General features: G+C 38.2%; 1 protein-coding gene across 1 annotated transcript; it reads left to right on the top strand.

Moving 5' to 3' along the window:
• The first annotated feature begins 37,577 nt into the window (after positions 1 to 37,577).
• RNF180 (ring finger protein 180) lies at positions 37,578 to 121,419 on the top strand. Its single transcript, XM_074812308.1, has 7 exons — positions 37,578 to 37,634; positions 43,437 to 43,572; positions 45,637 to 45,732; positions 49,326 to 50,276; positions 93,575 to 93,800; positions 97,977 to 98,102; positions 118,162 to 121,419. The coding sequence occupies exons 2-7, from the start codon at positions 43,471 to 43,473 to the stop codon at positions 118,362 to 118,364; spliced, it is 1,704 nt and encodes a 567-aa protein (XP_074668409.1). The 5' UTR covers positions 37,578 to 37,634; positions 43,437 to 43,470; the 3' UTR covers positions 118,365 to 121,419.
• The last annotated feature ends 3,931 nt before the right edge of the window (positions 121,420 to 125,350 follow it).

Raw genomic sequence — 125,350 nt, forward strand, 5'->3', positions numbered from 1 at the left:
AAACAGTTTCTACTTACTATTTAGTAATTTCTGTTCTCTAAAGAATTTTCATTTTCTTCAATAGTATTGTTATTTCCATTAGTTCTCTGATATAGCATATTAATAAACACCTCCTACTATTTTTTTTTTCTAATGATCTATTGGTTTCTCCTAGGTAAGACTCCAGCCACCATTTCAAATTCATTCAGGATCATGTGTTGGAAGAAAACAAATCAAGTGAGAAGAAATTATATTTTCTCCTATCTCAAGCAAACACAGGTGTTTCCAGCCAAAAGGTAATGGATCTGTAGTCTTACTAATTAGTCTTACTAATTAACTTATGCATTATGCTACAAATTAGGTAAACAATCATACGACTGATTGGTAAGATGCTCTTGTGTGGTGTCTGACATAGGCAATATTTTTCATGTCCATCTGCTTGCATTTGTGTGAAGTGAGGCTTAATTTGGTAGGCTGAGTAAAACCTGAGCCGATTCATGAGTGATCAGGTGGGTTTGTTACAGAGGTGGCAGTGATATCAAGGAGGTAGGCAGAAAGGTTAGGGTAGTAAGATTTCTGGCTTTGCTCTGACAACACACATCGCAAAATGACCAAAGGAAGTCAACAGTGACAACTTGCTCAGGACTACTATACATTTCAGCTATATGGAGCCATTAGATTAGGATTTTAGTTAGCACTAGATTTGCTGAAAAATCCATATATATATATATATATGTCTTCTGCAAAACTAGTTTGAACATTACCAGCACCCAAGTTTTACCTCACCTCCAAGACAGGCCGGTTGGTGAAAGCTTAAAACGCTACTTATCTCTCCCTGAGGGTTTCTGGGTTCTGCTAATGTTAAAAAGATGAACACAAGATTTTATACTGTTATGTTTTGTCTTCATGCTACGTAAATCATACATGTCCAGTGTAACAGGGAAGAATGTACAGACTTGTGCTCAAATATTACAAAAGTAAACATATAATATTAACCACGTCATACACGTAAGTCTGTACTATACAGAACTTGTTTCTGGTTTGTGGATGATTTCCTCCTTTATTACCTATAAAATTCTTTATTTTACAATAATACACAGCAAATGTTAAAATGCTGCCAAGATCAGATGACAGTTATTTGTGTTCATTTTGCTTTGATGCACACCACATCATGTAGGGTAGTAGAGAATTACTCTTTTAAGGACCTAATCTTCATATAAAATGTAATAATAAAGAAGAAGTTTCTATTTCACCATTTCTTAAATGTGAATAGAAGAACGACACTCAGAGTTTGTAGTTTTTGTCTGTCTAAAGGCTGTGAATCACTCCTGCTATGCAACACTTAAAGGCTGTCAGCAATGCCTTTTAGAGGCATCTAATCTTCTAGAAGCATCCCTGTAGTATTTACTGATTATAAAAGTAATATACAGCTGCATACCATGCATCACATGGCAGGGAGTGTGTATTCTTTAAAACAGATTTATTGAGCCATTGTGCAATAGTCTCTGCAATCAAAATCACGTTCAGTGATGAATCACTTTCTAATGGAACCATCTGTATCTGCATGAAATTACTAAAATAATAAATTAATTAGTCAAGATTGAAACTTAAGGCAATAATATAATATATTATTGTATATAATTATATAATATATTGTATATAATTATATAATATATAATATATAATAATATAATACCAAAGATTTATTTGTCTTATTGTTTCTCCATATTTTTCTGACTCAGCAGGCTAGCAGAAAGAATAAGGCAGGTACAGCTTCTCAAAACTATAATAGACTTTATACAGCCAGAGACACAGCAAACACAGCCAGACATACAACATAAAAAAAGCCCTCTCTTTCCATTAGTGATCCTCAAGCTTGTTAGAAATCAGTTCTATTAATAGGGGAGGAGAAACCCCTTACACTGCTCCTATTCCCTTCTCAGTAAATCTGTACCATATGCAGTATGTTTTCCTTCAACAAAGGAGCCATTCCATTTCTGCAGGCACGATCTCAAAGACCATGCTGATGCCACAGGTGGATTGTAGTTCCTTTGGGAGTGCTGGACCCAAATGTCTGGCAGGACTCATTCATTCACAGGTCTCCACTCGTGGTATTAGCATTTTCCCAAGGCCTATTCCCATGAGGCCTACATAATCCAAATGCAGTAGCTTAGGCCTGTGGGAGAAACCCTTCCCCTGGTCATTAACATTTGTCAGGTGTAAATTCAGAAGGAATCTGCTAACTCCAGCATATCTTCACAAGGCAGTCTGAGTATGAATCTTACAGGTCATACCTACTCCTGTTGAATAGCTATTTTTTCCTTCCAGTACCCAAGAGTATATTTGGTGATTTTTGGTGGCTTAACTAACTCCCGGAGATGACATCTTGTGTTTCTTCTTCTTAGCATCTGTTCTGAGGAGCAGACACAAGTCACATGGCCATTTCAGAAAAAATCCTGTCATCACAGGTGCTAATTCCATGTTTAATCAAACCAGCTCAAATTAAATTATTTAATCTATAGGAATATGCTTGCCTTCTCTTCCCTTTCCACCCCTGGACTGCTATGTTCTTTCAGTCTTCTCCCTGTGTCCTTAATTTTGACATTTACCACAGCCATATTGTCAACTTTATACAATTATAACTCAAGAAATGTAACTCACTTTGAAAGCCCAAATTTTTGCATTCACAATGGCCTACACAAGCATGTTTGTGGCATAGTCTTGTAGGAACAAAACTTTCAGTATTATCTGTGATCTGAGAAGTAGGTTAATGCCTGCATGCTAATATGTTTCATCTACTCTTCCCATGACAACTTCGGGGTCTGTTTTTCCTCCAGTCAAGAGACCTCCCTCTCAGCATTTGCCACCGAACTAGGTAGATTTTGTAACATCAGCAAATGCTAACAAGTAAATTTTTACACCACTAGTGCATAAGAGGGCAAGGGTCTGGCATGAAGGACAAGAGATTTCAGTGAAATATATACAGGAAATATTTTCCCAAAGCCTGAAAGAGCAGACAGAATGCACTGAAACTTGGACAGTCAAGCATAGATAAAATTAGAGAACATTAAAAAAAAAGAGCAGTTGCAGTTTCTCTGTATGCAGTTCTCAACAGTGAAAATAATTAAGGACTTTCTGCTCAAAGTAGGACTTGCTTATAGTCCTAGCAATGAAAATATTGTGTATTTTCACACTTTTATCTGTATATCCACAGCAACAAATTTTATTCTCCTTAGATCACAGCTGAGTAAACTTTCCCATCATTACTAAATTCTCATATGCATTAACAGAAATGAGATTCTGCATATTTTTCCTTTATTTGATTGAAATTCATGGCTGATATATGTTGTTGTTTTCTTCACCTCCATTTTATCCAACCTGATCTCTCCTATGCTGTTCATTGGCAGAGAATCATAAAATTACAGAGCAAGATTGGGTTGTCCTTTGAAAACAGGTCTTTCCTTTGATTTCCCTCTGCTTTCCTAGTACAACTGTGGAAACTTCCCCCCAATGTTTCTGTTTTAAACATTTACCACAGTTTTGTTACTTTCAAAATCCAGTCACCTTTAGACAACTACAATTTGGTAAATCTAAATCAACTGATGCCCTCAAAGGTATTGGTCCATTTTCTTGCTCATAAAGTCCCATAACAAACATACTGTAGCAGAGTTCTATAAGAAGCAAGTTTTCTGTGTATCTATAACCTGACTATCTAGACAGTTAGAAAATACGGAGTCCACAGTGTCTCAAAAAAAAGTTATATATTTACTGTTTAGGCTTAAGGAAAAGAGAAAAAAATCCTGACATTAGCATTAAGCCTGGCTAAAGTTGCACAGTCTTCTATATCCAACAGATTCTTATCTCTTGTAGCAAAACCCAGTTTTTCAATATTCAGACATCTGTTACGATTCATGGTGGAAGTAGTTGTTTAGAGTAATAGCAAGTACCCTGGGAAATTCCTACAGAATGCAAAAGAGAAGAAATCAAGGGTGAAATTAGAAAATCAGATTGCGGAAATTACTCAAACAAGCTATGATTTGTACTCAAGAAAGACATCCCTCCAAAAGGATTTTATTCAAATAATTGTATGCTCTTGGATGATTATTAAAAACCTCTATAACGCAATCATTTTTCTGTCAAGTTCTGTGAATACTTCCCCCATAAATGTTACTTCTGAAAAAGCTAATAGAATCTGACGTTATGATAAGTTAACTTGATATAAACCTTTTAAAAAAAGAAGTAGGAGGAGTTTAAATCCACCTGGCAGTTGAATATATAACAAATGGTAGCAGAAAGGTACTGTCTTCCATAACACCAGGAACTAATTCTATTGTTGTAAAATTTTACCCTTTTTGTATACCTCAGTGTACTGGGTTTGAGTGGCAGGCTTTTGGTAGCGAGGGAGGGGGCTACAGCAGTTGACCCCTGTGAGAAGCTACTCAAAATCTACCCCCTGCTCCAAGTCAAACCCACCTCTGGCCAAGGCTGGAACAATTGGGACAAATGGACAGTAGCTGTGCCTCTGTGATAACGTATTTAAGAAGGGAATCTGAGAGGGGGTGGGGACTTGGAGGATGAGTTATGAGAAGGACACTGATGCAAACACTGAGGTCAGTGGAAGGAAGGAGGAGGAAGGTAGGGAGGTGCACCAGAGCAGAGACCCCTCCCCGTACCCCATGCTGAGAGGGCAGCGCTGCCCCCCCTGCCACCCATGGAGGTCACCAAAGGAGCAGAGATTCACCTGTGGAGGACCCCGGACTCTGTGGGAAGAAGCAGCCCCCACTGTTACAGTTCAGTGCTGGGAGGACTGCACACGTGGAGGTGACCCATGCTGGAGCATCTTGAGAAGAATGCATCCCGTGGGGAGGACTCATGTTGGGGAGAGTTTGTGGAGGACTGTCTCTCATGAGAGGGACTCCACGTGGAGCAGGGGCAAGAATGCAGAAGAGTGATTCCCCCCCCACCTTGGAGGAAGAAGCAGTGGAGTGACTGCACCCCCCATTCCCTGCCCCTGCACTGCTGGGGGAGGAAGTAGAGATATTGGGAACAAAACTGAGTCCAGGAAGAAGGAACAGGCAGTGGGAGGTGGTTTTTTTTTAAGATACAGTAACACTTCTCACTGTCCCATTCTGTCTGTTCAGTGTCATTATCATTAGTGTTTTGAATTAAAGTGACATCCTTTTTCTTCCCCTAACGAGTCTGTCTTTTGCCTGTAACCGTTAATGGGTGCTGTCCTTATCTCCATTCCTGAGCTTTTTGCTTCATTTTTCTCCTTCCCAGTGCTTTGGAGGAAGGAGTGAGTGAACGGCTGCATGGTGCTCAGTTGCCCTCTGGGCTCAAACCACAACACTCAGTTTTCCCATGTACTAGAATAGAGGTTCTTGGTTTGGGACTTGAGAGCAGATTGAAGAGTAATAACACCTTTTTCCTAATAGCTAGAGGAACATGTTGAAACTCAGGGGCCGAGTATACCCGAGAGCAAATCACATAATAATGTGAGTATAACAACATTTAACATATTTTCCTTGGCCAGACTTTCAGAGATTTTATATTTCCATTCTATTACATTTAAATATTTCCTTTTCATTTTTTTCATCCAGAAAAGTCCCTCTGAAAATCTATTGCTCAGGATACTTAATTGTTTTAAAAGAAAATATATCAGAAGTGGTATTTACCAAGGGCAAATCTATCTCACAAAAATACCGAATCTGGAAAAAGTGTTTTGCAGAAAACATTCAGAGAGATGTTAACTCTTACTGGAAACACTTCTATTGGGTTTGCGTGGCAAGGTTTTGGTAGCGGGGGTGCTACAGGAGTGGCTTCTGTGAGAAGCTGCTAGAAGCTTCCCCTATGTCCAACAGAGCCAATGCCAGCCGGCTCCAAGAGGATCCGATGCTGGCCAAGACTGAGCCCATCAGCAACAGTGGTAGCACCTCTGTGATAACTTATTTAAGAAGGGGAAAAAACTGCACAATGGCAGTCAGAGGGAGGAGTGAGAATATGCGAGAGGAACAACTCTGCAGACACCAAGGCCAGTGAGGAGGGGTAGGAGGTGCTCCAGGCACCAGAGCAGAGATTCCCTTGCAGCCCATGGAGGTCCACAGTGGAGCAGATATCCACTTGCAGCCCGTGGAGGACCCCACTCAGAGCAAATGAATGCCCGAAGGAAGCTGTGGAGAGCCCACACTGGAGCAGGTTTGCTGGCAGGACTTGTGACCCCATGGGGGACCCACGCTGGAGCAGTCTGTTCCTGAAGAACTTCACTGGAGCAGCTCATGAAGAACTGCAGCCTGTGGGAAGGACTCACATTGGAGAAGTTCATGGAGGACTGTCTGCTGTGGGAGGGACCCCACACTGGAGCAGGGGAGGAGTGTGAGGAGTCCTCCATCTAAGGAGGAAGGAGAGGCAGAGACAACATATGACGAACCAACTGCAACCTCCATTCCCTGTCCCCCTGTGCCACTTGAGCAGAGGAGGTAGAGAAATTAGGAGTGAAGTTAAACCTGGGAAGAAGGGAGGAGTGGTAGGGAAGGTGTTTTAAAATTTGGTTTTATTTCTCATTATCCTACTCTGATGTGACTGGCAATAAATTAAACTAATTTCCCCAAGTCAAGTCTGTTTTGCCCATGACAGTTATTTCTGAGTGATCTCCTGTCCTTATGTCAACCCACGAGCCTTTCATTATATTTTCTCTCTCCTGTCCAGCTGAGCAGGGGAGTGATAGAGCAGCTTTGGTGGCACCTGGCATCCAGCCAGGGTCAACCCACCACAACACCAAAACTCTATTTGCTAACTGACCAATTTTCCTAGTGGTTAGAGCTTATGATCACATAAAAAACTACTGCAACACAAGGGCAGCACCAGGATGCCATTTTTTTATAATTTCACCTCCAAGGGGAGCTGGGAATAGGTCAGGAAAAGCTGATACAATGTTTCTATGAGCTTTTGTATTCACTATGGTGGTGATTCCTTTGAGAATCTGTACATGGTGTTTATATCGGATAACTAGAACAAACACATCCGGCAAGGCTGAATCATCTGTGTCATATTCCATAATTTTGTAAAAATGTAATAGAAACAACACAGAGCCAGTGCTGGAAAAAACAGAGAACAGGGAGAGGAAGCTGAAGAGGGAATAGCCAAAGAGAAAATCTCTTCCTTTTATGGACGAATCCAGTTTTGTCACATTATATAATGCTCATGTGATTTGCAGACTCTGATGGCATATCTCATGCTATATGTACCACACACTAGAGCTTTAGACTAGTCCTGCTTCTTGTTAAGAATGCTAAAATGCCGAGAAAGGTGGAAACATCAATGCAACAGCAAATTCGATGTAATTATTTTTAAGTGCTAAACATAGCATTTGGTGATTTTACTATACAGCTCTTGCGTCTAGTGTGAAAAAAAAAAATTGCTCAATTAATTTTAAATATAAGGTAGTCTCTTTTTCTGAGGAGAAGTCTGGCAAATTTTCTCATAAAATCTTATAATCAACAACCCACCTCCCACCTAGATCTTGTTGGTGTAGCAAATGGGCAGGGATTACTTCTGAGCATAGGATCTGATACAATTGTACTAGTTACACCTGCCTAAAGCTAGGTTTAGACTTAGGTAGTAGAGAGCAAGCCTCAAACTGCTGCAATGAATTAAGCCTCAAACCACTACAGTGAATTGAGTCTGAATTAAGCTGTTCCTGATTAAAGCACAGATTTTACCAGGAAGACAAGAAAGGTGTAAATTTTATTTTCTGTAGCCACCCAAATTTGCCTGACACGGTAAAATGTAATCTTGAGGATAATGCAGTAGCTGATACTAGAATACAAAATCCATCAGCAGCCTTTGAATGAGTGTGTAAATTTGAATAACTTCATTTTCTGTATTTCAGGTTTTCCTGTCTATGGAAGAAAGAGAATGATTACCTTTCCAACACTGATAGATGTCAATACTTTTTTTTTTTCCCTTCACATAAATAAAATTTGTTATTGAAAAAATAGTTAATAATTATTATCAAAATCTGATATCAAATTCATAATGAAATGCAAAGAATTCCTTCTTTTACCCGTTGAGCTAAAGGTTATGCAGAACTGAACAACCCTTCAGATACCATGATGTAGAAATTCTAACTGGATTTTTTCTGAAGCTAAATAGAAGGCATGTTTCAAATGACTACTAGCATTTGGTCACAAGAAAACTGAAAACCCAGAAGCACTGGTTTACTTAACCAGTTGAGCACTGCTACACTTAAAATTTGTCCCTGTCTATGACAAATGAAGTTTTTAAAAATTATTATGTGTAGCCATGTACAGAATTTTCAGTATTTCTTACTGCTTATTCTCACACCCTGGTTTTCTTTCCTGAGTATCTTTCAAACTCAGCAACTGCAATACAGTTGTTATCCTTCTGTGAAAACTTTATGACTGGATACAAGGCAGATAGACTTGCTTAAGACGCTATCATTTTAGATCTACTGAACAATCTTGAAAGTATTATAAGATAAAATGTAACTAGGATGACTTCTAAAGAATTGTCAGTGGAACCAGATGTCTGTCATTTCTGGCTAAGACCACTGCTGGGTGCATTCAGAATGTGGTTTTATATTACTTTAATCCCAACATAAATGCAGGCTGCTACTGAAGGAGGTGATTTACATCATCTACATAACCCTCATCAGCACACTCACAGCACACACATGAACATTTCTTTGGTCACTTGATGAAACAGAACTGGAAACTGATACAGCTGAAAATTAATCTTTTAAGCTATTTTTTTCTAGCTGGATCATTTCCCGGGCCCAGCTCACTCACCTCAACACTAAGACCTGCATAAGAAAGGAAATAGGAACAAGTGGCTGCAGGTAGAGAAAAGAGCATTTAGGTTAGATTAAAGCAACCATGAAACAACCACCTCAGAGCACCACAGGCAGTGTTTGTTCTTCTTTACCAGGGTGCTAGCTAACACTTGTTAAATCTGTCACTTTTTAAAGGCAAATTATAATCTAACATATTTTGTCAAAATAAACTCTGGATGAATCAAATTCTTGAGATAAGAGTTTATCTTGACTACCTAACACATTCAAAATACAATGTCTGTGCTAGATTTTTAAAATACTATTTTAAAGATACTAGTTAATGTTAAAAAGCAAACAAAAAAATCCCAGTTTTACCTGGAGGGAGATGTACACTGGGAAGAGAACCTATGAAAAGGCCCTTATAGAAGAGACACTTAAATTAGTTGAACTCTTGTTTATGTCTATTTTGCACAGGTAACTTACTGAATCAAGTTAATTCACTTAAACAATAATTTAAATAGATCAAGCATATTTTTTTAGGCCTTTGAACTGCTTTATGTAAGCTGCTTCAGTTTATGCTACTGCAACTTCTTACATATGTGGGCAACCCAAAGGGATCTCCATTTGTAAAGGCTGCCTCCTGTTCAACAAACAAGGACAAAATGGGGGACCTTTGTAACTGGAAGAATCAATGTTGCTGCAGTTTGAACTAAGGACTCATGACTCAATGATTTGAAGGGATAAGCATGAAGAGGAAATTTGAACACCTAGACAAGCTTATAGTCAAGATTATGCAATGTTGTATAAGCAAGTTGGCAGGAAAGGTCGATGTTTTTATAGGGAAATTATACAGGTTATAATTTTCATGAGACAGCCTCTTGTATGTCATGTCCACTGACACACCCAGCCAGGCAAATCTATTGCTAAATGCTCTCCCATACATGGAAAATCCCCTGTTGATGGAATTAAGAAATATTCTCAACTGCAGAACTTTGAATGTTGGCTATCTCTCTTGGGCACCTTTTGTATCTTCTTGAAGAGAAGTATGCAGACAGAATGACCAGTTTAGTAACAGAGCAAATTCTATCAGAATAAATTTTAATAAATTTTATTGAGTAGAACCAGTTCACAGAATCACAGAATTATCTAGGTTGGAAAAGACCTTGACGATCATCCAGTCCAACCATCAACCCAACATTAACAGTTCTGAACTACACCATATCCCTAGCGCTATGTCGACCCTACTCTTAAACACCTCCAGGGATGGGGAGTCCACCACCTCCCTGGGCAGCCCATTCCAATGCCTAACAACCCGTTCTGTAAAGAAATGCTTCCTAATATCCAGTCTAAACCTTCCCTGGTGCAACTTGAGGCCATTACCTCTTGTCCTATCGCTTATCACTTGGTTAAAGAGACTCATTCCCAGCTCTCTGCAACCTCCTTTCAGGCAGTTGTAGAGGGCGATGAGGTCTCCCCTCAGCTTCCTCTTCTCCAGACTAAACACCCCCAGTTCCCTCAGCCGCTCCTCGTACGACATGTGCTCCAGACCCTTTACCAGCTTCGTTGCCCTTCTTTGGACACGCTCAAGTAATTCAATGTCCTTTTTGTAGTGAGGGGCCCAAAACTGAACACAGTTATCAAGGTGCAGCCTCACCAGTGCCGAGTACAGGGGTAAGATCCCTTCCCTGTCCCTGCTGGCCACGCTATTTCTGATGCAAGCCAGGATTCCATTGGCCTTCTTGACCACCTGGGCACACTGCTGGCTCATGTTCAGCCGGCTGTCAATCAACACCCCCAGGTCCCTCTCTGACTGGCAGCTCTCCAGCCACTCCTCCCCAAGCCTGTAGCGCTGCTGGGGGTTGTTGTGGCCCAAGTGTAGAACCTTATCATTTGGCCTTATCGAAACTCCTACAGTTGGCCTCAGCCCATCGCTCCAGCCTGTCCAGGTCTCTCTGCAGATCCTCCCTACCCTCGAGCAGATCAACACTCCCACCCATCTTGGTGTCATCTGCAAACTTACTGAGGGTGCACTCGATCCCCTCGTCTAGATCACCAATAAAGATGTTAAACAGGAGTGGCCCCAAAACCAAGCCCTGGGGGACACCACTCATGACTGGCTGCCAACTGGATTTAACTCCATTCACCACAACTCTTTGGGCCCAGCCATCCAGCCAGTTGATACATTAAAAAGAGGAAAATCCCTCAAAACTATTTGTAAAGAGTGGAAACTTGAATAGATGACATGACAATCCTCTCATTTCATAGTCATTTTAGTGGAAGAGACAAATTCAGCAATTTTTATTTTGCTCATACATCTTGCCAAATAGACAAGTGATGTTCAAATATTCAGTAAAGATCCTCACAAAAGCCCTATTCAACAGTTTTCTTCATGCAGATATCTCAGTCTAGTTGTAACCTGACCCAATCTCAGTCGGGAAAAATTCTCTTCTCTTAATTTGGGTATTTCTTCATGGCTGTTGATGAAGCATGGCTTAAGTACAGGACTGTTAAAATAGCAACCTGTGAGCTTAAAACATGTTACAACTTTTTAAAAGTAAAAAATCCAGATTATTTAATATTAACGGTACAGATATTTGAAGTTCTGTGTAGAAGCAGGATGATTACGTACTAATGTGTCTCCTGTTCCCATAAGACATGTTCTTAGTTTAGGAGACACTGTGAAACTATTTTTTTGTTTCTTAGTCCTCAAAACAGCTTTTTGGTTTTGGGGTTTTTTTTCTCATTTTACACATATGGGGACTAAAGAAAGTGTGTCCATGCAGCCTAGTGTACCCTCTACCCAGCATTGGCATCACTCTTGGATCTAATCAATCCTCAATGCCTTAACTAGGCTCCATGCAAAAGCTTGGTGGAGCATGGTACCAACACAACTGAAACATTCAAAAGCTATGTCTTCTTTCAGGGCAGCTTTGCAGAAAGATGCTGGAAGAAGACTACTGTATTGGACCACAGACTGCAGTCTACTACTATTTTGTATTGTTTCAATCCTGATAAAAGAACATAGCTCCTTCAGTGTTTGATGTGTACAATCCACTAGTTTTATTAGTCTGAGATTTAAATTCTGCCCTCACTGTACAGGGTCGTGTTCACCGAAGTATAGGAAAATCTGACATAAAGTAAAGGTTAGTAAGTCTCTCCTGTGTCTATTAGTGCAAGAGAGCTGCTCAGCTACAGAGGAGAAAGAAAGATTTAACTCCTTATCAGTCAAATATGACATATGCAGAACTACATCTTTACCAAACACTGGAAGAAAATAATACACTTTGATTTTCTGATCCCAGTTTGTCTGCACATAAAGATAGTAAAAAAAAAAAAAAAAAAAAAGAAAAGGAAAATAAAGAGATTTGATACAGAAATAACTATGATATTTTTACAGACATGTCCGTGATCAAGAACTCATTGTGATACTTGAAATAACAGTGCATTGAACACAGTGTATTCTACCAACAAAAGTAATATATTTCACAATTGCTATCAGATTTTTGTATGGCAATGTGAACTTTTGCAAAACAGTCTGAAAAAATATGCAATACTCTACACACCTGAGCTGGCATGCACAGGTTGTCTAACAAAAAAATTACTCTAGCCAGTGGAAAGTTTGTTGAATTATGATATTGAACAGGTCTCTCATAATACATATTTGAGGACTCAAGAACATCTTAAATCCAATTTTTGTTTATTACTCTGAGTTCAATCACATTGCTGCAAAGAAAATTCTAAAGAAAGAGAAAATAATCACAGGTTAATTTTATTGTGAGAAGTGCAAATTCTAATGTATAATTTTTTTGAAAAGGGAAAGATGGTTTGTAGTAACTCACACTGAAATCAATAGAAAGCAGATTAATCAATGCTGTCAAAAATCCCACACATAAATGTCTTCTCTAAAAACTTGCACTCCTCTAATTAAACCTGTCATAAGAAAAAAAATTCAGAAAACAGCAACATGACCTCATGATCCTAAGTGTGTGATTGCTTACAATGACAATGGGACTGTTCAGCCTGGAAAGGAGAAGGCTCAGGGGGAATCTTATCAATGTATATAGATATCTGAAGGGAGGGCGCAAAGAGGACAGAGCCAGGCTCTTTCCAGTGGTGCCCAATGACAGGACAAGGGGCAATGGGCACAAACAGAAACACAGGAGGCTCCCTCTGAACATCAGGAAACACTTTTTCACTGTGAGGGTGATTGAGCACTTGCACAGATTGCCCAGAGAGATTGTGGAGTATCCCTCCTTGCAGATATTGAGACTGCACCTCAAATACTGTTTTCAGTTTTGGGCCCCTCACTTCAAGAGAGACATCGAGGTGCTGGAGTGTGTCCAAAGAAGGGCAACAGAGCTGGTGAAAGTCTAGAAAACAAGTCTTATGAGGAGTGGCTGAGGGAACTGGGGTTGTTTAGCCTGGAGAAAAGGAGGCTCAGAGGGACCTTATCACTCTCTACAGCTACCTGAAAGGAGGTTGTAGCAAGGTGGGTGTTGGTCTCTTTTCCCAAGTAACAAGTGATAGGAGGAGAAGAAATGGCTTCAAGCTGCACCAGGTGAGGTTTAGATCGGATATTAGGAAAAATTTCTTCACTGAAAGGATTATCAAGCATTGGAATGGATTGCTCATGTAAGTGGTTGACTCACTATCCCTGGAGGTATTTAAAAGACATGTAGATGTGGTGCTTAGGGACATGGTTTAGTGGTGGACTTGGCAGTGTTAGGTTTATGGGTGGACTTGATGATCTTAAGGGTCTTTTCCAACCTAAATGGTTCTATGATTCTATTTTATTCAAAAGCTGTCTGGACACGATCCAGGGCAAGCAGCTAGGTGACCCTGCCTGAGCAGTAGGGTTGGACAGGATGACTTCCAGATTTCCCTTCCAATCTCAGCCATTCTGCAATTCTGTAATTCTGTGATTCTGTGACAACTAATTCTCTACTGAAATAGAACTTTCATGCCTTGAATCATAAATGTTAATTATATAATTATGCTTACTATACTTATAGGAACTTGATATTAAAATAGTATGAAGAAAACATGTGGAATCCAAGTCTTTAGCCCAACTAGGAGAATTTAATGATGTTCAAAGTCCAAAAGGGCTGGCCACTTTACTGTCTACAACTCAACTGTGAGACCAGGTGAAATCTGTAGAAGCAGAAAAAGGAGCAAAACTCCATCAGATGAGGATGAAGAAGAGAAACCTGAACATGTTTAACAATGAAGCAACTGTTAAAAAATAAGTTGGGATTGATACAGAGAAGCATTTATAATTAACTGATGTAAACTGACAGATTGTTGATAGTTTATTTTTCCCACACCATTTTTCATTTTGGATGGTTGCCATTTTTGCCAGCTATATCACCTAGAGATTATCCTTCAAACGACTTGTTTCATTCCACACTACTTTTCTATGTCCTTCACAGTCACTTCATCAGAAATTAGCAACATTGATGGACCATTTGGAAAATATGAACTCTGGTCCTCACAGATAATCTTTTAAAAGGAATAACAAAAAGGGCATTTCCATGCCAACACACTGGGACTGTAAGCAAACTGGTGAGAAGGGATTTCTTTTTACCTGTGACTTCATGAGTAAATCTGACCTTCAAAGGAGCTATTAGATAAGACAGATAGTTCAAAGTCAAGGCTGTCATACAAAATCTGGTTTATTGTTATTCTGAAGAGTGTCCTCATAAGAATGTTTTGCCTGTATCTCTGTTGCTCAGCTTATTTGTGGCCATAATGCAGTCCCCTGATTTAATTGCCAGAAAGGTCCACTCTGGAAATCAGAAATAAAAAAATCAAAAATATCAGAGTTCATGTACAAAGTTACAGCTCAACTCCAAGAGAGTCACCAAAATACTACTGTTATTAAAGGTCTGCTCTTGTTGCTACTCTATATGAGAGTGGAGTACACAATTATTAGGATTCTGCTAAGCTAGTGTTTCCTTATTTTAAAAGCAAGGAAGGATGTTTGGGTTTGTTTTCATTAGAATTCATAGACAATATATACAGCCTGACTCCCATGGATGTCAGTAACAAAAAAGCCATGACCAAGCTCAGCTGTCAAGAGTCCAGCGAAAATCAGCAGTGAGACAAACCTTCTAGATGCCTTATTATGATTCATAATCCATACAGCCATACACAGAAATTAGAATTTGTGACTACATACTGCATTCACTTTCCTCATCCACTGTCTTTTTTGTATGTTTGAAATGAAAGTTCTTAGTCTGGGGATTCTCACACTTCTTACTAATGCTTTGAACTTGTGGTGATCAGTCAGCTTCCTGTGCATGTCTCCCGAGCTGTACAGCTCACTTTACATGAGGGGAAAGAGCAACAGAGCTCGCCTTATGCTCCAAATCTCAAAAGTCTTTCCTATCTGTGACTCCAACTGCTTCTATTCTAATCTGCTCATAGGTTCTATTCAGGGTACACTAGCCTGGGAGTGATGGAATATAACTGAGAAAAGTTTGCAACAGCAGCTATGGAAAACACAAGGCTGTTTGCTTAACAAAAGGGGCTGTACTCTTTTTCTGAGGTGTTCATTATAATTTGTGGAATACATGACTTGTAGTCTAAAGAATCATGGCATTTTTGCCTCTTCTCCTATCAAATCTGCAAGCATTAATTGTATTGCACAGCTGTTTTTAATATCTCATCCCTGTGCAATTTTAGTATGACTTTAGTCATAAGGTATGTGAAGGAAATATGCGCAGCTTTAAAAATATTAAACAGCTTAAAATCTAACACAGATATTGTCAATGGACAGACGCTACACAAATATGTAACCACCATTCAAGATTTATTTATATCTTATGCTAATGACCTTTAGAGGGAAGGAAAGATAACTCTGAAACTGAACTCTTCAAACAGATAATCCTTGAAATTACTGAAGTCTTCAAAGCTGTTTTCCAGTCAAGAGTAAGAAATACTGTTCAAAAATACTTAGTCTTCCCACATTTGTGGTAATAAACTTTCAGCTACTCTTGGTTCTGTATGTTCATTATTTGTCTCTGACTCTTTCAGCTAGAATCTGCAGCACCACAGACATAGTTTGTGACAAGCAGAATACTGTGTTATCCAGGAAGAAGAATGAGACTGCTCCAGAATGTAGGAAGACATCAGGGTCATGGATAAAGGATGCCTTAACAATTAGCAATAACGATACGAAACTCAAGACTTCAGTCAGCGCTTCAGTGTCATTTAGGATTCGAAGCAAAACAGACTTCAACTGGTCTTAAAGACGGAATTCCAGTTACATCACTAGTGAGGACATGATATGTTTGACTACTTATCTCAGACTTCTGCAGAATCTATTTAACTTAGACAGGTGTGATTAAAAATTAAATCTTTTGCCTTATATGTGTTCAGGAGTTTCTTTGATATCTTTAAACAAGTAGAAAATTGCCCTAGAGAATATGCGTTAATTATTTTCATTCAGCTACATCACTGTATTACCAATTGTTTTCAAGTAAAGCTACATTATCTTCTCACAGTACCTTCAGTCAGAGTCTGCACTTTTAGCATCTGTACTAGTTGGCCTAAACTGGATGGGTAGACGCAGAGCAAGCACCTGTTAAGAGTGATATTCAGACACATAGCTTGTACACTGCCTGATTTCTGTCTTTGGCATTTCTCTCTTATACCATAATGTCTTATGAAGTTTCCTGCATTAATGTATATTATCTGTGACTTTTAGTGTGCATTTGCACTTTTAGCTTATTTTTTATTGCCTAGTTTGAGTGAGAAAATGCACTCACAGATGCATTTTAAGAAACAGGATCAATGCTTTCACACAAGTAAATCTGTGACTGAGAGTTGGCAACACTTTCTGTGCATTAGTATGCAAAGATTTTGTTACAGTGAGCATCACCACTTCTGGTTGAGATTTGAGGGAAGGAGGTAAGCAGATTCATTTATCAGCTGGTCTTAGGACACTCAGCCAGATGTCAAGGAGTCAAGGTCATTCTAGATGGCTACTGTGAAAGGGGGAGTAAGTGAGCCTTACAAAGTGAGATTTTACTAGGCCCTCATTATGCCAATGAAAAAACTTATGTAGTCTCTTTTGTGTCACTTGATATATCATAACTTTAGTTGCGGGCCTGCGTACCAGTTGCTGACGCCAACCAGGAGAGTACAGCTCACTTCCACACTACTAATTATGTTAGCCTCTAAAGCAACACGGGCACATACAAACTGTCTAGTGGAAATGATCTGTAGTTTATCACAAGCCTGGCTTGGTAGTGTATTTGGAACAGCGCAAGCTCACACGGGCCAAAAATATACTAGGAACCACACTAAGAATTTCACAACATGTGCAATGAAATTTCAGTGCTCAGGAGCATTCCCTTGCACTGTTCAATTTACTAGTAGGTTTCAAAAAGACAATTGATAAGTGAGGTTCTTTTGCCTTAGAACTGTTTGAGGTAGTTTGCTCGGTTAAGCATTGGTATAATCTAGACAGTGATGTCAGTGTCTGTGTACATGAAGTGTAATAGCTAGGTAGTCATCACACTGAAATAAAGATGGAATTGCTCATTGTTTTTCTCTGCAAGAAAGTAATATATATCTATAATTTCAATCCCTGCATGACAATTCTGCACCATTTCTGTACAATAATAATAATAGCTACATGGTAAACAGTATCAAAAGTTTTTTTCCAACATTCCTGTTCATACTTGTCAAGAGTTCCAGAGAGCCAGCCAGTCTCTGATGCAGCAAATGATCTCAAGAGTTTCTTCAAAATTTGCAGAAGACAGAAGAGGAAAAAAGCCTAATCTGAACCATGATGAATTCTCAAAGAAATTCTGACCAAAATAAAATGGCTGATATTAGAGAAGGCTAACTGACTTAATATGTCTTTATGATCCACGCCCTTGCTGCTTATCTAAAAGTTAAAAGCATTTGGGGCATTGCTGCTTAAGCTGCATTTTAAAAAAATTGAAGTATCTTAGATATGAAAAGGATGTACTCAGAACGGAAAATTTTTATTTCCATCCACCTTCTAGAGTGTCTCCTCATTTCATATGAGCCTAAGAAATCTCAAACAAGGAAAAAGTAGAACAAATGAGCTTTCTAGCAGAAACCTTCAAGGATGCAGAAGAACAAATAAAACACTGTCTTACTTAAGATGCTCTCAGTTTGGAAGTGTACAGACTTCTCAACCAATGAGAAAACACTCTAAGAAAGATAAGCATAAAACATTATGGAAATACAGTTCAATCAAGCAGATTAATTGTCTATCTGTGCATTTTTAATATCTCTTAAAATTTTACCTAGTACGTAAACCTTCTATCTTTCTCTTTTCCATTTTGGTTTTTTGTTTGTTTGTTTTCTTACTGAAGGTGAACAAATCTCTCTATGTTTTTTGAGTTTCAAAGATTTCTATCAGGACTTGCTTAAATTTTGTGTGCTTTGCAGTTTTGCAGATTGGGCCTTTCACATTCTACTTCCTCTATCTGCAGCTGTGGCTCTGTATTTGAAACCTATGTGTGATCCAAATGAGAATGCAGATCAGTGATGTGGAATAAGTGTTCAGAGAATAGAGTTGAAGTGCCTCATTTATGTCTGAGGTCTTAACTCTGGAGTTAAATGTAGACATTTGAAATACTAATACTGTCAAGTATGCTATATTCAGAGGTGAAAAATTAATATGAAAAGACATTTCAGGGTTATGATGAAGCATTAGGGCTTGAGGGTGTTATGCCTCACTAAGAGCACAATTGCCAGTTCCAGGACTTAAGGCTGTGTAGTTGTTACACCGTTGTACTTGCTCACCACAGGGGACTCCTGTCGTCCAGTTAATTCATCACAGTTAGCAGAGGGTAGAAAGAGAAGAGTTAAACTTCAGAGATACTGATTCAGACTGCTTCTGCAGAAACTGAGATTCTTCCACATGTTTCCAGCAGTCCTGGCAGGAAATGCATGGGTGTGGAGCAGGATTCTGTTCAAGGCAAGCAAATCACTGCCACTTCTGAAGAGGTGGAAAATAGCTCCCTTTCAGTCTTGTTCTGCTGCATGGAACTCCAGTTCAGAAGTAAGGAACTTCAACAGTTTTGGAAAGTACAAAGCACTGAATTGACCTACTTTTGAACAGGTAAGCCTTACTTATACATACAAGCAACTAAGGTTGCTGGATAACATCTGGAAGAAAAGGGCCCCATTGTGCAGACATCCCAGGTGCAAAAAATAGCCCTGGTAAAGTGAAGTATTAGCTAAAGAAGACAGTGCTGTGCTTTCATTCTGTTGCCTTTCTAAATTGTAAAAGTGGGTTTACAGTTTATTTGCCTTATTAGTAGAAACTTCTGCCTCTCCCTTTCACCATGCTTTGAGAAACCACTAGCTGTTCCAATGACTCTTGACCAACACCTTGCAGGAGGGGAGATTGCTTTCTAGAACTAACACCTTAGACTTCTTCCATACACCAAGGGCAAGCCTAGGTACAAGGCAAATTTCAGCCTAGCTAATTTTGTTACTAGACATTGGAAAAATCCCTTTCAGCGTGGGCTAACAGGGTGGGTAATCTATCTGTTTGTCATCTAGTAAGCAAAAAGGGAGTCTGTATATCTTAGAGCAGATGGTAGATTTATGCTACAGTCTGTGTTCTTTTCATGGGATTTATTACCATATGTGCTAGTTCTATTTTACCATCTTTCTGTTTTGATTACTGATACAACTCTATTTGAATGCAAGAAGGATTAAGAGTTCAGTGTAATGAATCCATCAGGTTCCAAAAGAGCAACAAGCAGTACACTCATCCTTAATGTAAAGATGGTACCAGATCAAAAGTTAAAATTATATGAAAGAAATTATCAAATTGATTTAGTTATCTAGTTTTTTATATGCTGTACCCTGGGATTTGAATTCTCCAAAGAAGGCCACCATAAGCTTTTAAGAACATTCATGCTAAATTAGCATTAATTAGCATTAGTATTAGCATTTAGTCACACACCCAAATCCATAAGGCAGCTGGCAACTTCTGGAAGGCTTCTTGAGTGGACTGCTAGACAAGTGTCTCCTCTGTGTCTCTTCATTCAAAGCTGCAGTACTATTACTCCATTCTTCCTCCATCCCCTCAAACCATTCTTGTCTGTCTCTTTCTTCATTTCAGGTCCTCTCCCTCTTTCTCCCATTTCAGGTCCATTCAACAGATGGGAAAGGAGCAGCCAAAAGGTAAAACCATTCAGACAAAGATGAAGTCAAATGTACCTTTATTTCCCTGAAGAAGTAAGGGCCTGTCACTGAGTTGCAGAGTAAGAAAGAGAATTAGTGTATCTCACTGAAAGTCAGAAATATTTTCACAATAAAAGCAGCCCAGAAGAAATCTGTGATTTCAGTTTGAGAAGAGGATCTGTTTGACATCCCATGGCTCAGTGTTCTCCTTCATACTTTTATAATGAGGAAAAAGATGGCCAGCATCTAGCCCTTCAAAGCAACCATGGTTGTGGTGCTACCTGTGTTGAGCTATGAAGTGCCTTATGCCGACCCATAAAAACCATCATCTTTCCTAGTTTTTACTTGGTTTAGTTTGGTTGAGGAAAAGGGGAATCCACCTTTTCAAGGATGTATTTTGGGTTTTCTCCTCCATTAATATTCTGGAATGAAGGTTCACTGCACATTAGTGATGTCTCATCATGGTCTTTTTCTATTCAGCGAAAAATATGTGACTTCTGGACAGCCTAGGACAGCTAATAATCAAACAGCTTTGTATTTATTTGTTCTGTTTGTTTAATTTGATATAAATACTAAAGTTATGGCAGACATGCTGAAAAGGGCAATCACAGCCAGCTCAAATCTGTATATACTTTACAGACGAAACTTGGCAGAGCCAATAAGAATCCGTAAATCCCCACTCAGAGCATCCATTACTGACACTCATTACAGTTTGTATTTAAAATAAAGAGACACACTAGATAGCAAAGGGTGCCAAAAGACCTGCTATGCCACAGGGTAAATTCTGACAAAAATCAGTCTGAAACACAAGGCCTCACCTAAAATTCAGTTACCTCCTATCAAGGCACTTTATAAATAAAGGTAACTTTTAAACAAATTACAATAACAGAAATGAAACCACATTTCACAGTGAAAGCCTACTGCAACTACGTTTGAGAAACCCTTAAGTATACATGTCTGCTCATACTCAGTACCATTCAGCACCAGTACTAGCAATCATCATGCTAACTTTAAAGCATCTAGCTGGGGAACCTTTGACAGTCTAGCCACAGTCACACAGCTCAGCAGAAGCTAGATTTAACCTGGGAAATACCAGTTCTTAACTCAATGCTGCTTTAAGTGGACAGCTCTTGATTCTCAGGCCAGGTCTGGTATACCTCTATAGGTTAGAGCAAGTCATAATCTTTAATAGCCTGTAGAAAAGCACCCCCATGTGACCTGGAGAGTATACTGAGTAAAAGATCCTGCCTGATCTGGGAGAGGAGACAAATTACCTTCTGAACCAGTTATGAAAAGGAGAAACCTGAGTGCCAACCCTCATCACATCTTTACATTGGAATATAAGACTTTATTTAATTGGTATCTCTGTGTGCAAACGTTTATTAAGCATATATTCATACCTTCATGGTTTCTCTCAAATATTGGACCTCACTTTCTTAAACATTGCTCCCTTAGAGCTTTTAGAAACTACACAATTACTGTACTTTGGCAAACACATTGCTACCACATGACACTCCGACTAACAGTGGGTTCCTGGGGGATTCAACATACAAAACAAGCAATAACATTCACTTTCATCTTTTCAAGCTACTTCAAGTTCTTTTCAAGGTAAATACTACTGGTAGTGAGCTGACAGTTAATTATACCAAATATACAATGGTGACTACAGAAGCAGTAACAACAAATGAACCCAAGATACTCTAGGTGAATGTCTAGAACAATGCATGCTAGAGCAAGGAAGGCTCTTTGGGGAGGAGTAATGGTGAAATTACACCTCTGCCAAAGGAAAATACCTCTTTTTACTAGCAGTAGCTGCTCTTGCGAAGATCTAATTATAAATACTGTTTCCCCATTTCTTTCAACAGGTTCCAACCTCTTTTGAAGCCTGCCAAAAGCATCTACCAAATGTTAAGTTATTGATTCCCAGACAAATCAGAGAAAAAACAATGTGCCAGTCATTTCAATTGTTCTGCTATTGCAAACCTGATGCCCTTTTGAAGACATACAATAGTCAATTTGCATTAGCTGTCTCTTCCACCACTCTTTCCTTGGAAAAAGTATCCCTGTAATACAAATAATACCAGGTGAACTTCATATTTTAGAGAATATTTTGGAGACAGTTTGATGGTGAGACAATGGTGAGAGTTAACATACATGATTAAAGTGTCATTGATACATCTCACATAAAAAAAAAAAGATATTTCATTAGACAATTATCTAAAAGTTAATTAACCTTGGGATGGCACATGTAGAAGATGCTTTTTGATGCCCCAAAATCAGTGAAAGTTCCTATCATTGATGAAAATATGGCTGCAGGTGAAGATGAAGTAAGTGAATATGGCAACTTGTCTGAATAAAGTCTGTCTCGATCTTGTTCTTGCAAATACTGAGGCCATTTATATCATGATACTGGGATTTTGTCTGCAGTCTGATGATGTCTCTTTTTAAAGAAGGTCAGCCTTCTGAAACACTCCTTGATGTTTTTCTGATCACACCAGTCAGTCTAAAATAAGCTATTAACCCTCCCTAGAAACCTGTTACCCCCCAAAGAGAAGGAACTGTCTCAAATTAAAAAAATACTAAAAATTACACTTGCTAGCAAAACACTTCTGAACACTCAGCCTGTCAGGAATACTCATTCACATATTCATATATAATATCATGTCTTTCAAACCCCATATCTATACAAACAATTCACAAGAATTGTCTTCCTTAATTCTAGATTAAAATAATCACAGCAGCTAGAGCCAGAAATAGCTAGTGGGTCACCCACCAGCCATCTCCCTGTCATTATTTAAGTTTGCTCTTGTGGATGTTCCATGTTGGCTAGACTCAATGACAAATGTAGAAATCTTTATGTTAATCTTCATGTTCTTTTGAGAGTGCCAGAGCAGAGCCTTTGTCATCCCTTAATACTTCAGTTTTAATGTTTTCCCTGGCTAAGAACTTCAATCTTCTTTACCTTTTGAAATTTTAATTTTCTATTAAGAACTGAATTACATGTATGCTAGTCAAGAAAAGAAATTAAGATGAAAACATTACCTAGTATCGCATCCCTTTATGAGGGGAATACAAATTAGGCTGCTGTTATCAAACTTCTAAATCTGAGTCTTCTTTTCAGAGTGCAACAGACTGTTAAAATAAGTCACAGGTGTCTATCATTTGATTTAATGCTTCTATTTCATTAGATGACAATACCTGTAGGATTTTGCTCTTTGATGGTTCCCAGCTTGAGACGAGTTTTTTAGGCGAAGCATTCTGTCTCAACCAAGCACAACAGGCCTCCCTCTGTCAGCTGTGGCTGTGAAATTACTATAATATTTTGCAATTAATTATGGTGAGCAACATGTTTGTGTATTCTCCCTTTGAATGTTATTACTAGATATCTTTAAAGTAGCTCTTAATGACCAAAGCCATGTTGAGTTCTACTGTGGCAGGTGCTGGGCAAATATATAGTAAGTAATTAAGCAATTTTCAGATGGATTTGTTGGGGGGTTTCAGTTTCTTTATATTGAATTTTACAAGTATTTCCATGTATTAAATGAGTAATTTATGTGAACAGTTTATAATACCGCTTTGATATATTGAGAAAATGCTATCAAAATAAAGTAACACCCCTCAACAAAGAAAAATATCCTTTCACTACCCATCCCAATGACAACAATCTAGGTAAATATTATTTTGGCATTTGGCACGACCTAAAGGTCAACAACAGTAAACCTCCTTAATTCACCCATGTTTCAACCAATCTGTACATACTACAGATCGGATTACTCACCCAGAGCTCCATTGGGTGTGTGTTAGGTTGTGATTTAGTATTGCTTATTGTTAATAAACTTTGTTACAGTGTGCTTTCTGAAAACTACACACTATTCTATAATTTCCATTTATCTTGTGCTTTGATCTAAAATGGTGTCCTAGAACATTGCCAATCCATATATTAAAATGTTATTTGAATAATTAACAAGGCACATTGAATGATATTGTTCCTAATACTGACTTTTTGCGGAATCCTAACACTTACCTCCCCACAATTAGTTTCAGTAATTATGCTTTAGCTCATAATAACCAAGACCATTAATTTTGTTTCTAATCTAGAGGTACAAGAGGGTTGTTGCCCAGCACCTCTATTTTTAATAGAACTGAAAATTAATTTCAGTAAATTATGGAAAGAAAAGAGGATATCAAACATAATTGCTAGCTGTTTTGGGTCAGTTTAATTGCTGGGCTGTCATTCAGGTCACTCCACTTTGTATCTCATCTCTATTCACCTTTCTCTCTTTCCAGTAAAAACCAAGATAAACCAATAGCTAAATACTTTAGCACAGTCCACACCTTTCTTAGAACTCACTACTCCTAGAGATCAATGACTGCTTGCAAATTACTGACGGCTCATGGATAAATCAACCTACCTTTCCCATTCATTCCCAGGAATGTACTTCAGGAAAATCTTTAGAAACATTAAGAACAAACATTCTGCAAAAACATCTAGAGATTTTTACCTTGTTACTTGCTCAGAATGTACTGATCAAAATGAGATTCATAATGTTCCAGGCACTACTAGTGAATTAATTACTCATTGTATAGGTTGGCTTTTATGAGTTGTTTGGGTTTATAATTTGTTTACATCATTTCCATAGTTAGTGGTAAAATTTTTGTTAACCAATAAGCATTTCGGCAAGACGTATCATTTCAGTTTACACTCTAATGAACTGATATGAAAAATTACATGTTCCAGTAATGAAATACATTTCCCTATTAAAGACTTAATCTTACTTCATCAATAATTGATTTGTAGCAATCATGAAGATAAATATCACTACCATTAATAACAATTATTTCCTCAGTAATGTCTCATACTTCTAGTCTGCTAGCCATTATTTCTATATTCTTACCTCCTAAATTCCTCAAACTTTTTGCTAGCTAAGTAAGAATTGCAGCCATTTCAAGATAGTGCTTTTTGTTCAGGTAGTTTACATATTTTGCTTTAGGCATCTCACCAGCTCAACGCTTGTGCCTCTGCTGACACTCTTTAGGGCTGGAGTCGGCATTCCTAATAGAGGGGTATTGGCTGTGGAAATCACTCCCTCTGCTGGTCACTCGACCCTCTTGCTTTTACAATTTACAATCTCAACGCAGCATTTTCCAGATGGATCTAATCTACGATTTTCTCTCCTCCTATTTGTTTGGTGGCCCACTGTCTGGAAGCACAGTCAGTGGTTTACATAAAGCAACTTCATATGTATTTTTATAGTGAGCAAGGGATACCGTCTGCTTGTTTCTGTTGAGCTCTGAAAATTAAGATAGATTTCATGGAAAGGGGAGATACTTGGTAAACAAGTAAAAGAAGAAAAGTAGGGGCAGATAAAGAATAGTGAATGCAAATAAGGGCAGATAAAAATCAGAATACAAGAGTAGTACCTTGACAAGATAAGAGATGCAAAAGATTGCAAAGGGGACAAAGGGAATGTTTTAAAACTATTACTACAAAAAAATACACAGGTTAGGCAGGTATCAAAAAGTGCATAAAAAAATGCTGTAGGAGAAACATGGAAAATATAAAAAACCACAGGCAGATACCCAGAGCTGGATTCTGTGGCTACGCCAAGCATGTACTTTCTACCAGGCAGTGTGAGAAACTGTACCCTGTGTAGTGTAGGATCGTAACTGTGCAGGACCATCAGTTTAGATCAGGGCTGTACTGCTCCTGATCATTGACAATTCAACCTCTTGGAAGATTATGGATAGCAGAAAACACAATTTTCCCAACACTTCTACTTTATTTTAAATATATTATGTTAAAAAGATGCCAAAGCACACATGTGATTTCTCAGGTTAGAAGATGTGCGAACATAGTTATGGGCACGAGCCTGCTAATGCTATGGAAGGATTTTACTACTCCATTAAAATTAAAGAAGAGCTTCTTATAATCCTTATTTTTTACATTGCATATTAATTTACAATGATTTTGCTGTGCTGCACTCAGCAAGAGGAACCACAGGCTCTCTTGTAAAGCATAACACCGTTAATACATAAATCAACAAATACTGTTTCTCATATATCATTAATATTAATAATCTAACCAAATGGAGAAAAAAAAGTGCATCAAAACAAAAAACCTGAAACAGACACAATTAGATCTTAGATTCCTGCAGCAGACAAAAAGAGGTGCTATAGCAAGTATCTGGCACATTCTGAAACAGTGGTATCATGGACCAAAGGACAAAGCATTGGCCATTTAATATAAAATTATTATTACATGCCAACTGTATATTGCATTGCCACTGTTATACAGTAGCATCATTTAAGAGTACCAGTCACAGATCCAGTCTCTGTCATGCTCAGCCATGAAGACGTACCCCCCAAAAAATCACTGTACCTGCCCTGAGGATTTTCAGCTTGAGTAATGTGAGTGGACCAGCTCAGTGGATGTGGGAAGCGGGAGCTGCACATACTATTAGGTTATAAAGAGTGCACAGATGATGTTGACTGTAAAAACTATGTTGTGAAGATTTTATATTTCATGTTACTTTTGCTATATCTTGACTGAGTGGACATCCTCGGTGACAAAAGAAATTCTGTCATTTTTAGTTTGGTTAAAATAAGACAACTCAGCAGCAAATTTATCAAGAGGGAAAAACTATGGGAACAATTGAAAGGAAGAAAATATCCTTTTAATTAACTGGCTAACCTCTCATGCTTTAGGCGTCAATGAATAATTCTTTTAAGCTTGATTATTTTAATAAATTCAAATTCTTAATGAGAAAAGACTCAGTTTCCCACCTTTTATTTGTACCTGGTATTTATGAACTCAAATGGATGAATTTAATTTGTCTAAATCATAGAATCATAGAATAGTTTGGGTTGGAAGGGACCTTTAAAGGTCATCTAGACCAACCCTCTTGCAACAAGGAGGGACATCAACCAGATCAGGGTGCTCAGAGCCCCGTCCAACCTGACCTTGAATGTTTCCAGGGATGGGACATCTACCACCTCTCTGGGAAACCTGTCCCAGTGTTTAATAATCCTCATTCTAAAAAATTTCTTCCTTGTATCTAGTCTGAATCTACCCTCTTTTAGTTTAAAACCATTACCCCTTGTCCTATTGCAACAGGCCCTACTAAAAAGTCTGTCCCCATCTTTCTTCTAAGCCCCCTTTTAATACTGAAAGGCCACAGTAAGGTCTTCCCAGAGCCTTCTCTTCTCCAGGCTGAACAACCCCAACTTTCTCAGCCTGTCCTCATAGGAGAGGTGTCTCATCCCTCTGATCATTATTGTGGCTCTCCTCTGGACCCAACAGGTTCATGTTTTTCTTATGCTGAGGACTCCAGAGCTGGATGCAGTACTCCAGGTGGGGTCCCATGAGAGCGGAGTAAAGGGGCAGAATCACCAACCTTGACCTGCTGGCCACACTTCTTTTGATGCATCCAAGGATATGGTTGGGTTTCTGGGCTGCAATTGCACATTGCTGGCTCATATTCAGTTTTTCGTTCACCAGTACCCCCAAGTCCTTTTCTGCAGGACTGCTCTCAACCCCTTCATCCCCCAGCCTGTATTGATATTGAGGGTTGCTCCAAATCATGTGCAGGACCTTGCACTTGGCCTTGTTGACCCTCCTGAGATTCACATGGGCCCACTTTTCAAGCTTGTCCAGGTCCCTCTGGATGGCATCTCGACCCTCAGGCATATCAACCACACCACTCAGCTTGGTGACATCTGCAAACTTGCTGAGGGTGCATGCAGTTCCACTGTTTATGTCATCAATGAAGATATTAAACAGTACAAGTCCCAGTACAGACCCCTGAGGGACACCACTCATCACCTGGATACTGAGTCGTTGAGCACTACCCTCTGGATGTGACCATCCAGTCAGTTCCTTATCCACTGAACTGTCCACCCATCAAATCCATGTCTCTCCAATTTAGAGAGAAGGATGTTGTGGGGGACCTTGTCAAAGGCCTTGCAGAAGCCCAGATAGATGACATCTGTATCTCTTCCCTTGTCCACTGATGTAGTCACTCCATCACAGAAGGCCAGTAGTTTGGTCAGGCAGGACTTGCCCTTGGTGAAGCCATGCTGGCTGTCTCGAATCATCTCCCTGTCCTCCATGTGCCTCAGCACAGCTTCTAGGAGGATCCGTTCCATGGTCTTCCCAGGCACAGAGGTGAGGCTGACAGATTGGTAGTTCCCAGGGTCCTCCTTTCTACCCTGTTTAAAAATGGGTGCAATGTTTCCCTTTTTCCAGTCACCGGGGACTTCACCTGACTGCCATGACTTTTCAAACATCACAGAGAGTGGCTTGGCAACTACATCAGCCAATTCCCTCAGGAGTCTGGGATGTATCTCATCAGGTCCCATAGATGTATGTATGCTTGGATTCTTCAGCTGGTCACAAACCTGATTTTCTCTTACAGTGGGAAGGACTTGGCTTCCCTGGTCCCCGTCTTGTGGTCCATCCACTCAAGAGGTGTGGGAAGAAAAGTTGCCTGTGAAGACTGAGGCCAAAATGTTGTTGAGTACCTCAGCTATCTCCTCAACCATTGTTACCAGATGTGCTAACAAGTTTGCCTGATGGATTTGGTTTCCCAAGGTAGAATTCAGTGAGGTCTTTGGCTGATTATTGTGAAAAGAAAAATCTTTTTAGAAATACAGATGTTTTATAAGCAAGACTCTGAGTTTAAATCTTCTTTTTTCCAGTAGAAAATCCCAATGTAAAAGCAAGACAATTTTTTAAAATAATGAGCATATCTCTGATCTTTAGGCTTCAGAAATATAGTAATTTTTAAGGGAAGCTAGAGTGCCTGGATGTTTCCTTTGTACCAATGTTCACCTCTCTGTAGCAGTTTCCATATTTGAAAGTTCAAAAAATTGTTCTTTGTCCCCATACAAACCACATACAAAACCATTTTTTATGCCAGGATGTGAGAATATGCCTTGCTACCACATATAGAGATTGCAGAAATTGTTTCCTTTCCCTTTTTCCTTCCCCTCCTCCTTCTCCCTTTCCTTTTTCCTCTCATATTCCTTCTTTTCCTTTTCTTACTCCTCTCCATTTTTTAAATTCATTTATTTTAAGGTAATCATTATAATTAGGTCAAGTTTCATACAGAATGGGGAAAGACAGGCAAGGTTTCTCAAAATTCAGTCTTCCTCATATCTTTTAAAGATTCTGCTGAACAGTGTGAAATATTTATCACTTGAGCTCACTATAAACCCTGACGTATTTTTTGTATTTTCAAAGTCTTGTGTTTAAGTCATTATAAGTGATTACTATTTATTTTGGGCTCATTCAGCAGTACCTGTGTCCTGAGAGACTTACAGGAGAGCACATTTATCACAATGTGGAACATAAATATGCATATGAAGAGTCAGTCAACTCTGCTAGGCTAATGAAAGCTGTTTAACATCAGGATGCTGAGTACATTTTACGTCTGGGTTTGGCAATGCGACCAGCAGTCAGGGGAGTGAAGGCAGATGGAAATAAACTTAACTGCAGACAACTGTTATCTGACAGAACAGTTGTCTGCATGATCACACTCTCATTATCTTCTGTGGAATGATTTTTATCTGCGTTTTTTTTCCCCACTATTAAAAGCAGTTATTTTTTCAGTGTCTTGTTACTCATTAGAAATTTTGACACTAAGCAAAGTTCATAGATTCAGCATAATATAACTTTCATGATTCAATTAATGGGCATATTTTTTATTATATACACAAAAGAGGGAAGTTGCATATGATATCAAACTGCATTACAAGTTCTGCATCATCTTTGTAACTGCTGGAAGTTGTCTCTGGGTATAAGAGTCCCAGGAAAGAGTTCATGTTGTTCCCAAGTACATCCTGACATACTTGGCCACTTGGTGACTTAGGTTTCAAAACAGCAGTTTTTACAGATTTGTTGATCTAAAGGTGGATCTTTGACACCTTCTTCCAGAAATTATGTGATAGTCGTTCGCTCCAAAGTGGGAAGACAGTATTACTGTGCTCTCAGTCCTGATGAGAAAGCAGGCAGGGAAGACATCAGGCCTTTGGGGGATGGCACAGGGGACAGACCAGATGATGGTACAGTTACTTCCATCACTTTTGTGAACTGTGCAGTTTTTCTGCAGCCAGGTTGGAACAAGACCCCAGACATCTGGGGCTACTGCAATCCCACTTTCCACTCCCTCCCCTCATCTTTTATCTTTTGCTTGCCATCATTGTTTCACACCAGTCATCGAGGCCTCTGCTGTGACTTCCCAGAGTCCCATCAGGACGGTCTGGCCGTGGTGCTCATCTCTGGCAGAGCTGAGTCAGAAGGTTATTTGACTCTAAAGGTCTCACTAACCTGAACAGCTCCACAATAACTATTTCCAGAAAGTGATATATCCCACAACATGTAAAAGGCAGCTTGCTTTATACCCATTGCCCCTGAAATGTGTCAGGTCTTATGAAAATGAAAGGCATTTAAAAGGTTTGTTTCTAGTTGAAGTTTTCACACTTGGTGAGTTAAACGGAGACTTGGCAGAAGGAAGGTTTTGGCATGATCAATGAAAAGGCACTAATAGCAACACCAACCCCTTACTCAGCAGGGAACTGGTGAAGACACCAGGAGAAATCCCTATGTGAGAGAACCACCTTCAAAAGAACTCTTTTTGAGCAGTGCACCTTGCACCCCACTCCCTGTTCAGAACCATACCTACAGTTCACTGTGCATTTTAATCAGCAAGAATATTCTATGTTATACTGACCTAAGCAGACAAAGTTTTCAAAGGGATAAAACTTCATGATAATTCTCAAGCCAATCCCTCACAGAAAATCTGATGAACCATGTGTAGGAATGAAGAATCTTTCATTTCTGGTTGTTCTTATGCCTTCAGGCCCTGGCTGGAGCTACACTCTGCAGGAATACAGCACTTTCTCACCAAGATGGACAACACCATCACAACCTTTTATTACACCAATTACAGAGAGGTGGAAAATTCTAAGGTAGCTTAATTACAGTAAGGTATTTCCTCGTAATGTATAAGGATAACACAAGTCCCAGTAACTAGTACAGGAAACCTCAAAATAACTATTTCACAATTTTTTCAGTTTTCAAAAAGTGAAGCATAAAGTGGGCTTTCGTGAAAGATGTGACTAAACCATGTCAAAGGCCATAAAAGCAACTGCTCTGTTAGTCTATAGCATCAGTACTTCTACTTAAAGAGAGTTCAGCTTCATGATTACACAGGTGCACATTCTTGCTCACTAGCTCTGACGGCATTCTGCTCAATGGTGGAACAGAGAATCATCCTTTAAAGAATCTCATTCTTCACTGACTCTACAGGGCACACAACAGCCCATCAGTTCTCAGTTTTGGCAACCAAAATGGTCACTTTAACAGGTCACTTTTTTGGGATAAACGAAAGCTTACTTTTAAGGGTTACAGAAAGGCTTTCATGGCAAAAGCAGTGAGATAACACCCAATTTATATACAATCTGGTAACAGATAAATAACTAAAGTGAAAACATTGTTTACTGTAGTGTCTTATTACGCATTTTAGGTGATTATACCATAAGAGGAGAATTTTGGATCTCTGTGACATCTGGCAGGAAGATTCATAGACATATTTCAGTAATAGTAAAAATACACATAATCAAGCATGACTGGAGGTTCTTTCAACTCCAGCAAAAGACTATTTGAACACAGTATCATGTTAGAAAAATAAAGCTTCAGTCCTCTGTTTTGTTTTTTTTATGCCATCAAATTGCAAATACCAACATAGCATTTGTCAGACCACAATCCTCAATTCAGAAACTGTGAAATATAAATAATTAACATAATTTTCAAAAAAAAAGTAAAGCTAGAAATTACTTCCAAATTATTTATCTTCTCAACTGAAATTGATATCTGAATAAGGATATCATCCTCCGAGCATATGATAAGTTTTTCATAATTGTATATTTTAATTACATAACTTACACTGGAATGCGTACCTAAAAAGCTAACTCCAAAGTAATTTAGAGATTAATTTATTGCTGAGTGATTTATTATATACCAAGCTTTTTAGCTGATAAATTCCAGCTATTTAAGAGGCTAAAAAGAGTTCAGAATGTCATTAATAGAAAATAAAAAATAATTTACTACAACTGCAAAATCTGTGTAAATCATTTTTTATACAAAAACACCTCATTCATAGTATATGTCCACTTAAACAGGTTTTATAAAATTAATATTTTGATCTGCTCTCAAGGACAATGAGATACCTTAACCTAGGGTGTCTTCTAAAATGAAAAACAGATTACATTGTTTTCTTCGGCAGTCAGACAAGTTGCTTATTCTCTCTACTTCCTCTCTAATATTTGTGAAATATAAGATTGCATATATAAGGCACACATATATTTATATAAAAGAAAAACACTGCTTAAAAGCTAAACTGATTTAATGATCCTATACACTAAAACCAATTTTCAGTTTAACAGGATAATTAGTTCATTTGTATCATCCTGAGAACAAGCCTGTTAAACGCAGGCATTACCACTGAGTGAAAGAAACTTTCACTGCTTTCTACCAATTCCTACTGAAAAAGTTAATTCATTTCAGGCTGCTCTCATAAACTATATAACACTAGAATTAAAAAAATATTTGCAGATTTAATTTAGACAATGGTAAAACAGCAGATGATACTGGAGTCTTATGAAAGCTAAAACTTCACCAAATAGAAATTACTGTGCAGAGCTGTTCAGAATGTCTGAATGACAGCAGCATTGAAAAAAACCAAACTTCTTCATATCCCTTCTGAAGGATATAAAAGATATTTTTACACTTCTTAGGAAATCTTATTTTATATACATATTAAGCACTGACAAGGCAGTGCCTCTCATGAGACAGGAAAATCAGGACTAAGCACACAGAGATACGCTCAGTCACACAGTAGCAAATTACCAAGGATAATCTCCTTTCCCCAGAAAGTGTAAGATTAAAAAAAAAAAAAAAAGCCAAAACCTGCTGGGAGTATAGTAAGAGAGGACTGGAAAGAACCTTCCAGATCTTCAAATCCCACCACCAACTGCTGTAAGCTTCATATCATACAGCTGTACTTCATCTTCAAGTTACTTGGTGTTTTTCTCCAATACTTAGGAAGCTCTTCCAGTAATCTCCCTGGTGGAACAACTACAACTCTTCAATTTTCACGCTAAATTTCTTAATGGCCAATTCGTACCTACTTTTTTTACACACATCTTCTAGGCTATATAAGGCTGTCATAATCTTTTATTGCCTCACTGAATACCTATCAAGAAAGACTTTTCTCAGCATTTGTTTTGTTTAACTGAGTAAGCAAAGCTCTTTCTGTCTTCCCATAAGGCAGTCTCTATCCATTTTATTATCATAGTACAACTTCTTTGTGCCTACTCTAGCCCAAATTTCTTTCTTGAAAAATAGATTACTACAACTATCTGTATTATTTCAAATAAAGAATTACCAGCGCATCGATATTCCCCTGTATGTACTGGAAATACACCCACAGTCCAGATCACAATTTGTCTTTTCAGAGCTATATCACATTGTCAATGCACAGACATCCTGTGACCAATTAGTATACTCCAGTACTCCTCCTCTTTATTGCTTCCATTAGATGATTCCTCCGCTGATAGCAGAAATTCTTGTCAGCAGTCTCCAAGTCCATAACCTTGCACATTATTCACCTGAATCTCATTAGTTTTCCACTTCCTTAATAGCCAAGGTTGTAAAATTCTTTCTTAGTATTCCTTGCAAGTTCTAATTCAGCTTCAGTTTAAACAGTTTTTACTCCTGCTCTACATTTTAAGAAATAACTTTATTTGCTGATCAGTATTTTTTAATTCCTTTCTGTTCTTTTCTATTCCTTGTAGGTGTTCATGTATTTCTAAAATCCCTCTTTAAGTAACTATCCATTTAGGTCTGGCGTTATTTCTGAAAGTCTCTTCCTTGCTCAGATATAAATTCTTAGTATTTTAAACAAATTTAACTTCCATTTCAGATATCCTCTCCATTCAAATTCCTGAGCAGTTCAGACTGGCTGAGTTATCACTGCAGTTTCTCTAGCTTATCTAAACTCACTCTTCCAAGTCAAGCACTTTACCTGAAGCCATCCTTTGTTTGTCTTTCCACTTAATTAAACTGAATCAACTTAATCAAAAGCCCTGATCAAAATGTACAATGAATAGTTTTACTGTAATCTCCTTATTATTTACCCAAACTAAATATAAAATAGTACAAAACCCTCTTCAAAGGGCTGTTAATGCATTTTTACAAGTCTGCTTAGTGTAAAACACTCAGGTTGGTCCTTGAAGATCCCTGAAATTCCCTTTCCCATGTGATTTGTCCAGTTCTTTGAGCACAGGCACATTCTCTTCCATAACTTTAGTCCCACAGATCATAAATTTTTTGAAGCTGTGCCATCATGGAGAAAAAGAAAACGTGCTATTACCTTTAGCTGGGTAACTAGTATGTTCTCCCAAGTTATGGGAAATGTGGGATGAATAAACAAGTTGTACAGAAAAGTGACCTTAGGTCTCTTTTCTGCATAAATACTTTCACTTCTAGAAACTAGTTCCCAACAGGTGAACTAGTTTCTAGAACTAGTTCTAGAACACATATAAAAAACTTCACTGACCTTTGTAGAACGTGTCTTCTTTACAGGATTTTCTTTTATCCTACCTCAAGATAGCAGGATTCCTTGATCAGCAGAATTCTGAAGCACAGAGAGGATCCCTGAGTTTAACACAGTTCTGGATTCCATTCCAAGGAACAAGTGACCACAAGTAAAGAAAATAGTATTAAGATTTACTTTATTAGATCTAGTTCCAAGTGACTTAAAAAATGTTTTCCCTACTAGAGCCAATGACCATATACAGCAATTTTAGACTGATTAGATTGTTTTTTAAAAATAAGCAAAAGGAAAGCAAATGATTCGTTAACTGATGGATATTTGGCATAGGCTTTAGATTTCTTACTGGAGTATGATGAGCTTTACAAATCAGATTTGGAAACCTAACTGCAGATAAAAAAAACATTATCTTCAAGGGAAAGAAATGTCATTTTCTTGCAATTTGCTTTGTAATAAGAAAAGCTCTTCAGTGATAAGTTAAATTGAAAATCAGGTGTATTTTTGAAAGGCCAATAAAATGCAAAAAGATGGTAATCTCCATACAGTGAAACGTTTTATTTTATGGTTATTGTAATGCCTAGTGTTACCAAAGGTTTTCCAACAATGAATCCTATAGTGAAGGGTGAAACAGGCCAGTGTTGCTCATTGGGTTTCTCCTGTTACAAGGCTCTTCAAGTGTGCAAGCTTCTTAGAAAACAAACAGGCAATGGCAACAATAAACTTCCCCTGTGCTCAGTATCTAGTCCTGAAAGTTCTAGCCAACAGCTTCCATTTCTTCATTCATTTCTCCTAATGCTCCCGCTCTGGCCGTTTTCTAAAATACTTTCCTCCAGCACAGATGATCAAATAATAGATATGCAGGTCTTGGAGATGACCCCAGCTGATGGGGACAGCCCACTGGGTCAAAGGACCAGGGATTACAGAGCTGGGTTAATGCCTAGGGTAGTCATTAGTGCACTATGGAATATCTGGAGAAAATGTAATTTCTTCTGTTGGAGAAGATGTATTTTGGTAAACAAAGCAACTCTACAGGAGTGAAAGTCAGGTCATCCATTTTCCTAGGCAGCTAAGGATTATTTTTTCCAGCTTCACCAACACCATTGGCAAGGAAAACAACATGTCCCTGCTGTGGCTATTGGAATACATCACCATTGTTAGAAGTGTTCATGGAGCACCTGTGAACTGGATATACTATCCACGTGCCATGGACATGAAAACGGTGTGTGCCACTGTCTATGCACAAATCACTACACTACTGCAGTGTGTTTCAGTGTTCATGTTGTACTGCATAGAGCCTTCAACAGAGTCTTCCTGCTATACCATCTTTGCCTCAGAACAGCAAGTCAAAAATACTGTATGGTTTCTGGTGTGTCACTTTGGCAGTGATCCTGGGACTGCTCACCATAGATTCAAGGGGCTATCCCAGTAAAAAGCACTTCATATATATTCTCTCTTGGAATCAACTTCTGTGCCATGCTGTCATGTATCCCAAAGCCACAGCACAAGCAATATCCATTTACCTTCTTAGTGATCACTTTACCCACTCTTAACCTTGGAGAGGCCAGCTGCCCTGTCCTCATCCTCTGCCAGAAAAACACTTTCTGTTAGACGTTATACTGTTATTTAAACTGTCTGCATCACACTGTTTTTAAAAACTTTTCACATGAATAGGGCTCTAAATAGCAGGAACTGAATAAACCTATACTCCCTCCCAAGAAAAAACAGACTAAGTAACTCTACTGTGACAAGGCAGCCTGTTAGAATAATAACAGGGTAGCGAAGAGCAAATATTAGCAAAAAATTCAGATAACTGAGAGCACTGGGAAAAAAAATTGCGGTAGTGTACTTCTGCATCCATGAGAGCCCGTATCTTACGGTGAGTGTTACATCGTCCAAGATAAGCTGGCTGATAACAAAACCTTGACTTGACCTACTGGGAATGTACGTTGAAACACAAGAAAAATCACATAAATTAAATAATCGCAGGAGAAACAGTGAAATGGAGGTTTCAGTGTTTCAAACCACCTCCACAGACCGGAAAATGGGCAGATTCTAATTTTTTTTTTCCTCAGCAATCTTCCAGCCTCTTACATTCACACTGCTTTAATAACTCTGGTCCCTTCCTGTGTTCGAAGTGGAGCAACTATTATTAGCAGATTGTCAGCTACAAGTCAGAGTATCATCAAAAAAAGGTCAAAAGACTGCTGAGGTGGAAACACAGCCCATCTAGTTGATCAGCTTTTATTCACTACGGAGGCATAGACGCTCATCAGCAAAGGGCCCCCAATGCTGCTCTCTGCTGCCCGGAATCTTCAGAGCGTTATGACCGCCTTTTCTCCCATGCAGCCCTGCATGATATGCAACAATTCCCTACAAAGGTTCAAAAGTTTGGGGTTTTTTTCCCCCCATATTTCATTTAAAGCTTCCTCTTTGCTCATGCTGCCTAATAGAGTACTCAGGGGCTACTGATGACACCCCACCCAGTATGGATTGCTTGCCGGCACTTGTCGGTCCCTTTGATGTCCCTGGCCTCACGCTTTGACTGGAAGCTCTCTGGGTCTGGGCTTGTTCCTCGGGCGTGGAGGAACATGTGGGTTTTATCCCAGTTTTAGTGAAAAGTTTTCATTCAGTTCCCCGTAATTCGCTACCGCACCTCGTCACCCTGGTCACATCTTCCCGCCGGGGCCGACCCCACCCCGGCTACATCTCTGTCAGTCAGAAGACGAGAGGCCGTGCCACCCTCAGGCCTAGGCACGGCGCAGGCTGGCGCGGCCGCCGCCCTCTCCCCCGGCGACAGCAGCGCTGGCCCCGCAGCCGGCGAGGGCCCCGGCCTCCCGCGGGGACGAGAGGCGCAGCAGCCGCCGGAGAGGACTGGCCCGCCCCGGGCTGACTTCCACGGCCGGCCGGGCCGCGCCGGGCAGGCGGCGCGCTAGCGGAGCGCTTTCCGACGCCGTTTGTCTCCCGTCTCTTCCCGTTCGCAGGAGCAGCTGCTGCTGCGCAACCCCCTCCCCGCCCGCCCGCTCGCCCCAGCGGCGTCGCCTCCTCCTCCCAGCCTCGCGCGGCGCGGCCCGGTAAGCTGAGCGGGGCCGGGGGACGCGGCGGGAGGCGCCGCCGCCGCCCGGTGGGCCGAGCCGGGCCCTGGGCTGGGGAGGGGGTGGGGGGGCCGCGGGGCGTCGGGGGCGCAGGGTGAGCGCGGAGGTGCGGACACCTGCCTGGAGCTGGGGGGCGGCGGGGCTGCCCGTCCCGGGGCGCGCCCGGCGCCTGCCTGAGGGGGCGTCGGCGCGCGGCGGCGACAGCCCCGACTTCTCGGAGTTAACTTAGCGCTGCCGCCGCCGCCGGCTGTCAGCGCCCGGAACGCCCCGGGAGCCCACCGTCGGGCGGGGCGGGCGGGGCACCGTGCTGCCAGCCCAGCCCAGCCCGCCCTGGGGGCGGCTGCCGGGCCCGCCGCGGCCCCCTCCCGCCCAGCCGGAGGCGCGGCCGGGAGGCGGTCGGTGCCCGGCCGCCGGGCGCACCCGCGGTGGCGCCGCTGCCCTGCGGCGGGGCCCGGGCGGGGCGGGAGGTCTCCAGGCACCGGCGGGGGCGGCCGGGAGCCGCTGCTGCGGCCCAGCTGCCCGGTGACTTGCGGTCAGCAGCTCGCGGTGCGTTGGGACGCGGGCACAGTATTCCTGCTTGTTCAGTCCTTTATTTTGTGGAACAGCTAATGAATGGTACGTGCAAGAGCATGAAACAGGCAGTACTGGTCAGCGGGATCTCGAGCAAGAAAGAGGTTACGCGCTGATCCGAGGTTTTCCATTGAGCTGTTAGGTCCAAGTGATCTAAACGCCTTACGTTCTCTTGCTATATGTGGTAGACCTGTTGACTTCAGCAGCATGCAGTAGGATTTTTTAGCAAATTAAGTAATACGTTGCAAGTAACACTCCCGTTTTTATGTTAACTACCTTTTAATTGCATGGGCTACTCTTGCTACATGAGAGAGTATCACACGCTGGCCACCCTCTCTCATCAACCAGTGGCCCATGACAGAGAAGCTGATCGCACAATAGCTGAGCTGGTAGAACATTTCATAATCAAGCAGGAGCTGGCACAGGAGCAGATGGCACAGCCCTTTACTCACCTTGCTGCTTTGCTTCTCTGGCAGCCTGGAGGCAGTTCTTTAAACTTTCTGTTCTGTCTTCCAATCTAAGTGCTACTTTATTTGAGAAACACTGGTTAAGTATGCTTTTAAAAGGGTCTCTTTAAGCAGAAATACTTTGGAGATCAGAAGGTAGCAGCAAGCTTTTATGTGTACCTGAATGCCTTCCATGACTGTTTCTCTGTCCAGCAAACTGTCAGTTCCTCCCTTTCTGGGAGCAGGAACTTCTGGCAGGGACACTTGTTGGCCAGGACAGCTCATCCAGCTTCTCGCCATCATCATCCTTCAAAGCCGCCACTCATCTAATATTTTTTCAAGACTCCCAGTAACTATTGCTCAAGTTTCTCTGCCCTAATTTCTTGTTGCAACCTAATTATTATTGTAATCTTTATGACTGCAGTGTTCTGAAGGGATCACAGGTGACTTTTGAACAAAAAGACATTGAGAACCACTTGTCCTGCTGTACTAATTTTCTTATTTTTATGCATTTGGAGGTGAGGGGCAAGCTAGTTGAAAAAGAAATTTACACCAGGTTTTCAACAGAAATTTAGGTTTTTGTGTTTAGTTCTTAACTTTGAACATTTGAGAATTTTTTATTGGGGTTTTACATCTTGTTTTCTAGAAATCTTTTTGAAGCAGAGGTGGCCAAAGCTTAATACATTATACAATTCTGATTGTATAAGAAACTTAGATATACATATCAAAGGGGACTTCCTACTAGTGAGAGGATGCCAGGAGGGAAAGTGTCCCATTCAAGGAGTGATGAATAAACAGGAAGTTTATCAGCAACTCTGTACCATTTTTCTGGCTGCTATGTCTGCAGCTTGATCCTTCACCTATTTTTTGTTGTTTTCTTCATGAATAGCTCCACTAGCTTTCTGTGGTGTTGCTCATAGGTTTTCCAGACAGAGTGGGAGGAAGGGAAAAAATACAATTCCTGTTTCCTCTTCCCTTAACATATTGATGAGCATGTAAGAGCCTGAAAATCTTAAGGATCACTTGTTGAAATTACTTAAAAATTGTTTGCTGCTGGGGAGTTGTTATTTAATCTTCCAGTGTTTCCTGCCCTTATAAATGTAAGAAACGTTTTCAAATGTATCTAGTGAAGCTTGTATTAGTTTCCACCCTAGTAAGGCATTCTCTATTCTTTTTTTTTTTTCTCTTGAAAATTTATATAATTTCTCTAGTCTACTCAGTGCTGGTAAAACTTCATTTTGAGTTCTGCATCCAGATTTGAACACTGCTGTGCAAAAACAGCTGACCCATTTGAAAGAGTTCACAAAATAGCAGTGGCAGTTGGAGATCAAGAAAGTATGATCTGTGAGGAAAGAGGGGAAGAACTGGATTTATTTAGCCCAAAGACAAGTTTGAAGGGGAGCTAATATATAATAAGTGTTTAAAGTTGTAAAATGTTCTTGCACAGAAGTTCTCTTATTCACAGCAAATAAGGGAAATTGCCAGATAATTCGGGTTAGATGTTAGGGGAAAATTTAAAATAATAGAAGATGAGAAGGTAATTAAATAGTTTGGGAAGGCTGTGGAATCTCCATCAAAGGTTAGACAAATGGTTTTCAAGAAAGGGAACTGAGACCCTGCCTTGGGAAGGAAGCCTTAGGACCCTCTGCTCCTGTCTTTTTGAGGCTGAGTCATAGAAAAACGTTTGAAGGACATAAAACAAGAGTCATAGAGGAGCACAGACTTTTTAACACTCAGAAATGACTACATGCTATTTTAGAGGCAAACATGAGCTCACACAAAGCAACTGATCTGAAAGCAGTACAGCACAACAAACGTGACCCAGTGCCACACTGAAAAGGCCCACTGAGAGTGACACTATATAGTTTCTCAGTGCCAAATTGGAGTCTTTTATCTTTATGTTGGCATTTTTTTTTCTGAAAGACAAAGCAAGGTGAGAACAAGATGCCTTTTAATAGTTTTAGATGCAAAACAAGTAAAAACGTATTAAAATATGCTCAGAATGCTATGGTTAAGCTGCATTTAACTATAAAACCACTTCAAAAACCTGTCTTTGTATGCTTTTATTTGAGTTCTAGTTGAAGTTATGTGCAAATCAAAATAAAAATGGTTCTATCATGACACATGTAGAAACCTCTGCAATGGGTTAATGTGTATTTGTAGCATTTCTTCTGTCCTGTGTAAGAACTGCAGAAGGCACATACATGCAGATTTTTAACAGACCTACAGAAATTTTCCTTTTTAAATTCTGCTAGGCCAGAAGAACACTTCAGCCTACTGTAATATAGTCTTAAAAAGTATTTGCACTTTTGAGATTTTTTTTTCCATGTAGTCCACTATCAGCTTTCTTGGTTACACAAAATACAACCTGTGCTGTGCCGATTATTACATATTATATATTATACATTCATTTCTCTTATTTTGTGTATTTTTAAATGAGAAGTGTATGCAGAATTAAGAAGAAACTTTTGAAGTGTATAAACTAAAAAAAAAAAGACCTTTTATTTTGCAATAAAACAGTGCTTGCTTACTAGATATTGTTCAGGCGAGGGGGATGTTTACATCCCCTCAAATGCCAGTGATCCTTAGACAGGCTTTGTTTGCATGACTTGAATCTTGTCTTTTAAATACAGCAAGTGCCTTTATCCGTGAGTCCTTTATCTGTTGGTTCAGATGTCTGTCACCAATTGTTTTATACCCCACTCCAGCATCACCAGCCTCAAATGAAGCAGCTGTTCAACAGTTAGCAAACCAGCTTTTTCAACAACAATTAACAAAAGGAGAACAGAATGTATACAGAGACATAAATATATACCATTTGAATACTCAGATACAGTTTATAAGGTGTGCAAGATATGTACCACTAGCTGTATTACATTTCAAGAATGTATTTTGGTAGATGAGGATATGGCTGTACCTGAAAAACAGGTCTGAGCTAGCCTTATGCAAAAAGTCTTTCAGTCCTTCCTGGTTGGTCTTAGATTTGCGGTTCTCACTGAGCTGTTGTAAGATTAAATTCATCCTAGAAGTGTGTTACGAAATTGTGAAGAATAAATTAATTAAGATTTAAGGTGTTTGAGTGATACAAACAAATTCATAACTGGTAATCATTCTTTCAATACCCTGTGAAGTCTGGTGTTGCATTTGTCACAGCAAAGTGATACACACTGGTTGTAAAAATCCTTCAGAGTCTGAATTTCCTTGTTTTTTTAAAAAAAGGAGAGAGGTCTAGCATTTTTATACATTCCACTTTTGAAATGCATCTGGTACAGAACGTAGCAGCACTGACATAGCTAGGTTGGTAAATACTTGAGAGAGATTCTGCCTAAGTCAAGGCATTTGAATCATCACATTTTTGTCATGAACAATACAGGTTTCCAGTGTAAATTCTGCTTTTTCTGTAAGTGTGTCTTCCATGATTTTTTGCTTGGCCATCTTAACTTACATTAAAATATGTTAATGGCATCCCAAGAAAAACTCATTTTAATTTATTTTGACATTGCAAGAAAAGATTTAATGTTTGCCTTAATTTCACTTTCTAAGCTTAGCATGGATCTGGTTATTAAAAGCTTCATGTACACTTGAGCTAGGAGTCTAATGTATGCACACTTTGTTTCTGTTCCTCCTTGTCAAACTGTTTCAGACTCTTTACATATGTAGAAAAAGAAATCTGCTGAAAGAAGACCTCAGATATAAATGAAAAATCATTAATAACCTCTGTGTGTGTGTTTCATAGTCTTTGATTAATTCAGAAAACAAGTCAGAAAAGGCAAAGGTAGAAATAGGGAAAATGCAGAAGTCTGTACGGCTCAATAAGCCAAATTGCTCTTCAGGCAGCCTATACTGAGGACCTCAGAGTTTCTTTAGTTAGTGAAAACAACATAAAAATTAAATTATTGGAAGAATTGCAAAATCACGTTTGGAATGTGGGATAACAGAGATTCTTTTAAGTTTTATGCCCCAGCTTCCCTTTCACATTAGCACTGTGAGTTAGGCATAACCCTAGCATAGTGCTTGAGTTGAGTGTGTAGATGTAAAAAATTCTCTTATTTTTTTCCTAGAGCTAGCACAAGCAGATAAAAACAGAAGCAGGTAGAACAGTTGGAGGACCTTTGGAGAAAGCATGGCAAAAAGGGAAGGCTTTGGAAACAGAGAAGACTAGAGAGACATCAGAACACAGCAAGGCACAAAGAAAAACACTTGTCTTGTTCTTGTGCTTGTCTTAATTTAGGTCTCTTTTACAAGGAGGTCGATTCAGGTCTGTGAAAAACTCTGTTGCACCAGTAGTACTGATCCTCCCGCACAAGATGTAAGGGAGCAAGCTTCCAGGGGCACACTAAGAAAACAGTCTTTGTCATCTGTGGTTTTATGTTGGCATTTATTTTTGTTATGTGGCATTACATATGTGTGTGTGTGTGTATTTAATATGTAGGATAGCAATGCCTTATTTCTATGGACATATTGTGGGAAAAGTGGAGTTCTCTTTTGTCTAAACATTGAGGAAGTTGTGGGGTTTTTTTATATTTTGTTTTGTTGTTGTTGTTGTTGCTTTCTAGTCCTGTATGCAACCTGGAAATAAAAAAAAACTGTTTCACTTTACTATTTAAAATGTCTAGGTGACATGCTGCACGAGACGAGAGAGTGTTTGTAAATAAAGTATTCATCTCCTCTATAGTGAAAAGATTACTGATAGACTTCTGTGTTGAAAGAGGAAGGTATGTGTGGTTTCAACAGGTGACTGAATTGTGTTTTGTGGTCTTTACAGATAGACATACAGAGTTGAAGAATCAGAAGTTGAAATGAGCAGCCAGGAGGCTGATGTTCTACGTTGCTGGAGATGTAGAAAATATATAGCAAATTCTGTTTGCCTTGCAAAATGTCATGGAAAAGAACCATCTGAAGTAGGTATAGCATATGGAGGGAGTTTGTAACTTTTTCCAGTGCCATTGGTTTTAAATAAAGGAGAAGTATTAGACTTGCCCTCCATTACTAATTAATCTCCTGTGGAGATAAGTACTAAAGTAGGGACCATTCCATAGAGAGTAATGTAAGCAGTAATGCTAGTGAAGCCGAGTATGCAGCGATCACCTTTGCGTTCTGTGACATGAAGGCTGTTATTCATGATATGTTTGACTACTACCTTGTGTAGAGTATATAGTGTTACCATTCTTCCTATAAAACTGGTGTCTGTTTTTGACAGTTCTAATGTAGTTACTTTTTGTTTTAATGTCTCTTAACAGAGAACTCTAAGGTGTGTTTTAAATACTGATACTAATTTCCACTGCAGTAGTTAACTGTGTGCCAAATATTCCTACATCAGAAACTTTTGCTCTTATTTTGAAAAAGTGGGGAATAATCTGTGCACAAAAATAGTTCAGATTATTAGACTGCCCTGAGCTGGGGGATGCTCTGCCAGGCTAAAATACCATTTAGTAATATACATCATCTTTATTAAAATAAACAGAAAAATAATCATACAGAATAAGACAATGACAGAGGCTTTTCTGCTGCTGTATAATGGCAGTTAGTAATCATAAAGAATTAGAGTCTTTCCAAATATGCCAAGAAGACTGCTGACATCTTATGATCTTGAATCTAAGTAAAAAAGCAAATAGAATGAAAGGTGTTGATCTTTTTTATTAATGCACTAGAAATGCAACAACATTATTTTTGGCAGTGGAGAAGGGTATAACCAATAGAGTTAGAAACAAAGTTGTTAATTTTTAAGATCCTGATATAATTAGTATTATTAATAAGCCCCATTTTAATCACTCTGCTTACAGAACTTGAGATTCTGGAATATTTTTCATGCTTTATACTTGAGGAGTTTTTATTTTGTGCATGGCTTGAAGTGTTTTTTGGGAATGGAGAAGTTTCAACTCCTTTCATGGAAAAAATATAGTGAAAAGGAGGAGGTATCTGTGTCTGTACCCCATGGTGGAGCTTTTAATGGCTAATGGAGATCCACCATGATTGTGCACAAGACTGAAGAAGCTCCTTCTCTATTTATGTAGACAGCAGGTAGAAAAACTCAATTTAACGCTACTTCCTAAGACATTGGGAGGCAAAGATTGTATTGTGATGAGAGTAATAATGTTTTCAGTATGTCAGTTTTCCCTGATGAATTTTAGACCTTCAGTCAAAGACACAGGTGAAATATGAGTAAAAAAGAAAAATCTTAGAACAAATCTTAAAACCAGATGTTGATATTATGAATGCAGTGTGAACAGTTTAAATCAGAATTATACCCAAGTTGAAATACAGGAACTCTCCACAGATAGGAGGAAGATGATAGCATAGACATAGCAAATGGATCTATCTTGTCTGCTGTAATTACTTGAAGAATTTCTAAAAGCTTCTGTCTTCTGTGTATAGCCCCACTTTCAATTTTTAGCGTAATGAAACTTTTATTCCCATGAGTTTCATAACATACGAGTCAGTGATTTTCCATATTCATAAATTTTAACAACTGATTTTAAGACTTTAACATAAAAATTCAGAAGTTGCTAAGAGTCCGTGATTTCTCTGCTATTCTAAGAAGCATTAGAAAATTAATTTAAAACTATTTGTGGCATAGTTATGCAGTGCTGACCACAGTCTTCATACAAACTAGAACTTAGATTTTCGTGCCTTTACTAGAAAATTGTGCCAGCTGATAGCGCTTCTGAAATCAATTTCTGAATATCGTTGGAAGATCAACGATTGCATACTTTCTGTTCTTGTAAACAAAACAAAACACCACCATCTCCACAGTGGAGTCTGTCCAATGTCCTTAGATTCAGAAATAGAAGATTATTGACAGCATCTACCTGATTTTTAGCTTAAAGAATGTACCAACATCTTTGAGTTTTATCATTTGTTAATAAAATATTTACTGAATTTGGGAAGCTGACTTCTGGCTATATTCAAACAAAAAAAGCTTACATGAATGTTGAATATCAATACAATAATTCTTTTTCTAACAGACATCACAACTTTCAGCTGCTGTTCAGGAGTCTTGCAATGTGTGGCATGTGAACTTAGAAGCCATTCCAGAGTGGGTGAAATGTGTCATTGAAAAGGTAGATCTTTTTTTGCTTGCATCTTTATCATTCAAAAGGTGAAATAAATAAGGGGAACACATTTCAAGGGCACTTTTCTGCCAGGGTCCATGTATATTACAGATATCTTCTGACAGATTTTTTTCTCAGTAACTTCTATCATTACCATTTACAGAGGCTTTTTTCCCTGTTAAATTAGGTTTTTTTAAGTATGCACAAAACCTACAATGATAAATTCTGTTCCTGCCCATGTATAGATGACTATATTTATGTTTGTCCAAATAATTGTCATGGGCACCTCTGCATATTTTGTCAATGCTTAAAATTATATTTATTATAGAGGCTTTGGGGTTTGGTTTGTCTTGATCATCGTATCTTGCAGTACTAATGCATATGTTGACAGTGACAGGAAGAAACATGTTTCTCCATAACACTCGACTGAAGGGTTGTTAAGAGATCTGTTGTTGGAATATGATGTGATGTCTTTTATATTTAATGTGGTAATATGTCATACGAATAGAAAGTAGTTTCCTTCCTGCGAATTCAAAGGTCTGATGACAAGCCAGTGTCACTGCTTTTGAATTTTAACTGCCCATTTGAAATTACAAACCATCTCATAACTTTCCTGTTGTACTGACTGCTTCAGTTGAGTATTTTCATTAAATTATTTTAGGTCTAGAAGTCAATGTTGTTGCATTGATATAATAAGCAGAAACAGTGCTTGACTTTGACCCTACAGTTTTTCTCTGATGAGTGTTCTTTCAATTTGAGAGAGGCAAATATCTGCCTTCCTTCCTGCTTGAACTTCAGTGTCTAAGTTTTACTATATTGGAAGTAACTTCTGATCTAAGCAAATATACCCTGAAAATGATACACAAAGAAAAAGTTGTTGTGACAAAACCAAAAAAAACTAAACTAAATATTAAAAAATTAAGAAAATTTATTTAATCTTACTTCATTGTTTTGCTCTATGTTTTATTTTGTTAGACATTAAATAAACTCTTTTTAAAATTAATGCTCTCTTATACTTCAATAGTCCATGACAGAATAGTGTATCTGTTTCAGAAACATAGATCTTGAGGGAGCGGGGGAAATTAGGAGTGATGAGGTATTTCTCCACAGAATTGCCTAATCTTGAATGCCTGATCATAAGGATGCAGTCTTTTACAGTACTTTGCGTGTTATATTATTTCAGTAAATTTGGTTTAAATATTGATTCTAATGTTCTTTTCACCTTTAGCTGTAAATGGTCAGCCTTCTGCATTTGAAAGCCTAGAGGGTCAGGTTGGATACCTGGGAAATACAAAACCCGTAGACTGCTCAGAAAAGGCTTACCATACTTGCTCAAGATTGCAGAGAAGCAATGCTCCACTGGTGGCAGAAGCAGAGAATTTAATTCTTTATGAACACCTTCAGTATCTTAGTGTCCATTTTGTCCTTTAATATCCTGGGAACTCTTCCCTCATTCACTTCTGACTTCTCTGGAAAGATCGTATGGGTTTATGGTTAAATGTGTGGGTTTTTTAAATAATTCTGACTTATCCCCAGATCCTTCTGGGCTCTGAATAATTTTGTGATCATGTGTTATTTTCTCCTGTATGACTCCTGAATCAAAGGCTAAATCATTTTACATAAGCACAAAGTCTATTTGCAGGCTGTAAAAACCCACTACTTCCCAGCCAGTTCTTTTTTGCCATCTGTCCCTGTTCTTAATCAATCTCATTGGGTTTCTTACACACATTAATGTATAGTTTATCTTCAATAATTATAAATATCCAGCTGGTGCTTCTAGTGACCTTTATTGACCTCATTTTCATTTCCCCATCACTCATCACTTGTTTTAGCTTCTTTGGCTAACCCTTCCCAGTTTTTCCTCTTTATGCAGTCCATCATTAAATCTGTGTACCCTCAGCTCCTTTTCAGATCTTGCTGATTTTCCCCTACCACCTCCTCCACTAGTAGGCTGTTACTTCTTCTACTGAGTCAATGCTTCCACAGTCCGTTGCCAAACTCATGCTAAATCAGTCCCGGACTCCCTTGTCCTGCACCTCATCTCTCAGTCTCTGTGCACATAGGACACAGAGATGTGCTTTTTCTTCCCTCAATCTCTTGCATTCCCATTTTGCCAGGTTCCCTACCTTCTTCCCTAACCGTCATGTACCCCTCCTCCTCTACAATTGGAGATCCAGGTTACTATTCCATAGTGCCTCGGTGTCAGAAAGATTCACTAAAGGCACTAGAAAGTGCTTTTCCCTGAATTTTAGTGCCTAGCCCATGGCATCTGGAAAATGGAGAGTGGGAGACTTAAGGTAAATCTCTGAACCAGCTTAATTCTTCTTTGGGAATGGCATGTGCGTATGTTGGTCAGCCTTATAAACAGAGAGACTGTGCACATTCAAGGGATTTTCGGGAATCTGAATGCATTTGGGCATATGTAAACTGAGATATTTTTTTCTCTTAAATTAAAATCATGTCTAGATTTAAACAAATTCTTGTAAGTGCGATGAAAAGCATATCTTTGATACTTTGTGAAATTTTGAGGTTTTAACCCACGAGGCAGGAGTAAGTTCTCAAAGAAGTGTTTCCAAAACTTTTTCTAGCATTTCATGTGAACAATAACCTTTTTTTCCTCACAAGTGTTTTTTTCTGAAACTGCACATTTGGTTTTACTAAAATCTCTGAAGCTTTCAATCAGACAAACCTCAGTCATGGAATCCTCTTCCCAAACTACCTTGAAAGACATTTGCAACTGAAAGCAATACTTTAACTAGAAATGTTGGGCAGTTTCTGTATTCCTGGCTCAAACCCACTTCAGGCACACTAGTGAGTAATGTGTGACTGGAGTTGATAATGTTCCTCATCTGGGCTTTGATCCTACAAACTCTTGAATAACTTTAATCTTCAAAAATGTTTCTGCTGACAGATGAATATATTTACTGAAAATACTAATAGTTGTGCAAATATGTAGGAGTTTATAGATCTTTGATACGTATTTTCTTTTGAAAAAGTGCCTTTAGGATTGAAATGAAATTCATAAATTACAAATAATGAAAAAAACTGTCTCCTTATAGAGTAGTAAGGATTTGTCATAGTATCTGCACACAGATTATGTTGTAATGCTATGTACACCAACATACAAGTACCATTTCAAGTTTTCATTGGGTAAGCAAAGTAAAAAGCTATATGCTGTTTGTAAGAACTATCCTTCCACTGTACTTAGTATGCAAGAAATGTATCAGCACTCGGAAGACTCAGCTGAGAAACTGTGCTCGCCAGTTCCAGATTAACATGGTAAATTGATTTCACTGCTTTAAACGATCTAATGTTTTTGTTAGTATTGCAATATTATTCTATCTATGTACAAATTTAAAACATATTTCAAAGCACCTACATTTTGAAATGTGTATTCTAGACTTCTTAGAATTAGTTATCACTGCAGCAAACAGTTTTGACCAGAACATTATTAATGATGGATTTTCTTTCTGCTGTGAAGTCTCTTTTATTGTGTTTGAAAAACAAAAAGTAAACCCTTTTATTAAAGGAGAAAAGTAATGATTTCTTAATCATCTATTTACAATGAATGTGTTGGGGTTTTTTTCTTTTCTTGTCAATAGGCACATTGGACAATTGGAAAACTTCACTGTCCATTCTGCGAGGCCTGCTTAGGGGGCTTTAACTTTGTTTGCAACACAAAATGTTCCAGTGGACAGTTAGTAAATATACATTTCTGCAAAAGTCAAACTGACTATCAGCCAGCTTTGTCTGTTAAATTGGAAAAATCATCAGGAAAACACTTACCTCTCCTCAAAATTCAGTCTGGTTTTAGCAAGGATACATGTCATGAATTGGTAACTGCAACTTTGAAAATCAAAAATCAAGGGCTTTCATACATGGCCAGAAATAATAATGGTACTGGAAGATTAACAGAAGCACTTTGTCTAGAAGTAAGAGCTCCCAGATTTGAGATTAAAAGTAAAAGACTTCCCTTAAATGTATTAAATCAAGAAAGAAATCTTTCTGCTTCCTATCCTATGAGTGATGCATGCACTGTAAAACCTTTTCACAGAAGATCACGTAGTTTGGATTTAAATGTTGCAGAGAGACTTGTTTTGTTACCTGCATTATATGAAACTTGCAGTATGGAAACAATTTACCATGGCCGAAATGAAAATCCACCTGTTTACACACGAGGTGGATTGCAATTAGAGTCCAATAGGAAAGATGGTAATTCTTTTGAGGGCCTATATAGTTCCAGTGCTGACAAACTACAAAAAAGGTTTCGAGTTACTTCCTTCACCACATTACTACACAGAGAAACAGAAAGTGAATGTGATTTTGAAGCTACTGGACAATCTTCTGGGAGTGCCATTGCTGATGGGTTACCTTTTGTGATGAACCTTTCTTCACCTACAAGTGCTGTAGAAGAGGAACAGTACATCGCACCTGTTGGTCTTGTGCAGCCTACGAGTATTTCCTTCAACCAAAAGCTGAATAAGAGAGAAAGAAACAAGTTGAAAAGCTTGAGGAGAAAACAAAGAAGGCGAGAACGGTGGCTACAGAAGCAAGTACGTGTTTAAAATTAATTATCTACTTTTTTTGTAAAGTTTGGCTTGCTTTTATAAATCATTCTGACTTTTTTTATGCTGTCTCTTAAGACTGGTTTAACATGGTACTGTCGGGAGTCAGATATCCTGCAAACAAGGATTTATGACCTCTTCCTACCTGTAGTTTTCTAATTCAACTCAATCAGTTTTTCTGGGTAAATTCAAACCTTGGTGGGTATATATAACTAGTTTCTGTTGGCCGCCTTATTGTTTTGTGATGTAATAATAGATTTGAAGTGGGAAAAAATACAGTAAAATTTAATCAATGTGATTAAAGGAAAACTAAACATTCAAATCTTCTAAATGAGAAACCCTAGCATTTCAGGATTTTCTAACTTTTAAGTAATGGCATTTTGAATTAACTTTACAGTTAAGAAAAATTTATATTTTAAAAGGTGATTGTATTTATTATTTATTGTAACACAAATATTTTTTATTTAAGTAAAGAATTGATTGTTGCTATTTAAAATATTAGTCTTTAGTAGGTAAATATTTTGTCTACAGATGTCACAGAAACGTTATGTATTCTTACACAACCATGGTTTCCTTCTTTAAACTATTGAAAGCAGAACAGAATTAAAGACCATAGATGGTCATGCAATTTTTGGTGGCAGTGAGGGGAGAAAGATCAGGACTGTACCTTAAAATTAATTACCAAGTTTTTGTTTGCTCTGAAATTCAGTGGAAAGGCTAATGATATGTATGCCTTCAAAAGAAAATTTCTCATCAGATAATTTCTGCTACAAAATACTGTGGGGCCAGCAAGAGCAAACATACTAACTCTCATCAGTATAGTTTCTACTCAAGAAATCGTTCTCGCTTTGGGTAGGTATGTCATTGTGATAATCTGAGAATATTCCACAGATGAAGTGCAGTGACATGTAAAGCTCATGTAAACCTTATCTCACGAATTTTTTTTTTAAATGTGATTTGCTTTACATTTCATAGTAGACAAGTCTAATTTAATATTTATGCCTTATTGAGAAATACTAAGCTTATTTGAATGGTCTATGCTTAGGTTAGCTATTAAATTGTTTTCATTGGTTTACATTTAATGCAATAGGATATAGAAGACCAATAGTTCACGTATGGATCTTTCCTTAGTCCTTTGTACCAAAATGATTTTCACCCTTAATATTCTGCTGTCCTTTACAGTTCCACTCTGCTCAGGCACCAAATGACTTGAGCTCTTTCCAACATACAGTCAACAGAGCCATTAGAATACAGTACAGAATTGAAGCAGAGCAGTGAATTCACAATCAGGAGAGAGGTATCACAGAATCACAGAATCATCTAGGTTGGAAGGGACCTTGAAGATCATCCAGTCCAACCATTAACCTAACATTGGCAGTTCTCAACTACACCATATCCCTAAGTGCTATGTCAACCCGCCTCTTGAACACCTCCAGGGATGGGGAGTCCACCACCTCCCTGGGCAGCCCATTCCAAAGCCTAACAACCCATTCTGTAAAGAAATACTTCCTAATATCCAGTCTGAACCTTCCCTGGCGCAACTTGAGGCCATTACCTCTTGTCCTATCACTTATTACTTGATTAAAGAGGCTCATCCCCAGCTCTCTGCAACCTCCTTTCAGGTAGTTGTAGAGGGCGATGAGGTCTCCCCTCAGCCTCCTCTTCTCCAGACTAAACAACCCCAGTTCCCTCAGCCGCTCCTCGTACGACATGTGCTCCAGACCCTGCACCAGCTTCGTTGCCCTTCTCTGGACACGCTCGAGTCATTCAATGTCCTTTTTGTAGTGAGGGGCCCAAAACTGAGCACAGTCATCGAGGTGCAGCCTCACCAGTGCCGAGTCCAGGGACAGGATCACTTCCCTGTCCCTGCTGGCCACATTATTTCTGATACAAGCCAGGATACCACTGGCCTTCTTGGCCACCTGGGCACACTGCTGGCTCATGTTCAGCCGGCTGTCAATCAACACCCCCAGATCCCTCTCTGACTGGCAGCTCTCCAGCCACTCCTCCCCAAAATACAAAGGTACCCAAAGGTACGTAGAGGTTGTCTCTAAATTAAATATAAGAACCACCTTCAAAATACAATGAGTCTGGGACATATTATGAGAATTTTCAGTATGGTGTGTGTATATATTCTTTCATCTTTGGGAAGGTTTTTTGTTTTGTTTAGAGAAAGATTTGAATTGGCATTGTGATATATTGAAAACTTGTTCTTATTTTGTAAAATGTTTTTCTGAGACTGAGAGCAAAGAATCTTTCTGAATCTGGGTGTTTTAATATTGAATAGTTGTTTTCTAGTTAGGTCTAAAGATTCTTAGGTGTCTGAGTCCATAAAATGACTTTTAAAATTCCAGGTCTCATTGTTTCTGTTAACTGAAATGATGATGCGAAAGCACAGTATATGAGCATCTGCACAGTCGTGTCATCTGCAGCCTCTCCAGCCACTTTAATCTTTGTTAGATGCTACTTTCAAGAATAAAATCTTGTGCAAATATTCCAAATTTGTGATAGCCAAGAAAGAAAAATACCCTTTCAGATCGTTTTCTTCTTAAACCATGCTTAACCAATTCCTACATTATTTTGTAAGTTTCATATAGCAAATGATACACAGTTGTTAAATCTAGTATGTCTAATCAGTAAGCATATGGTTTACAAAATACAAAAAATTCAAAAATAAGTATGTAAAATCACCTGGTTTTGAGTAGTAGTTTTGAGGGGAAGATATTTTGGTTTTGCACTGATTTCTGTAACTTTGGTGAAAGTCTGTGTTCGTGGCACGGAATATTTGAACAGGCCCGCTTCTCAGACTGTGTCAAGCAGCACGTGTGGCTAGTGCAGCTGTGTTTCCCATCACTGTGGTATCTTCTCAGGAAAATGTGGATCTAGAAAATCACATCCTCTGTACAGTCTGAATGTTGCAAAAGGGGATGCTCCTCTGCCGCACACTCCCATGTGCCAGTCTAGGTAGCCTTCCTTTTCTTGTGAGTTCCACTTGGTGGTCTTTTTCGTCAGCATTCTGACACCTCTCCTTGTAAATATGTGCATTTTGTTACAGTGGTACTTAAAAGTGGAAGCTGATTCATGGTACTTTGTAACCATGATTTCCAGCATATTTACAACGTATGCTTAAGCATCAGATAGTAAAAGTTCACAAAGAGAAAAAAACATAACTGTCTGACTGGATGGAGTGAAAGAATTTTGATAAATGACAGTGGGAAGTATTTCATTTAAGTGGTCTTCTAAGAAGTACTTCAGTGCAGCAGAACCCTGATGTGAGGTGAATCTCTTCTAAGCTCTCTCAGTTAAAGGTACTGTGCATCTCATTTTTATCTTTAATTAAAGCTTTTCTGGAGAGCTGTTCAAGAGAATGGACCTGTTCAGTCTTTGAAATTTCTCTGTAAATGCAGAGGCAGCTTCTCTAAGTTTATTATGTAAGGTGATAACTTTATCTGTCAAACATTTTTTCTGTCTTGCACTAAGCTGAAATGTGCTCATAAAAGTTGTGTTATGGCAGAATGCACTCTATTATTAAGTTGAAGTATATAAACCTTGGATTGTAAATAGGAGCAGTTCTGTGAGCTTCTGATCTGCACTTGGGCCTGGAGGCCTGTGCTGATGCAGGCTCTGGGGTGTGGGACTGAGCTAGCCTGCTAACAGCAGAGGGACCCAAGCTTCCTCTGTCTGCCGTACGTGGGAAAGCTCTTAATGCCCGTGAGGGGGATACTTGCATTTTGTGTGTGCACGCACACTCTTGTGTTCATGGCAGATTTTTAGGTTTCTGGTATATTGTTAGGGTATGATAATAACCACTTAAGTCTAGGAATTGCCAGTATGGTCCTTGTTACTGCTATCACTAAGAAGATTAAGTATTTATGTTATAAATTCCCTTTTGTGTATATCTTGTTATATGTTTGCATTGTTTTCTAATGTCTGAAGCTTATAATAATTTTCTGAAAGATCTCAGACAGAAATACTATTTGTAGTTCCTCCAATTTTATTTCATTTCTCTTCACAATCATTTTACATAGAGGAGGATTGTGTCGTAAGCTTCAAAATGCAGTATCCTCTTGGAAATGATCCTGATCCATTGGAAAAATTATTATTGGCCTTTTTGCTTCATTTTATAACTTGACACATCACCAGTTCTTTTGTATCTTTTTTAAAACACGAAAGTTTTGTCTTATAAAGGTGACTGGTGGTCAGTTTCCATGAAGTGAGTTTGCTTTCATACTCCTAATGTTAATCTGAACTCAGGATAAACAGGTGGGTGAGATACTGCATTGTTTATCCACACTGCCAGGTGCTGTTATCTTGCCCTGCAGCCTTGAGTTTTCAAGTCCATACTGATGTTCTCTAGCAACTGACTGTCTTGTAGTGAAGGCACTAGGCTTCAAAGGTTTAACTTAGTTCACCTTAGTGACCTTAGTTCACTTAATCTATGCTTGTCTCTTTTTCGTGTGTACATTGGTTTATAATTCTTGCACTGTCATGTTTGCATTTAAACTGTAAGTCCTTCAGGTGTCTTGTCATATGTTTATGCACTTGGATTTCAGTCACTCTATGATGATACTCGTAACAAGAATTATCCTCAGACTGCTTATGGATTCCTCAACTGGCTGTTGGAGAGCTAAAAGCATTATTTAGTGTTGGTACCAAAGTAAAGCAAGAAGCAAAGGAAGTGAAATCACAGCTGGAAGAGGCAAGCAGTAACTACAAAATCTCAATTGTGACATTTGTTAGGGAAATATGAGGCCCTGGAGGAGCTGCTTAAAGTAAGGAAAGAAGAAACACAGGGAAAAAGTCCTAAGCCCGTACGCTGAAATGTCTACCGAAAGATAGTGGATTTAATATGAAGTAATATTCAGTTGCAGTGACTGACAAGCTATGAATCCCCAAAATTAAGATTAAGGGATGCAGTAGTGGGAGAGCCTTTTGACTTTGAGCAGCTTGTACTGTATCTACACCAGCTTTCTCATTCACTTCCTCAAGTGACTGTAAGAGAAATGAAGATCAAATATTACTATAAACCTTTCCAACTTGGGAAAGGTGGGAACTCTGATTTCAGTGTTCAAAACCACTCCTGCTCTGGATAAGTTCTCAATATAACATAGCAGTTTTTAAGTTCTGTACTTAACTGGTTGTACTTACATTTAAAGCACAGTAAGCTTTGAGATACAGATGACTGAAATGCTTCTGTGTTAACATGCAGTTACAGGGTTCACAGTCCCTGATACATTTATGATTTACTCTTTCTGAAATAGTGGTATTGCACTGATGGTGCTATAGCATTAATGGTTTAAGAGACATTGAGCAGCAAGGCCACAGGGTGTTACACTCGCATCTTGTTTATGGGCAAAGAAGAAATACACATTGTGTATACAAAGCCAAGAATTTGTTCTTCATATAACTGAAGTCTAAGAGTGTGATTATTGTTAGTCCAGATTTAACTGTTAAAAAGGAAAGAATAACATTGCCATTGAGACTGTTACATGCACTCAGTTGTTCCTCCTTGCTTCCTGTGGTTCTGCCCATGGCACTATGCTTTGGGATCTGTGGGCTGGCAGCAGACCTTGGGGTCTGGTGGTGAGCCATGTTACTGCAGCTTACCAGCATCTGGAGTCCACTGCAAGCAATGTAACGTTCATGTTAATGGTTTCATTTTCTTTACTCCAGAATCCACTTGAATTTGTGTGTTTGGTAACACACTTTTATACATTTGCTCTTTCTTCACTGGTCTGCAGCTTCATGCTACATCCAAATTACCTTATGTGGTGCCTTTTAGATATGTAAGATGCAGTTTCTTTGTTCTGTTACCCTTAAAACCAATTCTGTCCAGGCCCAAGTCTGCATTTCTGTAACAGAGCCCTGGGAAGTTGCTCACAGCTGTTGTGGTCTCCAGTACCAACCCAGTGCCCCATCTCATGTGATCCCATGCCTGTATTCCTCCATGTTGCATCCTGGGTCTCCATTTCTCAAGGCCTCTGTTATCTTTAGCAGACCTGTATTTCTTTACACTGCATCATTGTATTAGAGTTGTAAATATCTCATTCTACATGGAAAAACCACTGTCAGTGGTTGTACAGTACAAAGATAACAAAAGTAAAACACGTTAGCCACAGACATCTGGTCAGTTAAAGAAATTGCTGTCACAGCTAAACCAAGTAAAACCAAGTGGCAGGCAGGGCAAGGGAAGTTCAGCCAGAGCAAGTGTGGCCAGCCTCAGCCCTGAGGCCTGGCAAGTTCAGTAGAAAGCTTTTGACTGATCCTAGCAGCAGTGATACTGCATTACAGGGCTACGTGGTTAAAAGTAAGAAGCAGTATCTTTTTTAACTAGCTAATACATGGAGGGGAGAAATTTTGGACAGGAGGAGCTTCTGAGCCAAAGCTTGTCTATCTTTGCTTTTGCTTTGGTTGTTAACTATTGTTACTGCATGGTGATTTTTGTAATTAGAAGATTAATTCTGTCACTGATCATAAACTGGATTAGCAAGAAGGTTTTAAGAATGATGGATTCATGCCCAAATGCATGACTTACGTTTGTTAAATCTGCTAGTTCATGTGCTAGGCCACCTTTGGTGGTTAGTGTGCTAAGAAGTGACCTTTTTGTGCTTCTCCAGCGCCCTTGGTAATGTGTAGTTTTTCTGAAGAGAGACACACAAAGTCTCCAAATGCAGCCACCTCTACCTGAAATATTAATGTTTTCGGGTAGAAATAGTTTCCGGGTAGAAATAGTTTCCAGGTAGAAATAGTAATGTTGTATTGGTAGTGCTACAAACCTAAGGATCAACAATCAGCTGGTGTAATGTGCTATGCCATGGATAAGATCCCAATCCATCCTTGCAGACATTGCATCTTGCTGGACAAAAGCAACACAGGAAAGAAACTGAGCCCAGTGAAGTAAGTTACGTATTTTATTGTTGACTGTCTGCCAAAAAAGTGCTGCTTTTTGATGAATAACATACGGATCATTGCTGCCGTTTCAAGGTTATATTGATTGCCATTCCAAGAAAATATTAACGAACAGCCTACAACTATAGAAATACTGGATGCTTTTTTCTTGTATAAACTGTAAGTATTATAAACTATTATTTTAGTTTTTCTGGAAGCCCACAGACAGCTTAGGTCATAACAATTTATGAGACTTCCTGTCCCTCAGCTAAGAAAGACAATGACCTGTTCACTGAGTTAGGTAGCAGTGGTGTGCAGTTAGGTGCATCCCATAATTTCAGCATGGATTCTTACTACATAGATAGAGTGAAGAGCAGACTAAATTGCAGTTATATGAGTCATGGCAGATAAAAATTAAAGTTCAACAATGGTTGAACAATGAACAAGAATACAAGAATTCTTTCATATTTATGAGATTTACTGTGTATTACCAGAAGGACCTCATCAAATACACGGTAAGAAGAGAGTTTAAGATGAGACATTGCATAAGAAAAGAATGTATTGTTAAAAATTTTATAGAATTTTAAGAGGATTGTAGTTGTTCACTTCTACAAATTGTTACTGACTCAGTGACTAAGAATTTGAGTAAGTTTTATATTTCTGCTTGGTTTTCCTGGTACTAAACTCTCAGAATACATATAAACTGAGGTAAATTAAATACTGCTTGCACGGAGATTTAAGTAGAGTACAGGGCTTGGTTCTTCAAAAAAATTTTTTTTTCAGGAAAGAAGAAATTGCTAACATCTGGGAGAATTAAAACTCCCCACCTTTTTTTAAAAGAACTATTTCTTCATGCTTTGTAGTGGTCAATGTATCTATGAATGCTTCTCATCCATGACTCCCCTTTAAATTTTAAGGTATCCAACTTCTAAGCATTTATTTTCCTCATATCTGCATTTCAGAGAAAATAATGCTATCTGAAAATATTTTTTTTTCTTTACATTTCTGCCATTATTTTAGGTAAAACTACAGGCAGTCACTGAGAAGTCATTGTATGCATCAAAAAGATGTCACACAAACAGAATAGAACAGAATAGATTTCATACAAACTTACTGTTTCTGAAGTTGATAAGCAATCAGTGATTCTAGTAGGAAATGGAAAAACTAAATTAGCAAATTAGTGAAATGAATTATTGTATATAGTACCGCAAAATATTGAAGAGGTGTTGTATGGTAGCTGCATTGCAGAATTAAATGTAAGGAAAGACAGCATCTACTGTTACAGCTGAAGAAGTTGGCAGTTTTTTGGGCATATGGATGTCTTTTTCACATCCAAAGTACAAGCTTAAACCAATAAGTAAAACAAAATAAAAGTTTCCTGTGTTATGGTCTAACACCCTTATGGCTGTAAAGCTGTGACAAGATATAGTTTTTAAAAGTTACCTATTGCCAAGATTTTATTGATACAGTGCTTTTTCTCATATCATCTGCTTCCCTAATGCTTTCTATCAACACCTAAAGTAAAATGATTACACATCAGAAGGTAAAGGTTTAATTTACAGATGACTTAGCTAGAAACATGCTTCATGTTTAATACAATTTAGAATTATGTGGGGTGGAATGTCTATGTGGGTTTTCTTTTTTAATTTTCTTTCAAGAGTATATCTGCTTTTTGTAAAGATGCTAGAAACCTGTCAGTTCCCATTATTGGTAATTTGCAATTAAGTTTCTAATTAAAATTATTTCATGTTTCATTAGAAGATTTGATGTTTTCTTTCTAATGACTGCAGACTGGAATATGAACAAGAAGAGGTTTGGACATAGTGAACATGAAGAAAAGAAATGTTCTGATTCAGTAATATTCTAACATTTTTGAAAATGCCATCAGTCAGAAAGAAATATATTCATCTTCATTAAGTAAGGCTTCCTCCCCATAGTCTTTACAAAAGAAATCCAAATCTTAATCTTTTGTAGCACAATAAGTTGAAAAATTTTAAGTAATCTTATTTTCATATTTTGTATATCTCATTTTCTTCTATGTACAGAGTAAGGAAAGCTTGCACTTCTTTTACTAATCAATTTTGAATGATTAGTAAAACTATGTAGAATCAAATAAATATTTGACATTATAAACACTCAAAAAAATCAATAATTTGATGCTTCTCCCAACTTTTAATGGCATTATCTATTTCATTTATATTTTGTTCAATAGCTTTTAAAAGCCATTTTGAGTTTTGATTGTGCTTTAGTCTTTTTGCTAAAGTGCACTGCTTATACAGAATCTGAAACAAATTGCAAGTAATTAGCTAGTAGCTTGAGAACTAAAATGTGATCTTAGCTAAGGTAGACTGAGCAGAAATAACTGGTAAAGAATGATGATTCTCTAATTCTTCCATAAATGCAAAAATTTTAATTCATGGTTTGGTAAAAGCTGTATAGAAAATGAAGAAATATCTAACAAAAAAATAGGGGTAAGAAAAAACAATTCCATGGATTTTTCTTAAAAGTAAAATTAGAACATCGAAATAGATCTAATTTAGAATATCTCAGCTTCCATTTACAGATTAAAATTAGTATGTCTCAGGAAGAGGAGAGCTAGAATTACGGTCCAATTCTGAAATGCACTTTACTGGAAAACCAAAACTCCAACTATGTGCTTACTCCACTATTATTCTTGTCATGTTCATTTTCATGCAAAGCAATCCACGTGTTAAGAAAATAAGTCATAGACAATATTTAATTCATAAGAAACAAAGCAAACAACATTCGTTAAAACACGAAAAAGGGCTTGAATTGCAGACATGTTGAAAAAACATTAAATAGTGAAAGAAACCGTGCAATGTGGAGTGTTACATTCAGTGGGCTCCCTGAATTGGAAATAGATGATTTTGGAGCATTCTGTTTTCCAATTGGATATAGCGAGGGTTTGTTGTAAAAAAAAGAAAAAAAAAGGTGTATGTGATTAGAACAAAACCTTACACCTGGATTCTGGAAAAAGGTAAAAACTGGGTGCCAGTCATTCATACAGAAACAAACTTACGTTTTTCTTTTTTGTGTGTTTCCTCCATATTTTTTACCCTCGTTGTTCCTTTCAGCCACAATTTATGATATGGTAAGTTTTATCTTTATGTAACTGATTATTTAGGAAATTTTAGGAAGGTAGGTAAACATAAGAGACATTTCCCACATGTTCTAATGTGGGAAATGATGTACATGAACTTTACAAAAGGAAGAAGTACCAGTCATAAACCAAAAATCCCCATGGTAGCAGACCTGCCAGCACTGGCACGTCCAGAAGCAGCATGTCCTATATAGGACCTGCTGTCCTTCAGTCAGATTAATTTCCTTATATTCGTCAAGTGTGATGCATACCAAATATACTTAATTTATCATACCTGTTAAGATCACATCTTACACCTTACAGTAGCAGATACTAAAGTATATTATTCCCTGTTAGCAGCAGAGTTGACAGATTTTCTGTGGTTTAGAGAACTACTTGTTTGTTTTATTGACAACATTGGAAAAGTGGGACTCTAGAACAGCAAAGAGAGGAATGTAGCATTGCATATGGGCAATTGTATATGGTTTTCATTCTTTGCCTTTTCCAGGTGTTAAGTGGGTTTGGTATTCAATCTTACTTGCTACAAAACAGGCAAGGTTGTATGAAAAGATATGTAAAGAGATTGTTTGAAGATTCAATACAGGCAAACCTGGTAGTTCATCTTGGCTGCGTAATGACACAGCTTGTACTGTTAAGTAATACTCCCCTTGATGTGGGTCCAAAATCCAGACTGAAATGAGTATGTTAATTATGTTACAGTAAAGAGGAATACTGATTTTGGTATACCAGCAAACTGAATTTTGATTTTATACATTAGAAAAATGCTGAGCAGAAACAGATTTCTTCTGGATGATCAAATCTCTTCTACAGGGAACTACTAAACTAAAAAGCAGAACACCATTTTTGTAGTTGCTGTGGCAATATGTTGTTGTTTCCCTCTGCAGCACAGCACAACAGACTAATCTGGTTTCTAAAGGTAAGCTGTTTTAGGAGGATATAAATAATGTATTAGAAATACTACTAGATGAGTATTTTTGGATTAAAATCTGTTAATCTATGGAATATATCTGTATTTAGAATGGTATTAACTGTGTGGATGTCTGTCTTCTGGATTTCTTTTGTTCTTAGAGTATCCCAATTCCCTTTAGCTTAAGTATAAATGTAGCATTGACTAGTGCACTGAAACTATTTTTATAAAAATACGTGAGCAGTACTGAATTTTAGTGACATATGCTGGAACGTACAATATGTGACCCACCACAGTGGGTACAGAATGTGATGAGGATCTTCTGGGATTAACTTGATCCACTATTAGTAAAATATAATCTCACTTTTTAATGGAGAGCCACGGTAGGAGGTGGTTGCTCAGCCAGAGTGCTGAAATGGGCTCCCAGTTTTTCTCCACATGTTCTCTAGATTAAACTTTAGTAAAACCTGTCTTGGACAGTTACAGTGGAAGATCTTATTTTTATCTCTAGCAGCAGGTTTTATGAATTCTCTGTTTCACTTTATCTATACCACTATTTCATCACCTTCAGCTACAAAGATGCATTTTTCTCTTTCTTCTAACACAGATTTTGTTCAGCATTTTGAATCTCAACAAATCCAGCAATCTGGTTAGATGAGATTCAGGATGTCTGTTTATCTGTCCTAAATTTCTCTATCTAATCTTCTCCCTGTGCTCTTGACAGCAGTTTGTCTCTTTTTGCCCTTCACTGTGCTACACATGGCACCATATCAAAAGGCTTTGGACCACCACAGTTGCTTTTTTGAAGTCTCATGTGCATTTTCTCATCATCTTATCTTCAATTTTTTATTTGAGCTTTAAGACAAGTTTTTTTCCTACTTGTCTCCCACTGGTCTTCAGTCATTTTTCAGATATGGGTGTGCACATTTTGTGGGAACAGACTTGCTTTAATTTTGCATCAGTATGCTTTTTATCATAATTTATTGCAAGTAGAGTTCAGTTGTTCAAATAATTCTTCATGAAAAGCAGGCAGAACATGGGATTTTGGGCAGAGTGGAAAAAAACAATTCTTACACCTCAAAACAGATACGGTAAAAAATGTTTGTCAGTGTTTTCCTAGCCATATAGATGATACATGAAATATGCACTAAAATGGTATTTTAGTGCCATAGGTATTGAAACCTCTGCAGGAAGACCCCTCAACTAGTAAACTGTGGCCCAGATGTAGCTCACATGTCACCTTCTGCAGTAGTCCTTTGTGCCCCAGATACTAGTTTGTAAGGGATCCTTTTGTGTGTGGAGAGGGAAGAGACTGGGCACAGACAGAGCTAGCTGGATGTTTGCTGACAAACTGCAAATCTAGAGTCCAAGAGTGAGACCGCTTAGCTTAAGAAAGTAGAGGAAATACAGGTTTTTTTCTTCAGCTGTCTCTTGTCATGTTCCTACTGTGTTGGATAGAACTGCAGCTGGAGGTGGAAGAAGAAGAACAAAAGGTAGCAGAGCTGGAGTGCAAATGCATACACCTTCCCTGCTTCTACTGTGCTTTGTTTTGAAGCTGAACTACAAAGAATAAACAGGAGTGGGTTGAAGCGGAGCAGGCTCTCCAGAGGCTATGACTTCTTGCATACACAGAAGTGAAATCTAAGAAGTAGCAAATAGAGACAAAGAGTGGTACCTGTCAATTCACACTTATATTTGGATGTAGAAGAAAGAGGCCAGGAACTTGTGGGGGAATGTGTAACACACAGAATGGAGTGTGTGTTAAACATTCACTTGGCTCCATGTTTCTACTTTTAAGAAAGAGGTAAGTTAAGACATATTAGTAAAAAGCAAATTGAGGCCATTTCTGTGGTTTATGCAAGAACACCTCTGTATTTTCCTGTGATCTTAGGAATTTCTCGAAGGAAACCGCCCCTAGTTTAGTATAGAGCCATAATGTTGAACTTTTTTGTGTTTATGAAATTTTTGTGTTTAGTGTCAAATTTATTAAGAAAAACCGAGCGCTTTGTTGAAATTTTGTTTCACAAAAATTTATGCTGAAGTGCAAACTTCTTATCAGTGCCAATAGCTCACCTTTCCTGATTTAAAGCCTGTTGGTGGCTCTATGGGACATTCTTCTAGAAGCTCACTAGGAGTTCAAGGTACCTGCTACTTTACAGGACAGACCTTTTGACAAGCATACCAACTAATCTAAGTTTTTGGCACAAAACAGAGCAAAAGGTATGATGCTTGTACTATGCTGAATCTTAATTTTTCAGCAACTTTGTTTGGGCTGTCTAAGAATGCTGGCCTGTCAGATGGTGGATTGGCACAGTGGATTTCTGACTGAACCAGAACTTTTCAGGAATTACATTATTCATTTGCCAAGCATGAGCAGCAAGGAAGGTATATGACTCACCATGACAGTCATATGCTATTGCGACATAGTATTATGAATGACTTTCTGGGCAATTTGCATAGTTCTTTGTTTGAAGTACCAACATAGAATCACATGGCAGTGCCAAAATATGCCAGTATCTAATTATCTTTTTAGTTTAAATGATAGTGTGGGTCGGCAGCGTAGGCAGTGGTTTCATGTTACAGTGGGTGAAAAGGAATCCCCATACAATTCTGGCCACAACTGTCTACTTCTCTTGTCTTGTCTGACTCCACAGTGCCCCGATCCAGAGAGGAAAAAAAGGCAAAAACTAAATAGTTCTCTATTGATTTTTCTGCCGCATCAGCTCGTGCTGGGTTCCATAGGTTGCTGCAACCACTGTAAGGGTATAGTTGGAACTGTGTGGTTGGAGGTAAAGAAATGTTAGTAGATAGATCAGCTGAGCTATAACATGAAAGCATGGCTTTATACATGTTATTTTTGATGAATATTCATTTGTTTCATATTCTAACAATTCTGCTAGAAAATGTGGCAATATTAGAGTTTTGGTCATTTGCAGTCATGCTGTTTCCTATCAGCAAATCATCGTCACTTGATGGATGTTTCTTATGATGGCTATAGCAATGTAATTATTCTCAGTAGAAATGTATGAGACATTATCCAGAACTGATTTGCTGCAAATGAAATTAAGTTGAGGGCTAGTGCATAATCACAGTGTATTGATACCCTGACTCTATAATGTGTATATAAAAACTGATCCATCTTTTATCTTCATAAATTTTTAACATGGATTTTTGTATCTGCCTTGGAGCTTTTGTAGCCTTATATATATAATGTATTTAATAATCCATACTTAAATCATGAATTATTCTAACGTGACATGTCCACTGATACATTGCTTTGCAGTATAGTCAGGGAGTTTGTATTTTGGGTCTATAGCATTTTTATACTCCTATAGATATTACTGGGTTTAGGATTTTTTTTTGAGAAGGACTACTTTTTCAGCGACAGAATCTGAAACATTATTAAAAAAATTAACTGTGAAAATAAATGTCCTCCTAGGTGATATAAATCTTCATATCGGGGGGGGCTGGGATGCAGAGGACCAGTACCATGGAAAGAAGCCTGTATTGATTCTTATTTAACTGAGATCAGCTTCAGCAATTATGCAGTGTCATTTATGTGGGGGAATTTTTAAGATATATTAATAGAAATATTTATTTGTTTAATTCTGAATGGGCAAATCTGAGACCCCAGTTTAGCTGTCTGTTCCATTTTTGTAATGAAATGTAATTGACAGTGATCATTTTACAGTGCAAAACCACCCTGCTCATCTAGTTATGTACAGCCCTCTTTCCACAAGGCACTGAGCATATTCTTGGGTTAAAAAATGGGCATGGTAACAAATAGCAAAAGTACAATGCAAACTATGTATCTGGTGATTCCTGTGTTTCCTAAGAAACTAACATATCTAGTTCTGTGGGGTACATTTTAATTTCCACCCAGTAATGCAAGAACAATGAATAGGAGCATCCTACCTAGTAATTGTGCCTGGGTGACCTGCATGCTGATAACATTGGATAACCAAAGTCTGATGGTATACCCTGAGGTCGAACTTAGTCCTCATTTGATTCTAGGAAAGACAGATACTCACTCTCATGTCTGGCTCCTTACTTTTGTGCTAATTGTAGCCTGAGTGGACATGGCAGTACATCATAAACATAGTTACAATTAACTACTCTCTACAAGTATTTTTAAGACTAACCTGAAATTGCAGAAATCACTATATTTTTATCATTTTATAGGAGAAAACAGGTCCAGCCATGTTTTAGATAACTTCAGTCGGTGGCATTTTAATTTTTCCTCTGTAGAAGATTTTTAATGCCATGTCAGAATTTCTGAAAAGAAAAATATGCTCTGAAAAAGAGAATGTGTTCTGGGAATACTATCATAGCTTTAGCTATTGTACTGCCTCATTAATAACAATTATATTACATAGTAGCATGCTGTACTCTTGTATTCTATCAAGCATCGAGATAAGTTTTTCCTGCTGTTGTTTTTTTCTTAGGAATAAAATATTTCCTAAACATGATCCACTGCAGCAAGCACATTGATAAATTAGTAAAAGGTATTTTTCAACACTGCAGAGTTACCCTAAAATATTGCTCTAGCAATAATGCCAAATTATAATTGTGCCAAATATGTGGCTACCAACAATTACATGATTGAAAGTAAAAGGTTTGCCAGTATATTAAGGCTAATTATTGTGCTTGATTCATTCTCTCCCTAAGGAGGACTTGGTTTAGCTTAGCTTCATCATATTGCATTAGACATTCCTTCCAAAGCCTATAGAAATTTTTTTATATTTTTCTTTCCAGTAGTGTTGTTTTGAAGAAGACTGCTCTATATCTAAACAATAGCAGTCATCACAAATTATTTGTGGCCCACAGATTATATTACTTCTAAAGGTACATAAACTTGCTTATGCTAGTCACAACTTGGAAGAAAGAACATCACATTTTGGAAGGACAGAAATTAAGTTAGATGTAGAAATGTACCAGTGTGCAGTTACACTAAATACACAGTGATGGTGCCTAAGAGCATAAGAACTGTAAGAGCTCCCCATAAAAACTGCTATACTGTTTGTTTTAAATATTGCTAAATTCGTACTAAACCATTTGGTTTGTAAGCAACATTTTGTTTAGTGTATAGCTTTTCTGTAGAAGTGATTTATAGCATTTTCAATGAAACATTTAGGAGGTAGAGCAGCCTAGCACCTTTATTTGTTTCCGAGAACTTCAGAAGTGTTAGATGTTTTTCAGTGTAGGTAAACTCAATAATCCCTGCCTCAAGGGCATGCAGTTTACTTTCAGTAATGATTCAGTGGAAGAGAACAACCAACTAGAAGGGTGAAGATCAGCTGAAGTAAAGAATAAAAACTGGAGAAATAAAATGAAATGCTCAACAGCACCTTGCGTATGAAGAAGCACATGACCAACTGAATTTAATTAACAAAATTAGAAATAAATAGTGTATTCTATGGCAGAAATAGGTGCTATGGAGACTAGTGGTTAGAGAGTTCAGGGAGGTTACAGTGGGAGAAAAAGTTTTTAGAGCCTTGTGGGAGAAAAAAGGCATGCTATGGTGAGGCTAGAAACACTGACAGAGCAGGGGCTGTAAGATAAGATATCTACCTGTGAGATAAGGTAGATTATGTATGCTAATTCAAATTTAAATTTGATCTGATGCAAAACTAAGCATGTCACATTTTCCAGGCAGAGTTTTTTCTTTGAAAATACTGAGCACAGTGTAGGTATTTCATCTGGAGTACTAGGAATCCTGGGGTATTTCAAGGGCTGGAAATGAAAAATCCAAGAAAAAAGGATTCTTCAACCATGCTGAAAAGGCACTTCAGTTGTTGCACATGAGATCATTCTGGATCTGGTCTAGTCAGTGCTGAACTTGTGTCTGATAAGCCTGTCTTGGGGATCAAGCTGAATTCTGCAGGTGTTCCTGAGTTCCTTTGCTGTCCTCTCCAGCCTTGCAGGATGATTAGCATGAATGTACAGAGGGCTACATACAAATTGTTTCCATGGTTTGCACTGTCAAGAAAGAGCATGATGCAGTACCATACATTCCTGGTTTTGAGTTCATAATGCAAATTTGAGCTAACATTGCGCAGAAGTGTCTCTGATGTACTATATTTATTTCTTTACACTGTATGAAAGTAGCTAGACTGCTCCTTTATCTGTTACTGAAAGCTTAAGATCAGCCTTCATGTGATCCTGGATCTTTCCTATCAGACCTGCCAGATACAAATGACTGCAAAGAGACAGCTGTCTTTGCATTGATGACAGTTAATCACAACCCAAACAGATGTCCCAAAAAGAGATAGTTCCCCATTCAGAATGCAAGATTACAGAATCACAGAATCATCTAGGTTGGAAGGGACCTTGAAGATCATCCAGTCCAACCATCAGCCTAACACTGACAGATCCCAACTACACCATAGCCCTAAGCACTATGTCAACCCAACTCTTAAACCCCTTCAGGGATGGGGACTCCACCACCTCCCTGGGCAGCCCCTTCCAACGCCTAACAACCCATTCTGTAAAGAAATGCTTCCTAATATCCAGTCTAAACCTTCCCTGGCGCAACTTGAGGCCATTACCTGTTGTCCTATCGCTTATCACTTGGTTAAAGAGACTCATCCCCAGCTCTCTGCAACCTCCTTTCAGGTAGTTGTAGAGGGCGATGAGGTCTCCCCTCAGCCTCCTCTTCTCCAGACTAAACAACCCCAGTTCCCTCAGCCGCTCCTCGTACGACATGTGCTCCAGACCCTGCACCAGCTTCGTTGCCCTTCTCTGGACACGCTCGAGTAATTCAATGTCCTTTTTGTAGTGAGGGGCCCAAAACTGAACACAGGAATCGAGGTGCAGCCTCACCAGTGCCGAGTCCAGGGGCAGGATCACTTCCCTGTCCCTGCTGGCCACGCTATTTCTGATACAGGCCAGGATGCCATTGGCCTTCTTGGCCACCTGGGCACACTGCTGGCTCCTGTTCAGCCGGCTGTCAATCAACACCCCCAGGTCCCTCTCTGACTGGCAGCTCTCCAGCCACTCCTCCCCAAGCCTGTAGCGCTGCTGGGGGTTGTTGTGGCCCAAGTGCAGCACCCGGCATTTGGCCTTATTGAAACTCCTCCAGTTGGCCTCAGCCCATCGCTCCAGCCTGTCCAGATCTCTCTGCAGAGCCTCCCTACCCTCGAGCAGATCATCACTCCCACCCAACTTGGTGTCATCTGCAAACTTACTGAAGGTGCACTCGATCCCCTCGTCTAGATCATCAATAAAGATGTTAAACAGGAGTGGCCCCAAAACTGAGCCCTGGGGGACACCACTCGTGACCGGCCACCAACTGGATTTAACTCCATTCACCACAACTCTTTGGGCCCGGCCATCCAGCCAGTTTTTTACCCAGCAAAGCGTGTGCCCATCCAAGCCTTGAGCAGCCAGTTTTGCCAGGAGAATGCTGTGGGAAATGGTGTCAAAGGCCTTACTGAAGTCAAGGTAGACAAAGTCTACATTAGTGTCTATCAGAATCACAGCAGACTGTGGCTAGTGATTTTTCACAAGGTATTTCTGGTATTACAATGTTACAAAAGGTTAAATTTCAGCAAGCAATGGTGTTTGCTTTGCAGGGCATTTGGGATATTCTTGTTTTCTTAAATGACCATCTTACCCAACTGCAAGAATTTTCTTTTACATATAAATATGTATGTATATATGTAAGTAAGTGCAAATCACAAATCATCTCTAATTTAAAGACCATAATCTTGTGAAGTATTTTTCTCAGTTGGGTTAAAAGCTGCTGCACTGATTGTGGTATTATGGAGCAGTCTGAATTATTTAGTTTCATTTGACAGGTAAAATAGTTTTTAATTGATTATGTATATGTGCTTTCACAGAGCTGTTATCTGCATTTTAAAGATATTAATGAATATTTAATGTTGAGTAAGCATAAATTAGTATGCTCAAAAACAAAGCATAATCTGAAACTAAAAATACATATTTGACAAAAGGACAGTTCTTTGAAAACAGTCTTTTATAGAAATCAGAAGTACTTAGGAGGCTTTAGTTTAGCTAATAGGTTTCCCATTTTAAGAGATGAGTTGTTTGCTGGCTAACTTGCAGATTGCTTTGGAATAACTCATTTTGTTTGAAGCTTTAACTAATTGGCAACAATTTGTCAAAGTGTGTAAAATGGATTCACACTTTGCAGCAGCTCTCTAGAAAATGCAGTTTCTGATGGTAACATACATTCCTTTTGTTATACTGAAAACTGAGGTTAAAATGGGTATATTCAGACCCGGAAGAGTAGAGCTAATTATTGTGTTCTCTGAAGACTTTTCCTGGATTTTTGACCAGGATATCTTGATGCCTTGTAAAAATTGTTCCAAATTTTAACTGAAATAGTTGTTTTAACAATCATGTTAGCCTCTGGATTCTGAAAAGAATTCCAGCTATATTACAAGGAACTATATTAGGTTGCCATATGGCAATTATAATGTGTACAGCTACACATTTTGTGAAATCAATAGCTGAGGGTTTTTTTCCATTATAAAGTTCAGGATCATGACCCGTAACCTCATCTGATACAAGTGAAGAGCTAAATGATGGTATCTGTTCTGTAAATGAGTGTAAAGAGAAAATGAGACACCAGCATCTGTTTCGAGTTAGTGTGTGTACCTTTTAAACTTCTGGAAGATTGTCCTTTTGAAATACAGACCTAGAAAAGTGTATCTTTCAGGTTTTCAGATTATGTGCTTATCTTGTAAACACCGAAAATTAAATGTTCTTTTTGTGAAAAATAAGACCGAAGTTATATTCTAAAGAAACCTTTTGTCAAAGGCAATGTCTGAGCTCCTTTCTTTTCAAAGTATCAGTCCTACCATGGCAGAGGTAGGAAAGATTTGGTTTTTATACCATTGGATTTGTCTGTTTGTACTGCACTTAAGCACTTAGAAAATCACCAATCACTGGAAATCTATGACACCTAGATATAAGGTAGGAAGAATGTTTTGGCATTAATTTCTCAGATTCTGGTTTGATGGGTCAGCTTTGCCTCTCAGGAATAGCCTAATGTCGAGATTTGGTGCCAGGAAGAAATTTTTCATACAGGTTAAACTGGTGAAATCAGGTATGTAGTACAGACCTCTGGACGAGTTCATAGTTTCCTTCCCAATATTATGTGTCATTGATTTCCTTCCTCTTTGTTTGCTAGATTGTTGGTTTTGCTTTTGGCTTTTGGTACAAATCTAAAACTTGTTTCAGGGTGCTGGAATGGGGTTTAGGATCTGTGACTGTGGAGAAGGCACAGCATCCAGTCTTACCACTCATAGTTTTAGAGTACTGGGCTCAGTGATTCAGAGGCTCTTTTGGTCCTATTTTGTGTAATTCTAAGACCTTTTAGCCACTGCAGATCATATTTCCACTCTGCATTGGTTCTAATAGATCTAGGTCAGACACTTATACATACTGGGTACATTTGTAATTGTTGAAAGAGGTCCAAGGAGTCATCCTCTGACCTGAAGCCTGGTGGCCCTGGTCCTGTCACTCTGCTTAGAGCTCACTCCCCCCAGAGCATACTAGTTGTGTCCATCCTGCAAATCACTTGGCTCTGGATCAGAGCCCCAGGTGGTGCCCTGCAGTCTCAAGATGTAATCAAGTCTTGGATGTCTCCTTTGTCAGGTCAAAGTGGCTATATATCCTGCAGTGTACCAGTGTGGTGATTTTTACAGCATAAAACTATGAGTAGGTATGAATGTCTAAGAGTATGGCCTGAGAATATGGGATGATATTTGGGATGCAAACCTGAAGTTGTATAGTAGAGTATGTGTCATTCTCCCCTTTCCCATATACCACAGTTCGTCCTGCGAAAATATTTTTTTTTGCTTAACTATTCTTTAATATCTGTTCTCCTACCTGTAAGCTAATTCTTTCATAATTAATATATATATTCAGAATGAAGTGCTTCTAAGCACTTGTCACAGGTAAGATACAGTATCATTTCATAGAATCATAGAATGCTTTGGATTGGAAGGTACTACAATGAATATCTAGTTCCAGCCCCCCTGCCATGGGCAGGGACACCTTCCACTAGACCAGGTTGCCCAAAGCCCCGTCCAACCTGGCCTTGAACACTTCCAGGGAGGGGGCAGCCACAGCTTCTCTGGGCAACCTGTTCCAGTGTCTCACCACCCTCACAGGAAAGAATTTCTTCCTTATATCTAACCTAAATCTACCCTCTTCCAGTTTAAAACCATTATCCCTCATCCTATCCCTACACTCCCTGATAAACAGTCCCTCCTCAACTTTCCTATAGGGCCCCTTTAAGTACTGGAAGGCCACTGTAAGGTCTCTCTGAAGCCTTCTTTTCTCCAGGCTGAACAACCCCAACTCTCTCAGACTGTCCTCATAAGGGAGGTGCTCCAGCCCCATGAACATTTTCATGGCATCCTCTGGACTTGCTCTGACAGGCCCATGTCTTTCTTCAGTTGGGCCCCAGAGCTGGATGCAGTACTCCAGGTGGGGTCTCAGCAGAATGGAGAGGAAGGGCAGAATCACTTCCCCCAAACTCCTGGCCACACTTCTCTTAATGCAGCCCAGAATACGGTTGGCTTTCTGGGCTGCGAGCGCACACTGCTGGTTCATAGTCAGTTTTCCATCCACTAATACCCCTAAGTCCTTCTCTGCAGGGCTGATCTCAATCCACTCATGGCCCAGCCTATATCCATATTTGGAGTTGCCCTGACCTTGCACTTGGCCTTGTTGAACTTCATGAGGTTTGCATGGGCCCACCTCTCAAGCCTGTCAAGGTCCCTCTGGATGGCACATCCCTTCCCCCCAGCGTGTCTGTCCTGGTTTGAGTGAGTGGCAGGGGTTTTTTGGTAGCAGGGGAGGGGGCTACAGCGGTGGCCCCCTATAAGTACCTTCTTGAATCTCCTCTGGCTCCATGTTGGACCCACCTTTGCACCAAGGCCAGGCCAATTAGCTGCTCCTCTGCGGCAATGTGTTGTATTTAAGAAGGGGAACCTGGGAGGAGTGGTAGGATTTGTGAGGAGTTGTGAGAACATCTGTGTGAGCACTGAGGTCAGTGGAATAAAGGAGGAGAAGAGGGGGAGGTTCACTGGAGCAGAGACTCCCCTATATCCTGTGGGAAGACGGCAGGGCCGCCTCCCCCCGCTGCCCACCAGGGGGTGTACGGTGGAGCAGATACAGATTTGCAGCCTGTGAGGGGCCCCACGCTGACACAGGTGACTGTGCCCAAAGAATGCCGGGACCCCATGGAAGAAGGCCCCGCTGTTAGAGTTCAGAGGTTGCAACACGTGAGGGTGACCCACATGCCTGTGGGAGTGACTCATGTCGGAGAGTTTGTGGAAGACTGTTTCCTGTGAGAGGGGGACTGCGCTGGAACAGGGGAGGAATGCCAGAAGTTTGCCCCTGCCCCAAGGTGAAAGAAGTGGTGGGACTGACTGCACCCCCCATTCCCTGCCCCCTGCACTGCTGGATGTGAGGAGGTAGAGAAACCAGCAGCAAAGCTGAGCCCAGGAAGAAGGGAGGGGTGGGGCAGGGTGTTTCCAGAATCTGGTAATGCTTCTCACAGTCCTACTCTTGTTACGTGTTGTTGTTAGTGTCTGTAATAAATTTTATGTTCTTTTTTTCCTTCCCCTAATGAGTCCATTTTTTGTCTGTGCCTTAAAGGATGATGTTACCCCGCCTTGTCCTTATCTCAAGTTCCTGGGTCTTTTGCTTCCCACTTTCTCAGCGCTGGGGGGGAAGGGGTGAGTGAACGGCATCTTTGCTTATTTTCCCCTTCTCAGCACGGGGGGGGGATGGAGGGAGTGAGCGGCTGCGTGGTGCTCAGTTGCACTATGACCTCAAACCATGACAATGTTGACCACACCACACAGCTTGGTGTGATCAGCAAATTTGCTGAGGGTGCACTCAATCCCTCTGTCCATGTCCCTGATAAAGATGGTGAATAATACTGGTCCCAGCACTAACCCCTGAGGAACACCACTCGTCACTGTTCTCCACTTGGACAACGAGTTGTTGACCACAACTCTTTGAGTGCGACCATCCAACCAATTCGTTATCCACTGAGTGGTCTGTCTGTTAAATCCATGTCTCTCAATTTTGAAGACAAGGATGTTGTGTAGGACAGTATCAAATGCTTTGACCCTTTTAGAACTGGTAATAAGGTAGAAGTAGTATTTTGATTTTGCAAATTAAACTAATTCTACATCTTTCAATAACTTTCTTAGATGCTGTCTAATCTTTTCAAAAGCTGATGTGAATGTTGTCTATTGACATCTTTATGCCAGCATTTTATATTGATTATATAAAGCCTTGTCTAGTAAGCTTGTATATTTTGAAATGGGAACACACATTGTAAAGTGAGATGTTATATGAACTTTATTTTTGTTTAGCAAATTAATACTCAGTCGATACATAGTTTCAACTAATCTGAAATTATATTAGAACTACTTGGAAATAATAAAGCATTCTTTATACTCAGGAGTTAACACCTGCTGCTTTCTATCACTTATCAAAATTACATTTGTATAGTATGTCATTTCAGTCTGTCTTTCCCTGAATGTGGAAGTACAGCTTAACTCTGTAGTTTTCTACTGCAGCTGTGCAAATATTGTGCAAAATAATAGTTTTCACAATTTCTTCTTGTTTTTAAAGGTGGATGATTATGCGTATGAGATACTGAATTAAGAACAGCATTTAGTGGGGCTTACGATGATGTTTTGTGTAAAAATTATAGGAGTAAGATCTAACTGGATTTTATTATATTTTATTACTGCCTTAGGCTTCTTACAAGATCTTTTAAAATAATATTTTAAAGCACTTAATATGAAGTGGTCTCTTCTGGCATTTAAAAAATGGCTGTTGAATCTCCAAGTTTACATACAGTAATGTAAGGAGTGGTGCGAATGCACTGTGATTGCAGGCTGAAGAACTAGTAAAAACTTGTGTACATCTTTTACTTTAGTACACAGAGCAAAATTTATGTTTTCTTGTATTCTTTAATTGTATAATTATCCTCCACAATTATGCAACATATGACTTGGGTTTTGTTTGATTTTTTTTTTTCTTTTTTAAAGAAAATTATTTTGTGGTCTGTATGCTTCTTTATTCCTGACAAGATAAAGTCTTTGGAAGAATAATTGAACACTTATTTAGTAGTATCTGCTCAGTATCTTCAAGGCTGTGGTGGACTGATTGTGGTCAGCAGCCAGACACCCATCCAGCCTCTTGCACACTCATTCACAGGGTCATGGGTGAAATAGAAGGAAGGTGAGAAGACTCATGAATCAAGATAGTGACAGTTTAATATGGAAAGTAAAAGCTGTGTGCACAACCAAAGCAAAAAGAGGAATTTATTCATTCCTTCCTATCAGCAGGCAGATGTCCAGCTGCTTCCTGGGAAGCAGGGCCTCATCACACATAATGGTTGCTTGCACAGAGAAATGTCATAACCACAAACATCCCACTTTCCTCCTCATCTCTCTGAAGATTTATTGCCAAGTGTGACACCCTGTGGTATGAGTCAGCTGTCTTGGCTATATCCACTCCCAGCCTCAAGCCCACCAGCAGCCTACTTGCACTAGTGGGAAGAAAGGAAGCATTGTCACTGTGCAAGCACTGTTCAGCAACAGCCAAAACACTGGTGTGTTACCAGCACTGTTTTGGCCAAAAATACAGAGCACAGCCACATACCAACTGCTATGAAGAAATGTTAATGTTTCTCTCATTGGTAGTTGTTTTTTGACACATCTTTGTACTTTTCTTTGCATTTTCTTCCCAGCTGCATCTCCAGTTCCCAGCTGAGTCTGTTTTTGTTGCCATTTCATACCCCATGTATCCACTAAATGATCCGTGGTTAAGTGACTAAAGTTGACAGTGATGGACTTCAGAATTAAGACTGCACTCAGGCTTAAGAAGGGCGGGTTTTGCATCATTGAGTTTTTCTTTCAAGTTGTCTCCATCAGTTAAATTTTATTACTTTTGAGGGTTTATCTGCAGAATGAGAGCTAAGAACTTTTTAGTAACAAAATGTCAGGTGCTAGAGGACTTGAATTTGTCATGTGCAGTCTTAAGTATTTGTGCTGGTTGTATGCTCCGCAAGGGCTTTATGTTGGATCTTCTGCTTGAGGGCTTTTGCTTCCATCCTTTAAGACCCAAAATAAAGTTCTAGCCTCCCATTGAAAGCCATAAAATGAAAAGTATGCAGCCTAACAAGTTTTATTCTTTTTAAGATAGGCAGGTCTTTGAACAATGTGGAAGTGAGCTTTGTGGCTCCAAACATGCCCTGCTTTTGCCTGAAGAACTGAGATAAATAATACATCTAACAATGATCACAGTTTATCAGCTACAAACTTACATTAAGGAGGCAGCCAGCCCAGCACAACCAAACTAAAGGGCATTGGTTCGCATTGTCTGCTTCACTGTATTGGGTCTTTTGTATTTGCCTGTTACGTTTCCTCATTAGAAAATACTTTTTCCATTCTGCTAAACTAGGACATAGGATGCTGCCCACATTAAGGAAATTAAAATTAGTAGCTGACTTTGGAAAGTTTCCAAGACCTCACTTGAGAGTCCGGAATTACGTGGGATGCTCTTGTGTGAGATATGTCCTCTGCTGAAGTCTAGTTAGATTATTTTGATAGTTTCTCCTTTTTTTTCCCCCACTGTTTTACTAGATGCAAAGTAGGAAGTAGTATCCTTTCTTACTGTCTGTATAGATAATAAAAAATAAAACCATCTTTAACTAACATGTTAATAGTAGTGGGCAGTATTAGAAATCTATTGAACTTTTAAAAAAGGGGATATATGTTCTGATCTCAAACAGTGCTTTACCACAAAAATAATTTGCAATTCATTTTGCATAATTTAGAGCAATGTGTCTAAAATAACCTATTCTGATGTTCCTTTTTTCCTTGTGTATATTTTGAGTTGTTCTTCACATGAAAACATTGTAAGCTGTGTGTTCCAGTTTTGTTTATGTTTCTACAAATTTTCAAACTTTTATACATTCTCAGTGTCAGTCTTTGAAGGACTTTCAAGTGTCAGCAGTGAAGTTTTTGAGATGTGTTGTCTACTGATGATGAATTGTTTTGTATGTTGGCTACCATAGTCAGATCTGCGTTTTCATTTTGCTATATATATAAGTTGGGTCAAATGAGTGAAGTATAAGGCAGTATATTGACTTCTGTAAATCCAGGTATCTTGAGACTTTTAATGAATGTATATAGTGATTTTGCTGCATGAGCAGTTAAGCTTTTTAGATAAGGTGTAGCAGTGCTAAGATAAATTCAAAAGCTTGAGATCTGTTTTAGATATGAGAAGGTGTTCATGTTTAAGGGGTTTTTTTTCTGGACTACTTTCTGAAAAATGTTAACCCTTTAACAAGAACCTTGCTTGCATCTAAGGATTTTATGGTAACGTTGCTCTTGTTGAAAGACAGATAACTGCCTAGACTACTCTGTGCCTCCGTTTATATCGTAAAATTAGTAGCTACAACTGTACATTTATAATTTTTCTGTGTGTAGTAATTCTGAATGAATGCATGCTATACTGCTGCAATAAACTCCTAGTAGCCAGCTTAGTTCTTCTTATCTAATTCTGCAGAACAAAATCCTAGACCTGTCCAGGTGACTTCAATGGGGTTAATTACAGAAGATTTTGTGTGTTTTATAAATTTATACTTTCTGTTTGGTGGAGTTAAATTGCTTTGTTTCCTGTCTCATTCTAGATTGTATTTCAGTTTTTCAATGAAAGGAATTCTGTCCAATTCATTTATTTCCTTCGTATCCTCTTGGGTCTTGAAAGATAGGGCCCAGCAAGCTTTTGAAATTAGTAGAGAATCCAAATGGATTTAGTCTCTGCTTCTTAACCATGAAAATGTTCATATGTAACATGGATTTGAAGTTGATTCTTCCTATAAGAAGTTGTCCTGACATCAGAGTGATTTTTTTGATTGACCCTAAAAAGTACTGTTTGACTGAAACAGTATATTCCCAGTAAATTCAGTAACAAAAAAAGCCAGTGTGAAGCTTATTCCATTATTCCAAGTATACTTTTTTTTTTATCTTAGTCTTTATTTGGCTGCTGGTTCTGTTTGACTAGTGAATTCTTCAGATACTGGCTAGTTGGTTAATTGAATATCAAAATTATTTTCTCTAATTCTCTGTCTCTATGTGCTCAGTGTTGCAGCCAGAAGTATGAGCATTGTTTTAAAATTCTATTTGTTATTATTTTGTATCAGCTGTACTTTCCTGGAGTGCTAAAATTATTTGAGCATTTCCTTCCTATACTTTTTTTAGCAGTTTCAGATATCCAGATACTACAGCTGTGCTTGACAATTTGTTGCTTTATTCTTAGTTAGAAAATTGTGTTCCCTGTATGTTCTAGTTGACTGTAATTTTCTGTAACTCTTAAGGTCAGTAAGTGAAATGGGATCCCCTGAACACCCTTGTAAAGGACCTTGGAGAAGACTGACCTAACCAATCTGAATGATAGCTTCAGCAAAATCTGGTGAAGATTTCTATGGCAATTTAATTAGCTATAGAGATTGTAACTATTTTAGGACTGAATTTGTCCATTGAGGTTTTTCTGCCTTTTCATAGGTGATCTTTATTACTCACTGTCATTTACCAAAGTATTTTTGTTCTTTTTGTAAGGAAGCTTTATCATTTTAATTATTTGTACATGGAAGAAAGTTAGTTGGAGCTCTATTTGGAGATGAACATAGACTAAATGTATTCGCCACATAAAATTACCAAGAAGTTTGAATTCTTCAATCATAACAGAATGTGTTGGAGTAGCTTTAATTTCTGGAGATGATGTGATTAAAATACGGTAATAAAGTTTCTGTTACAGTGTAATCAATTCACAAGATCTGAAGCACATTTTCTTCTTACAAAGACATTTTATCAAAAGAATAATTTGTAGGTGAAAATGAGAACACAAACAGCATTTCTGTACAGATCCCTTCGTTAATGAAATATATTTATGTTTTATATTTAGATAATAATGGAAAGATAAATTCCAGGTTACTGTGCAGTATGAATGTCAATGTTACAAGAAAGACAGAAAATACACTTGAATGAAAGAACACCCATAGTAGCAGAATCATAAGTTATTCCTAGGCACATTTTTTCAAAAATAAAAGAAACTTTTGTTTCCACTGTCCTACATAGCTAATCAGAATGTGGATGAATTTCATTAGAACAAGAAGATCAGTTCAGCTCCACCATCCCACGAAAAAAGTAATCTTTTTTTGTTGAGCATTCCAACAGCAGTGCTCTGTGTTGGCCCTTCCCCTGACTTGTCTTTGCATCTCACATCCACTCTGAAGACAGAGATGTGGGAGCCTGCCTTGAGGCAGGTCCTTTGTTGCTTACCCCAAGTCACAGAAGACAAAGGTTCAGTCACCATCAGCTTGTAGCAGTGGATCTTGTCAAGAGTGAAACTGTAACATTACAAGCAATGGATCACAGCTTAGTAACTGGCAGTGAGGCTTCATCTGGAAGATTGTTGTCCAAGATGTTCTAAGCAAGAAGTCTAATTCTACTTCCTAAATATCACCTGTGTCAGAGTACTCTGAAATGCTAAGCAGAAGACACGTTATTTCCTCATATGGCTCATTCTTTGCAAAACTTTCTTCTGCCACTTCTGTGTCATCTACAGGGCTATATTCCCTTTACAGAACAAGAGAAATTTTGAATTAAATTCCTGTGCAAACGTAGCCAAGGGCTTATTTCTTTTGCTAATAAAATGTCATCACCAATACAAGTAGAAAATCTTCTAGCATTGGTGTTCCTTTGATTTTTTGATCCAAGAGTCTAATCTCATAGCAATATGGTTTTTAAACAGAAATTTATGACATAATAATTAGCAGAGTAGCATGTGACTCATAAATCAAACTGTCTGTAACAACTTTATGCCAGTTAAAGTGGTGCCACATATCATGCCTAGCCCACTGCTAACAGGTGAAGAGATTTCTGTACAAGAGAAGGGGACAGCTGGCAGGGCTTGTCGAAAGATCTTGTCATCAGTCTGCTGCTTAAAATTCAGAAAGCTTCAATTTGTGGACCATCTAGATGCTTTGTATGGTTTAAGTTTTAAACAAGTTATTGCAAATCGTGTTTGAGAAGTGATGCTCAAGGGTAAATGATAAGGGTTTTTTTGTCTGTATGCTGTCTCTTACACAGTTACTGATTACTTCAAGGTTGCTTTCTTTTTGCTACTAATTCTATTTATAGTCAGCTACAGACTTCAGCACAGTAATTCTTAAATCTTTGTGTTGGTGAGTATGTTGCACCAACCTTAATAGTTGCATCATGTTTTTTTAATCCAGGCAGAGAAATGTGAAATAGCAGATGTTCAGCTCGATTTTCGATTTTAGCATCCTGTTGTTCCAAAGAAAAGCTTTAAAATCTCTGATTTTCATATTCAGTTTCTGAGAAGCTTTGTGAGATACTTCACTAGAAGATAAATCTGCAGTACTAAACTATAATAGAGAGAAAATATTGAAATCCTCAGAGGTCATTATTCAGACCCCTCAAGGCTTTTGTAGGAAGGCTCACGAGAAATGTTGCCACCCTAAAATTTAAAATGGCCTTACCATCTTCATAAATAACTTCGGGGGAGAATGAAGTAGGATGCAGTATGCTGCTTATACAACACAGAAAATTCATGTCTTGCATAAAATAAATTCAGACTGTTGTAATACCTATTCAGGGAATGTAGTTTGCTCTGTAGGAAAGGAAATATTTATGGAAGTATATATGAAATTGCTAATATTATAGAAACGTTCATGCATGCATACAAGATTTTTCATTTATACTGAGAAATAAAAAATAAGCAATAATCTCCTCTATGCCTATCAGACAGAAAAGATTTGGATAACAGCAGCTTAAATCAAGTATCTGGAAAGAGGATTTATTTAGATATCAGTATACTGACAGCTGACCCCTTTGAAGCCAGCCACATTCAGCACTTTCAGACTGAGGCATCCAGTGGTTACATTTGAGGAAAACAAGCTTTTGCGCAGTTTGGATGACTTTGGATAGGACTGAATAAAATGCCAAGGAAAGAATATAGTGCTTATTGCTGACAGCTGCCATCACAGAACCATAATTTATGATAAAATTTATGATAAATTTTCTGATAAAATATCATAAAGAATAAGAGTTGAGGAGAGATTCGTTAATCAAATTGAACATCTAGATATTATTTGTCAGAAAATCAATATATGGAACAGTTGGATTGCGTTTTGCTACTGCAGATTCACCTGGATTTTTTTTTAAACAGTGTGGGATCAAATTTCAATGTCACTCTCCAAAGGTTGCATGAAAGTAAGAAACAAAAGGACTTTTTGTTTTAATTTTGCATTACAATGTCTACTACAGATGGATTGCAAACTGCAAGTTTTACTGAGTCAGAGTAACTATGTAATCAAAAGGGAGAAAAAAATCTTGCTTCTTGTTATTGGTGACTCCTCAAGTCTTAACCTTAAATCATTTTTTTCTTTTCAAAGTGTCATTTACAACTTCAAGAAAATCTCCAGAAAGGCAGTAAAAGTTCTGTAGGAAATCAAACAGATTTGGACTTCTTGCAAATTTGTAGTAAGGGTAAATCTACCGTAATTTTCCTGACTATTTGAAGTAAGAACATAAATTTATGTATTTCAGTGATTCATTTGTTTGCATTTTATGGAAAAACTGTATATGATTTTTTAGTCATCCCAGAACTGCATAAGAAGTGAATTCAAAGATTCAGTTCTGATGAAGTTAGTATTATTCAGTAGTGATTTTACTAGGTATAAAATATTTAAGCAACAGTGATGAAATGTGATTACCTAAGTTTCTTAGATATATTATTCTTCAAAGCCCTTTACTTGTATTTATTTTCCTTCAGTGTAAGTAAATGTTGTACTTTAAACACTGTTTAGAGATGGAGTCTATTTATGTAATCAATAATTAGATGGAGTTTAAGAAATCTGGCCAAGACACTTTAAATAGGTGGCCTGATTGTTGTGAGCAAGATGATCACCCAGTTGCTCCATCCAGATAAGGAAGCTTTTGAAAACTGGGACAATCATTTAATTGTCTAAATATAGTTTTAGGTCCCTAATTTTAGGGCAACTTATTTTAAAGCAATTCATCTCGCTAGGTGAATCCTTCTTTTACTGTAGTATGTAACAAACTACGCCTCGATTGTGGAAACAGAGGGTACTTGCAGATTCTTAAATCTAGGGTGTCTTGTTTGTACCTTGGTTTTGGGGTGAGAGGTAGGCATGTCCCAGCCCAATGAAAAGGACACTGTGGGCACCCAGTCCAGACAGAAGGATGTCGCATTTGACAGGTGCCCATCTGAAGGGTCAAGGTTGGGCATACTATAATGTGCATCCAGATGAATACAGATAGAGGCACAGTTAATTTATCTGGGTTAAATACCTTTTTTGAGTCATAGTCGTGATGGTTCTTACCTGAATTCTCTTCTATCTGATAAATAAAAGGCAAGAACTTTCTCGCTTCTGCCCCAGCCTGTGTTGGAAATCTGTGTTATTATTGTATTAATAAAATTTGGGTGATCATGTAGCCAGCACAGTTAATGACTGAAAGGAAGGTCATGGTTATGTAATACTACTAAGAAACTCTTGTAAAATTTCTTTAAAGACATTTTTGAAAAAGCCTGTGATGAGAGTTGTGAGCAATTGAAGGAATTAATGCCTCAAATTCATCGACACAAAAAGCCTCAAGGACAAGTTGTGGCCTTTGTGGTTAGTCTAAGAAATGAATTATCTGCCCAGGGAAGCACAGGGTGTTTCAAAGGGTGCACAGCTCCACTCCCTTGCAGTTGTATAGCCAAATTCCTTAGATAAGCCTCAAAGAGAGGAGTCATAGACTGAGTAAAACCATATGTTCAGGGTTAATGCCTACACCTTAATTTATGACTATTGCCTAGAAGAAGAGCTAAAAGATTCATAAGAGAGATAAACAACCAACACCAGATAGAGCTAATGACTGGATAATTGCCCAAGAAACAAAAACTGAGGAAAAAGTAAAGGTTTTAGGGGGAGATCACGACCACCAACTCAATTGGGCAAAAGGGTTAATGTACCCCATTACCCTCCACCACATGCACAGAACCCATGCTCCACCTTTTCCCCATCTCTCATGGAAATGAGTTCATAGAATACCTGCCTCTCTTTGTCTAGTATACTAATCAGCTGATAAGATGAACTTAAAGGAAACAGAAAACTTTGCTGTGTGTGCACCCACCACCCAGGATTACCCGACCTGAGACCAACGCTGGATTCAGGGGTGGTGGCCAGATTTCTTTGACTCTCTTTCTCTCCTTTTTCTTTTCTTCCCTTTCTTTTCTTTCTTACAGATTTATAAGAGACCACATTGCTTATTATCCTTTTCCAAGTTTAAGCCATTTCTACCACAACTAAAACATTTTAGCTGGTTGTTTGGTGTCATTTCACTTTAATTTAACCCAAGGGGATCACAGAATCTTTATGACATCCTGGGGTCCCAGTCCAGATCGTAACAAGTGTTAAGTTCAGGAAACACATCTTTCTGTCCAAATCAGTAGTAAGTCTTCTATATTTAGTACCCAGGAACTCTGTGTAACTCTCATTGTGTTGATCTTTTGATAACTGTTAACAGACAAATCTATGCAGTTGCTGTAGACTCCAAAAGCAGAGAAAAATATAATTTGGAGCTGACAAATCCGAGGAACAATGAGGCTTTGGTAGGAAACTTAAAAACTGTAGACTGATGTTGTTTATAAAGCTGAGTTCTAGAAGTGGAAATATATTAAGTTATAAACAGTTTGACAATGCTGTTCAAAACAGGAGTGGACCTTCATCTCTGACCAGCAGTCTTCCCATGTCGTCTACTCCACTTTCGGCTGTATAGTGCTGGGGAAGAGATCTATTTCAATGATAAGAGTAGGTGTTCTGAACAAAGAGACCCTTTGTATGCTATCCGTTAACTCAGATTGTGTCATGCATCACTGTAATTTGCGTTTGATTTATGCTGAATGATAAGAAGAATTTCAGATATGTTGTTTGATATACTATGACTATATTTATGCAAAGCTGCGAGCATACTGCAGCACTGTTCCAGAAATTCTTTTACAAACATTTTGTTATGAGTATTTTCCCTAACAGAGTAATAGTATACAGTCACACAAAGCCTAGAAATAGAATGGGAAAATAAATGCATACAATTGTATGTTATTTCAGTGCTGCAAATCTCTGTGTTAAAATTGAAAGATATGATATTTGTACAGGTATAATATTAATATTTCAGCAGAAATATTTTATTGATTCTCTAGCTCTTTATATTTGTTAATTGACAGGACTCCGTCTTTTTATCATGTACCAGAACAACTACTAGGTTGTACTAGAGAACACTTGGACTCTTGTGGACTAGAGAGGAGGGCTCAACAGAAGGCAGTCTTTGTGCTTGTAGTTTGTTTACTTCTTCAGGCCTATAACTTAACCTTCCAGTTCAAATATGTCTGTAAACCTCAGAAGAGTATTTATCACATGTGTTACTGCCAGTTCTACATCGTTTCAGTTTCTAAAATGCAAAGGAGATCTGTAATACCAAAAGGAGGGACAATACTCTCATTTTTTCCCCTACAACTTCTGTAAAAAAAAAAAAAAAAAAAAAAAAAAGTTGTAAAAAAAGGTGTTTTCTCTGGATGGAGTTCACACGAGAAGGGCCAACACAACCTTTTATCTGTTATTTAGGCATTGCATCAAGGCTCTAGGAGATTCATAGAAGGCCTCTGCAAATGAATTTTCTTCCTTTTTGTTTGGAATCCTGGTTACAGTAAAGATGAATGATTATTAATATTTGCTTTATTGTTAGGTGTAGTGACATCAATAGCAGTGCCTGGATGCTCTACTCTGCATATTTATTTTTGGCGTAAAGCTTCATTTGTCAACTTAGCTATAATGCTCATATCATTCCCTTAAATGCCTGAATAAATAATGTGCCTGTTTTTTAAATGCAAAATCAAAATAAAAATTAAGATAGGCTTGTAACATGGCACTTATATACTAGTTTAGGGGTGGATATAAATAGTAAAGCATTAAGATGATTGTGATTCAAGTACTTTGAGTAACATTTATTCCAGTGGCCTGTCTCTGAATTAATCTTGATAATTAAATTTTAATAGGAATAATACTTTATGATAAGTCAATTAAGTAGTTGCCATGATCTTCAAGAGATCTTAATAAAAGCTGTGTTTACAGATGTTCCTTAAACAATGAATATGATTCTCCTAAGAGAAATTTCCAAGAGGCTAATAATATTTAGAGCTGCCAGTTTAGATGTATATCCCAAAAGCTTAAAGGCTCAGTTACACCATAGAAGGAACTGCAGAGATTAACCAATTGCACAACAAAAAATGTTTAAATAATTTCAAATCCATCATGACAAGAAACTGAAATATATAAGATGCTTGGAAAGAAAGAGGATATGTACATAATACCCATGTAAAACATCTATCACAAGGGATTTTCAGTTGCATGTGGCCTGTTTCAACCTGATTAAAACAGTATGAATCAGTAATACAATAAAATAGTCATTATTCTAGTTCTGTGAAGTGTATACAGGAATAAAAAGGAAATAGATAATTTTCTTCTCCTTTTTCTGTTTTTCTGAGGTTTTTTTCACTTCTTCCGCAAATTAAGTCTTACCTCCTGACATAAATAAGATTAAAGATGTGCTGAACTAAAAGTATTTCAGTCAGAAAAACTGGTTAACTTGCCATGTATCAAGGGATTTTATAAATTTGTTTTTCTTAAGATACTCGTTATGTACTTAAAATTGTCCTTTTACTTTAAAAAAATCATATTAACAATGCATTTAACTATTGTTAAATAATGTTTGTCATTAACAGGCTACTGAGATTATTACAGTTCTGTAACTCAATGAATCTCTAACTGGAAGTTTAAAAAATGCTTTAAATAATGTTCATTAATTAATTTGATTTGAACAATCAGATTAAATAAATATGCCCTGTAAAACTTTAAATCCATTCTGAATAAATCATGTTTTTATTGTTTCTTTGTAATAGCTTTAGGTCTATGAAAGCCAGATATTGTCAGATTGCCTTGATATTTTTGGAATATAACTGCTTCTCCAAAGAATAATGCAGGCTGAACCTACTTAGACTCCAGCGAAGTGCCCATATACAAGGATGGGCTTTATGTTCTGTAGAGTGCTGAATTAGTCTAGCCATTTCAGTGCTAGTACTGTCTCTTAGTTAACTTCTGTCTGCGGCTGGGCTGTAATAGTTATACACTGATAAACAGCCTCCCCGTAGGCTTTGCACTCAGTGTTTTGTACCTACTCCATTAATTTACCGGCCATGAGATTAGCTATCTTAAAAAATTAGTCCGCATTTGTAGCTTGTATGTGATGGAGAGTTTATCACATTGATAATCCATTTAAATTGTTACAGTTCTCACTTCAAATCTGTGGCTTATTTTCAGTTTGAAGTGTTAATTGCATCTGTATGATTTGGCATCTTATTCCTTTTTATGGTAAATTTTAAAAAATGAAGTTGATTGAATTCCTTTGCCTTCTGTTTTATGATATATTTTAGGTTTTTATATGTTTTTGTTGTGCCCTCTCTGGTTCTCAATGTCAGTTTTAAATTGTAGATGTTCAAACTTGGGTATGTTATTGTAGAAGAGATTTGAGTAACAACCTGTGTAGAACTTCAGGAGACCCTTTAAAAGCAGTCTATGTAGGCAGCAAGAGAAGAACATCCTTCTGGGCAAGCACAAATATATGCTTCCAGTGGTTTTCTATATCCACATTATGAAGGTGTCCTGGCATTCCATACCTGAAGAGTTTTTTGGCCTTACAAGGCTCCATAGAATTGTCAGGTTTTTCATTTCCCTACATCTTCCATTGGTGAGGCCTCTGGTCTACTGATGATATGAATGACTTCATCCAAGGGGCAACATCACATAGGTTAAATGAAATACATAATTCCTTGGCACTGGACACTTGACTTCTTGCTTACTACTCATAAGGAGTAGTTTCCTGTACAGTGCTCCAAATGATGTTCATAAGCACTGAAGCAAGGCCCTGTGTCCATGCATATTGGTTGCCTGGATCCTAGTACCCAGTTATCCCAAGTGTTCCCATCTGGGACCAAAAAAATTGTTTCCTATCTCCTTCTGTGTGCTTCAACAATATCTTCAAGGTAACTTTTTGAGGCCAACATACGAGAAGATTTATTTGTATCTCAGGGTGTACAACACAACATCTTTTAGCTCCTGAGAGAGTAGTGAACTCAGAACAATTCTCAAAGATTGGTTGAGTATGCGCAGCCTTGTCAGCACCTTTGATCCTTCCTCCGAACTGTGTCTTACTGTACCTGAACAAAAGAAGACAGTACACATTAGGGCTCGTAACTAACAAGCATCATTTGCTCTCTGTGAGCATCTCATCTTCAGGCTATTGGCTCACTGTTTTAGTCTCTAACATCTTCTCTGTACACTATCCAATTTTTCTGCATGCATTTTAATTGGTGGCTAACAGACTTGGACCTTCTAATGACTCACCAGTGATGTGAGAAAAGACAGTCACCTAGTCAAGTCCAAGCAGCACTGTGCAGAACTTCATGAGTTTATCATAGCTGAGTAGGTTGACAGTAGTACAAAGTCACAGTAGACAAGTACAAGAAATTTTAATGTGTATTAGAGAAAATAAATTCAGCTAAATGAGGTGCACTCGTGAAGTGCTCAAATATTAAAATAATAGACTGGATAATTATCTTAGGCAGACGTATGATAAACTCATAGAGTTATTGACCTGACTCTGTTTGTAGCATGTGTAATGTTTGGATACAGTAAACATTAAAAACTTGATACTTAATTTTCTCAACTATGGCCTATGCATATTAATTCAGTAAACTGTAACTAGATAAGAAATTTAACTTGCCTGTTATTCACTATGAGATCATTCAGGATTAAGAAAAGATTGTAGTAAAACTATTATAGCCATCATTACCTAAAGATAGAAACAATTTGAGATTGATAGAAGTTAGTATGTGTACATATATTTGATTAAACAAATCAAATAAAGCCTATTTGATTAGTCAAACTGTTAGAGTGTGGAAAAAACAGTTTGGAGGGTCAAAAAGTCTTTTCAGGTCTGCAAAGCAGTAGCCCTCATGAATAAACATGACCTCAGAACAACCTTTGATAACTCAAATAGAGAGGGAAAGGGAACTAGAGTGTTAAGGAGAGTATCTTCTCTAAGAAGCAGGGAGACAGGTAATTTATTTTCTCTGGAACATGGAAGAGGCTAACTAGAGGTTAGAGTGAGAATATATGTTGAGAATATTCTGATTTTCACTTTCATTGTTTATTCATTTATTGTTGTCTCTTTAGAGCCCCATATACAGAAAGTGTATGTGTCCTATCAGTAGTTGTGTGAGAAGCCTTCATCTGCAAAGAACATCTCCTCTGCCTAAAGCTACTTCTAAATGATACAGGATAAAAAAAAAATATACTGTTAGCTTTAAACAGAAGAACATTCTTCTCTAGAAGAAGAATGAAGAAAATGTCCTTCAGTTGTTTCCCCTTGAGCAATTTATCCAATCCAAATGCAGCAGAGAGGGTATGGATGGAGGACATGGCAGTCAGTAGCTCCAGAGAGCTGCTTTGGCTGCTTTGCTGTTCTTGGAAGTTTTTGGCTTGCCCTTGTGTTTTTCTGAAATGTTGTATGGGAAGAAATATAGAGTGCAGGGAGTTCAGACTGAATTACTGATTTGTTCAGATATTTAAGCCATGGGCATTGTCACCTCTGCCCTATTATGATTTATATGTTTCAAGCTTAGGTCTGCCAGACACCTGAAAAGATGCCCTTTTCCATTCATCATACCAGTCAACCAAAACAGAGTTCTCAAAAGCGTACAAACCCTGATGGCCATATGGCCTGATTTGGAAGAACTCCTGCTAGTTTGTCTGGTAAAGATTTTTGGTAGGGGTTTTCCTACATTTAAAAATTGGACTTGAATTTTTTTTCTGAGTTTGCTTTTGAAACTCCATAGAAAGTCACCAATTTAGTCTGCAGAAATTAGGCTAGATAAATTCTGTTTAAAGCAACAAAGCACCTGCAGACTTTCCCATAGCAATAGCACTCATTTCAGTCTCTCTACTCAATCTAGCTGTCAATTTCTATGCAATTTTCAGGAAGCCAGTATACCTGAGGTCACAGCCCTTTATATCAGATTTGGTTACAATTGTCTAATGGGTTCAAAAGCTGTTGCAGGACGATCTGACAGATGGATAGACATGGCACTCCCATAAGCCGCATTTCTGTTGGAAATCATGCTAAACCCACTGATTATTTTTTTCTAGTAGCAACCAAGAAGTAGTTATTTTTCTTTTGATCCATTCCTGTACAAAACAGGCTCAATATTTATTCTTTTAAACTTTTTCAGACCTAGGGTGTATGATTCTGATTATATAGTATAACTGAAGGCTTAAGGTCTGTTTTAGAGCTGCAAATCATTGTAGATTTGTTTATGTACAGCTTACAAATAGTGTGGAACAGATGACCGAGAGGCAGCTTCCAAGAGAACAAAGGAGAGTATGCATACTGGGCTCTTTCAAAATGGGAGATATGTGAATGTGCAGGAAATCAGGTCTTCATCCTGGTTTGTAAGGGTGAAAATGTGGCTTCTTGAGCCTCTCACACCACTGTTCCCCTTTTGTGGTACTGTTCACATAAGAGAACAGTGAAGGAGCTGCTTCCACAAAGAGACTGGTTTTATCCACCTTTACATTAAGCATACAAGGACAGAAAGAAATTTTTTTCCCCTCCTCACTAGTCTATGTAACATCTAATGGAATATGTATTCTGATCACCACATATGTCAGTATCTTTTAGTAAAGAATTACTAAGAAAGATTATTGTCCAGTAGAGCATGTAATCACCATTATGTTACAAGTGCAGTCTGGAATGGGATCTCCACACTTTTATGGCAAGGGTGAATAACCTTTCTCATTTTAAGAGAACATTTGGATGTATTTGGTGGGCCACACACTAATAATGCATATGTCTTGTTTCCCCAGTCTCTGTTCCATAGGGCTCTTCATCACTCTTACACAATTTTCTGCACCATCCTGTACTATTTAATGCTCAGCCATTTCACAGTGAACATTACTACTCAGGCCAGCATCTCACACTGCTAGGTGTTTCTCTGGTGCTCCATACTGCACAGCACTGTGCTGCTTAGCACATCCCAATATACAGATTATTTCTCATTATTAGTACCACAGTGGTGCAGAGTGCTCCCCTGAAAATGGCATGTCCATGTTGAATGGCTTATCCCTGACTCTGCTTTCACACTAATTTCATTTATCTGGGGAGAGTCAGTCCATGCCATTCTATTTTAACTCTCGGTTAGTAGAAGAACATAGCCCTATGAGCATTTAGATTCTTCTGCTGCTGTCATTTCAGGGCAATTTATTGGTACAATTATTATGCACTAATAGTAAGTCAGCTACTAACTAACTTGGGATTGTTTGCATGAACGAAACATACCAGGTATCTTTAGGCTTTCATTCTTCTGTTTAAAAAGTAAAATATATGGAAAACTTTATGTAATATTCACTTAACTTCAAGGCCTTTTAAAAAATTCCACCTTTGATCATTAATCTTTGATGGGTTAATATTTCTATGAAATACAGTTTTATGTAATTTTCCCACATTTTATTTCAGGCAGTTATCTTTGCAAGATAATCATGTGAAGTATAGAACGGATTTCTCTTCTTGGTCATCATTTCCATTAACTGTGGACATTTTTGATCTTACAAATCATTCTAAATTGGTCGGTTTAGAATGAAGGGTTTTGCACGTTCTTTTTCATAGTTTGGCATCTTGGGATAAGTGTTATATGTGCTTTATTTAGTTTTATGACTGTCCTGATCATAGTCTCAGATTTTACTCTGAACTCCCTTTTACTGGTAGCATACATATAGAATCTTTCATTGTTGGTGTCTACATCCACTAGTTCTAGGTCTTTCACATGATTACAGGTAAATCTTACATTAACTATCATGTTATTCATTGGTGCATGTGTTCTCTCTGAATGTTGGACTGAATCAAATACTTTGATGTAGTCCAGCCAAATTATGTTAGATTCCTTGTTAATTGACATTCTTGATAGAGTTTTCACGCAGAATTTGATCCTCTGGTCCTCTCTTTTTTTTTTTTTTTTTTTAAACCCTTCTGCTGTCCAACTGGTGAAATACCAGGGGTTACTGTTAGGTGATACAGTCAGTATTAGCAGTTCCCAAGTGAATTGGGAAGACGGCAACTTTTGAAGGCTCTTACCTTTCTTTCCTTTCTTAGGATTAACAGGTTTGCTTTCAAGGTTTTACTGTTAGTATTTGGCAGTATTTTGCTCCCATCACTGTCCTTGATGTTTATATGGCCTTTCTCAATTTTGTCTGTATTGTAATTGTGCAAGAACAACATTCTGGTTTATGCTTGTAAAGCTCTCAAAGATCGAAGCTCTGACTCTAGTTGGAACACATAGGCACTGCTTAATTGCAAATGAAAAACAGTGCCTGTTTAAATTAGGGCTTCTTGCATAAGAACATTGCTCTGATTTTAGCCTTGCAGTACTAAATGATGCCATGTGCCTAGATAGGTCTTTTGAGAAGGAGCACAAAGCTGTGGAAAAGACAGCTCTTCAACTAAGCAAATTACTCTTAACTAGAGCCTAGTTTCCACATTAGAATAATTTTGGTCTTCTTTCTAATTGCAATTGTCTCTGAGATTCTCCTGTCTGTGCCTCTTACTGTGATTACAAACCTGTCTCAGAACCAACCATACCCTTGAGTTCTCAGCTATTTTGTCTCTAGCTCCCTCATTTACTTAATCGGCTCATGCAAGATGTTTAACTTGCAGTCAGTGAGACAGGCAGCTCCTCTGTACACATTGTCTATTTGCCCATCAAAACCAGTCAACAAAAGCTTGCTTTCCCCTCCCCCATCTTTTGGTTTTGTGCTAGCTTTTAATTATGATTTTGTCCTTACATAGGATCATAGAATCATTTAGGTTGGAAAAGACCTTTAAGATCATCAAGTCCAACCATTAACCTAACACTGCCAAGACCACATGGCTGGGTTGGAGAGGATTGTTATTGTCAGAACATACTAGTGTTTCCTAATTTCTGCCGAAGTCATCTCTGTCGTGTATTAATCTCGGACTACTTTTTTCAATTTCTGTGTCAAATTATTTTCCACCGTTTATCAAAGAAACGGTAATGTGAGGCTTCCTTCGTTCTAAAATTACCTAGCTATAATCAACTTGCAATTACCTTTTCCCATTATGTTCTGGTGCACGTTGTTGTGCTGTAAATGTAGAGACAGTCTGTGTTAAACAATGTTGCTGATTAGTTGTCATACAGTGCTACTTTTAACACTCTTTCCTACAGCATGGAGCTGGAAGTAATAGTCCCAGTTGTTACTGTCTGGGTTTAGCTTCTCTAGATGCTAGAGAACTCAGAACCTAGTCCCAGCCAGACCTACACTGGCTGCTTGTCAGTACAGCGCAGTTGCCTCTGTACACACTGAAGTTTTCTGGGCCCATCTCAAGTCTGTCACGGAGAAAATCAAGCTGGAGTAATTAGTTCTGAAATAAGCGTTACAAGAGTCACACAGTTATTGATGTTTAGGTTTGCACTAGACTATCTCCATGTGTTTGTGTCACAGCAGGCCAGAATTTACAAGCCCTCTTGGCACCTGGTGTTCTGGAAAGTGCAATGCAAAGGCTGAGCTGGACTGGCAGGATGAGTGCTTACCCAGAACTGATAAATTCTGGGTAAATACTTCTGCTCTGTATTTTTAAGTGCACTCCACAGTACCCGTACTGTTAGGGCTTATTCATTATTTGCAGTGTACAGTATCCCAGCTAGAAGAGGACTAACTATAATGAGAGACCACAGAAATCCAAACTGGTAAGCTATACATGTAATCATCTCTGAAACAGATCTAGAGACTTCCATCTCTACAGTAGGCACAAAATAACAATTGTCATTAATATTTGGTATACCAGTATCAGGCAGTGGCCATCTGCCATGGCCTATGAGTATCAAAAGTGGCCTGTGTTACATACTAGTGAGTATGCAAATTAGATGCAAATCAAACAACTGTTCTAGAAGAGAATAGTATTTATTGGGTAGAAATGCATCAACAATAGGTCAATAATAGGTGTCTGGAAGGACTTGCAGGACTAGCATTGGAGGGGTAGCAAAGCAGTAGGTACAGACCAGTGGTTGAGCAAGGATCATTAAGTATGGATACTGGAGCTTGCAAGAAGTCATTGGTACTGCAGGGCAGCTTAGAATTAAGACACTTAAACTGCAATCATTGGGGAAGGATTGGGAATTTAGATTAAGGGGCATGCGAGAAGAGTTTTGATACTTAGCAGTGTCTGATACCCTCCTGTCTTAGTTCCTTCCTGATGGGTCTCTTAGGTATTGGACTATGCTGGGGTCTGTTAGCTGTGAAACAGAGAGGATGGATAGAAGAGCTAGAGCAAAATCAGTGTCTCTTGTGTGGCTCCCACAGAGATGAAAAGAAATACTTTTTCTTTAAACCAAAAACCCTGGCTGCCATTACTCTAAGATCTTCAGATTGCATGGAAAGGTTTAGCCATCTTACAAGGTTCAAAGCAGGAACCTGGCAGTATACACAAGTTGTTACACTCATATGGCATGTACACCATTTAGGAAGTCCAGCTATGTCCCCCTACAAATATATCAGTGCAAGGAGATTCGGAGCATATGTGCTGGCAAAAACAAGCAGTTACCAAAGATGCTAGGGGTTCCTAGACTTTCTACTTTCAAGGTTCAGATTCTGCATTGTGTAATAAAGTTGTGGCTTGTTTCAAACTGTGAGTCATTATTCTTGCTGAAACGTGCCCTTCACAAATTACCTTTCAAAGGCAGAACAATCCACAGGTTATTTTTAGTGATTTTTGTTTTGTTTTGCCTTTCCTGGCAAAGTAACCAGGTATTTCATAATAAAGTTACAAATAAATTGTTAAAATTTCTTTTAAAAGAAGAAATCTGATCACAGTACAGTTTTACGCAGCCTTTTTGGTTTTGTTATTTCCTTCTTTACTGTCTCATATCATTTTTGTTCTCCTTTCCCACAGAGTGCTTGTTGTGACATTCCTGTCTTATCAGTATGTTTCATCATCTTGTTAGAAGTAACCTGTATTAAAAATTAAGAATATCACCAGTGTGTACCAACTTCTTAAGTGTTATTTAAAGTCACCTTCCTGCTGATTGGTTTATCCAAAATAGTTATGAGCTGAGCTGTGAAAAGATGTTTTCTTTTTCTTCTTGCAGACTGCAAATGATAACCTGCATACAGACGATGAGCGTGAACTCAGAGGAGATAAAGAAAGCTATCTCTGTGCAGTGTGCCTGGATGTTTATTTCAATCCTTACATGTGCTATCCATGCCACCACATCTTTTGTGAACCTTGCTTAAGGATGCTTGCCAAAGACAATCCAGCCAGCACTCCATGTCCACTGTGTCGCACTACAATTGCCCGAGTCTTTTTCCAAACAGGTATAAAAATGAAAGTTTTTACAATACAGTTTTTACTCTCTCATCTCTAGTGTTCCTGACTTTTAGCAGTAGGAAAATATGGTGGGTAAGGGGTGTTTGGTGTCAGAATGGGTACAGGGATAGAAGAGGGTAAGTAGTGCTGTAGATGGGTTAGCTGGAACAGCATGAGTCAGCCTTTTATGCCTGAAGCTTAAAAAGGTGAATTCAAGCACCATGAATAAAATTGCACTATGATATCTGGAGCTAGGCCCTTAACAGCACTTAAAACTGTGGATAGACTGGTCACAAAGTAATGTAAATGACTAAGCCATGCAGGAGTGTTTGTTTATTTTGCATGCTGCAAAGATCTTGCAACAATCCTCTTTAAACTGAGAGAGTGCTGTGATGATGACAGGTTGAGGATGCAGATTAAAGTATGATTTCACACTGATCAGCAGAGTTGCCCAGCTTCTATTTCTGGTTATACACAGACTCTTCCTCTGCACAGGCACAACTTTGTATAATTTGATGGCAGACCAGTTAGAGGAACTGATTGGGCTAAATATAAGAACTCATTTGGGTGGGAAGGAGGCATTTTTCAGATATTTTTCAGACAAACTAATTGCCCCAGGTTGGTTCACTGGAGAGCTGCTGGTGGCCAGAGATAGGGACTATGTCAGCACTGCAGCAAAGAAAATGGATGGAAAGCTTCAGCCTCAGTTCTCGTTTCATTTGCTTAATGTTTGATGCTCCTTTGGATTTGATGTACAGATGAAGTGTGGCTCACCAATACAGAATTACTTTTTGTTGTTTTAGGGCTATTTAAATTTTTAAAAAGGTATTTAACAGATTTGTTGCAGTAAAATACTACTGAGAGAGCAGAAAGAGAGTAGATACTTGCTAAAATATATTTGCAGAACTTTTCAACACATTTAAAGTACTGTCATTTAAATGAAATACTACCGTGATTATTTGTAGCCTTTGAGTACTTAATATACAATGTGTAAAAATACCTGATGGGAGGGAATGAAGAAGAGGGAAGCAGACTCTTCACAGTGATGCCCACTGACAAGACAAGAGGCAGCGGGCACAAATTGAAACATATGACATTCCATCTGAACACGAGAAAACACTTTTTTCCTGTGAGTGTGATCAAAGAGGTTGCCCAGAGAGGCTGTGGAGTCTCCATCTGTGGAGATACTCAAAGCCCAACCAGACACACTCCCGGGCAACCTGCTCTAGCTGACCTTGCTTGAGCAGGGTGTGTTGGATTTGTTGATCTCAAGACATCCCTTCCAACCTAACCCATTCTGTGAAAATATTAAAAAGGTATGTAGTTTTTTTGAGGAAAAGGATTTGTGTGGCTAAAGTTAAATACAGTGTCATAAATATGTAAATTGAGACTCTACTGTGAATAGAGAGCCTTAACAGTACGTGAAGATGTGTTTAGTATTAAAACTTCAGATGAGATAAATCCATATGCCCTTACAGCAGTTATTTGTTATTGCTATTCAGTATATAGCAATATATGCTTGACTTAGCAATATATGTGAAAATAGATACACTAAATTTACTTTGGTTTATTATACATATACTAAGAAAAATATTTTGTACTTTCTCAGTGCCTAACATATTGAGCACCTTTTAAATGTACGAAGAAATATTGATGATGATATCATATCCTGAGAGAAATTAGTAAAATCAACACTTTAAGAAAGATGAATGGTGCCAGACCAATGTAAAGGGTAGTAAATACTTTTTTTACTCGGGAGATTTATTAAGCCTTTTAAAAGTTACACTAAAGTCACTGCTGCTGTAGGTTTGTGCAGTCAGCAAAGCAAAAGTTGTTAGTATTCTTTATGTATTTCTCTAATGCTACAGCTGGGATGTCTTATTTTACTCACTTATTCTGGATATTTTCTGCAGCTTTCCTTTTGTATAACTGCATTTTATTTTACGAGGGTATCTCAAAAAGAAAACATTTAAGGATATATTCAGAAGTTCACTTTTCAGCTTGTACAGTTTTTCAAACTGAACATAACTGCAACAGAAGAATGCATGTAACATGTCAAAAAAAGATGAAGACTAACAGGTCAATTATCCACCAATTATGAAGAAAAAGAGTGCTTAACCCAGAGCTACAAAGCTGGATTTGACCCTTTAGGATACTTCATCTGGCCTGATGCCTCGATCAAGTGAGGCTTTTCCACTGGTTCCTTTGAGAGTGAATTCTAGTCCAGATGGGTTGCTCTGATGGTGTCCGCCATGCATTCCCATCTTTCTTAAAGGCTTTCTTAAGTCAGATGATAGGGGGCCCAGGATACATCTGAGACCACAGCTTTTGATCTGATTGTGGCAACCCACTTCAAGTTACTTTGTCTTTTAAATGCCTGTCCTGTCAGGGGAAAGAGTGAGCCAGGTGTTGGCATCTGTGCTTCCATTCATCTAAAGTTTCATTTATGTTAAGTGTGGCCAAGAAGGGACAGATATGGCACTCATAAAATAAATCCACCACTTTGGAGAAATGCAGCTTCAGTGTAGTGGTTGTGCATGGGAGGTCCAGACACATGGCAGGGAAAGGGTCACATACATACAGAAAGACAGGTGGCCTGGCCAGCCTGAAATGATCTTTCATTAAAAGCCTAACCAAGCAACCACCTAAAAGCCAGTAAGAGTTATCACCACTGCCTTTTCTGAAAAACACAAATTAGATGCCTCACCAGAGATTTCAGTGTTTAAATTTGAACAATAAAGTTGAAAGAACTGAACTGATTTTTATGGCATGTAGAAGGAAACTAAAATATTCTCTGTTGATGCTGTGAGAGGCAAGCAGAGTCTCATCAGAAGCTATTTCTCTGAATCTGAATATACTTAATCCAAATGCGTTCAGTAGCATATAAAGCTCTTATATAAAAATTTAAAACTGCTAGTGAAAAATACACAGCTTGTTCCTTTTACATTTAGGAGAGAAAATGGCCTCTTTCCCTTCACTGACAGAGGTTTATGGGTGCAGTAGCACTGTTCTCACATGATGAGATAGAAGGATTTGGAGATTTCTGTACTCTGCATGTGTTGTGTAGCCTCATTCCACCAGTGTTCTGACATGGTGAAATACAGGGTAATTTTTAGAATAAGACCAGCATATTGGTTTTGCTTCAAATCTGCTAATGCCTTCCTCTTACATAAAGGGCATTTGGAATGTTTTCTTCCTTCTGGAGCCTGCTCACAAAAAGCTTAGCTTTCTCAAATTTGCCAGAGAAAAAGATTTGATCTTTTCATAAAATATTGATTATTGGAAAAGTATGTACAATTACAATGAACCAGGTAATAATAATACATAAGCCTTTTCAAAGATCTGTGAAGGACCTTTCTTTCTTTTAAGGTACAGAAAGAATTATGGTAGCATCTGCTATAATTATTATTTATCTGGAGCCATGGTGGTTTGAAGGGCCAAAATGGGGGGGTTCGAAGTTTTCCCTGTTAACTACTAGCTTGGCAACTCCATCTGTTATCAGCAGATCACTTTCCCTCTGTGGTAGGAACATATCGTTATTTTTAAATTGTTTTCCATTGTTGTATTGCTATGGATAGGTTAGTTTTGACAGTTTTGAGTTGCAGTCCATGTAGATATTTGCCCAAACTATATCCTGAGAAGCTGATGATTTCTTGAGATTAATATGTAATGTCAACTCTTGCAACATGTCATTACTCAGTCTACAAATGTGTTCTTAATTCCTGTTAATCCTCAACATTTTAAAAATCTCCAAAAAAAGTTTCAGACTCTTCCCCTCTCATTGCATTACTGACTGATGGTGTTAAACAAAAACCAATGTGAACTGAGAATTAATACCACAGTCAGTTTCATAGATGTCATTCATAGAGGTCATCATAGTTTTGTAAGTTAAATAGCCTGATTTATTATGTACTGATTTATTATGTACTTCACTTTGCTAGATTTTTACATCATCTTTCCTAAATGTTTTTTTCAGAGGAACAGAGTCAAAATGGCATGTTTAAGACTTATTCTTGATATATCTGGAAATGCTTTGGTTTATGTGATTTTAAAACAATTTAAGAGATGTTAGAAAAAGCATTACACAGTAGATAAGGCATTTTTATTTTGTAGTATAAATGTATGGAAATTATTGCTGTATTTACAGCGTTGATGTATACCTTCTCTCCCATTAATTCTTGTAGAACTGAACAACTCTACCAAATCTTTTTTCCCCACGGAATATTTGAAGTTAAAAGAAAATTTTCAAAAATCAAATTCTGCAAAATGGCCTCTACCAAGCTGCAAGAAAGCCTTTAGAGTTTTTGAAGGTAAGTTTTTTAATTTTTCCCTAAACTTCACTCATCTTGAGTACAGTAGTTGAAAATAAGTCTCTAGCTAATACATGCCATAGGAGATCAGAGATGGATGATTATTAAAGTAGAGCTGAATTAAATTCTCCTGGGTGACTCATACACAGTGCTCTGAATCTAAAGATAAACTGCAAATTGTAAAAAGACAATTTGTGTGTACACCTTTTTATTTATTCTTAAATCTTTAATTTTGTGCACATTATCAGGATAATTGTATGTAGTTTCCTGCTTGGAAAAAAATGTGTCTGCATAGTGGAATAAAGAAAATTACTCAGGGAAAAAAGTCACTAGTTCTGAGTGTGGTCAATAAAGACTTCTCCAAAAAAACCATCAGAATCAGTCTTTTGTGAAAGAAGTCACACAAAAAAAATGGAATACCTTATATATTATTCTCTATTGTTTGTTTTATACATATGAAATGAAGTAAAGGGTGTGGGTGTTTTAGCTTTGTTTTCTGCTTAGAATATGAAGAAAGCTTAGTCCTCTTGTTGCTGCTTTAACACTTAAACATCTTCATGGTATTAACTGGTTGTTAACTGAAAAACATTTAAGTTAGACCACTGAAATGTGGGATATGCTGTTTACCCATGTTTCCCTGTTTTCAGTCTAATGGCCTTTCTTCACCAGGCCTCATCTATGTTTACTTGTATAGTTACTTTCTGTACTGACGAGTCTTGATAGCAGATATATTTTTCCTGTTTGAAAGAACAATATAGATTGCTTCTAAAAGTATGTGGAAAAAATAAACCAGGACATCCTTTTTATATTTCTTTTGTGAGTCTACCCAGGCTTTTCTACAGGTCAAATTTAATAAATTCTGATCCTCCACTTGCAAAACTGTGTCACAGAAGGTCATGATTTGATACTGAAAGTAACAAGAAATGTTACTAGCTATCAAAAATGAGCAGACTTGAGAAGTTTGAGGACTGGTGTATCATCTTTGATATTACTCAGAGGGGAAGCTGTTGGCAGGGAAAACAAAGATGCATATTTCTTTTCTCTAACAGCAGTTAATGTAGTGTGGATGTTGATGCTGAGCGTATTGGTTTATTGTAATACATGACTTTATGTATGTGACATAGTTCATATATGTTCCAGAGTGTCAGATGAATCATGTGTTTCATAAATATGAAAAGTTACCATGCTGAGCTTTGTACAAAACATAAATAATTAAAAATAAAAGGAAGATCTGGAGAGGTCATACAGCTTCAGTATTGTGCTACTTGAAAATTGGGCATGTCGTTCTATGAAGTTAATTCAGAATGCTGAATTTACATGTCTCCAAAGTATAGCCTAAAAGTCCCACATCGAATGGGAACATGATTAAATCTAGTTAATAGGAAACCTGAACACATCGCTGTCTGAAACTTTGTCTTTGCCTTCTTAACTACAAGTGTCACTGCAGTGTGTCTCTCTTCTGAGTTTTTATTTTAATAAAAGCTATTTCAGGGTTTGTGTCAGTTCAAAACATGAGTGTATAATATTTTCTTCCTGGATTGCTTTTCTGGGCTTATATCTAAATTGTGCTTGGCAGCATCTAAAGTTCCATATTTGCATTATGTTCCCTGCCTCAGGAGGCTCCTGGGAACTTTACAGGGGCATAAGACTGAGCATAGTGGCAGCAAAAGACTTCTGACACTGTAATAGATGCCCTTGCAAATGCAAACCCTAATATCACTGAGAGCAGTAGGGGAAAGAGGCTAATTAGACTAATTTTTGTTTAATTAGGAAGGTAACGGCCTAATAAGATGTTAGAGTTGCAGAAAGCAAAATTTAAAGAATGGGAAGAAGAAGAGAGTGGCTACATGAGTAGAGTGACTGGAGTGAAAAGGGATGTGATTACAGTGCTTAGAAAGTGATGAAAACATGCAAGTTTGAATGTGAGAATAACTGCCTCTTTATAAGACAACACTTCATTGTCAAAGAAGAAATTCTGTGGCCCTGTTAGAAATGTGTATGCTCTTTTGTCTAGTTCATATCCAGCAGGTTCAGTGGTCACTGAGACTCTAGGAGCTGTTTTCAAATATTGTATGATTCCAGTTTTCCGTTTTACAAAACCTCTTCCGCAATCTTATTTTAATACTCCAGACATAAAAATAATAAACTTTAAACAGTAAACCACTCCTTAGACATGCTAGACCTGATGAAATCAGACCTCACAATTAGATTGGGATGTAAGGACAGAAGGATGTTGAGAAGCCTAGATTATATAGAAGACTTATCAGTTTGAACTAATTTAGACTTTCTGAACATTGCAGGACTGCTAGATAAAATGAAGTGTCTTTTCTTTTTCGTTACTTTTTTTCCTGAATTGATGCACTGACTCAAAAAGATTTTGTAATCAATACGTGAGTCTTCTTTCATACGAGAATTTCCATGAGGAATGTAAAATTAACTTCTAACTAAAAAAAAAACCCAAACATCCATAGCTTTTGAGTTTCTATACAAAAAGTAAGAAACCTCAGCACTGTAGCACTTTTGTGCTTTCAAGCTGATGAAAATTGCTCCAGAGTAGTTTGTCCTTATACTGCACTGTAATTGTTTCCAATTAAAATCATTAACAGAATTCCCATTTGTTTCATAAACATTACCTGTGGCATTGCTTTGCATATGATATGCTCTAATTGGTCAAGGATAAGTTAATGATAAAATGGAAATGCAATTCAAGAAGCAAAGCCGATCTTCTTTTACTATTCAGATTTTTAATATATGTGAAAGTTAACAAGCTAATTTTAAACATTCCTCTAAAATGTCTTGTTTTATATGAGATTAACAAAGATACTACATTAGTTATTGTTTTTAGTATTGGTAACTTTTAAAAATGTAATTGCACAATAGAAATAACATCTCAAACAATGGTTTCCTTAAATAGATTTAAAAATAAATAGTGTAGTTTGAGTATGTTAGTTAAATAGCAAATATGCTCAGTTGGATCCTGTTACATATTTATAGTTTAATAACATCATAAGTGTAGCCCTTGCATGCCATTAAATTGGAGTTGCATTCTATAAATTCTGTACAGTTACCAAAAGTTCACAAACTAAGGGTAAGTCTCCAAATATAATTTGATATCAGAAATGTGGACTAAAAGAAATGATAAAGATAATTTAAATTGAAAATACGATACTTAATTTAACAGTGACTTTGATGTAGCCAGGTGCAGGAATTAAAAAAACAGACTGAGAGAGTTAGTGCACTGGACCTAAAAGGATTATTTCAAAAGCTTTTGCATAAATCTGCGATAGAAATACATTGAAGAGACCAGAGATACAGAACAGAGTAATCAAGATAGTGATGGTAACGTAAAAGGGTGCTGGCTGTCTGCATATAGAGTGAGATGTAGATATGCCTGAAAATAAGTACATAGCTAGGTGTTGAGAATGAGTGGGGGGGAAGGGGAGGTTTATGAAACCTCTGAGTTACAACCCTTGGTGACTATTTCAAGATATAATTATTCCTAGGCTAATAGGAAGTTCCCTCCAACTGTTTTTATGCTCATGTTTTTATTTAAAATATGATGATTAAACTGAAAGTGAGAAAGCCTATTTAGAAACAGAGTAATTATTTTTATCTGGTTTTTTAAATCCTTAATCTAGAAAACATTTCCGCAATATCACATACAATGAAATCTGTGCTAGTTCTTTACTGATCTCATCTGTTTAGTGACTTAATAAAAAGCTATTGGCTTCTGCATCAGTCAAGGATTGCAAGATACAGTGTTTTCAACACCTGCTAATACTAGTAGAAATTCCCACCACCTCAGTAGGTCACATATGCCATGTCCTTTTGTGGAATCATTCTCTAGAGAAAAGGGTGCACAATTTCCAACATATTTTTTTTAAAAAAAGAAATGTTGTGAAACCTTTAAATAATAATTGTTGATACATTTTTGTATCTGTCTTTAAAATTGGGGTCCAACAGTTTAAAATCTACTTTCCTGATTCAAGATTCTTGTTAACATGATTTCAGTCAGATAGGCAATAAAGGAAGGATGGTAACAGCTGTGAAAATATACAGCTATAAAGTTACCTCAAGTTTTAAGTGTATACTTCTCTGTTTAAAAAGAAGTAGAAAGTGATACTGGTTTTCAAGTTTCTGATGCTGTGATCTACTGAGAAGAGAAACAAGATAGGTGTTCCTGAAAATAGAATGTGCAGCATTGATTTTATGTATTTTTTAAAAAGTAATGCTGGAGTATAAGAAGTCTCTCAGAATAATGCTTATATTGAGCTATTTTTCCCAAGTCCTACTATTATATCCTACCTTATTGTACTTTTTTCTTTCCGTTAAGTTCCTTACTTCCTCATTTCTTTGTTTTAAGTTGTTTGTTCCTTTATTATACTACTCAAGACTGCAGTTGTGGGACCATGCAATGCTTCTTCACCAGAAGGATTTCTTTTTTTAGCCAGGATCCATCAAATTATTCATTATAGCTTGTGGAATCACAAAAAATAATGTGCACACATTCATTTCTCACAAGATGAATCACAGAATCATCTAGGTTGGAAAAGACCTTGTAGATCATCCAGTCCAACCATTAACCTAACACTGACAGTTCCCAACTACACCATATCCCTAAGCACTATGTCGACCCTACTCTTATACACCTCCAGGGATGGGGACTCCACCACCTCCCTGGGCAGCCCATTCCAACGCCTAACAACCCGTTCTGTAAAGAAATGCTTCCTAATATCTAGTCTAAACCTTCTCTGGCGCAACTTGAGGCCATTGCCTCTTGTCCTATCAATGCATTTACAGTCTACAGTCTTCACGGTAACTGAATTTTCTACCTCAAGGAGACACACGTTACTGGGAAGTGTAGTCTTTGAGCACCTGTTATGTGTATAGTATACTAAGACAGAAAACACAGAATCCAAGCGCTGTTGGTTGAGTGTGTCTTACGTCAGCTGCACTGATGGCAACTTTGTCATTTTGCTGATTTGTCAGCACTTGGACCCTAACACTTGCACCCATTTTCATTGCCCCCAAGTTCTTTCAGCTCCATCAGGTCACTGGTAAGAAACATAAGACTGATTTCTTGATTCCAAGGTCCAAAGGTCATAGCTTCCCTCTGAGTAGCCTTCAGCCTTCACTGCTGCAACTCACCAAGCAGAAGTGAATCTGAAAAAAACCAAAATAAAATGGAAGGGAAACTTCAAGGTACAAAGGTCAGTGCCACAGAGATGTCTTAAGCTTCAGCCCTGTTAGCACTGCCACTTTCTGTCCCTGCTGTTTTGCCAGCAGTGTTAGTACCAAAGCATGGTGTAAGTATCAATAGCCTTATTTACCTTTTAAGCTGTTTTGCAGAGACTGTTCATCAGACTTCTTGCGAACCACAGTCTCATTGCAAAAGGTATTTTGTAGCCTTTTTCCAGTCCTGAAGACTGCATCCAGAGCTAGCCTGTGTAGGAGAGTGATACACCTCTCAGAAATTAATGTCTGCTCAGTCATATTGGTTCATGAGTGCATTGAAGGGAATCAAATTCTAGCCAGTCTATATGTGTCATCAGGATTCCTTTTTTCCATTTAACCATGATATTCTAAGACCAATGTACCAGTAATATTGATAGCTAAAATTATGCAACACCAAGGATTGTGATAGAATGGCCATGGCAAAAGAACATACTGTATGTAGCCTTTCCCTATGTAATTCTTGACATGTCCCTGAATGGATGTTAGATTGGCATCTTTATTTCTGCTTAGGGAACCAAGTGTTCATACTGCCTGGTAAGAGAAACTAAGAACATTTTAGACCTCTTACACAGCCATGGTCCCACAGCTGTACTGGAGGGACCCAAATGAACTTGTAGGGGAGTTAGAGGTATCGTGCTTTTCACCCTGCAGCTTACAAATTCCAAAATTTTTTGAACCTTTTAAGAAGGTTCTTTTCTGAAGATGCTTGAAAAAACAAAGTTGTGTTCAGGATAAGAGGGAAAGTCCTCTCATCCACTAATATCTGGTTAAAATATACCAAACAAAGGATGAAAATAAATGATTCATTTTCTCCAGAAGACATTAGCAGAGAAAAATGATGCATTTTTCTCTGCTAATGTGTTCTGGAGGGACATTAGCAGTCTGGTCCTAGATGGGTACATGGTACAGTTTGTACTATCCAGCATATTTGTTTGTAGAAATGGAGGTGATAACATTTGCTTACAGTACTGAAATATTAGGGATAATAAAAATGAAAGCCAAGTGCAAGCAGTGGCAGAAGACTGTCATGGTACTGACTGATCTTCAGCAATGTTTACATTGTTTTGCCTTTCATCGCAAAAGGAGATAGTAAACTGGAAGGGTACAGAGAAGATAAATAAGGATGTCAGTTTTAAATTACTTCCTGATGAGGAATATGTAAATAGACTACAGTGCTTCAGCCAAAACAAGAGATGACTAAAGAGGGAGGATGATGGAGGTAATTAAAATCATGAGAGGCATAGCAGAAGTGAATGGGCTGCTGTTATGCACTGTGTCCTAATAAAAGAACTAGAGGACATTAAATAAAATTATCATTATCCCAGAGCATGGGTTCAAATAATGGCAGATTCTAGGAAGAAAAATGGGGTAAAGTGTATTAAACTCAAAGATAGCACATTTGCCTGTGGAGATCCTTGAACTGCAAGCCCCTGGGAGCTGAGAGAGAATACCAGGAAAGTACTGCAATATGCTTGCCCTGTTGTTATGTTCTTTCCGCGTCATTCACCAGTTCCTCCTTGTTTGACCTTGTTGGAGAAAAAATGATAGGGTAGGAAGACCTTTAGTCTATTCTTAGTATGCCTATTCTTATGAGATATCCTACAATTTGATGACAATGATTTCTTCCATTACAATTTTAACTTAGGCATCGTAAAAAGATTTTATGTATTTATTAAATAAGATTACATAAATATTTATTATTTGCCCTCTAAAGACAATTAGAGCAATACATAATCTTAGTTAAACTACCCTAGGTAAACTTCGGATTACTAGTTTTTTGAAGTGGTAGTCTTTCATCACAGAATTTGTTTAGAGAGTAAAATATCTCTTGGTCTTAAATTTTTATGTTTTGTGTTAAGATTCTGCTGAGACTAATTAAGGTTATGACAGGTCTCTGTGAACAAGTGGAAGCAAAGATGCCTTCTGCTTTCATCACCGGCAGGAATTAGCAAGTATCTTTCTATGCATTTTAGTGGAAGTGGAAAGTGAACCTTGCCAGCTATGCCAAATAGAATGTCAAAAAGATAGATTGTGGCCACTGAGCAGTGACCAGTAAAATTGGTTATATTCCTAACTAGCTGTGAACTAATTATGTTTAGTAAAAGTTATGTCAGACTTGCATCCCCTGCATACTCCCCTGATCCACATAGCACTGAAATGCACTGCATAGGAGAGCATTTTGTACTGAAGTAGCCCCTAAACAGTTTCAACTGTGCTAGTGTAAACACATCTTACCTTGAAAGTTAAGTTTGCCTGGTGTTCAGTCTTTTGATTCGATGCCTCATAGAAATTCCATTTACTGTAAGAATAACAAAGAATTTTTGTCTGAGAGTAGCTTGTAGGGATATGTTGGCTTCATCACTATCAGTGAGTTAGCAGAAAAGAAAGTAGGATGAACACGTACATTGTTTCTGCTACCTAACATGCCCGGGATATCTGTTTCATACATCTGTACCAGTGACACAGATAGATCCACACCATTACAAAATTTGGACATGAACCTGAGTTCAGTTTGATCCTAGAGCACTTATTAGGTAGAAAACTGCTAGGATTTCTGGAGGAATATGGTACTCACATAGCATAATTATAAAAAGTGAGACTACATTTTTTGGGCAAGGCAGAGTTTTGTAGATCCCTAAAAATGAAGATAAAAGCTGAAATCTGAATTTGATGAAGGTCAAAAGAGTAAGCATGAAAGCACTCAAGGTGACGTGTGAGAATAATAAGGAAGAAAAGGTGATTGTATTTTTATTAGATCAGAGCCAGGTTAACCACACCTTCTCAAAGAAGCAAGAGATGAGCAAACAGCAAAGTCAGGAGACTTTTTGAATATCTTAACTGAGTAGGTAAAAATGGATGTTTGAAATGGTGTCACAAAAAGTCAGAGTTAACCACCATTACACATTTAATGAAGGACTAAAGGAAGGATTTTCTAACATTTCATAAACATTTTAATTTTAAATAGCTTCTTTCTTGATAACCTTTTAAGTTACTTTTCTTTGTGAAAATTTGATTTTCATTTTCTGGTGAACATATATGAAGACTTTTCAGACAGCTGTTTCCATAAAACCTTGGTCAGCTTCCTAAAAACTGGTTAATTACTGTCAGCATCAGAAAACTTTCAGTTCAGAAACACTATGACAGCTTTCTCAAGATACGGTGTTGTGCTTTGTATCTTTTATTCTCTGGAGGAATTAATATTTCTTTCATTTGCTCAGATGGGAAGTGGAAATTTTTGGGGTTGATATTAGCTAAGACTGAATATGAATTTGTTCCGAGACAATGCCATGGCTCCAAGATAGGTCATTCACCTGTTTCTGGGGAGGAATTAAGGGAGGCATGTTGCCAGACAGATAGATTTGCAAATAAACTAAATGCTTTGTGTAGATACACACAGCCTTGTCTTACAGAGGGGTGTGGTGAGGCCCTGCCATGCCTATCTTGTGTATTCCCTCTGACCTCTGCTGCCAGACTGACCATCTTAAGACAAGTAGAGCCAATTCATGAATTTATTTTTAAGAAAGTATTTGCGTAACTGTTATCTTGCAGTGTTCCACTAAAATTAGCTTAAAACATTGAAGCCTTAAGCACTGAAACATTTGTGGACAGCAGTGTATAACAAAAATCTGCAAAGTTTTTGTTAAATGGTCTTTAGTACTAAATTAATTGTTTTTTAACAAAACAAGCAATCATGCAAGTCAAGAAATAAGCATCTAAAGAGAATTGAGCAGTATGCCAAGTAGCATTCACACTAGAGACAAAAGCATCGGTATGAGATCCTTTTTAATGCTATTTTTTATACTTATTCAGTCATCTTGAGCTATTATATTAAGCCTACCTATAAATATCAATAGCTTTGCCTCTACATATTTTGTATGGTAGCAGTCCGAACAAATGGAGCCTGAAGGGGTGTAAGTGTTTAGGGAGGAGTTGTAGGGAAGAATGAAACTGGAGGGAGGTGCTGCCATTACAACAATATGATACAAAAGGGTGAAGGCACTTATGATGAAATTTAACAAGAATTGCTGAAATTAACAAGAACAGCTGAAATTTGATCAGCTGAGAGATGACAAATGTAAAGAAAACATAAACTTGCAACATGATTTTTAGAAAAGTTCAGTGATAAAAAGTAGGAACAACAGAAGAAGGTGTTGATGGTGAATAGAGTTTGAGACTGTGATGAGTAAGAGATTTAGTGAAGAGACAGTGGAAGATAAATGGAAAATAGATTAAAATTAATAGGAAAATTCATAGTCAGAATATTCTGAATACTTTCTAAAATTATTTTTTCTTATAGATTATTGGTGCACATACCATGGAAAGTTAAATACTACAGGTTGCTGTTTGAGATTCCCTGTTTTTTGTTGTCTGCACTGTCATGGCAAGGAGAGAAGTTGTCCACAAGTTAAATTCACTGTTAAGATACAGTTTATCTACATCATCAATGTATATGTAGAAAACTTACCTTTAAAATTAATGGAAGACATTTTATGGTCTAGAATGTATGCATACTGTGCAGTTTAGATCCATGACATGATCTCAGAGGGAGACTGTACAGCTTCATTTCTTGGTATCAGTCATCAAAACTATATGGATTGCAGTCAGAACAGGTATGGTGAAGGGGAAGGCAGTTAGAAAAGCCAACGTTTCATTTACTCACAGAGCTAGTTTGCACCCTGAAAACAAAGACATGCATTTCAATTACTCCATAGTATTTTTATTTCATCTGTATATGATTTTTATTTTATCACCCTTAATTGAATTTTGAAATAAAGTGGTTTTAAAGTAGGAGAGTAGGTTTTGCTATAAGTCATTTTAAAAGCTGTTATATGATGTCCTGCCTGTTTGGTACATAGTTTGTTATGGTTTAGGGGAAGAATGAAAAAGCAAACAAATAATTCACTTGGTTAGTTTAAAAAAAGTCTGCTTGTTGGCTGGCTATCAAAACTCATTCATGGCTTCCACAGTCAAATGGCTTTTACATTGTGAAACGTGAGATTAATTACTCCTGTTTTAGTATGCATCCCAGTGCTTAAACTAGCCAATTAGCTTGTATTTGTGAGTATTGATAATTATGGAATAATCACAGATGTTTGGAAGAGCATGTTTTCTAAGCTCTTTCTGCCCTCCCACAGACCTTTTGCTTCTTGAGTCATTTGCTTGAGGGAAATAAACAGCCTGAGATACAAAACATGAGTTGTTCTAGTTCTGCTTTGAATTTATGAGAGGGACTGGGCACCATAGTCACTGAATATAGATTTCATATTTAATAAATGAACAAAAATGTTAGTTATGCAAAACAGTCAATGTAAAATGTGTATGCATGCATTTAATGTGTCTTTATCGATTTTGTCATTCATTTTAAAAGCTTTTTCTTGTTTTCTTTTCCAATAACCCAAATCTTTGATAAGATATACTAGCTAGGTTTATGGTTTGTGTTTTAATCAGTAAAAGCTGAATTGTTAGTCTATAAAATAGCAACAGGTATTTTAGCCTTCACACATTTTTACAGAATCACAGAATCATCTAGGTTGGAAAAGACCTTGAAGATCATCTAGTCCAACCGTTAACCTAACATTGACAGTTCTCAACTACACCATATCCCTCAGCGCTATGTCAACCCGCCTCTTGAACACCTCCAGGGATGGGGACTCCACCACTGCCCTGGGCAGCCCATTCCAACACCTAACAACCTGTTCTGTAAAGAAATACTTCCTAATATCTAGTCTAAACCTTCCCCGGTGCAACCTGAAGCCATTACCTCTTGTCCTATCGCTTATTACTTGATTAAAGAGACTCATCCCCAGCTCTCTGCAACCTCCTTTCAGGTAGTTGTAGAGGGCAATGAGGTCTCCCCTCAGCCTCCTCTTCTCCAGACTAAACAACCCCAGTTCCCTCAGCCGCTCCTCGTACGACATGTGCTCCAGACCCTTCAGCAGCTCCGTTGCCCTTCTCTGGACACACTCAAGTAATTCAATGTCCTTTTTGTAGTGAGGGGCCCAAAACTGAGCACAGTCATCGAGGTGCGGCCTCACCAGTGCCGAGTCCAGAGGCAGGATCACTTCCCTGTCCCTGCTGGCCACGCTATTTCTGATACAGGCCAGGATACCATTGGCCTTCTTGGCCACCTGGGCACACTGCTGGCTCATGTTCAGCCGGCTGTCAATCAACACCCCCAGGTCCCTCTCTGACTGGCAGCTCTCCAGCCACTCCTCCCCAAGCCTGTAGCGCTGCTGGGGGTTGTTGTGGCCCAAGTGCAGCACCCGGCATTTGGCCTTATTGAAACTCCTACAGTTGGCCTCAGCCCATCGCTCCAGCCTGTCCAGGTCTCTCTGCAGAGCCTCCCTACCCTCGAGCAGATCAACACTCCCACCCAACTTGGTGTCATCTGCAAACTTACTGAGGGTGCACTCGATCCCCTCGTCTAGATCATCAATAAAGATATTAAACAGTAGTGGCCCCAAAACCAAGCCCTGGGGGACACCACTCGTGACCGGCCACCAACTGGATTTAACTCCATTCACCACAACTCTTTGGGCCCGGCCACCCAGCCAATTTTTTACCCAGCAAAGTGTGTGCCCATCCAAGCCATGAGCAGCCAGTTTCGCCAGGAGAATGCTGTGGGAAATGGTGTCAAAGGCCTTACTAATTTGGTTATTTACTTAATATTCAGAAGGTCATTGTTAATTTGTGGCAGAGGCACTATATTTATGTCTTAGAATTCAAACTAATGGTAGGAACATGCAAAAAACTTCAATTATAAAGTAATCCTCACTGGAATCCAATGAGCTGTGTTTGAATGGAAAAAAATCTCATCTTCATTTACTGTGCAGAGTAAAACTGTCATATCTCTTTGTCAAGTGTAATTTTGATTGAATTAAATTTACAGTATTTCACAGAGGAAAAAAACTTCAAATGAGAGCTTGCCTCCTCTCTGTCCTGAAGGCCTGAGAGGTGTTAACTGCAGTGATTCACAATAAAGGGTCCAAAGAAATGCTGAAGTACGGCTTTCTGTATTGATATGTAGTATATAATCTTAAATCCTCGTCTTATTTTGATTACATATTTCTGTAGAAAAAGTCAGAGAATAGCTACCAAAAAAATGAATAGATGATCCTATTTATAATCTTGAAAATAATATGGAAAGTTACAGCAGTATGAAATAAATATTTGTAAGAACTGTAAATGCTACAAGAACTTCCAGGAATTATTTTGGGGGTTTTTTTCTTCTTTTAATTGCTAAGTGATTTCTGGTTCATTTGTGTATATTTCTTCCCAGATCCATGTAGGATTTATAAAGTTTTAAGAGAGTAGAGATGATTCTTAGGTGCCAATATTTATGCTGATACTGATCAGCAAGAAGCATTATTTGCATGGTAATTGATTTTGTAGGACTGCAGTTTTTATAAAATTTTGCTTCAACAGATTAATTGTATGTCAGTTAGTGGAATTACCCCATTTTGGGATTTCTGCATAGTTTTGTATGTAGCATGATGTTCTTTTTCTTATGTCAAATGTCCTATGAAATTCACAAAACAAAAAACTGGTTGTAACAGTGATGATCACTGGTTCCTAACCACTCTGCCTTATAAAAAGGAATGCCCCTAATGCAATTGAATCTTGTGCCCCATATGAAAGGCTTCAGGACATGGTTTTTCAGATTTTTACAGTAATCAGTTGCTTTTCTAGACCCTTTGCAGACAACGTTCTTTGATATCTTGAAAAGCAGTTACTGTGTATTCCCCATTAAAGTGCCTGAATGCTGCTGATTTGTTCATATACAGAAGGACTCTGTATTGTATGCACATTGAGTTCAATAAATCGCATTTTATGCATGTGCAAATAACTGCTTACACACAATTTACTTTTCTGGGACTGTCACACATTTCCACATTTAAACCCAAAGCCCTGTAGAAGTCCTATAGCTAGTAAGGTAGACATCATAGTGAATATAAAAATGGTTTCAGATAAGGATTATGTCCAGCTTAAGTACATTTTACATCCAGGTTTTCTAAAGCCCAACTGCTAGCAGAAAGCAGGACTTGGAATTTGGGAATGGAAAAAGAATGGAGAGATGTTTAGGCCATCATGTAAGTTTAGTCACACATGGATATAAGGTGCTGGCAGCCAGTGGAAGCCCATAGGTGAAATCAGAAGGGCAAGAGCCGAGAAATATTCAGACAGCAGAGAAAACGTGAGAGGAAGGTAGGAGTAGGATAGCAAGGGAGGTTTGGGAAGGTGATTGGACTTCGCAGTGAGAAAGGCCTTGAAAAGTGGGGTAGAAGTTTTAGCATAGGAAAGCTGGAGGTTATGGTGTGCATTCTGAGACAAGAGAAGTTTGGAATTTGAGGGTTTTCTCTAGAAAAAAATGAGATTTTGACTTCTGTGACAATATGTGTGTGGAGCTGAAATGTCTGAGACAGGAGGCTAGGGAGGTTCAAGCTTTTCATGCAGGAGGAGGAGAAAAACTAAAAGTCTGGATCTGAGAAGGGTGGTGATTGAGTGGCTTTCGTTTGGGGAACTGGATGCTTCAGGGACTTGAGTTTGGTGGAGGGCTTGAGACTGAGTTAGAGCTTAGGACATGAGATCAAAAGTCAATGGGACATGCCTGCAGTCATTCACACAGGATAAGTGCCATCCTCTCATAAACCTCTTTAGCAATATATACGTTTTTCTTTGCTGGAAATACAGATCTCACAGCTTATTTTAACTAGCAATCTTGCAATTTAGCTATTATATTAGTATAACCAGAATATGATGCCGCATGATGTGCATATGGGGGAAGGGTGGTGTTTATGCAAGAAGTTCCAGATGATACCTTGTTTGTGAAAGCGATATGAAAACACTTTATCCTTGAAAAAGGTGCAGAATTCTGGGAAATTTTGGTCCATTTATCCATGCTGTCATCAGGTCTGCAGATGACAACAAATTGGAGGACCAGTTGGTAGACTCAGCGGCAGGGCTGTTACTCAGAGAGACCAAGACAGACTGGAGAAACAGGCTGAAACAGTAAAGCAGATGCTTCAGCAGATAAAAGTTCCTTTCAGCAGGGCATATAAAAAGAAAACCAGACCGAGGTAGAAGATGGAAATTATGACATAAAAGAGCATGTAGCAAACTACATTGGACTGTTGTTGGAACCCCACAGCAGTCTGGGTAGTTCAGAACACTCATATGTGATTTGGAAAAGTGATACATATACAGCTGATAAAGTTCATCAGTGGTACTAAATTATTCAGTTCACTGGTGATAGTAAATATGAACTCAACAGCTAACAGTTCTTTTCATCAGCAGCCTCGAGGAGGCAACAGAATGCACTCTGATCAGATCTGCAGAGGACAACAAATCAGAGAACAGGTTGATAGACAGCAGCAGGGTGGCCAGTGAGACCTAGACAGGCTGGAGAAGTGTGCTGAAAGGAACCTTGTGAAATTCAACAAGGACAAATGCTGAGTCCTGCACCTGGGAAGGAAGAGCCTCTGGCAATGGGACAGGTTGGGCACTGACAGCCTGGGGAGTAGCTTTGTGGAAAGGACCTGGGCATCCTGATGGAGAGCAAGCTGTGCGTCGGCTGGCAGCAAAGGAGGCCAACCGCATCCTGGGCTTTATGAACAGCGTGATGTCTGAACAGCAGTAGCTGAGGGAAGTTTTTATCCCCTAGTACTCAGCAGATGATATCTAAAATACTACAATTTTGCCCACCCCCCAATACAGGAAAGACAGCAGTAAATTGGAGCAGGTTTAGCAAAGGGCCTGGAGCACCTGACCTGTGAGGAGAGTCTGAGGGAGCTGGCTTGTTCAGTCTGGAGAAGGGTAGGCTTTGAGGAGGATCTCCAGGCAGCCTTACCGTACCTATAAGGAGACCACCAGGAGGACAGACCAGCTGTTCACAGTGGTGCATGGCAGGAGGATGAGCGATAATGGATATGAGAGGTTCAGACTGCAAGTAAGAAAAACACACTGTGAGCACATTCAAGTGGTGGAGCGGTTGCCCACAGAGGCTATGCAATCTCCATAATACAGAATATTCACTATGTTGAGCTGTAAATTAGCTATTGCCACTTAAGAAAAGAGATCTGGGTAATACTGTGATTAGTTTTCTGAAAACATTCAATGTGCAGCCATAGTCAAAATGTAAGCAGGAATTATTAGGATCATAACAAAATGGAAAACATTATGTCATTGTCTAGATTTGTGGTGATCCCACATCTCAAGTTTTGCATATAATTTTAGATTACATCATCTCAAAGAAGGATAAAGCATGGTGAAGCATAATGTGTAAAGGGTGATCTGAAATATGGAAGCTTTTCCATGTGAAGGAAATTTACAAGTTTTTTGTTTGGAAAGGATATTACAAAAAACAGATACAAGAGGCCTGTAAAACTATGAATGGCATAAAGATGTTTTAGGAAAGATTGTTCACTGTCTCTCAGAGGCATTCTTGCATTAGCAATTATATCAGCCATCACAGATAGTGCAAAAAAAAAAAAATGGTGCTGAGGGCCAGACGTCAACATTTGCATTTTAGGCAACAGGGGCAACTTACTTCCAGTCCCAAGGGCTGAATGCCTATTAGTGGTTGAAGCATATTACTGGAACACATCAGAGCTCTCAGAGTGCATCTTCTGATTTAGTTTCACCTTAAAGGAAATCAATTTATTTCCTCTAAGACTACTCCACCAAGGGACACAAAGCATAGTAACTGGAGGCGATACGAGATCTCGTTCAAAAGTACGCACAGACACGTGCAAGGAAGGAAAATCCTGTCGATGCCAATTTAACACACTATTCTGGGCACAGTTTCCAAAGCACTGGGGTCCTAAGCTGCTGGGTGCTGCAAGGGCACATATGGGAAGGAATCAGTCTGTATTTGCCTTTTTTCCTATAGTCTTTCAGTAGCTCTGTCTGCTGCAGCTCATAATCAGAAAGAAGAGACTGCATCAAAATGACCTTGGTACATCTGATTACCTAAGAACACTTCTTAGGTAATTTAATTTTACATGAGCACTTACAATGTAAATGGTTATTATAGCCTTGCATATTATTCATTTGGGCACATTTTTAGAGTGAAATTTTCCGTCTCATATCTTACATTCTTTAGTCAAAGCAAAATGAGGTCAGTAAATTTATAAAATTGGGAGAATATTTTAAATTGTCTGTAGTCTTATTTTGAGTATTACTAGTACCTCAACAGGAGATTGCAAAAACTGGCAGGGACACATGCAACAGGTATGCCTATGGTGAAAATCCTTTTTTATTTGCATTCTTTGGTGGGTATAAAAGTGTGATTTGCACAAAGCATTGTTTTTGTTATCTAGTAACAGGTTTCCACTAACAGTATGCCAGACTGCTGGCACTGGCTTGCATACACATGTGATTTGAGTGGAAATTCTTGTTCAGGGTATAGAAACACAGGCATGCACAAAGAAAGTTAAGTAAAATATATGTTTTAACAAATACGTGACTGTGTATAAATTATTTAGGAACTGTTTTCATCAAATGATATAGGGTTTCTTTTATAAAAAGGAGCAAATAGATTAGAAGGGGTTTGAAGCTCCCTCAGCTATTCTGTTTCATAATACAAACCCCTACTCCATGTTGCTGTACAGTTTTTGAGGAACTCTACAGCTCTCAATTTTTATCTGTAGATGGCTAGAATCAGATGCAGAGACATGGCTTATTTCCACTCCGGCTGGATAGACAGACATATAAAGGTATTTTTCATGTCAGAATTTGTTAAAGACAGTAGTTACAGGGCGGATCATAGAATCTGCAGTAACCTTTGTGTATGATCATACGGGGTTTCTAAATGTGATCCTTTGTTCCAGTACTGTACACAAGTTTATATGGTAATATACTTCAGGGAAAATAAACTGTTCTCATTCTTTGTCAGCCTCTGTTAAGTCGTAGAATTTGGTTTACGTAATAATTGTACTACTGACCTTTTCAGATGAAGCTTAATCAGTTTACAGATGGTAAAAAAGAGACTATTTCAACAATGGAATTGAAATCTGTTCCACATAACTGGCTGTCAACTTTGGATAGCTTTACTCACATGCAGGGAAGCCACAGGGATTACACATGCTGTATAGTAAGCAGTTCCTGATTGTATACATACTTTTAATACAGCACCAACAATTTTTCTGTGGCTTTCTGTAGGAAGAGCAATTAGAGAATACTGAAACTGCTGTTCCTGAATGTAGAATGACTACATTATAAAGTCTAATCTGTGATAAACTCAATGCAGGTTTGCTTAAGGTGAGTTGCACAGACATGCAAACAAGGATAAAATGTGTCCAAACTAATGTAGCTACATGTTTGCATAATTCCCTGATTATCGCTGTTGATCCAAACCCAGCCTCTAGCATTTTGTGTTATATTTACTTTAAGTACAGAAATAAATGAAAAGAAAGCACAGGTAGCAGTCTTGACTAAGATCCTCCAGAGAGGATAATACACACTAAATTTCACATGTAAAAAGCAAAGTGAATGATATATCATTAGTGATAACATTTAATGCCATTTGCAAATTAAATTAAAAAACAGAACATAACATCATATATTGAGGTTTCTATTTGAGAATAATGTTTACAAGTGTTAGAAAAGAAATTTATAAATACAGGTTTGAAATTGAGGTAAGTTTTTAAATGAGTGTTTTTCAAGTAAATTGCATCTTGACAGAGGGATATGTAAAGAGGACTAATATTTTTCAGAATTTTGTTACCAATTACTAATGTTATTTTTTCAGTAATCGAGATACTGTTTTAAATTAATGTAATTTTAATTTAACATAATCTAAAGTATAGCATAAAAACCAAGGAGGTACGTATCACACTTTAAACAGATCTTCAGCATCTTTAAGCAGATGTTTAACTCATGGAGTTGCATAAAATTTTTTGGTATTATAATCTAAAACTCTTTAGAAGCAAATCCCTGGAAATTTTAACTTTTTTTTCCTAGATGCAGTATAGCATATTTAGCTGTGGGACAAATCTTAGCCCACTTATAATCACTGAAAACCGTCATAAAATATCATCACTCTCTTGACGAGCATGAAGATTTCATGTATAGTTTCCAAAATAAAATAAATAATGTTGAAGAGATTCTGATGTATACAGATCTAAAAGCTTAGTATCTGTACATGAGAAACTGATCCAAATTGTCATTAAAATTAAAAAATTAAAAGAAATGCAACAATGTCTAACAGTGAGTGATTCTCCAAAGGAAGAATTTCTGTATCTCAGTAGTCTAGTCAAATTTCAAAGTAAAGCAATCATTAAATGAATACAGGAGGAAGAGTTTACCTTTGTAATTTGAAGTAAAAAGGTCTCTGATGAACTGTCTTAAAAACGGTACCAAAGAGAGAAAATACTTTTCTTTGGAAGGTGTGGAAACAATTGTACTATAAAAGTTTTGGGCAAAATATTGATTCAGAAAAAAATACAAAGAAAAAATAGATACCCACCACTGAAAAGGAAAAATATTGAAATTCCAGCAGAGTTCTGTATTAGGACACTTTTTAAAAATATGTTTCTCAGTTTCCTTGAATAAGATCTGAGAATGTTAAAATGAAAATTACAGGCGTGTGAACACCAATTATACACAATTATTTCTATTAGTCAAAAACAGAAGATTAAGGAATTTCAAGGAGGCTTAATTAAGGTAGACTAGAAGGCAGCACGGCAGTAGCTTAAAACTGAGGAACACACGCTGAGGCACACTGATGTGCAGTGGTGCATACAGAAAGGGACACTTCCTACCCACTTGGAGACACCAAAAGCCATCATGTCAGTGCAGGGGAAAAGAATCTGGGCAGCTCAGCAAAGACCTGTTTTTCGAAATCAAAGAATGCATCATAAAGATTGAGAGTTACCTGAAAAATGGAACAAAAATCTAGACCAGTATGACTGCATTCCCTCCTTGTCTTTCATCAGAACTGGACGGATCTTCTGCCTTTGCAGCGCAGCTCCCAGCCTCTTTCCTGTCCCACCATCCGCTGTCTAATACAGCTGTACAGACACTTCTTTAACCTCGTATCTTGACATATACAAGAACTATGCTCCTACAGTACTTCTCTTACTACATAGAGAAGTCAGGGGAGGAATGAAGAGGAAGGACCTTTTGGTAGGACCCCACACTCAAGTCATTCTTGGGAGTCACAGGATTTTTCTTCTGCTTGAAAGGCTGTGTTTGCATCTGCCTGTATATTTTTAAGGTATTATCAGCATACAAACAGTAGGATAAAAATTGAATTTTAACCTGGTATGTATCATATAGAGACATAATATTAAAGCAAGGAGTTATTTGGAAGAGTGTTTTGAAAAAAAAATTTCAAATACTAGAAATAGGAATTCAAATGTATGTGCACTGTTGAACTATGTGTGTACACATCTGTATGTACCTCAATTACTGAAGAATTCAGATGAGTATACTTAGAAAATCCAGATATTAATTACTGAAGAGATTACAGTATATGGAACCTTTTACTTTTGGATCACTGAATCAAAATCAGTGGAAGAATGCACCAAAAGAGAGGTTTCATATGTCTGGATAAAATAAGCAGATAGCATTATTTTACCAAATCCAAACAAACAAGCATGTTCTTTTCCAGACATGAAAGACAGAGTTACTTTTTAAATCTCGAAATCAAGTCCACAAAGAGCTTCTTATCCAACAAAGTGAGGAAACCTAACAATGAGGTGTGAGATTTCCTGCTTCCATTTGTTCTGTAAATAACTGGGGGAAGGAGGGTTAACTTTTTTTTTTTTTTTTACTCAATGTGATTGGTTTTATAAAGATTTTTATCTCCTAGTCTGTTTTTCAGCAGGTTTTCAAAGACGCTCAGGTACTGTAACAAGGAGGCATTTCCCACATGCTGCTCACAGGATGGACTACATGGACTTTGAGGATGATAGCCGTGGATGGCGATTTGATATGGACATGGTGATAATCTACATTTATTCAGTCAACTGGGTAATAGGATTTATTGTGTTCTGTTTTCTTTGTTATTTGTTTTTCCCTTTTTAGTCTGTAGTAACCACAGTTAAGGAAGACAGAGTCATGTGAACCACAGTATGTGAATAGAAAAAACTTGAAGAAGTCAAACTCTTTGATACTGCGTTTTTATAATTCAGAATTGTAATAGACTGCATCAAGCATGCTGTGAGGCTATTTGATACTTCTGCTATGTGTGACAAAGTACTTGAAATTGGTTCCAAATATAATGTGAAATCCAGATCATACTTCATTCAGTGGGAGTTTTGCCTTGATTTTGGTAGGAACAGGATTTACCCCTAATATATAAAATAATTACTCTGTAGAAATATAGAATACTGCTTGTTCTTAGGGGAGTTCTGTGTACTACAAAAGAATATGATCGATAGAATCATTTTGGGGTTTGACTCTTACATTGGCACACTTTTTCATTGGTGCTTCAGTTCCTCACACATAAAAGCAATAAAGATGCTTCTCATTCATAGTCAAATCTTTTGAGAACAGGAGATTATAAGCACTGCAGTGCTGCACCATGCATTGTATAGACGTTCATTAGAGCTATTTCAATGGCATAATCCAAATCCTCGAAAATTTTGACAATTGATACCTGTTAGCATTCTGCTGTGGGGATGTGCTGCACACAATGCCTGAAATTTTGAGCCAAAAAGAGAAATGATACTGCACAGTGTGCTGACAGTTCCATCTTTTCAGCAAATGGCAGTCAGAAGGAATCAACTAACAACCCCAGGTTCTGCACATTAAAGCGACCATTTTTGTGCAGGTTGCCAGAGTAGCACTGTACCTTTTTTAACCCACCCAGATGAGTGTGTTTGGATCCAGCAAGACAGCTAATGGAGGGCAAGCAGCAGGCCTGCTGACTATGATGCTGTGAGACACTAGTAAATATTGGAGAAAGAAGCATTCTCCAGTGTAAGAAATCAGTATAATTTTTAAATTGCTGTAACAATTTGAGGATACACTCAAGTGTGGACTCACCAGGACTATATGTCTCCAGGGGGATCGTATAAGAGGACATAGTATTTATTTGCACCTTTCGTGTGAAACAATTCTAAAGCACTTTATAGTTACTCTATATATAGATTGCTGAGTTACAGTTACAGAACTGCAGCCAGTTCAGCAATCATTCCATATTTGCTGCTTTACACAGTATTTTCAAATGAAAGTGAAAGAGCATCTATTAAATTATAAATAGGATATTGGAAAATATTGCGGGAATCAGGTGCTGAAGAATGGTACGAGGTAGTTCAGGGGCGTACTTTTCAGGAAGGTACAAGGAAGCCTTTATTTCTAAGGGCATGACCCTGAAAAATACACTGTGGTTTCATCAAGAAGAGCATGTGAGTATGTGTATGTAGTCCCTCTGGTATCAGGATTTGTGTGGGAGACCTGTGGTTCTTCAGTAGGTGGTGTACTCCCCTGTTCTAGCAGAGAACAAGGAGAAATGTGTTGTGGAAGGTGCCATCTGCCCAATATGATGAAATGGAATGATTTCAGGGGTTTTATTAAGCATGTGTTTATGCTTCTTTACTGGAGCAGGGCCAGCATGGTCAGTCTTTTATAGGCTATAAAGTGGTCAGGACCAGAAACTTTCACTTAATCTGAAAAACAGCAGTAAATCAGCTACTAATATTTAGTTTTCTTACAGGCTGCAGAGAATAATCTCTTGGAGAATATATATGTAGGATTAAAAATTACAAGTCTAGTAACACTGATTGGACTAAATAACTTTTGCCATCTTTTTAAAGTTATGCAAATTTAAGCAGATATCATAATTGAAATTCACTATCACCATCACAGTCATGGTTCTGACAGAAATGCATTTTCTGTAATAGCAGTATATCCAGTTACTTTGTCTCTACCTAAAGGTGATTGACTCCATTACAGGTGGCATATGCATAACATTTTAAAAACTTTCAAGGTTGTAGTAGAACATTTGGTGAATTACCCTCTTTATATTGATACAAACAAGTCTTTTAAAAATTAGGTTTTTTAGGTCATAGGCTCATGTTTTGCTACATGCAGATGTAGGTCTGTATGCTCAAATATTATCAATAATTCTAAACATTTTTCTCATCTATGCCAGGACTGGTATTCTAACTGCAATTTTTGTTGTGTCTCTAATCTTATGAATTTACTGCTCTTATCTCAGCAAAGAGAGGGACTGATTCATCTATTAAGCCAAAATTGCTTCTATCTTTTGATCTCAGAAAATATTAAAATAAAAAGATGTTATGAAAAATTACTTTAACTTAGCTGACATAGTCTGAAATTCCAGTAATAACATAATTTAAAATTATTTAACCAGGATATCTGAAAAGCATTATCCTTAAGTAACTATTCCAAAATATATTGAGACATAAGAAACATACTATAGGTACTAACTAATATAAGAAAAAGTTACTTACATCAGTTTTAATAGCATGTTACCATGGTTTTATTCTGAAAAGGGCAACAAAAGAGAGTAAAAAATCCAATGCAATATTGACCCCTTTTGTATGTTTATAGCAAGAATTGATGACTAAGGGTGGCTGCATTTTCGTAAATTTAGTAGGAGTGACAATTTTGTATGGCATTTCTAACTGTGTAACTCTACCTTTCTTCGAGGCCTAAACAAGAAACTGTTTCTTGGGCTATATTGTTTTCCTTCATATTTGTTGTTATTAATTCCAGGGGATAATTAGTTTTAAAAGATTACAAATGTACATAATGAAGACTGTTGCAACTCTGAGACATCCTTCATAGGAAAACACCTAAAAGGCATAGAGTGGAGCTATTTGTCCTTTATTGCTTTTTTGAGATACATGCTTTTGTAAAAATACAATAAAAATTCAAAGGCTCAAATCTGGTTTTCCTTGAAGTCTGCCTGTAAAATGCTGTTGATATTGTTGGAGCAAGAGCAGGTCCTTTGTAAGCAATTTTCTGGTTGAATTGATCCTGTTCTGCCAGGTTGTCTTTCTTATCTACAATAGTATTAAAATGTTTGTAATAAAATTTGTTTGTAATATTTTGCACTCATTTCACTAGATTTTGCTTGGTGGAATTAAAATTTAATATTTTTTTCAATCAATGTCTTGTTTGTTATTTATTCTGTTTCTGCTCAGGGTTCAGCTAGGGTTTGTTGAATTTTTTTACTACTGTGATTAACTCTTTTCATACTAGCAGCCTTGAATTTGTTTCAGTACTTTCCAGGAAACAGTCAGCTTCTGTCAGAAATCATCCTCGGGCAAGGTGTGGATCTTTACACATTCTGATAATGAAGATTACTCAGTCCTGGTGCTGTTAGTCCAGACCAGTTAACTGTTGAAGGCAGCAGAAATCCAGGACAAGACTAAATTTAGCTTTGACAAGCAAAGGGACTTTGTGCACACTCAGAAGTGTGTGAGTTTCTTGCCTAGCAGTGGCTATGTTTGTAGCTTTCCTACCAAGGTCCAGTCATCTTGCTTCCCTTACACAATTTGAAAAAAAATTCCCAAGCAATAGCTGCACAGGGAGTAGCCACTGTGAAACACAACAGATTCTTTCACAGCTGTGTACCTGCCCACAGAAGCTGAGATCTAAGCCTTTACCAGTACACTACATACACATACACACTTGAAATATTTACCGTATGTCAACAACAACATTATCACAGTTGGTGATACTGAGATGGAAAAGGATGATGAAGAAGCAGAGTTTAGATTTATTTGCTTATTTTTCGAGAAAAGTAGTGCTGATAAGATGGACCTCTGGGAGGAATAGTAGCTATTATAGCTATCAAGTGACAAGTAACCATCTTGATGGTGTGTAGTGTTGCATTTGTGTATGTGTTTTCAGCATCTTTTGTCCTTGGCAATCCTGACCACTTCATAAATGTGGGATGCACAGTCCCCTCTGGGGAATTCCAGGTCTGTACAAGGGGAGTCACAAGTAGACGGAAGAGACAAACGTGGGACATCAAGAGCATTCTGCTGGTGTTCAGCCCTGCACCCAGGAAGATGCTGAGAGAAAGGAGGCAAGATGTGCTGTGGATTGCTCTGGGCTAGATGTGGAGCAAGACAACAAACTCTCCTTAGAGATGCCCTTTATTTAGCAGAAAGGGCTAAGACAGACAGTAACAGCAGACAGTAAGGTGGACTTAAAACTGACTGAACAGCCAAGCTCCAGGGGTTTTGATCAGTGGCAGAAAGTCTACCTGGCGGCAAGTTACTAGTGGTGTACCCCAGGGGTCAAAACTGGGTCCTATCCTGTTCATCATTTTCATTAATGATCCGAATGCTGGGGCAGAGCATACCCTCAGCAAGTTGCAGAGGTCAAAACTGGGAGGATACACCAGAGGGTTATGCTGCTGTCCAGTGGGACCTCAACAGGCTGCAGAAATGTACTGAAAGGAACCTCATACACTTCAACAAAGAGAAGTGCAAAGTCTTGCACCTGGAAACAGCTCCATGCCCCACCCCAGTACATGCTGGGGGTTACCCAGCTGGAAAGCAGCTCTGCAGGAGAACTTGGTGGACACCAAGTTGAGTATGAGCCAGCAATGCACCCTTGAATCAAGAAAGCTAATGGTATCTTGGGCTGCATTAGGTGGAGCGTGACCAGCAGGTCAAGGGAGGTGATCCCTCCCTTCTACTCAGTACTGGTGGGGCCACACCTGGGGTGCTATGTCCAGTTCTGGACTCCCCTGTACAACAGAAATACTGATCTACTAGAGAGAGTCCAGCAAAGGGCCACTAAGATGATTAAGGGACTAGAGCATCTCTTATATGAGTGATTCTGTGAAGTCATCATACAAGATTTACCAGGTTGAGGACTAGAAAAAGTGGATCCTTCAATAATGGGCAAATAAACCAGAAAGTTCTGAGTAGAACATCATGGTTTCCCTTAATACCACAAGGCAGTGCAATGCTGGAAGAACTTGTCCCACATTTGTCCATTTCTGTTCTTTTCTATACATATCTGTAATTCCCTGTCTGGAACAATTAATTTTTTTTTTTTCTCTCACTAGTATCTTGAGTCAATACAACCAATCTCTCTTTGGGTACCATTTCAAACTTTTAAGGAGTTATCTTTCCTTCCACTTATTGAAATCTGTGGTTGTTGCAGTCCTCAATAAAGTTCAGAAGAGTACCAAGGAAAGAATCACAAGAAATCTAGTTGTATTATTCCAGGATGAGTAATCTGTCAGAAATAGATATTCAGAATTTGTTATTTAAACTTTTTTATTATGATTTAATTTTAAAGTCTAAAATCTGGTATTTTACAGGTAAGGGTTTAAATTCAAATTTCCAAAAACACCTCCTAATTTTGAGTGCCTCGGTTTGGCATTCCCAACATGAGGCCTTCCGTCTAAAGGGACCTGGTGCAGAGCTGAAGATCCCCTTTCTCCAAAATATGTTCTTTAGGATTTCTTACGTTGGGAGCCAAAGCCTGATAAACCTTAAATACACCTATTTATGATGGATGTCAGCAATGATCCAGATCCCAGCAGAATCAACAGGAGCCATCATTGTGAAGATCCAGTTTCTCATATATAACTACTACTGGATTTTTGTCTTATAAACTTTTTCCATCACTGTAAAACATATTCTGATGGAATTTCTGAAATGAGTTTTCAGAATTTCTTGTGGCACAAACAAGTTCAAATTTTATATTTACTTACATTTGATTACCCTATGACTGAAAGTAAACTAAACCTCCAGTGTCTTAGACATGTTAGGATTTCTTTGTGGCTGTGATGTAATCCTGTAAAATATGTACTGTCAAAATGAACTTAATAAAATAAAACTTAGTTTAAAATAAATAATAATCTATTTCATTTTCCATCAAACATTTTCTTCGGTTGAAATATTTCTACATTTCCAGTAAGGCATTAAAATGTAATCCTACTTGAAAGTACTTTCCATTGTTATTCTGTGGAAGTTTAACCATAAAATGTAATCTTTATTTAGAACATTTCACTTTTCATTTGATTATATTTTTACAGAGTGATTTCTTATTTTAAAAAAAAAAAAAAAGTTCCTAAAAGACTGAAGGTATGTATAATTCCATGTTGTGATTTCACTAAAATTATTTCATTAGAGACAGATCCTACAGGACCAGCTTCATCTCTGATACACACTGGAGAAAACGTGCTTAATAAACTGACAAATTTGATCTGAGGAGTGGTCCTGGGCAAGTCAGCAGGTTGACGCTGTAGAACAAAGAGCTCAGGGCACGCTTCTCAAGGAAGGGCTCTCAGCAGGACAGAGTTATGTAGGAGACCAAATGGCTTTTCTTGCCCTTTGAATGCTGTGCCGGGCACTCTGTACATATTCAGATACACAGTCTCCACTGGCACTTTAGGGTCTGCTTTTGTGCTTGAATGCACAGGTGTCCCATGCAAGTCCTAGGGAGTTATCCAGGGCATCTGATGGCAGACATGGCTTTTCCTTTTCTTCTTCATTCAAATATTCCTGAATATTGCCAGTTTTCTTAAGGTCTTTTGCTTGAGTTGTGACTGCTGAACCCTACCCAGAGGAGACAAGGTGATGTGCTATTATTTTTCATTACTTTTTGTCCTCTGGAGTGGCTCTTTGATTTCAATCAGTTGATGTGCTGGAGCATGACATACCCCTCTGAAACTCTGAACTTATACCCAGGTAAGAATCTGTGACCTAATTTATTTTACAACCTTTAATTAAAATTGTGGCAAAGGAATATATATAACTTGACAAAGAAGCTCACAAAACACTTCGTAGCACTAGATATAAACAAAAGCCCAAGATCTTTTCAAAGTGACTGGGGTCCCTGTATAGAAGTCTGTAAAAGATTCCAGGAGCCAGAGCATGGTTAGTTCTTGCAAGAAACCAGTCATGAAGGTGTGAAGTAGCAGATAAGCAAACGACAGCAAAGCAACCACTGCCAGGGAGGTACTGTGTAGCAGTGGCGGGTACTGGTTGCCTTTCAGTCTGGCCTCGAAAGGAAGGTCAGTGTTAATGTCACAAAGTTATTTTTTCCTGACTGTTGCCTAGAAAACAGGT

The sequence above is a fragment of the Strix aluco genome, chromosome Z (assembly GCF_031877795.1).
Source record: "Strix aluco isolate bStrAlu1 chromosome Z, bStrAlu1.hap1, whole genome shotgun sequence".
In the NCBI taxonomy this organism is placed as follows: Eukaryota; Metazoa; Chordata; class Aves; order Strigiformes; family Strigidae; genus Strix; species Strix aluco.

Bases quoted from the DNA above. Each gene is read 5' to 3' on its own strand.
- RNF180 (XM_074812308.1), top strand. From the start codon at position 43,471: ATGAGCAGCCAGGAGGCTGATGTTCTACGTTGCTGGAGATGTAGAAAA. The intron at 45,733-49,325 runs GTAGATCTTTTT...TCTTGTCAATAG, and splicing joins TGAAATGTGTCATTGAAAAG to GCACATTGGACAATTGGAAA. The intron at 50,277-93,574 runs GTACGTGTTTAA...TTCTTCTTGCAG, and splicing joins AACGGTGGCTACAGAAGCAA to ACTGCAAATGATAACCTGCA.